General features: G+C 42.7%; 4 protein-coding genes, 2 long non-coding RNA genes and 1 pseudogene across 9 annotated transcripts; 1 reads left to right on the top strand and 6 right to left on the bottom strand.

Moving 5' to 3' along the window:
* Window positions 1-2,868: 2,868 nt before the first annotated feature.
* On the bottom strand, window positions 2,869-13,049 carry LOC309337339. Its single transcript, XR_014154172.1, has 4 exons — window positions 12,665-13,049; window positions 9,985-10,095; window positions 8,049-8,147; window positions 2,869-5,881 (listed from the first exon to the last, which is right to left on the bottom strand). It is a non-coding gene; the product is annotated as an uncharacterized lncRNA (long non-coding RNA).
* A 5,416-nt stretch (window positions 13,050-18,465) lies between these two features.
* Window positions 18,466-27,879, bottom strand: LOC309337457. Its single transcript, XR_014154321.1, has 3 exons — window positions 27,515-27,879; window positions 26,255-26,350; window positions 18,466-19,230 (listed from the first exon to the last, which is right to left on the bottom strand). It is a non-coding gene; the product is annotated as an uncharacterized lncRNA (long non-coding RNA).
* Window positions 27,880-37,699: 9,820 nt separating this feature from the next.
* Window positions 37,700-42,585, bottom strand: LOC309336312 (vomeronasal type-2 receptor 26-like; the record flags this gene model as incomplete). The annotated part of the gene is made up of 6 exons (XM_081851934.1): window positions 37,700-38,604; window positions 39,309-39,435; window positions 40,379-40,606; window positions 42,065-42,162; window positions 42,414-42,461; window positions 42,579-42,585. 6 exons carry the CDS (start codon window positions 42,583-42,585, stop codon window positions 37,700-37,702), a joined length of 1,413 nt encoding a protein of 470 aa, XP_081708060.1.
* A 698-nt stretch (window positions 42,586-43,283) lies between these two features.
* LOC309336675 (vomeronasal type-2 receptor 26-like) lies at window positions 43,284-63,299 on the top strand. Of its 3 annotated transcripts, none has more exons than XM_081852830.1 (5): window positions 43,284-43,727; window positions 55,681-55,972; window positions 58,500-58,727; window positions 60,973-61,099; window positions 62,389-63,299. In XM_081852830.1, exons 1-5 carry the CDS (start codon window positions 43,717-43,719, stop codon window positions 63,291-63,293), a joined length of 1,563 nt encoding a protein of 520 aa, XP_081708956.1. In that variant the 5' UTR covers window positions 43,284-43,716; the 3' UTR covers window positions 63,294-63,299. The 3 variants fall into 3 exon arrangements, with proteins under 3 accessions (XP_081708956.1, XP_081708955.1, XP_081708954.1); XM_081852829.1 differs by lacking the exon at window positions 43,284-43,727 and adding an exon at window positions 54,027-54,262; XM_081852828.1 differs by lacking the exons at window positions 43,284-43,727; window positions 55,681-55,972 and adding an exon at window positions 56,030-57,531.
* A 3,075-nt stretch (window positions 63,300-66,374) lies between these two features.
* On the bottom strand, window positions 66,375-76,606 carry LOC309336311 (vomeronasal type-2 receptor 26-like; the record flags this gene model as incomplete). Its single annotated transcript, XM_081851933.1, has 6 exons — window positions 66,375-67,396; window positions 68,985-69,111; window positions 69,994-70,218; window positions 73,547-74,368; window positions 75,207-75,498; window positions 76,410-76,606. The coding sequence occupies 6 exons, from the start codon at window positions 76,604-76,606 to the stop codon at window positions 66,402-66,404; spliced, it is 2,658 nt and encodes an 885-aa protein (XP_081708059.1). The 3' UTR covers window positions 66,375-66,401.
* Window positions 76,607-83,525: 6,919 nt separating this feature from the next.
* On the bottom strand, window positions 83,526-91,266 carry LOC309336310 (vomeronasal type-2 receptor 26-like; the record flags this gene model as incomplete). The annotated part of the gene is made up of 5 exons (XM_081851932.1): window positions 83,526-84,838; window positions 85,675-85,801; window positions 86,534-86,761; window positions 89,188-89,479; window positions 91,115-91,266. The coding sequence occupies 5 exons, from the start codon at window positions 91,264-91,266 to the stop codon at window positions 83,934-83,936; spliced, it is 1,704 nt and encodes a 567-aa protein (XP_081708058.1). The 3' UTR covers window positions 83,526-83,933.
* Window positions 91,267-110,945: 19,679 nt separating this feature from the next.
* Window positions 110,946-125,703, bottom strand: LOC309335189 (vomeronasal type-2 receptor 26-like; annotated as a pseudogene). The gene is made up of 8 exons: window positions 125,552-125,703; window positions 123,211-123,502; window positions 121,718-122,554; window positions 117,135-117,362; window positions 114,886-115,084; window positions 113,523-113,653; window positions 112,248-112,732; window positions 110,946-111,086 (listed from the first exon to the last, which is right to left on the bottom strand). The product of its transcript is annotated as a vomeronasal type-2 receptor 26-like (transcript).
* Between the last annotated feature and the right edge of the window lie 542 nt (window positions 125,704-126,245).

Raw genomic sequence — 126,245 nt, 5'->3', positions numbered from 1 at the left:
GCAATTATCTCACAGGCTGCTTGTTTGGTTTCGCCTTTCTTTTCAAAGGACGGGAGAAGCCTTTAGGTTGCTTCAGTGTGTGGGTGCACTCCAGGTATCTATTAAAGATGCAGGCCACAAAGAGAAATGGAAAACCTAACAACAACAACAGCAGCAGCAACAACAACAACTTATTACTGGGTTTCCCCAGCCACTCTGGGCGGCTTCCAACAAAACACTAAACTACAATAACCTATTAAACATTAAAAGCTTCCCTAAACAGGGCTGCCTTTAGATGTCTTCTAAAAGTCTGGTAGTTGTTTTTCTCTTTGACATCTGGTGGGAGGGCGTTCCACAAGGCGGGTGCCACTACCGAGAAGGCTCTCTGCCTGGTTCCCTGTAACTTGGCTTCTCGCAGTGAGGGAACCGGACGGAAGAAGGCCCTCGGCGCTGGACCTCAGTGTCCAGGCAGAACGATGGGGGTGGAAACGCTCTTATTGGCTCCCTGCTCCAACCTGTTATGTTGGCATACTTTAAAACTGACCTTTTTGCCTCTTTGTGGAAGCTCTCTAGCTCTGGTAGCTTGCAGGGGTGCCAACTTGCCCTCAGGATTGTGGGTGCCTGGACCCCCAACATGCAGGCATGGATGTGTGACATTGCATGTTTGTGTTATAGTGGCTGCTGCCATCTCCTCTTCCTCCTCCTCACTGCAGCCAGCGAGGCACCCTTTTCCATGGGGAGATGCTCAGACTTGAGTCCCCCCCCAAAAGGGTGCCTTGCTCGGTGGTTGTGGAGGGCGAAGCTGAACTGCTACTCTCTCAGAGGCAACGCTGCTGCTGCTTGCTGGCTTTTCTCATTGACTTTGTAGGTGCCCAGTCTTCACAATTATATTATTTTGGGTGCCCAAGCACTCTCAGCCCCCTGGAATTGGCTTCTATGGTAGCTTGCAGTGGTGAAGATTACACAATTCACGTGGCAGGTGCCTAAGTCTGCACACACACACACACAGGCCAAGGTGAAGGTACAAAACAGACCAAACAGAAGTGCGGGGTGAAAAAGGCCACACCTTTATTGTCTAGAATGATGTAAGTGGGGTTGGCATTGCAATGGAGCAATAATAATAATAATAATAATAATAATAATAATAATAATAATAATAATAATTTGTATTCTGCAAAATACTCACAGATCTCAGGGTGGCTCACAACATAAAATCACAGTAAAAATGCATAATAAAAACTTCAAAAGAGCAACCCAAGAGTGGTTATTATTATTATTATTATAAATTCTAAATTATTATTATTAATTAAATTTGTATACCGACCTTCATTCATAGATTTCAGGGCTGTTCATGCCGCCTGAGTTGTTGTTGCCATGGATATTTGCTTACATATGATTGCAATCACTGTTGTTATCCAAGTGATCCTGTATGATTCATCCATTCAGAAATCCCTATCTGGAAATTCTACCTGCTTCAATCAGTTAGTGTCCAAAATATTTACTCAGGATAATTAACAACAGGGTGGAGAGTAAAGGAAAATCCCATTTGTGCAACTCCACAAGATTTCCTGAATTAAATGAAATTGGATTTTTCTAGCAGGGTGTAGACAGAGAAGAGAAATCAGTGACTTTTTATTTAGGTCATTGAAGTATTGTAAGATAAATGAAGTCAGTGTGGATGCATGGTCACCTGCAATAGTCACACATAGGATTCCATTCCATTTGAACACTGTGGAAGCAGGGCTTTTTGTTCAGCGGGAACTCACAGGAACTCAGTTCCGGCACCTCTCAGGTGGGCACCATTGCCATTCTAAGAGAATGAGGGAGGTGTTCATGGTGAGTTCTGGTGCCTCTTAAATGTGGAAGCCTACAGGGAAGCAACTAATGAGCATCTAAAGGTGGAGCCAACTTCATATATATATATATATTTCAAATTTACATTTTGGAATATTTGTTTAAACAACCTTAAACCAATGACTTCCCTTCTTTTCTTTCCGTAGTTCAGTTTGCATACCATACATCCCTGCATATTCTATGTAAGCTAAACCATTCATTATTCCACTGTTACATCCATCAAAACTTATTTACGCTGTCGAATTTATCTTAATGCTGCCAGCAATTTTAAGTATACACAATTTTCACCCATATATTCCATAGGCATATGTGCTTCTCATTCTCTTCCATAGCTGTCAACTTTTCCCTTTTCTTGCAAGGAATCTTATTCGGAATAAGGGAATTTCCCTTAAAAAAAAGGAAACATTGACAGCTATGTTCTCTTCTTCTATATGTTAAATCTGATAGCTGCGCATATTCCACCAGTTTAAGTTGCCATTCTTCTTTGGTTGGAACCTCGCTCATTTTCCATTTTGGGACTAACGAAACACGGGCCGCAGTGGTGGCATACATAAATAAACTTTTTTTGACACCTGGGAATTTCTGCCTGAATTATCCCCAACAGAAAGGACTCTGGTGGTTTTTTTTTTTGGGGGGGGGAGCAGGCCAGGAGCACAGTCCCACCTCCCAGTAATTCCATGCACCATTTGGGCAGATGAGATTTATGTTTATTTATGTTGCAACATTTACCACCCACCTCTTTGCCCGACAACAGCCCCGCCTTCGAAGATGGTCATTATTAAATGAAAACTTATACACACTAATAAGATACTTTTCGAAGATGACTTATGAAGGCTGTTGGGGTGAAGGGATGCACCAGTGTTGGGAAAATGTCCTTTTCCTAGGACTTCAGAGCAGACCCAGGAAGGAGGCGATGCCACACTGAAGAACAGATTCCTTTACAAGGGCAGAGGAAACACTGTGTGGCACTTAGAGGCTTCCACACATAGCAGGAGCATCACCCTGGTTATTCATCACACAGAGAAGAAGAAAAACGGTGTTGCAACTTGTATATTTATTTCATAAAATGTATACACCGCTTGACCGTAAGGAGAAACTTCAGTGCAGTTTACAAAGAGTTGTTCAGAGGTGCTTCTGGGTCTCAGATTTTTCTGAACAGATTGTTTCTGAATATAAGGAACTTGCAAGTTTTCCAAGCTCCTGGAAAAGGAAGATTGTAGTCGGAAACATATGCAGAGTCTATGTAACAGCCTTGTCTCAGTAAGCGCTGGAACCTGCCCTCCTAATTCTTTATGTTCTCCATGGCACTTTCCCCAGTGCTTGCAAAGCTGCGGGATCCACAGAGTGACCATTCGTGGACGGAAGTTTGTGCTTTCTAGATTCTCTCTGCTATTTTTTTTTTAAAAAAAAATTCTTTTTTTTTCTTTTTAAAGTCCTTTCTCTCACTTTCAGCAATTTCGCTTTGGGATTCAAGGCTGTTTCTTTCCTCATAACGGGGACCTTGGGACGTGTTTGTGGTTTGCAAAGAGATCTTATGACAGCGCTGGGGATTCTAGGAACCTCTGGCTTCTATTTTTTTCCTTGGAAGTCAACCCAGTTGGAGGTTTTCAAGTCACCGTTGAGAGCAGACATGGCTGGGAGGAACTGGCTTTTCATCGAGTCATTCTCCATTTCATCAAGCGGCTATGGGGAATTCCCCATCTTCTGACCTCATCCCATCCCCCAGGAAATGATAACAAGTCAACTGCCTTACTGGGTTATTAGGAATCTAAATTAGATGAGGATTACAAGGAATTTTGCATACTACAATGTATAAACAACAAAGGTGGGGTCCAGTTTGTACTCTTGTGCAGAAATAGGGAGCCCATACCCCTCAGCTGTACCTGAACATATAATAAGAATAATAATACAGGCAGCCCTGTATCAGGAGAATTAAACACTTGATGTTTTTATTATGTTTTTAGATATGCTGTAAACCGCCCAGAATTGCTGGGGAAACCCAGCCAGATGGGCGAGGTATAAATACAACAACAACTATTATTTTTACCCCACCCATCTGACTGGGTTGCCCCAGCCACTCTGGGCAGCTTCAACTCTCTGACCATTGGCCAAGTGCCACCTCAGGGCTGCTAAAGGGGGCCCGCTTATGCCTTATCAAAAATGAAGAAATGTGTCACCAGACAAAGAGGATACTGATTTGCATAAAATTGCATATAGGTGCAAGTTTAGAAATTTAAATTGAGAAAGGTAGGTAAAAAGGTAAAGGACTCCTGGACTAAGGTTAACAGTTGTTGTTTTTTTCAATGAATCCAGGGCCACTTTTCAACTTCAGTGGATTTTCTATGGGGACTGAATTGTAAATCTGGGGACTGTCCCCGGCAAATGGGGATGTCTAGTAACCTTACCCTGGATGGCTAAGTCCAGTCAAAGACGACTATGGGGTTGTGGCACTCATCTCGCTTTCAGACCAAGGGAGCCGGCGTTTGTCCACAGACAGCTTTCCGGGTCATGTGGCCAGCAGGACTAAATCACTTCTGGCGCAACAGAACACCGTGACGGAAGCCAGAGCGCATGGAAACGCCGTTTACCTTCCCGCCACATTCGTACCTATTTATCTACTTGCACTGGTGTGCTTTTGAACTGCTAGGTTGGCAGAAGCTGGGACAGAGCAACGGGAGCTCACTCTGTTGTGAGCATTTGAACTGCTAGCCTTCTGATCAGGAAGCCCAAGAGGCTCAGTGGTTTAGACCACAGTGCTACCTGCTCCCCTATTAAATTGAGAAGCATTACACCTTGCCCTAGTGGGGAAGACTGGGAGCAGGTATACATCTCCCTGCTCAATCTGTTGTGCAGGTGAGGACTCTGTTGATAGGCTACTTCATGGCCCCTGCTCCTCTTCCTTCTTAGGGCTCTTTCTCCTTGGAACAGACAGCCCTTCAAACAGAGGATGTGTTCAAATAGAAGCCTGTCCTCCATAGGCTGATAGGACTTGGAGCCCAACACCTTATGAGGGGCTACAAGCACACCACCCCTGATCTAGATGGAGCATCATTTGTTAGTCATGTACGGATGCCCACTAGAGCCTTCATACACTTCCTGCTCCCTGTTTGGAACAAGCACTTAGCAGGTCACTAAGTATACCTGGCAGGTTGCAAACACTGTGGAGGCCTGGTGTTGGCACTGGACATGAGTAAGCCTAGCATCTGGGTCCTAGATGGCTTTCAAAGTCATCAAGGAGCTCTAACATTTTGCAGCTTGGCCAGTATTCCTATGCAACTGTATGTTGGGATAAAAACCACACATTTATTCAGAATGTCAAATAGAACTTCAAATAGTACATTCTCTGTGTGGGTCTAGTAGACAAGATATGTTAAATAGCCGTGCCATGAGTGATACTTCCTTAGTATTTATGAGTCTGTGGTTGAGTGGCTGGGCTATAAAGTATATTCTTGTATGAGAGCCTTCCAAAGCTATAGAGACTGGTTTCAGACCCTAGAAGAGCAACACTGGGGTTCTCCTTTCTCTCATGGATGGACTGTGAGCTCCCCATTCCACCCATAAATCAAGAACCAGGCATGGACCTTATCCCCAGAGAATTTCGCTTTCGGAAAGGTAAAGAGATGGGCATCAGTATCACCGTCAAAAAATGCTACCAGGCCCTCCGAGTAGTCCAGGGCAACCCGGATCCTACTTGGGTGATGGCATAAGGACAAATTTGTCCTAGGATTGTCAGTAATTGACTGGTACTGCCCATCAATACGCTGTACCCCCCAGTACCCTCCCTCTGGTGCAAGGAAAATTGCCCCATTTCTGTTCGCATCCTGCCTCACGATTCCCACACCCCACCAACTGCCCCCTTCCACCACTTCCACTTCCCAGCAAAATTTCCCCGAGTTGATGCCCTGGTGGCTTAGGACACTCGCCATGACGTCATATCTCAAGGGACCAGCAGACACATTTTGCTTCATGCCTCTCCATTTCACAGTCTTCAGATCTTCTGATACGTAGAGCTGGGGGTGAGCTGTGCTTGGATCCAGAGTCAGATTTGCTGTAAAGAAAAGAGCAGAGAGAGGGAAAGGAGTCATAACCCATTGAACATTGGCTTGCTTTTATCAGCCATTTAAGAAATAACAAATATTATTAGCAGCCCTCCAGTTAGAGGTCAACATGAATTTACGTTTATCACTCCTAAGCTGGTGGTGGTGGGTGGGGGAGGGAACCCACTTTATTTACAGTCCTGGAAGCAGGTAATAATCAGGTCATAATTAATTCAGATTTTTATGAAAGTGATACTAGGTTCTCTAATATAAAATAAAAGTGGGACATGCAGCCATCTGCTTCAGTGTGTAGTTGTCCTGCTCTGGGTTGCAATCAGCCAGTCAGTATTCTGTGTCCACTGAACAAGCAGTGCCAGATTTACGTATAAACTAAACAAGCTATAGCTTAGGGCCCCAATCTCTTGGGGGCCCCAAAGAAATTTAAAGGAAAAAACAACTGGATGTATATTTCCAAAATATAAGATAAAAAAATAAAACCTACATACAGCAACTGTGTTTTGTGTTGTGGGTCCATAAATTACCATATAGCATATATTCAACACAAAACAGCGACAATTTGTTGTTGACAAAGGACAGCTAGACATATAAAGGGCCCCATCACCTTCAGTAGCTTAGAGCCTCATCAAACCTAAATCTGGCCCTGCTCAGGTCTCATTATTTTATTTTTTGTTCCCCTACTTGGAGTTCCCCCAAGCCCTCTTGTGCATGGATGGGTTTGTGACATTATGGTGTACATTTGGAGTATGTTATTGGCCTAAAGGATGGTTAAAGGCTATAGTTTATAATGTAAGACAACAGTCATACAGAGAACATATAGTGGGGCAGGGTGGGTGGGGCTTCGATAGTAAAACATTAGGCTTCAAATAACTTGATTTGTTCTCTCCCCACCCCCTAAGCTTTGAACTCCAGGAGGTTTGACCACTACCACCAATGTTAAGACTAGGGGCTTGTCCACACTGGAATGCTCCTGAATGAAGGAGGGTTGCCTTTTCAGGAAGTCTATTTCAGGTTCACTTAGTTTCTCATTTTCCTAATCATGTTCTGCAAAATCAGTCAGCAAAATTTCTTAAAAACGAAACAAGACAAGTCATCGTGAAAATTCAAAAGTGAATTTCTCTTAATATACATATAGTTTTGTGTGCAATTTTGCCTATTCAACACAACTTTGCAAAGCAATTCTCCCTAATATCACCCATTTTTCTGTTTGTTTGTTTGTTTGCTAATGTATGCATTTTTATACACATAACTTTGCAGGAAAACTGCATTGCAAACTTCAGAGAAATGTAAATTTTGAAGGACGGCTGTATTTTGGTTTGCATATTGCTTTGGAAAGTTTGCCTTTGAATCCTGACAGAATTCAATTTCTCCTTTATCTCCGAGTGGTGACCAAAACTTTGAACCTGCTTCTTAAAATAATTTTTATCCTGTCACCATGGGCAGCTGCCTCCTCTGCCCTAAATGATATGAATCTCTTCATGCCTTCCCCACTTCATCCCATTTTGAATTTTGCCCAGAATGCTCTCTCCAACCCAGGGGAATCCAAAACAGGTAAAAAGAAGAAAACTCCTACCTTACATACCTAGGGGATACTAGCCTAATTTCTAATGTTAAGTGGCAATTCAGGGCTGATTCACATTGCCATTTGCCCTGCTGCTTTCTCCCAGGAAAACCTGTGGTGTAGCACAAAATCAGAACTAATGGCAACCGGGTTTTCTTCAGGTTGCTGTTTGTTCTGATTTAGCACTAAAGAGTGGTGGGAGGCAGCAGGGCAGAGGCAGAACTGCTTGGACCCATGAGAAACACAGAAAACCACTTGTTTTCTAGGCAAAGGGCAAGTTGAAGTGTGAGTGAGCCCTCAGTCACCGGAGGAAAACGCCTGTAAGAAAAAGCAGAGGGACAAGCCTTGCTTTACTATCAACTTTCAGACTCAGGCTTCCATTCTCTGCAGACTTATCTGGTAAGCCATGCTGAACACGGTGGGACTTTTTGAGTAACTATGCATGAAGTTTTGAGTAGCTATGCATGAAGTTGCACTGTCAGTGACTTTCAGTAAGTCATGAGGCTACTACTTTGGGTTCAGTTTAACTTCCACATTTTGTAGAGCTTTTAAACCAACAACAAAGAGAAGCAAATATGTAGTTCAGGGCTGGGGGTTACCTGTTGTGCGCGTCTTATCTGAGCTGCAAGGGACACATCTTTTCAGGCAACTCCGGATCTGATTGTGTGGAGGTTTGTTGGCAAACACGTCCTGGGAATCTTAGAAAACAGTTCAACTTTAGAGAATTCCCATCTGTTTACAATGTTCGTAATTTGCTGTCATTGAGAGAGCTTTGTAGAAAACTCATTATTGGCGGAATCTGTATTTATTATTGCTGCTTTGGGTTGCTGGGTAGAAGAAGCAATTCCTCAACATATAAAAGTAAAAATTCAACACTAAGGGCTGTACCCAATGTTAGTCAAACTCAGAGTAGATTTTTTAAATTAATGCACATGATTAGCTAAGTTCCATTAATTTCAATGGCTCTCCTCTGATTAGTACTTAGTTAGAGACAACCCTAAATTTGATCGGCTTTCCTGTCTATGTGGGGATTAGGGATAAGTATACTCCGTTTCAGCTTCACTGGCATTCAATCATACTGTTCTATGTGGATGATAACAAAGGAATGAAGAAAGAAAAATCTGAATTTCTATTTAGTATGCATTTGCCCTGAAACAGACAATTGCTTTTCAAGCATTCCTCTATAAAATATGTACTCTACGTGGGGCTGCCCTTGAGACTGACCCAGAAACTCCAGCGGGTGTGGAATGCTGTGGCGAGACTCCTTACGGGGTCCTCGCTGCGGGATAACATTCACCCGGTGCTATACCAGCTGCACTGGCTCCCGGTGGAGTACAGGATCAGGTTTAAGGTGCTGGTTTTAACCTTTAAAGCCCTATATGGCCTAGGACCCTCGTACCTACGGGACCGCCTCTCCTGGTATGTCCCACGGTCTTCACCTTACGGTCTTCAAATAAAAACATCTTGGAGATCCTGGGCCACAGGGCCCAGAGCCAGGGCTTTTTCGGCTGTGGCCCCGATCTGGTGGAACGCTCTGTCACAAGAGACTAGGGCTCTGCGGGACTTGACATCTTTCCACAGGACTTGCAAGATGGAGCTGTTCCACCAGGCCTTTGGCCAAGGCACAGTCTGACCCCCTCCTTTGGTAATCCTCATAGAACTCTAGCCCAATGGTTGCCATTAATTTGATTCTGAATTGATTTTAGAACGCTGTGTTATTTTTATTGTTGTTAGCTGCTCTGAGCCCAGCTTTGGCTGGGGAGGGCGGGATATAAATAAAATTTTATTTATTATTTATTATTATAATAGTAAGATAAAAGGTAAAGGACCCTGGACGATTAAGTCCAGTCAAAGGCGATGATGGGGTTGTGGCGCTCATCTCACTTTCAGGCTGATGGAGCCGGCGTTTGTCCACAGACAGCTTTCCAAGTCATGTGGCCAGCAGGACTAAACCGCTTCTGGTGCAACGGGACACCATGACAGAAACCAGAGTGCATGGAAGTGCAGTTTACCTTCCTGCCACAGCGTTACCTATTTATCTACTTGGACTGGTGTGCTTTCGAACTGCTAGGTTGGCAGGAACTGGGACAGAGCAACAGGAGCTCACCCCGTTGTGGGGATTTGAACCTCTGACCTGACCGGCAAGCCCAAGAGGCTCAGTGGTTTAGACCACAGCACCACCCACGTCCTATATAACACAGAGATGAACTGCATAATCCAATTTGAGCCACATAATTGCACCGGGGGGAAATGGATGTGGAACCTTCTGCATTGCTTCAGAAGTTGATGGGTTAGGAAACTGGCAGCACCATGGGTGGTGGTGAGGAAACTGACAACCCCAGAACACTTTAGGAATCTGGGGAATGGGAAGAATATTATTTTTGCTCCAAAACAAAACTTCATTTTATTAATATTTGGGAAAAGCAAGGGAGAAGTGCTTGGTTCCATTTCACATATATATCACAATTGTGTATTCATTGCATGACCCCCCCCCCCAAAAAAATCCCACCCCACACATAAACCTGAAAGCCTTACCTGGAATCTTCTTACTTGGAAGACTAAGAAAAATAAGAACAAGGACCAGAGCAACATTCCCTGCCAGAGCAATGCTGAAAGCGACTTTCCACCAGACATTCGAGGAAGAACCTGTAACATTGAAGTTAGAAATGAAGTCCAGCATTAGTTTCCCTCTGCCTTGCATGAAAAGTGAGCTGAAAGCGGGGTAAAGGTAAAGGTAAAGGGACCCCTGACCGTTAGGTCCAGTCGCGGATGACTCTGGGGTTGCGGCGCTCATCTCACTTTATTGGCTGAGGGAGCTGGCGTACATCTTCCGGGTCATGTGGCCAGCATGACTAAGCCGCTTCTGGCGAACCAGAGCAGTGCACGGAAACGCCGGTTACCTTCCTGCTAGAGCGGTACCTATTTATCTACTTGCAATTTGACATGCTTTTGAACTGCTATGTTGGCAGGAACAGGGACCGAGCAATGGAAGCTCTCCCCGTCATGGGGATTCAAACCGCCAACCTTCTGATCGGCAAGTCCTAGGCTCTGTGGTTTAACCCACAGCGCCACCCACGTCCCATGAAAGTGGAGTGAAGATGGTTATTTGTCACCTGTGAAGTTGAGAGGGAGACAATTTTCTCCTGCTTTTGGAGGGTAGGAATATAATATCGCCCCCTTGCATTTCAAACATTTTTTTTTTAAAATGAGATTCCGACGAAACATCAGGAACAACTTTCTGACAGTAAGAGCTGTTCAACGGTGGAATGGACTCCCTCTGGAGGTTGTGGAATCTCCTTCAATTGAGGCTTTTAAGCAGAGGTTGGATAGCCATCTGTCATGGATTGCAGGGAGTTAGTCTAGAGGACCCTCGGGGTCCCTTTCAGCTCCATAATTCTACAAAATGTTTAAATTTTGGTTTTGCAAAGCACCCAGATCGCTACGCTGCTGGGTGGGCTATTTATACGTTTAACAAACAAGCGTATCAAGCAAGCAGATGTTGACCCTGACATGCTCTTTGTCACCCATGCGGTCTGATGGGAGGAAGTGCTCCATAATCAGGAAGAAGAAAAAGCAGTAGTTTTGACACCCACCCGCAACTTCCCCCAACAAGGGTATTTTCCTGAAGACATAAGGAAATTAAGCTGTGTGCTATTGTGTATTTTAAAAGCATATGAGGTGTAAAGTAGACATTTCCCCCCACTCTTCAGTTGCTACACTATTAGGAACCAACTACTCAAGATCTACTTTGAAGAGTTGTGCAAGCTGGCACAAGTTACCGTATTTTTTGCTCTATAAGACTCACTTTTTCCCTCCTAAAAAGTAAGGGGAAATGTGCGTCTTATGGAGTGAATGCAGGCTGCGCAGATATCCCAGAAGCCAGAACAGCAAGAGGGATTGCTGCTTTCGCTGCGCAGCGATCCCTCTTGCTGTTCTGGCTTCTGAAATTCAGAATATTTTTTTCCCCTTGTTTTCCTCCTCCAAAAACTAGGTGCGTCTTATGGTCTAGTGCGTCTTATAGAGCGAAAAATACGGTGCTTGGGCGATAAGCCCCATTGATTTGAGACCCTTGTTGAAAACAGTGAAACAATCATTTCATTCGGTGGGGCTGAGTCATGAATCATTTGAGGTGGAAATGGAAATTTCCAAATGAGCAAGTGACAAGTATATCTCACACAAGTGGCAGCAAAGGTTGATCTACTTCAGGGATAGCCAATGAGATGCCATCCAGATGTTGTTGGACTACAATGCCCATCATCCCTGACTACTGATGATGCTGGCTGGGGCTCATGGGAATTGTAGTTCAGCAACAACTGATGGACAGCTCCAATTTCTTATTAAATTGCCCCCCAAAGATGCAGAAACCCCACCAAAGTCAACATTCTATTGTCCACAGAAACCTTATTTGCATGCAGACTGGTTGCCCTTTAAAATAATAATAATAATAATAATAATAATAATAATAATAATAATAATAATAATAAAGGAAGAAGTTAAAGAAGCAATGATTAAATAGTCAAAGGACTTTGGTTATACCATTCAGATGAATGTGTGGGAAAATTATGGACTAAAGACCTCAAGTATAAAAGGGGAAAACTGGATGTACATTTCCAAAATATAAGATAAAAAACAAATAAAATAAAACCTACATACAGCAACAGTGTTTTGTGTTTTCTAAAAAGTAAAGGTAAAGGACCCCTGACAGTTAAGTCCAGTCGCAGACGACTCTGGGGTTGCGGCATATAGCATATATTCAACACAACAAACAGCGACAATTTGTTGTTGACAAAGGACAGCTGGACATATAAAAGGCCCCATTACCTTCAGTAGCTTAGGGCCTCATCAAACCTAAATCTGGCCCTGTGACACCACCTCATTGGAAGAACGGTGTGCTCTAAATGCAACAGACCAACAAATAAATCCCATTGAAACCAAGAGAACTGGTTAGTGAAGTTAAAGCCCTGTTGTAAATACCATTTTTTTTGCTAGATGAGATGAAGACACACTCAAAACATTGCCACACACACATATCAAATGCAAAGCACATTCCACATTTTAACATTTAAGAGGTGTGTGTGGGAATCCAATGGAAGAAGTTCATAACAACACTTTCTAAATCTTGTTTACAGGTGATGGTTAAGTTACTGCAACCGCTGCCCTGCTTTTTTGCTTTATTTGTAAAGGTAAACTGAGAGGTTTTCCCCCCAAACAATACCTTTGGTGCACTTGGGAAGTGGTACGGTGCGCTGTTGCTGGCTTTTCGGATCTATTTGCATATATCCATCTTCATCTTCCATCTTTCCGAGCCCTTGTTAGCTGCCGGCACAACACTCTTTAAATAAGGAATTGGCAGTTCCTCAAGGTTCAGAAAACAGCTGGCCTGTGCAATTATGGAAAGTTACACAACCAGGCTTCTGGTTTGCCAGTTTCATTCAGCTGGAGTCTGACAAGTTTATTTCTTAGTTAAAACTTCCTGTGGGCATCGGATGTCTCTGGGCCCAAATCTGGCCTGCAAGTTCCATCTGCTTCTCCTTCCTGATCTGCTCTGGCGGAGCAGGAATTGAAGTGTGCATCACAACAGTTGGGGAAGAAGTCAGATGACTGGATTGGGAAAGGGACTGGAGGGAGGGAGAAGCTGCGGCACCTGTACTTCCTGCTACTGATACATAACACATGTCCAAGTTGTGAACATGCAACACGGCACTGTTGGTGACGGAACGGTCCTTGATCATGCCAACTGCTGTACTTCCCTTTGGATATCCCTCTTTTGCAGTGACTCAAGCAGCTGCAGCTACAGATTTCAGATCCTTCACCCATACAGATTATGGGCTTATCCACACTTACCTTGCCTCCAGTTTTTCCAGGCATGGTCCATGCTTCAAAGGTCTATGTCGAAGGACCTTTCCCGCCCGCCCCCCGCCTGCCCACCAGAGCTTTCCCCGTAAAAACCTGCTCTCTAAAACTCAGTTGGAATAAATGTCAATTTATACAGAAAGAAGAGACAGTGGAAGAAGGCTGGAATTTAGATGCTATTGCTATCCTAGCTGATGTGATGTATGGAAGTGAGAGCTGGACCATAAAGAAGGCTGATCACCGAAGAATTGATGCTTTTGAATTATGGTGCTGGAGGAGACTCTTGAGAGTCCCATGGACTGCAAGAAGATCAAACCTCTCCATTCTTAAGGAAACCAGCCCTGAGTGCTCACTGGAAGGACAGATCGTGAAGCTGAGGGCTCCAATACTTTGGCCACCTCATGAGAAGAGAAGACTCCCTGGAAAAGACCCTGGTGCTGGGAAAGATGGAGGGCACAAGGAGAACGGGATGACAGAGGACGAGTTGGACAGTGTTCTCGAAGCTACCAACATGAGTTTGACCAAACTGCGGGAGGCAGTGGAAGACAGGAGTGCCTGGTCCATGGGTCACAAAGAGTTGGACACGACTAAACAACTAAACAACAACAGAGTTGGAAGGGATCCTGAGGGTCATCTAGTCCAACCCCCTGCAATGCAGGATTGTCAGCTAAAGCATCCATGACAGATGGCCATCCAACCTCTGCTCATAAACCTCCAAGGAGGTTTGTGCCCTCCTAGACTGTTTTTGCCTGGCTCAAATGTATCCTTGAAATAATATTTCTTGCTTGCCTGAATAGAGAGAGATGTGTGAGTCAATTTCTTGCTCCACCCACTTTTACCCCTAGCCCCACCCACCTGTCAGGAACGAGCCAGCTCTAAGTGGAACTTTACAGCCAGCTGCAGAATACGGGAAGGAACAGAGAGGTTTAGATTTGACGCAGGCTGAGCAGAGGCCAGAGCTGCCAGCGTCGACTCCCTCTGACCTTGGATGCCGGTTTCCAAGGGAACAGCTGAGAGCAGGCTGAAAGACAGGATCACGGCAATGAAAATAATAAATAGAGTTGGGGCAATAACACAACCCTGTTTAGCACCTGATCCCACTGTGAACGGTTCACTTTGCGAGCCATTGTTATCTGCGATTGTTGCTGTCATACTATCATGGAGGAGCTGAAGGATATTCAGAAATTTATCTGGGCAGCCAATTTTCAGAAGGACGGATGGGGCGAATTTTGTGGCATGGAATTCCATTATGCATTCTAGGCATTGTGGAGGAATCAGGCACTGGGAAACTTAGCTGTATAGTGAATGCTCAGAGTGCTTTTGCATGAGTGAGCAGGCCCCTTCTGAACCAGCCAAGCAGGTAACAAGGGTGTGGTTGAGTTGGGTGGCTGCCTGCCTAACTGCGATTTCCTGGCAGTGCAAATGGAGGTGTGACTAGCTTAATACCAGGATCGCAAATTTTCACGGTCTGGTTGGTCGATTCATCCTTTAAACATTGCAAGATTGTAGCAGCCAACATCAAGACTTTCTTCCTCCACTCCCCCTTTATTTGGATACAATAAATACATAGACTGCAAACACCCTCCCATCAGATATCAAGGAGATAAACAACTACTTGACGTTCAGAAGGCAGCCCTGTTCAGGGAAGTTTTTAATGTGTGACATTTTAATGTATTTTTAATCTTTGTTGGAAGCCGCCCAGAGTGGCTGGGGAAACCCATCCAGATGGGCGGGGTACAAATAGTAAATTATTATTATTATTATTATTATTATTTTATTCTAGGCTGCATCCACAGAAGTATAGTGTCCCAATCAAGGGAAGTAATAGTACCACTCTATTCTGCCTTGGTCAGGCCACACCTGGAATGCTGTGTCCAATTCTGAGCACCACAATTTAAGAAGGATGTTGACAAGCTGGAACGATTGCTGAGGAGGGCAACCAAGATGATCAAGGGTCTGGAAACTACATAAGCCTTACGGGGAAAGCTTGAAGGAGCTGGGTATGTTTAGCCTGGAAAAGAGGAGACTGAGAGAAGATAGGATAGCCGTCTTCAAGTATCTTAAGGGGTGTCACATGGAAGATGGAGCAATATTGTTTTCTCCTGCTCTGGAGGGTAGGACCCAAAGCAATGGCTTCAAGGTACAAGAAAGGAGATTCCGATTAAACATGCAGAAAAACTTTCTGACAGGAAAAGCTGTTTGACAGCGGAACGGTCTCCCTTAGGAGGTGGTGGCCTCTCCTTCCTCAGAGGTTTTTTAAGCAGAGGTTCAATGGCCACCTGTCATGGATGCTTTAACTGAGATTTCTGCAATGCAGGGAGTTGGATTTGATGACCCCTGGGGTCCCTTCCAACTCTAAACGATGCTATCTCCCCATTCGCTTGCCAGAGCAAGAACATAAGAGCCTGGTTGGATCAGCCCCCAAATCCATCTATTTCAGCATCCTGTTCTCACAGTGGCCGACCAAATGCTGATGGGAAAGCCCCAAGCAGGACCCGAGAGCAACCCCACTCGCCCTGGTGATCCCCAGCCATTCATGTCTCTGACCATGGAGAGAACATAGCTATGGCTATCCATGAATTTGTCCAATCTCCTTCCCTTTGTCTCACCAGAGTGGTGCATGCTCTGGTTATCTCCTGCTTGGACTACTGCAGTGTGCTCTGTGTGGGGCTACCTTTGAAGGTGACCTGGAAACTACAACTAATCCAGAATGCGGCAGCTAGACTGGTGACTGGGAGCTGCCACCGAGACCACATAACCCTGGTCCTGAAAGACCTATATTGGCACCCAGTATCTTTTCAAGCACAATTAAAAATGTTGGTGTTGACCTTTAAAGCCCTAAACAGCCTCGGTCCTGTATACCTGAAGGAGCATCTCCACCCCCATCGTTCTACCCGGACACTGTTCCAGTGCCGAGCGCCTTCTGGTGGTTCCCTCGCTGCGAGAAGCCAAGTTACAGGGAACCAGGCAGAGGGCCTTCTCGGTAGTGGCACCCGCCCTGTGGAACGCCCTCCCACCAGATGTCAAAGAGATAAACAACTACCAGACTTTCAGAAGACACCTGAAGGCAGACCTGTTTAGAGAAGCTTTTAATGTTTGATGCATTATGGTATTTTAATATTTTGTTGGAAGCCACCCAGTGTGGCTGGGGAAGCCCAGCCAGATGGGCGGGGTATAAATAATGAATTATTATTAATAATATTAATATTAATATTATTAAGGCCATTCTTTATTTCTGTAATCCACCCACCAAGAAACCTATGTGTTTTTCCTAAAGAAGTAGGCAGATGTGGATAATAGCTGGATTTTATATTTTGGAAAACTGGAGCCTGGCCATTGTGTGTTTCATCTTACCAACAGTCCATGATGCAACAGGAAAACCCCACAGAATCTCATTTGAATGTCTGCCTCGACTCCCACACCAGACTCCATAACATCAGCCAACACCGAGGCTTCCTTCCTCCCCCCCCCCTTTATTTGGATACAATAAATTCATAGACTGCAAACACAAATTGTTTCAGAGAGGCGTGCCTATTAAAAACAAGACGGTGTTGCAAACAACAGAGATGAAAATCATAAATCTTATGAAGAGTTCTTGGGGAAATTGAAAACTTGCATGCTGTTTTGCGGCATTTGGGTATGCCTGGTAAAGGAATTACCGTCATGTCAGTTTAGGGATATGATGGGCGTTCCTGTATGAGAGCCCTGCAGGCCATATACTCCAGGCTCTGTACACACTAAACCATGGGTAGGCAAATTAAGGCCCGGGGGCTGGATCTGGCCCAATCGCCTTCTAAATCTGGCCCATGAATGGTCCAGGAATCAGCGTGTTTTTACATGAGTAGAATGTGTGTTTTTATTTAAAATGCTTCTCTGGGTTCTTTGTGGGACATAGGAATTCATTCATATTTTTTTTCTTTTCAAAATATGCTGAAAAAGTTTGCTGACCTCTGTAACAACCTTTAAAGCACATTTGAAGCACATCAGAGAATTCCAGGCACAGTAGGTCACCCCTCACAGATACAATTCCTTGCATGACGTTAAGAGATGAGAGTGCCCATAATTCTTTGAAGGCAATGCGTTCTGATGTGATTTAAAGGTACAGTGATACCTCAGGTTACATACGCTTCAGGTTACATACACTTCAGGTTACAGACTCTGCTAATCCAGAAATATTGCTTCAGGTTAAGAACTTTGCTTCAGGATGAGAACAGAAATTGTGTCACGGCGGTGCAGCGGCAGTGGGAGGCCCCATTAGCTAAAGTGGTGCTTCAGGTTAAGAACAGTTTCAGGTTAAGTACGGACCTCCGGAACGAATTAAGTACTTAACCTGAGGTACCACTGTATAGCGTCCACAAAGCCAGAGAGCAGTTTGAGGTCCTTGAACAGCAGGGTCGAGAGACTCGGATAGTGTAAAGACAGTGGTTCATAAACTCCCCACCCCACCCCCCATGGACAGTAAGAGCAGTTCGACAGTGGGACAAACGTCCTTGAAAAGTGGTTGACTCTCCTTCATTGGAGGTTTGTAAACTTAGTTGCAATTTCTGCATTGCAGGGAGTTGGACTAAATGACCTTTCGGGTCATTTCCAACTCTACAGTTCTATCATTTTAGGACACCTTGAAAAGTGCTGAGGGGTCTTGGCCGGCCACTTTTTCTTCCCGTTGTGGCAATTGCAAGTCTATACAATTCATATCGCAATACAACACAGCATAAACAGCAACCATTTCGCTTGGGGGTTCTGTTCTTGGCCTGCCCCCCCAAAAGTGTGTCCCATCCCATGACACCCCACCCCCGTTCTGCCCCACCCTGCCCCCATTACACCCCTGTTCTGCCCTCTTCTGGGTCCAAAAGGACTCACACGTTGGCAACCATGCATCAGTTGGACACGCCCAAAATAGTCACTGCCTGTACAGTATAAGAAGTAAAAGAAGCTATAATCAACAGGACTATTTGATGTGGTGGATGTTCCGCCAGCCGACTTCAACTGCAAATCCAGATAAATGCTATGGACCACCTGAATGAAGATCATGGACCACAGCTTGGTAACTCTTGATTAAGATGCTCCTTTCTCTCATGGATGGACTGTGAGCTCCCCATTCCATCCCTTAATCAAGAACCATGCATGGACCTTTTCCCCAGAGAATTTCTATGCAACTGTATGTTGGGATAAAAACCACACATTTATTCAGAATGTCAAATAGAACTTCAAATACTACATTCTCTGTGTGGGTCTAGTAGACAAGATATGTTAAATAGCCGTGCCATGAGTGATACTTCCTTAGTATTTATGAGTCTGTGGTTGAGTGGCTGGGCTATAAAGTATATTCTTGTATGAGAGCCTTCCAAAGCTATAGAGACTGGTTTCAGACCCTAGAAGAGCAACACTGGGGTTCTCCTTTCTCTCATGGATGGACTGTGAGCTCCCCATTCCACCCATAAATCAAGAACCAGGCATGGACCTTATCCCCAGAGAATTTCGCTTTCGGAAAGGTAAAGAGATGGGCATCAGTATCACCGTCAAAAAATGCTACCAGGCCCTCCGAGTAGTCCAGGGAAACACGGATCCTACTTGGGTGATAGCACAAGGACAAATTTGTCCTAGGGTTGGCAGTAATTGACTGGTACTGCCCATCAATACGCTGTACCCCCCAGTACCCTCCCTCTGGTGCAAGGAAAATTGCCCCATTTCTGTTTGCAGACTCCCTCACGATTCCCACACCCCACCAATTGCCCCCTTCCACCACTTCCACTTCCCAGCAAAATTTCCCCGAGTCGATGCCCTGGTGGCTTAGGACGCTGTTCAACAAGTCATATCTCAGAGCACTACTGTTCACACTTTGTTTCATGTATCTCCATTTCACACTCTTCAGATCTTCTGATACGTAGAGCTGGGGATGAGCTGTGCTTGGATCCAGAGTCAGATTGGCTGTGAAGAGGAAAAAGAGATCTCAGCATTTGGGGAAGGTTCTCAGGCAGGGTGGAAGGAGAAAGAACTTGCCCATGTGAAGACCACCTGGTGGAAACCCTTACACATATGGTTCTTGATTTAAACTATATGCTGATCTCCGTCAGCAGTTTCTACATCAACTCTGCATCCCCAAATGGAAAACAGAGTTCGAGGTCATACATTTTCTATTACTGGGGAATGATCAGGAGCTCACCAAGTTAGTGGCTAAATATCTCTACAGTGGTACCTCGGGTTACATATGCTTCAGGTTACATACGCTTCAGGTTACAGACTCCGCTAACCCAGAAATAGTACCTCAGGTTAAGAACTTTGCTTCAGGATGAGGACAGAAGTCGCATGGCAGTGGTGTGGCAGCAGCAGGAGGCCCCATTAGCTAAAGTCATGCTTCAGGTTGAGAACAGTTTCAGGTTAAGAACGGACCTCTGGAACGAATTAAGTACGTAACCAGAGGTACCACTGTATTTGGTTTTTTGTTGTCGAAATACACTGCAGACGTCTGATCTCCCTGGAGACCCAGAGATGTGACGATAGACTGCTCTGCCTCCTTTCTTTCAGCAAATGTTTTGTGCCACTGGGGAAGTGGTAATTCTGTATTGATTTGTTTTGGATGTTTGGATGTGATGCCAATAAAGGTTTGATGACGATGATGTTATTCAGTCCCTAGAACCAAAGATCAAAAAGGAGGTTCTTTAATTTGCCCCAGTGGGTAAAAAGATGGCGACCAGGCAAGAGAAAATATGTTTGGAAAGCCTATTTTTAATAAGCAGAGGATCAACTAATGCATATCAGAACTCCTCCAGACCTCCTTTTTTATTGCATGTTCATGATTAATTGTTCTCATGGTAGTATTGGCTATGCAATTTTGCTTTCAATGTTTGACTTACAAAAGTTTTGTTGCTGAATCCCCCTGGAAAAACAAACAAAGCCACCAATCTCAGAGGGGTCCTCAGTTTATAGAAGATATAAGAACAGTAGTGTCAAAAAATAAAAATCAACAGCACCTGATACATAGGTGAATCTTGGGGAGACATTAAAAACAGCATTATATTCAAATGATGATTACATGGGAAAACAACATAGAATATGAATATGCAGCTTAACTATCACACTAGTCGCTTAGAGTAGCTGGGGCAACCCAGGGTGGGGTATAAGTAAATAATAATATTAATATTATTAATAATAATAATAATACTCAGAGGAACAGAATGCAGATTAACTTTTACAAGCAATTATTATGGCATGCGAATTCCCTCTGCCCCCAAACTGAGCTCAGTAAAAGTGGGTGGATAGAAACTTTACCTTTTTTTTCCATAAAAGTAAAACACCATAGTGACTTTTACATAAATTTAAATTCATTGCCCCCATCTACTTTGCATCTGCCCCCCACCTCCAGCATGCAGCTCCCAGAAGATTATTCAGAAGGGAATGTGCCCCTCTGGCTGACAAAGGTTTGCCACCTCTGGCCTAGGGAGAGCCCTCAAGTCCCAACAGAGAGAGCTTGGAGGGCCGCACTTGGACTCTAGGCTTGAGGTTCCCAACACCTGCTCTTAATGTTGTTGGCATCTGTCTGTCTCAGAAGACATGGAGTGCACCTTTGGGGGGGGGGGGGTGAGGTCAAGCTGTCTGACAGTTTCAGTGCCTGCTGTGGCTGCAGAGACCAATAAAGGAGAGACATGTTTTGTTGCAGCTGGGGCAGAGGCAAAATAGGATTAAAGACTATTGCTTGACTGCTTAAAGATACAGCCACATATTACAGTGGTACCCTGGGCATAACTGTCAACTTACAGATTTGAAAAACTGTACAGCAGCCAAAATAAGGGATTTTCAGAGCACAGGTATGTTCAGCTTCTGAGCCCCTCTGAGCCAAAGGCAGAAAGCCCAGGCAGCAGCCAAACAAAGCCTCAAGCGTTGGTTCCCACAGCGTAGCAACCCGGCAAAGGGGATGCAGCAAGGAAAACCACCGTCACCTCTCTGCTGGGAAGCACTGAGCAAAGGCGAGTCCCCAGGCCGGGCACAAGGCATGCAAGCTCCACCCCCCAGTCGTTCTTAGACTCCTTATTGGGTGAGCAATGCAGCCAAGCAACACAGTTGGAGCCTCCCTCCTCCCTGGCCAGCAGGGAGGGAGGGAGAGGAGCTGCTTCCTTTGAAACCCAGGAAATTTAAGGGACATATCAATAAAGGGCAGCAGCAGGACACGGCGCTGGGATAAGGGACTTTCCCGCCAAATAAGGGACGGTTGACAGCTATGACCCTGGGTTACAAACGCTTTGGGTTACAAACGCTTTGGGTTACAAACTCCGTTAACCCGGAAGTAGTTGCTCTGCGTTGCAATCTTTGCCCCAGAATGAGATTGGAAACCGCGTGCTGGCAGCAGTGGGAGGCCCCAGTATCGAAAGCGCACCTCAGGTTAAGAACAGTTTCGGGTTAAGAACGGACCTCCGGAACAAATTAAGCTCATAACCTGAGGTACCACTGTATTGATACTTCAGGGTCTGTAAATTACCCAACTTAAAAAAGCTAGGACTCAAAAACTTCTGCCTCTGCTTCCCTGCCATCCCCTCTCAACTCTCCTGTACTTCGAGGTCTGAATAAAAACTCTCACTATTGGTTTCGCCCACCCCTCTTGAATCTTAAATTGCTGCATGAGTGTCAAGCGGTCATTGTGGTATTAAGTGGAAGTTTTCATTATGACTGGAGCCATTAGCGGAGTCCCTCCAGGACTCTCTATCTGGCCCTATAAACTCCCCCAGGCCACACTCCTCACTTGTCTTACATCACAACCTGAATGTTTGCTGGAATATTTCCTTGAACTCTGATCATGCCCTTTGCTTCTCTGGTTGGAGGATAGTTGTGTGTCTCTGTGTGTGTGAGTGAGTGAGTGAGTGAGCGTGAGTGTCAGGGCCGGCATGATTTATTTTTGAGTGAGCGTGAGTGTCAGGGCCGGCACGATTTATTTTTGATAAACCCATGCTGGGTCTTAGTAATCACAGCATCCTTTTCTAAATGCTCACAGACTGACTGTTGAATTATCTGTTCTTGGACCTTCCCTGGTATCAATGTCAAGCTCACAGGTCGATGGTTACCTGGATCTTCCTCCCCCCCCCCTTTTGAAGATGGGGACAACATTTGCCCATATCCAGTCTGTAAGGACCTCACCTGTTCCCCAAGAATTCTCTAAGGCAGTGTTTCCCAACCTTGGGCCTCCAGCTGTTTTTGAACTACAATTCCCATCATCCCTGACCACTGGTCTTGCTAGCTAGGGATGATGGGAGTTGTAGGCCAAAAACATCTGGAGGCCCAAGGTTGGGAAACACTGCTCTAAGGTAATAGCCAAAGGCTCTGAAATTACATCTGCAAGCTCCTTTAGTATCCTTGGATGCAGCCAATCAGGCCCCAGAGATCTGAATTCATTTAAAGTAGCTAGGTGTTAACCCTCTTGGGCTGCAGCTCCCTCCTTATATCATTTATTCTGTTATCACCAGGTTGGGCATCACCTTCCTTTTGGGTGAAGACAAAGGCAAAGTAGGTGTTAAGTAGTTCTGCCTTTTCTCTGTCAACCAATAGCATTTCTCTGTGTTCCCCACACAGAGGACCTACCACTTGCTTGTTCTTCCTCTTACTTCAGACATAGCTGAAGAAACCTTTTTCATGACAGTGGTACCTCGGGTTAAGAACTTAATTCGTTCCGGAGGTCCGTTCTTAACCTGAAACTGTTCTTAACTTGAAGCACCACGTTAGCTAATGGGGCCTCCTGCTGCCACTGCGCCACCGCTGCACGATTTCTGTTCTCATCCTGAAGCAAAGTTCTTAACCCGAGGTAATATTTCTGGGTTAGAGGAGTCTGTAACCTGAAGCGTATGTAACCTGAGGTACCACTGTATTTTTAATCACTCTTGCAAGCCTGAGTTCATTCTGAGCTTTAGCCAGCCCGATTTTCCCTCTGCAACTTGGCTACTTGTGTATACTACTCCTTTGTGATTTCCCCTTTTTTCATTTCTTATACATGTCCTTCTTAACTCTCAACTCATCGGTAAGCTCCTTATGCAGCCACACCGGTTTCCTTAGATGCCTCCCACATTTCTTTCTTGTTGGTATTGTCTGCATTTGGGCCTTCACTATTTCTCCTTTTAGAAACTCCCATCTCCTCATTGAGTATTTCTGACCACGGGATCACACCCAGTAGCTCCTTCAGCTTTCAGAAATTGGCCTTCTTAAAGTCCAGAGTGTGAGTCCGACTACACTCAATTTTCCCTTGCCTCTGTATCCTGAAACCCAGGAGAACATCATCACTTCCTCCCAAGTTTCCAAGTACTTCCACTTCATCTATCAGTTCCTCCCTATTGGTGAGGACCAGGTCCAAAATAGATGATCCCCTTGTTGGTTCTTCCACCTTCTGGGAAATGAAATTGTCAATGATGCACTGGAGGAATTTGTCAGACCTTACACTTCAAGTCCCAACAGATATGGGGGAAGTTGAAGTCCCTCATGACTACTATTTCTCTCCTTTTTGAATGTTTGGTAATCTTCTCTAGTAAGGCATCATCTGAGTCTTCAGTCTGGCTTGGCAGTACGCAGCAGACATCCACAGTAAGATCACTGTTGTTTCTGTCTCCTACAATTTTACCCATATACTCTCAATCTGCTTTTCATGCTCCAGTTCATAGATTTCTTCACAAGTGTACACATCCTTTATGTACAATGCTACTCCTCCTCCCTTCCTGTTTGGTCTATTCCTTTTGAACAGGCTGAGGTTCGAAGAAGAACCAGAGAACTAAAAAACACCTGGTGGATAAAAAAAAGCTCAAGAGATCCAGCACTTAGCCGACACTCAAGATGCACAGAGTTTCTTTAAAACCACAAAGACCATCTATGGGCCAATAAATCATGGCATATGCCCTCTACGCTCAGCAGACGGTATCACACTTCTAAAAGATAAATAAGCTATTGCACTGTGCTGAAAAGAACATTACCAACATCTCCTTAACCACAACTTCCCCGTAGCTGCTAAGGGCCTCTCACAAATTCGGCAAAAACAAATTAGAGATGAGCTTGCTGTATCTCCAAATTTGGGAGACTTGCGTACAGCTATTAACCAAGTGAAAAACAACAAAGCCAGTGGACCTGATGGGATACCTGCTGAAATCTTCAAAGTGGGCAGATTTGAATTTACAGAACAACTCCACAAGCTCACTGAAAAAATATGGGAAAGAGAAGAAATCCCAGCAGACTTTAGAGATGCCAAAATTATCAATAGCTTTTAAAAAGGTGACAGAACTAATTGTGGAAACTACTAAGGCATCTCTCTATTAGCTGCAGCTGGCAAAATTCTTGCAAGGATCTTAGCAAACTGTCTCGTAACAATATCCAAGGTGACCCTTCCTAAATCCCAAAATGGTTTTTGGCCTTCTAGGGGGACAGTGGACATGATTTTCACCACTCAACAACTTCAAGAAAAATGCAGAGAGCAAAACCAACCCCTGTATATGGAGTTTATTGACCTGACTAAGGCTTTCAACACTGTAAATAGTAATGCCCCGTGGACTGTCCTTCTGAAAATTGGCTGCCCAGATAAATTTGTAAACATTATTCGGCTCCTCCATGATAATATGAAAGCAACAATCGCAGACAACAATTGCCTTTTTTTAAAAAAAGGGCTCTTTAATCCATACAGTTATAGGAGCATCAACTGCAGCTACAGTAAGCCTGTCTGTCATATTGTATGACGCGGTCTGAGCCACAAAAGCCAAATTATGCTATCAGACCAGACTGACACTCAAACACATCCTCCTATGTCTGCAGAAGAATGGGACCATAGTGGCTTGGGATGTGCGCAGGTATTGTCCACAGAGCTAAACTGGCACGGAACTGATACCTTCCTATATCTGCATTTGATGAGTGGGAGAGAACTGAGAGTAGGCGCTACACTCAGAAGCTGGTTACCATCGCAGTGAACAGTGCCATCAAATATTGCATTGAAAGCTGACTGTCAACAGAAAGGGACAAAAGATGTCCTGGCATTGCGCTCGCTGTGGGTGGAGTGAGTTTCTACGACAATCTGGCTCTTAATACGGCTAAGACCAAGGAATTGGTGGTGGATTACAGGGGAAAAAAAGGCGGACATTCAGCCCTTGTATATCAACGGGGAACGGGTGGAGAGGGTGGCGGAATTCAGGTTTTTGGGAGTGACTATCGATCAGGGCATGACTTGGAGCGCAAATACCACTGCTCTGGTGAAGAAGGCCCAGCAGAGAATTTATTTCCTCAGACTTTTAAAGAAGAACAATCTGAGTGAGAGACTGCTGGTGTCCTTCTACCGAGGCTCCATAGAGAGCATTCTCACATACTGTATTTGTGCCTGGTTCTCCAGCTGTACAGCTAGGAAGAGGAAGGTGCTCCAGAAGGTCATAACCACAGCCCAAAGGATTATTGGTCATCCCCTCCCATCTTTGGAAGAACTGTACGGTTCCCGTTGTCTTAGGAAAGCAAACAATATCCTGCAGGATGCATCTCACCCGGGACACAGTCTGTTTGTACTACTGCCTTCTGGCAGGAGATACAGAAACATCAAGTCAAGGACAAATAGACTGAAAAATAGTTTCTATCCAAGAGCTGTGGCCTTCTTAAATGCAGTAACTCGATAGTGTGACCTGGGAGTTTGATGGGTGTGGGTGTGGGTGTGGCTGGAATGTGGTTTGTTTGGTTGTTGTTGTTGTTTTGCTTTTGTTGTTTTTAAGGGATGGCATCCAATTTCGTTGCACTTGTGCAATGTTGCACTTGTGTAATGACAATAAAGAATCTATCTATCTATCTATCTATCTATCTATCTATCTATCTATCTATCAAATGAACATTTTATCCACTCCCAAATGTGGAGGGGCCCTTAGCTGGGTCACTTCTGCACCTGGTGTTGAGTTCTGTATCTGGTGCCAAAATAGTTAGATATAATGGATGCATCTGAAGTACCAAAAGGTCAGGGGGTTACCTGTCAGGTGGCTGTTAGGTGATCTGCAAGGGATGCATTTTTGCCGGCAACTTTGGATCTCATGTGGATTTGTTTTCTCAGCAGGAACCTTGGAAGCTTAAAAAAAAGCAAAAAAAAAGCTTGGCGTCAGAGCAAGGCTTTCGTCCATTTTGCCGTCATGCAGAGAGCTCTTCTTATGCATAGAATGTCAGTCTGTCTATCATCCAAAATACATCTTCTTATTTAAGGTGGTGCCCACAGCAGAACTCTGAAGCACATTCAAAGCATGCACACCCAAAAAGGAACCCTGGGAGCTGTATAGTTTACCACCCACAGAGATACAATTCCCAAGCACCCTCAACAGACTACAATTCCCAAGATTCTTTGTGGTGGACGGCTGTGCTTTGAATGTATGGTGCTGTGAGTGCAGTGCTATTTTTCTAGAAAAAGAGGTGCTGGAACTCACCATGAACACCTCCCTTTGTTCTCTTATAAGGGCGATGGAGCCCACCTGAGAGGTGCCAGAACAGGTTCCAGCGAGTTCCAGGTGAAAAAAAAGCCCTGTGTAAATGTATGGTGTGTATGGAACCCCGGTCATAGACCTACAGAGGAACATAGAGAGGATCGGCTAGGAAATAATAATAATAATAATAATAATAATAATAATAATAATAATAATAATAATAATTTATTACTTATACCCCGCTCATCTGGTCGGGCCTCCCCAGCCACTCTAGGTGGCTTCCAATATTAAAAACACAATAAAACATAAAACACCCCCCTTTGTTTTCCCTTATACAATGGTACCTCGGTTTACGAACAGTCCTGTTTACGAACTATTCGGTATATGAACTCTGCAAAACCGGAAGTAGTGTTTCGGTTTGCGAACTTTACCTTGGTCTACGAATGGAAGCCGAATGGTGGAAGGGCACCGGCAGCGGGAGGCCTCATTAGGGAAAGTGCACCTCAGTTAAAGAACGGATTTGGTTTAAGAACGGACTTCAGGAATGGATTAAGTTCATGAACCGAGGTTCACTGTACACGGGTTCTGTTTCTCTTTTTTCTTTGTGACTCACCATGTTTGATGCACATGCTCTTTTCGAACTTCCAATTTTTTAAAAAAGAAAAGAACAGCCATGCCAAAGCAAAACAAAATCCTTAAAAACCTTAAAAACTTCCCTAAACAGGGCTGCCTTCAGTCTTCTTGTACATAGTAGGCTGGCGTTTGGGTTTTAGCCCTGGCTCCTATTTTTAGACTACATGATGAAACTGTACAATTACCAGACAAAATCATGAAGATCAAAATGCACTTCAGAGCGACGCTCACTGCCAGCAAAACCCCAAAAACCATTCCAGGCCAGAAGAACATGGAGGAAGAAGAAGGATCTGTGGAGAACCAAATGGTGTGAAACTCAACAATACAGAAAGTGTATGTGAAACCTTTAGCAGCCAATTGAGAGCTTTCATGATCTAAGGGCACATGGTGGTATAACTTGATCTGAAGTTGAAGTCGGTCCACATCTGGTTCGTGACTGAGCGGAAATAAGCGGCCTACAGTCATAGTACATGGGGCCACTACAGACAGTGGCGCAGCTGCATGCTCCGCTACCGGGGGCGGAGAGCAGGCGGGGGTGTGGCTGCCCACCCGCGAGGGCGTGGCACATGTTTTGGGGGTGTGGCATGCTGCCTGTGGGGGCATGGCACCTGCCGCCTGGCGTGTGTCCAGGGGGGCCGCCGCGATGGCACCTGGTGCATACTGGTGCCGGGGGCGGTCCGCTCTCTCCGCACCCCCATTCTTCCATCAGTGACCACAGACCCCACAGCCATCAGGATCCCCGGATGGTGAGCTTTCGTTTCTTAAAAAAAAAGCACCTGAACCTCCTAAAAAGAATGTTACGAAAGCATGTATGAAGGTCGCCTTCCAAGAAATTTCTGTGAAATGAAACAGTTGCTCCCTTTTAGTGTTTTTAGTCAATGAGTCAGAGCTGTGACTAACAAGTGTGTGCTTTGTACACCAGGCAACAGAAGTCCTAAAGAGGTCTCTTAAGAGCTGCTGTCCCTACCCACCAGCTGCGACCCTTTTGTGCAATTCTTCTGCCTTTGTTTCATTTTCTAGTTCTTGGAATCTCAGTAATTTGCCTTCCTCCCCCCCCCCTCCCAGCAACCAGGATGCATCTTTCCTCCGGTGGCCCAGGGGCCAGATCCAGCCCAATCACCCTCTAAATCTGGCCCACGGACAGTCTGGGAATCAGCATGCTTTTACATGAGTAGAATGTGTGCTTTTATTTAAAATTCATCTCTGGGTTATTTGTGGGGCATAGGAATTCATTTTTCTTCTTTCTTCTTCCAAAATATAGTCCGGCCGCCCCCCACAAGGTCTGAGGGACAATGGACTGGCCCCCTGCTGAAAAACTTTGCTGACCCCTGCTATAGCTAGCTGGGACAAGTAACTTGCTCTATGCTCACCTCAGCTGAAAATAAACAACAGCCATGACCCTTCTCCTCCTCATTTGTCCTTCAACTTCTCACTTGTCTGTCAAGTACTTGCCCTGTGCCTTATGTTTGTTTTTCTGTTAATGTATTTAAAAAATATTTTTTTCTGAAACTTAAAAGAAAGGGCTAGCTAGCTACATCGGTTGAAAACCAAAAGCAATATTTAGAATATTTTGATCCGTACCTTTAGCCTGAGCACGAGGCGATATTGCGGGTAACTCTCCTCTCTCTGGTCCAGTTGTCCTTTGCTTTTCATTCGCCATGTTCATCAACTATTTGATCTGACTTATTCGCTTAAAGAGCACCACCCTCCAGAAAAGGAACTAATGATTCCTCAAAGCTCTGAAAATCTGATAAACGTCAGGAAAGAACCCACACAGGAAGTGGTAATGCAACTCTTAAATTCAACTGAATTTCAACAGGGAGAAATGTAAAGTATTGCACTTGGGCAAAAAAAATGAGAGGCACAAATACAAGATGGGTGACACCTGGCTTGAGAGCAGTACATGTGAAAAGGATCTAGGAGTCTTGGTTGACCACAAACTTGACATGAGCCAACAGTGTGATGCGGCAGCTAAAAAAGCCAATGCAATTCTGGGCTGCATCAATAGGAGTATAGCATCTAGATCAAGGGAAGTAATAGTGCCACTGTATTCTGCTCTGGTCAGACCTCACCTGGAGTACTGTGTCCAGTTCTGGGCACCACAGTTCAAGAAGGACACTGACAAACTGGAACGTGTCCAGAGGAGGGCAACCAAAATGGTCAAAGGCCTGGAAACGATGCCTTATGAGGAACGGCTAAGGGAGCTGGGCATGTTTAGCCTGGAGAAGAGGAGGTTAAGGGGTGATATGATAGCCATGTTCAAATATATAAAACGATGTCACATAGAGGAGGGAGAAAGGTTGTTTTCTGCTGCTCCAGAGAAGCGGACACGGAGCAATGGTTCCAAACTACAAGAAAGAAGATTCCACCTAAACATTAGGAAGAACTTCCTGACAGTAAGAGCTGTTCGACAGTGGAATTTGCTGCGAAGGAGTGTGGTGGAGTCTCCTTCTTTGGAGGTCTTTAAGCAGAGGCTTGACAACCATATGTCAGGAGTGCTCTGATGGTGTTTCCTGCTTGGCAGGGGGTTGGACTCGATGGCCCTTGTGGTCTCTTCCAACTCTATGGTTCTATGATTCTAACTCTTTTCGGGACGAGCCAACCTCTGACATTTCTCACCAAATTTGCTCAGTTATACAAAATTTAAAGGGATATCATATTACTTTAAACCAGGGTTTCCCAAACAGAGGTCTCCAGCTGTTTTTGCACTACAACTCCCATCACCCCTAGCTAGCAGGACCAGTGGTCAGGGAGGTGGGAACTGTAATCCAAAAACAGCTGGAGACCCACATTTGGGAAACCCTGCTTTAAACAGTCATGGTTTCCTCCAAAGAATTCTGGAATGTGTACTTTGTTAAGGTTGCTGAGAGTTGTTAGGAGACCCCTATACCCTGCACAAAGCTACTATTCCCAGAATGATTTAACAATCAATCCCTCTTCCCAGAAACAGGGCTGGCCCTACCATTAGATGGAGTGAGGCAGCTGCCTTAGGCAAGAGACTTGAGTATCATAAAACTCCATCAACTTTCAAATTTAATTTAATTGTGTTTAATTTTTCACTCCCAGAAAGACACGCTTGTGGGATTTTCTGCCTTATGTGCCAAAATAACTTGCTATTTTGCACTTTGACTTTAAGAGCAGAGTGGGAGGGGTGACATTTTTGTTCTTCCTCAGGTGGCAAAAGGGCTTGGGCAGCCATGTCACCAGAGGTCCTTTTCTGGATGTTTCTTTCCTTGGAAGTCAACTGATGGGCTACAGTGAGAAAGTGGCACCTTCTCTCCATTCAGTTGGTACCTGCTATTTTGGCAGTTTAAATGGAATTTTTTCCCATTGACCCAGGTTTTTCCTTTGTGGTACGTAGAGAGGCTGAGTTATTTTCACATGCTATTTTTATCTAGCTGTTTCTGGTTTCTGGTTTCCAGTTCTGCTGTTCATTTAATCATTTGTTTGGTGTTATTTATCTATTCACAGCGGGTGGCACTGTGGTCTAAACCACTGAGCCTCTTGGGCTTGTTGATCGGAAGGTTGGTGGTTCAAATACGCACAACAGGTTGAGCTCCTATTGCTCTGTCCCAGCTCCTGCCAACCTAGCAGTTTGAAAGCACAGCAGTGCAAGTAGATAAATAGGTATCACTGTGGCAGGAAGGTAAACGGTGTTTCCGTGCTCTCTGGCTTCTGTCATGGTGTTCCCTTGTGACAGAAGTGGTTTAGTCATGCTGGCCACATGACCCGGAAAGATGTCTGTGGGCAAACGCCGGCTCCCTCAGCCGGAAAGCAAGATGAGCACTGCAGCCCCATAGTCGCTTTGTGACTGGACTTAACCGTCCAGGTGTCCTTTACCTTTACCTCATTTAATTAATTGTTGTTTGTTTCTTATTAAGATGATTTAAAGCAAAACATAACAAAACCACAAAAACAAGTCATGGGATGCCTTGAGACCTGTGTCTAAAAATAAATAAATAAATAGAATGATGGCCATAAACTTATTTCAACAACCGTGAATGTGATCTATAATAAGCAGATTTAAAATTCTGATTTATTTATTTTTTAAAGTGGCATTCATCCTAGGGTGATGCTTTGTTCTTAATCCACTTCGGGAATACTTATTTATTCAAGAAGATAGTCATAAGATGAATATGGCAGGGAGGCAGGAGCAATCTGCTAGTAAAGGTAAAGGTAAAGGTAAAGGTAAAGGTAAAGGTAAAGGTAAAGGTAAAGGTAAAGGTAAAGGACCCTTGGATAGTTAAGTCCAGTCAAAGGCAACTATGGGGTTGCTGTGCTCATCTCCACTTTGAGGCCAAGGGAGCCAGCATTTGTCCACAGACAGCTTTCCGGGTCATGTGGCCAGCATGACTGAACCACTTATTGGCACAACGGAACACCATGATGGAAGCCAGAGCGCACGGAAATGTATAGCATACTGGCAGTTGTGGGTGGAACGAGAGGTGGGGGGGATCATGTCAGAGCAAGCTTGTCTGCAGGCACCATCAACAGATCTTCATCCAAAAATCTAAATGATGAGGGTGGGATGTAAAGGAAGAGACTGCTGTACTTTCTAATTGGCAAACATTTCTTTTCAGGCCTAGCATTACTACGTTCACAATAAAGCTGCTGCTCCCTCAAAGCCGTTTACCTGTGTCAGTAGAAATGGCTCCTTCCATGCATGGGACACATTTATAGCAGCAAACGGGCTTTGTTTCTGGCACCACCTTGTGGGACCCAGGCTGGCAACTTTCTGTACGAGCAGAACAAGGCATGGTCTGAAGGGAAACAAGAAAACAAAGAGTGCTTGAGGAGGTTCTGCTTTGTCTGTAGAGAATAAATCGTCCTATTCTGATGGGCCTGTGTCTTGTGTGAGTTGAATCTTACTCTCTCCTGTGATCGAAGAACAAGGCCTGCCCAAGCCATTTTGATGTCATGAAGAACTGGACATAAGAATACAAGAACAGCATGCAGGATCAAGTCAATGGCCCATCTGGTGCAGCATCCTTCTGTTGGGATTTTGCCTATGTGCAGCTTCCCACAGAGGCAATTAAGAGTTGGTCAAAGGCCAGGGAGACTGAGCAGGATGAGTTATTCTGCCTAGAGATATGGGACCTTGGATACAACTCTGCTATTGGTTGAGGTCACCACTTAGGCATGATGACTCATGACCTTCCTTGGTGGATAGTTGGTTGGTCAGTGTGGTGTTCTGAGAGTCATTTGGAGTTTGTTAAGAGAGTTTACGATCCGTGTCTGTATCTTGTATATAGTAACTTGTCAAGTCTGCTGTGGGATGCGGGTGGTGCTGTGGGTTAAACCACAGAGCCTAGGACTTGCTGATCAGAAGGTCGGCGGTTCAAATCCCCGCGATGGTGTGAGCTCCCGTTGCTTGGTCCCTGCTCCTGCCAACCTAGCAGTTCGAAAGCATATTAAAGTGCAAGTAGATAAATAGGTACCGCTCTGGCGAGAAGGCACAACTTCATTATCATGGCCAGCATCCATTGATGGAACAAACTTGCTCCACTCCATGACACATGCTGGACTGGCAGCTGAATTTCGCTTCATTGTTTGTTGTGGGACAGCATCTTCCCCCACACCTGAGGGCAGAAGAGTAGCCTAGAGCACTGTGGAACACATAGCTCTTTCCTCCATCGCATTGACACCACCATGTACATGTTAGCACCCAGTGAATGGGGCAACTGTCTCATTTTGCCTAATAGTAGAGCTGGCACTGTCAGAGCACTTCCCCCAGAGTGTTACAAATTTAGGTCGACTCTAGTCTACAAAATCTTAGCTGGCAATTTATTTGCTAATGTTCAAGATGCTGTAAAGTGATTCTTCTAATCTTAAATGCAGAACTTACGAAGCAGTATTTTCACCCCTATATTGCAAATGAGAGGCTGAGAGATAATGATTTGAATGAGACCACTGACAGAGTTTGTTGTTAACTTTCTTATTATTGTTAATTTTTCTGATTAATTTATGAATCACCTTCTAGAATTTGACATCCCAGTATTGAAAAGATGTGCCTAAGGTGAAGCCCCACAGAGCTGTGGAGATCCAAACTTTCCCTATAAGAGTACTGAATTTTATTTCAGTTTTACTTAGGACATGAGGCAACAGAAACATTGAGTCAGAATCACCATAATAAATGATCACATTGGCTTTCCTCTGCATAATGTGTGCTCGTAAATCGTTGAGTGCTCTTCTTAGAATACGAACGTTAACAGAATATACTATTGGAATCTTGTATGTGAAGGCTACACAGATGCCATTCTCAGTGAATGCTACCTTCATGGTTCTCGCAAAGTTATCTCCACCATCATTATCTGGAGCAAATAGACCAACCCATATTCACCTGAAATGCAGGAGCAACTGAACTATCCCCATGTATTGTGAAGTTTCCTTGGGGCTCATTTAGTAGGAAGAGGAGAACTTGGTGTTATCACTCAGAATATGGTTGACAAAACCGTAAGTGAGCTAGAAGGAAAGCAATAAATGCTTAACATTCAATATAATGTGGACATTTGTTAGCCGAAAAATGGTTTCCACTGAAGAATGCAATGTTCCAAACATCTACTCACTCTAAGTTCTGTGGACTTTGATTGGACTTACTCCCAGGTAAGTGAGCCTGGGGTGGCGGCAACCTGATTGATCTGCTTTTGAATCATTGTACATTTGACTTCCACAATCTTTTGTTTTAAAAAATAATATTTATTCAGAATTTTGAAGAATTACAAAAAGAAAAAAGAAAAAAGAAAAATAAAAAAGACAGAAAAAATACAATCATTTAAAAAAGGGGGGGGGGGAAACAGATTAAACCTTTACATAACTTTCTTCCTTTACTTATTTCCTTGACCTCCTCACACCTCCCATTTTTGTATTCTAGTTCAAATTGTTATTTCAGCAAATCCTTCCAACCTTATCTTAATAATTTGATTTAATATATTGTAATTTTACGTTCTCTCTTTCATCAATTCATTTTTACTTAATCCTTTATATGATTTCTACCAAAACCATATAATTTTCTTTTTCCAACATCTTTCTAACAATCCTTAATTTTACAATATTTTTGAAGATATACTTTAAATTTTTTCCAATCTTCTTCCACTGACTCTTCTCCTTGGTCCCGGATTCTACCAGTCATCTCAGCCAATTCCATATATTCCATCACCTTTGTCTGCCATTCTTCCCGTGTGGGTAGATCTTGCGTCTTCCAATACTTTGCGATGAGTATTCTTGCTGCTGTTGTAGCGTACATAAAAAAAGTTTTATCCTCCCTTCGCACCAATTGGCTGACCATGCCCAGGAGAAAGGCCACTGGTTTCTTCTGAAAGGTATATTTAAATACCTTTTTCATTTCATTATATATCATCTCCCAGAAGACCTTAATCTTTGGGCACGTCCACCAAAGGTGAAAGAACGTGCCCTCAATCTCTTTACATTTCCAACATTTATTATCGGGCAAATGATAAATTTTTGCTAGCTTGACTGGCAAGAGTAGGTGTTGAAAAACTGCATCTGTGCCCAGAAAACTGGGACCATTGGGGCAGCCGCCATTCATAGCTATGAGTGAGTTGGTTGCTACCCAAGGCACCTTGCAAAAAATATTCTGAAATTGAGGACCTGAGAGTCTGCAGGGGAGACCAGAACTAGCTGAGAAAAAGCAAACGCTAGAAACACTTACGGGAGGAAGTCATAGACAGGGTCAGATGTGAAAGCATGTGTTGGATAGATAGCTGTCCTCAATGGTATAACTCCATGTCAGGGAACTGCCATCAGGGCCAGAGGGAGAGAGCGGGCTCCAGAGGGATTCCGGAGAGCGTCTCGGGATGGGGAGAAGCAGCCCATCTTCTGGGGAAGGGAATCAGCGTAGCACCAGTGGAGAAGGGGGGCAGATGGGGGAATAGGCGAGGCGGTCCCATGACTCCTCGCCGGGGACCAGCGGGGAGAGTAAGGGTCCTCCGCTGCCCACACCCTCCCTGTGCAGAAGGCTTCCACGCAGGGAGAGTAGGTGGAGACTAGGCGTCAAAGAGCTTCTTTGCTGGAAGAAGTTCAAGAAACGCCCACTGACGGATTCTGCCAGCGATTGTGCCGGTTTCTGCACGAGCAACCCCTAGAACCATTACACTCCAGGAATGAAGTAATCGCCTGGTCTGTAATAATTATTTGGAGACATTCGTAAGCTTGAGATATCTTCATCACTCATCACTAACCCAAAGTGCAAATGAAACAATAACAGCATAAGCATCATTTTGGGTCCAAGCATACAGTAGATACCCCCCTCCAATTGATTTTATTATACCAATAAATTTGTAGAGAGATCTGCCAAGAAAGAAATACAACCGCCTACAAGCCTCATCCTGTGTCTCACTTCAAAGTCTGTTATCTTGGCTAATTGGGATGCAGTCAAACATCAGACCCACAGACCACCTCTGCTTATCCAAGTCCTTATCCTTATTAGCCATATATATATATATATCTATCCAGATTTGGTGGAAGAAATGATTGATAATTTTGGGTTTCAATTATTTTTATTTAATGATAATGCTCAAAGTTGACCTCTGGAAAAATGCTGTGGAATTCTGGTCACAGGGACACAAATCAATCACAATGATTTTGATAATTGCAGGGGATGTATAATCACCTCTTTGCATGCTCTCTCTGAGGCAAAGGCACAGGTGCGTGGCAGGAGAAAACATGTTTGCAAAAGTTCACCCAAGTCATGTCATGCTTTCCTATGGGACAATTGGAAGGGCACTGAACTTGAATTTTTATTATTATGGTCACGGACCAGTTCTGGCTCACAATATCAGGAAAATCATAAAACACAACAGGAATACATTGAATTGCAATTGGGTATAACAGAGACAATACAGATATAGCAGTTTATATATATATATATATATATATATATATATATATATATATATATATATATAAAATCTTGATCACTAAAATATAACCTAAAACTGTCATTTAAAACCTTAATCATTTTGGTAGTACGGCTTGTTCCCTAAGTTTTATGGCAGTCACACAGAATTTGGCCACCCTTAGCAAGATCTCTGGATCCGTGTACTCTACCAGGAGTTTTAGACATGGAAGTTCGGAACCAGGCACTGAACTTGGACCATGTTTAGCGGAGCTGTGGGCAACTATCAGCGACCATAAGTATCATCTTGTATTTTGCCTAAGGCGGAAAAATGCCTTTGGGTAACCCTGGGAAGCAGTTTCCTTTGCCACCACTGGCTCCCGAAAAAGAAGGTTGTCAGTGTGCACCAAGGTGTCCCATGCCTCCACAATGTAATCAGTTATTGTCCTTAGAGAAAGAGGAGCTGAGAAACCAAGAGAAAATATAACTACAGAGTCTAAATTGTGAGAACAACGTGTGAGACTGCATTGCATCTTTACTGATTCCATTGTGCAGATGTTATGGGAGAATTCTTAACATACATTTTACATTTTGGGGTGGAGGATAAATAAATGTGAAGAACTTCACCCCTTTTCTTTTAAACTGAAGGCTGTCAAAATCGTTACTATATTTATAAAGCACCAGTACTATAGATGTGAGTTTATAGCGTAGTATCACTGCCACAAAAATACAGGCCCCTGTAGGCAGAGATCAGCAGCCTGGCTGCTGTTGAATCTAAACCTCTTTTTTGAATGCCCCCAAAACCAGCAGTTCTAGAGAGCCAGTGTGGTGTAGTGGTTAAGAGCGGTGGACTTGTAATCTGGTGAACCAGGTTCGATTCCCCGCTCCTCCACATGCAGCTGCAGAGTGACTTTGGGCCAGTCACACTTCTCTGAAGTCTCTCAACCTCCCTCACCTCACAGGGTGTTTGTTGTAGGGGAGGAAGGGTCTTCTTCTGCTGCTTCATGGTGACATGGCATGTACTCAGAGACATTCCTTGGAAGGAAGATGGCTACTCCATGATGATAATAATAAAAGTTTTGAAAAAATCTGAAAGTCCACATACACACATACATAGTTATGAAATTTAGTTGAGTAATATATTTGACGCAACAATCTTTCAGAATGTATTGGAAAAATAATATAGAAAGGTTTATTGTTTTATGTACATTTGATTGTAAGATAAAACATGTGAAGGGACTTGACATGAAGTCAAAATTGAAGAAAAGATTTCCTAAGATAAAAGGGGGAAATATTTACTTTCTTTATTATCATTTTTTTGGGGGGTGTCTGTACATATGTTTGTTTTTGTATGGAATATTTGGAAGGAAATAAGATGGTAAATAACAAATAACAAACTAAATATTGATGTATGCAATTTTTATTTCTCAATTATATTTAGTAGTTGTATGGTTGTAATTTTTTTTGTAAGATAAAATCATTCAATAATTTTATTTTTTTATATAAAAAAACAACCTTAATCTTTCCTTCTCATCATTAAGTGCGCCTTTGTATTCAAATCAGGCCTCAGTACAAGGATGTAGCATTTGGGAAGGAAGATGCAGCCCAGTAACCCACCACTGGAAGCCAAGATGGAGAAGATCTGCACAGCCACCATGTATTTCCCCTTGGTGCTAAGGTAAGTTGGCACAAAGGAGACCCAAACACTGCAAAACACCAGCATGCTGAAGGTGATAAACTTGGCTTCGTTGAACCCCCCAGGGAGCTTCCTGGCGAGGAAAGCAACTGTAAAAGAGATGGCAGCAAGAAGGCCCATGTAGCCAAGGGCAGAATAAAACATAGTGACGGACCCTTCATTGCACTGCAGAATTGTCTGTGTGACTTGGGAATCTATGTCCAGTTCTGGGAAGGGGGGATACATTCCTATCCAGGCAATGCAGATGCCCAACTGAAAGACAGAACCAAAGAAGACAATGCCATTTGCCAGACTCTTTCCCACCCATTTGCTAATTCTGTTCCCTGGTTTTGTGGCCATGAATGCCAAAAACACAGTTATAGTTTTTGCCAGCACAGAAGAGACGGCAACCGAGAAGATGATGCTGAAGATGGTTTGGCGGAGAAGGCAGGTGACCTTTTGAGGCTGGCCAATGAAAAGGAAGGAGGACAAAAAGGAAAGCAGGAGAGAAACGAGGAGGATGTAAGTCAGGTTTCGATTGTTGGCTTTAACAAGTGGGGTGTCTTGGTATTTAATGAAGATTCCCAAAATAGTACTTGTGATTAGGCACAAGAATAGGGCAAAGAAAGCCAAGGTAACCCCCAGGGGTTCTTCATAGGAGAGAAAGACTATAGTCTTGGGGATACATTGATCCCTCTCATTGTTTGAGTATTGATCTTCTGGACACTGATGACATTGATCTGCATCTGAAAGAAAACATTATTTTTGTACATCAAACCCCAGAAATTTCTGTATCATCAATATATTCCCTACCTAAATGGAGCATCTTTTTTTCTTTTTAGTAATTTTATTCAATATTCTGAATTGTACTGCAGTTCATAAGCACAGTGAGTTTATGAGGTTTAAGGTTTCTTTACTGCTGGGTTCGGTTTTCTGTGTCTGTCTCATCATTTAATCTTGTGTTTGTGTGTGGGTATGTCTGCATTGTGAGTATATTCTACACTGTCCAGCAGATACCAAATTTAGCAAACTAATCCCCGCTGCAGGGGCTGCTGTGGATCAAAATTTCATGTCTCTGTTTTTTAAAAAGAAGAAATCGAAGGCCATTTTGGTTTTGCAGTGCAGTCAATTGGCTTTTCAGGAGATTTGTATTTACTGGATCACAATCTGGATTTGAATTCAGTGCAGGTCAGATCAGGTCTGGAATGAATCAGGTCTGATCCAGATTTACAAGTCATGACTGCAAATCAAAGTGGGGTGAAGTCTATGCACACCTTTTCTGCCATTGCAATTTTGTGATTAGCAGTGTAGCACCACTGAAACAACTCATGACAAGTCTTGAGATTTCTTTCCAAATGTCTCTTTTTAGATCTAGCATGATTACCGGTACATTCACAGTGAGCTTGCTCTTCATCCCTCAGAGCCTGCTGTTCCTTCAAAGCTGTTTTACCTGTGTGACTAGAAATGGCTCCTTCTAGGCATGGGGCGCATTTATAGCAGCAAATTTGCTGTCCTTCTGGTACCACTTTTCTGGATCCAGGCTGGCAGCTTTCTGAACATGTGGAATGGGGCCTTGTCTAAAGGGCATCAAGAAAACAAACAGAATTTTAGGAGCTCTTGCATTCTCTGTAGGTACTATACCATTCTGTGTCTTAGAAAACTGAATAATAATAATAATAATAATAATAATAATAATAATAATAATAATAAAATTTATTTATACCCCGCCCTCCCCGGCCAGAGCCAGACTCAGGGTGGCTAACACCAGTAAAATTACAGTAAAATCATAATAGGAAAAAACCCCAATTTAAAATACAGGTTAAAATGCAATTTAAAATGCAGCCTCATTTTAAAAGTAACCCATAGATCAAAACCATAAGGGGAGGGAAAACATAAGGGTCAGACTGAGTCCAAACCACTGGATCAGGTTCCTCATTCTTGCCTTAAAAAATTATCTATATCTATATCCAGTGTTTTCTTTCTTTAAAAAAAAAGTTTAGGGGTACTCTCATTTTCCTACTCACATTGAAATACTGCTTCTCAATGAGACCAAACTTAGATTCACAAAATGTTTAGGGGTATGTGTACCCCTGCGTACCCCCAGTAATCATACAGCATTATTATATTTAAATGACAAATGTGAGGTTGCAGCCGAGACCAGCTTTTACATTTACTTTTACTGTATTTTTCACTGTATAAGACTCACCAGACCACAAGACGCACCTAGTTTTTGGAGGAGGAAAACAAGAAAAAAATAATTCTGAATCTCAGAAGTCAGAACAACAAGAGGGATCGCTGCGCAGTGAAAGCAGCGATCCCTCTTGCTGTTCTGGCTTCTGGGATAGCTGCGCAGCCTGCATTTGCTCCATAAGACGCACACACATTTCCCCTTACTTTTTAGGAGGGGAAAAGTGAGTCTTATAGAGCAAAAAATACGGTAATTTGAAATGTACATCTTCAGCTCTCAGCTTGTGCTCCCAGCTACTAAAGGACAGCATAAAACACGAATACACTCCCCACCTGGTTGAACCATTTGGGCCACACAGTGGCCTCTTCGTCGATGGTCATCTCTAGACCTGAGGACTCCTGGGTCTCCAGCTTCCCCACTTTCACTCTTACGGCAGTTTGGTTAGGAAATGTGACCAAATTCACAATATCATAGTCAGCCACCAGCTCTCTATCCTCATCAAAATGCACCTCGTCCTCCGTAGTACTGTTGAAACGGACGCTTCTCAGAAAAGGGGGGAACTAGTGAGAAAGAGAAAGAGTCTCAACATCTGTAAATGAATTAGATTCATCTCTTCTTCCATCCTTCCATTCATTAAAAAAAAATTTTTTTGAAAGAAACAGAGGTAGTCCTTGAATGTGGCAACAAGTGAAAACAAGTTTGGATCTATGATTTTTTGGGGGGGGGGAATTCATGAAAACAATTGTTTTGCTCAGTTCCACAGCTACACACACGTCACTAGAAAAGTGATTCGTAGAAGAAAAATTTTAATTAAACATGAAATAGAACAATGTTCTTATGGTATGAACACCTTTTAGGTGTGAAAATGGTGGAGAACCTGTTATTTTTCTCCTGACTGTTCCCAGAAAAGTTATAATGTAAGTGTGGGTTCAGTGGTAGTCTTCCAAGAGGAATTAGATTTACAGTTTCTTTTTTTAAAAAAAAACCTATAAAGATTTCAGTTATGGCAGTTAACAGTAGACTCTTGCTTTTATATGGGACAAGAGAATTGAAATGGGTCAAATCGTGATAGGTCCTTTAGTGGTCATTCAAAATCATTAGTCCTTTGCTACAGTCCAATGAGAATACAGTGGTGCCTCGCAAGACGAAATTAATCCGTTCCGCGAGTCTCTTCGTCTTGCGGTTTTTTCGTCTTGCCAAGCACAGCTATTAGCGGCTTAGCGGCTTAGCGCTATCAGCAGCTTAGCGGCTATTAGTGGCTTAGCGGCTTAGAAAAAGGGGAAAAAAGGAAAAAAACTCGCAAGAACTCGCAGGACGTTTTCGTCTTGCGAAGCAAGCCCATAGGGAAATTCGTCTTGTGAAGCACCTCAAAAACAGAAAAACTCTTTTGTCTAGCGAGTTTTTCGTCTTGCGAGGCATTCGTCTTGTGGGGTACCACTGTACAGATTTCCAGGCAGAACCTGAAGACTGGTCAGAGAGGACTTTAGTAAATAGATTAGCAATTTAGTTGAATCTAGCCTAAATGGTTAGCAACGGGAGGCACACTTTATTTAAGCTGTGTAATTATAAATAATTGGTGGGGTTTGTAACCCCCAGTTTACACAAGCCGGGTTCTTGACAAGGGGTGACTCTGTTGAATTAGCAGGAGTGAGCAGATGAATCAATCAATCAATCAATCAATCAATCACAACCAATGAAGAATTGCGACAGAATGACACATGGAGGGGCAGAGGCCAAAAGCAGAACAGAAAACAGGAAGGGACACAGTGAGGAATCACTTCTATGGGTTGCATTATTCAACTGCCCTTTTTCATCTGGCATACCAACAGCCATTTTATGCCCCAGATCACCAGCTCAGAATTATCGACTTAGGCAGATACTATCATAAATTGGAGCTGGCTTAGAAACACGGGAAACAGCTTTATACTAAGCCTGGCTGCTTCTCTATCTAAACACATTTTTAAAAACCTCTGATTAGCATTGCCTCTTTAGGAACTCGGGCAGAGGCACTTCTTCACCTGCTTATTTGAATCCTTTGAACTGGGAAGGCTAGGAATTAACCTCAGATGTCCTGGCATGCAGAGCAGACATTCTACTGCTGTGCTACAGACCCTCACTAGTGGTATAGGGGAAAATGCAAGTGGCCAGAGTTTAACGGGTCATTCAGACTGATTGTCCCACATTTTCTAGGTACAGGATGGAGTTGCCCGGACTGAGCTCCTCCCCCTCCCCCAGCACGGAAGCCCCCACTTTCTCTTCCAATATCTTTCACATCTCAGCCACTTTTGAGATCCTACGAGATTTGGGAGAGAATGTTTCCTGCATTCCAACGTCTGCCTTCCACTGCTAACTATTCTCTCCCTATACCTGCATCTTCTCCTCCTGTCAGCATCTGAGCTTCGCTGACAATGAGCCCTAAGTGAAAGAAAACACTACATGAACACAAAACCTTACAGTCGACCCCTAATATTGATATATAAAATTTGATTTAAAAATTCACCTACAATGGCTCTCTTTCCCTCTCCCTCTTACCTGCCATGGGCTTATGCTCAGAAAATCCACTCTTCTGTCTTCTGCAGGCATCACGTGGCTAGATACAGATGTGACGAGCGCATGGAAGGCATGTGCCACAACATAGACTGCGTTATAAACATTGTAGCTCTCAGCAGACATTCTTTTCTCAAGCCAATGTATGGGGAAATCGTCAAGCTTTCTCTTCCCCACACATCTTTTCCAGGTTTTTCTTGACCATCTGTGGTTGGAATCAGAGCAATCAAATGCTTCTGACCAAAATTGATCGAGGAAATATTCATCTTGAATCAATAGGTGGTCTTGGAATTTTGACCTCTTGTTTGTTTGCATGGTAAAGGACAATGCACCGTGGAAGGATTTGACATCCCAGAATGCAAAAGATGTGCTTAAGGTGAAACCCCACAGAGCTGTGGAGACCCAAACTTTCCCTACAGGGGTCCGTTTTCCTTCTTCAATCCTGTTCAGTAATACAGGCAACAGACACATGGAGTCAGGATCCCCAAAGTAAATGATCACGTTAGCTTTTCTCTGTGTAAGGTGCGCTTCCAAATAGGAAGGTTTTCTGGGTAAAACATGAACTCCAGCAGCAATTAGTTGTTGAATCCTATCTGTGAAGGCTACACAAATGCCGTTTGCAAAGAATATTGTCTTCATGGTTCTCAAAAACCAATCTCCACCATCATGCTTCGGAGCAATGAGACCGACCCACATCCACCTGAAATGGAGGAGCATTTTCACTATTCCCATGTACTGTTGAGTTTCCTTTGGGCTCATCCAGTAGGAAGAGGGAAACTGGGATTTATCATTCAGAATATTGTTGACAAAGCCATAAGTGAGCTAGTAAGAAAAGGAATCAATGTTTAGTGTGGGAAATAATGCTCATACATTGCCAGCCTAAAACAGCTTCTGCTTAGCTGTACAACCTTATACATGTCACACTGAGTTCAGTTGAACCTTCTCCCAGCTAAGTGGATACCAAATTATTGACATTTCTTTCCAATCATCCTATGCTTGACTACTTTTGCAGAGCTGTTTCTGGAGTACATCCTTGCATCTGTGCTCTGGACAAACTTTCCCAAACCGAACTCGTTTGGCTCCATTTTTCTTGCTGACACACTGAACAATCAAGTTCTTACAGATGCAAGCCAGGTATTATGTGGCACCTGTACAAATAAAGTTCAGTTCTGCCAATCAAAGGGGTCCAGCGGGGATGCATGGGGTGCGGCAATCTTGTAGGAAAACTGGTCCCAGGTTTTTGAGGAAATAAAGTGGAGAAGCAAATAACAATAAGAATTCTCCCATTTCACTTGGTTAGATGCTACTTGGGGAGGGCATGTTGATGCTACTTGGGGAGGGCATGTTGATGTGTCACTTGCAATGCAGCCTGCCTCTGTGTTCACGGTTCCAGCCAGTCAGACACAATCTTTTCCATGGATGCTAACACACACACACACACACACACACACACACACACCCCACAGGTTTTCTAACCCCACACCCACTCTTGAACAATCAGCTGGCATTCCAAAGCCCCATAGCAGGTTCAGACCTCCTTTAGCAATTTCTGTATTTGTGTGGCCAGGCATCCCCCACCCCCCACCCCCCAAACATATATCATCTAGCACCATGAAAAAAATGAGACATGACCACTTGCATTGGGGGCAAATCAGACCAAAACTTTATTGATTATAGGTGGAAGAGGCATTGTAGGCATTGTTGGAAACTAAAATGGCAGCTTCCACTTAAATGCCCTGGAACATTACAAGCTTAGGGGCATTTCAGAGTATAGCAAGAAATGTAAATGGCAGCTCCAATCTACCCTGGGGCTCACAGCAATGCTGCTGCTGCCATCCACTGCTGCCCAGTGCCAGAACTCATGTGGTTTTGCTATGATGAGAAATCTCTCTCATGCTGACCCTGAGGAGAAATCCATCCTTCAATATCTGTGCATGCCTGTTATGTCCATACCTGAGGGACCTTGTAAACATCTAGCATGGTTGCCATCTGGAAAAAGGTTTCAAAGCCCCCTCCTTGAATAACAGCCAGGAGCTTTCCTTGCCTCCCACACTTGAAATTAGGGACCATCCAATGTCTGGTAGAGAACAGGTCTATGGTTGCTTCATAAGTATTCCTGACATTGAAGCAGTTTTCATAGATGCTGTAGCCAAGGGTGATATTGGGTAAGAGCTCGGGGTTTTCGTTGATCTCATTAATGGCAAAAAGGATAGCCAGGGCATGCTGGTAGTTCCTTTCCAACAGTCTGGAATGAAAAACAATCGGAATGTTTCATATAATCATAACTGTCAGCTCCTGTGGTGTTTCATAATATCAGGAGAGGAAGGAGAAATATTGTTCTATAATTCTCCATGACTTAGTTATATCTCTGATTAAAGTTTCAACCAACAGGCAAGTAATATGCAACCATCTATATATACAAGAAAAAGACAGATCTCTTTATGTATATATATTGGTAGTGTGGCTAATTGGAGCTATATCAGTTTCCCCGAAACTTTAAGATACTTCTCCACTTCTTCAAATACTAAAGAAATGCTGTATTTGGAACATTTATAAAAAGAACAGTCCTTTAGAGAATGCTTCCCTCTGCCTTCCCCACAAAACATGGCAAGCCAGGAAAGAGTTAATTAACTATTAATAAACTATTAATAAATTGATACCTACAAGCATCTATCAAGTTCAATCTATATATGATTTCACACTAAGGTGTTTAAAGGGATTTATAGATAAGATGGAAAATATGGTAATTTCTGCATTGTATGAGTAATATCTAGCAGTTTATGGGTTGTTTTGTGCTCATTTTATACCTGGATTTTTCTCCCAATATTTATCTCTATAAATCAGTACAACTGATTAAATCCTACTGAACACAAAGGAACTTACTTCCAAGTAAACAATCACAGTGAGGTTTACTTCCAAGTGCAGATGGGAGAGAAATTCTATTAAACAGAGGGGGAAATGTGGAGAACCAAATTTATAAATGGAAAAAGGAGAAACTGAAATTGTCAGGTTCACTCAACCCTATTTCCAAGAACACTGTAATCAAGTAACTGTGACTTCTTTTCCAATGTGTTGCCATGTAGAGTCCTTCTGATCAGGATTGTAGCCAGACAGTCATGCCCCTTTCCTAGATATGCCAGTCAATCCCTCCAACAGTCTTACCAACAGCACTCTGCCTGCATTCTGTGTCCACTAAGCTTTCCTTTTTAAAAAAATAAAATAAAATGTGTTTTTCCAAATGTCGGGATTCACCCAAGCCAAATGAAACCTTCCATTATGTCTAAATGATGTTGTTTTCTCTATATAAGAATTTAAACTCAGAGAATGAGTTCCCTATTAGCACAGACCTCAAAGCAGCTTACAGGGACAGGCCGTTGCATGGAAGATCAGAATAGGTTGAGGACAATTAAAAGCTTAAGAGCAAACAACACTTACGGGAAGAAGTCGTGGACAGGGTTAGACCTGAAAGCATGTGTCGGGTACACAGCTGTCCTCACAGGTATTACTCCACTAATAAAGTAGTCTCCTGGTCTGTAATAATTATTTGGAGACATTCGTAGGCTCGAGAGATCTCTGGGTCTGTTCATTGCTAACCCCAAGTGCAAATGAAGCAATAGCAGTAGCAGCAGAGTCATTTTCGGCAGAAACAAGCAAGCTAGAGGCACCCTCCAATCTGCAAAGAGAAAGAGAATCGCCTTGCAAGCCTCATCCTATGCTTGACTTTGCAGAGGAAGATGCCAAGTCTGTGTTAAAGGAGTTGTAATGTAATGAAACATCAGACTGTCAGACCATGTCTGTTGGTCTAAATCGCAGCCCTCATCCTTACTAGCCCACTAAATATATTCATATTGCTCTCTTTCCAATTTTGGAGCAAGACGTTATCAGTGATTCTTGGTTCCTTGGTGGTGGTGGTGGTAGTAGTAGTATTGACCTCCAAAGTCACCTATGGAAAAACCCTGTTGAATTTTGATCACAGGAACACAAAATCAATCACAATGATTTTGATAATTGCAGGGGACGTATAATCACCTTCTCTGAGGGTACACTTTCTCTGAGGGTACCTGCGCAGGTGCACAGCAACAGAAAACATCTGCAAAAGTTCAGCCTGAGCTATGTCATGCTTTCTAACTAAACAATTGAAAGAACAGAAAACTTGGACTAATGTTTAGTGGAGGTGTTAGTAACTTTGACCCTCCAGACTTCTTTCATAAATATGTGAATTCCCTTTTTGATACAATATATGTAGGTCCTCTTTATTTTTCTTTGTGGTCCTTCTTCACCCTTGATGTGCCAGATTCTGGAAGGTGCTCAGCTCTCGAGGTCAAAGGAGCCTTTAAAAGAGGGTGTCTGGTTTGCATGAGAATTGAAAAGTTAACCCGGTGTTTCTCAAACAAGGGTCTAGGACTGAATAGTCCCAGGCCTGGTTTTGGTATAGAAACTGCCTTGATTGGCCTGTATGATGACTTCTACTGGGAGAGAGAGGGAGGAGCATGTCCCAGTTAATTATTATTGATCTCTCAATGGCTTTCAATACCAAATGTGTTCTGCTGGAGCAGCTGTCCAAGTTGCTGGTGGGCAGCACTGCTCTGTGGTTGTTCAGGTCCTACCTAGATGGTCATTTTCAGAGGATGGTGCTTGGGGCGTATTTTTGGCCCTGTGTGTGGCCCTGTGGAGCCTCCAATGTGGGGTTCCACAGGGTTCAAGTTGATCCCTCATGCTGCGCAAAATGAAAGTGAAACCACTGAATGAGGCCATCCAGGGCTGTCTTTAGCAGATGCGGTGCCGGGGTGCAAATTACCATGGATAGTAAGGGGGGTGAAGCTGTGCACTGCCAGCCATTGGGGGGGGTTGCGCAACTCTCCCCCATGCCGCTGCAGGAGAGCAATCCCTGCAGAGGCTTGGGAGGCAAACCGCCCGCCCGCCAACCATATGGTTGATGGGGGGTGCAGCTGGCAGGCATGCAGGGAAAGGGGAGGCCGCTGGCAAAGCCGCGCAGCTCCCCCACTCGCTGGAGTGCCCCTGAGAAGCCGACGCCCTGGCGCAACGCACCACTAAGCCGTATGGGAAAGACGGCTCTGGGGTCATCAGAGGTTTTGGAGCACTTTGTCAGCAATGTGTTGATGACACACTACTTTACATCTGCAGGTGTGACAGAGGAAATGGTAGATCAAGGTCTTGCTTAGCATTTAACTGGATGAGAACCAATAAGTTGATGCTTAATCTAGACGAGACTGACGCACTGTTAGTGGGTAGTTCCCTAGATTGGATTGATGGGATGTGGCCTGTTCTGGATGGGGTTACACTCCACCTGAAGGAGCAGCTCCATAGCTTGGAGGTACTTCTGGGTCCATTGTGGTCGCATGAGGCTGAAGGGACCTTGGTGGTGCAGAGTGCCTTCCACCAGCTTCTATTAGCTTCAGCTGGTGTCCCAGCTGCACTGCTATTTGGATGGAGATAGCTTAACTTCCATTGTCTAATCTCTAGTTTTGTTGTTGTTTAGTTGTTTAGTCGTGTCCGACTCTTCGTGGACCAGAGCACGCCAGGCCCTCCTGTCTTCCACTGACTCCCACAGTTTGGTCAAATTCATGTTCATATTGTGAATTTGGTCACATTTCCTAACCAAACTGCCGTAAGAGTGAAAGTGGGGAAGTTGGAGACCCAGGAGTCCTCAGGTGTAGAGATGACCATCGACGAAGAGGCCACTGTGTGGTCCAAATGGTTCAACAAGGTGGGGAGTGTATTTGTGTTTTGTGCTGTCCTGTAGTAGCTGGGAACACAAGCTGAGAGCTGGAAGATGTACATTTCAAATTAAAAGTAAATGTAAAAGCTGGTCTCAGCTGCAACCTCACATTTGTTATTTAAATATAATAATGCTAAAACAAAATAAAAAAATTCCTTCCAGTAGCACCTTAAAGACCAACTAAGTTGTTCTAGGTATGAGCTTTCGTGTGCATGCACACTTCTTCAGATACACTGAAACAGAAGTCACCAGACCTTTCTATATAGTGAGAAGGTGGGGAGGGGTATTACTCAGAAGGGTGGTGGGAATGGGTGATTGGCAGATAGCTGTGATGAGCCTGCTGACGACTCTTAACGACTGCAATAGGTCTTACAGGAAAAAGCAAGGGGTGAGAAGGTGAAAAATGGCTTTGTCATGTATAATGAGATAAGAATCCAATGTCTCTGTTCAGACCAGGTCTCTCCATGGTTTTAAGAAACTTAATACCCCTCCCCACCTTCTCACTATATAGAAAGGTCTGGTGACTTCTGTTTTAGTGTATCTGAAGAAGTGTGCATGCACACGAAAGCTCATACCTAGAACAACTTAGTTGGTCTTTAAGGTGCTACTGGAAGGAATTTTTTTATTTTGTTTTGACTATGGCAGACCAACACGGCTACCTATCTGTAACTATAATAATGCTGTATAATTACTGGGGGTACGCAGGGGTACACATACCCCTAAACATTTTGTGAATCTAAGTTTGGTCTCATTGAAAAGCAGTATTTCAATGTGAGTAGGAAAATGAGAGTACCCCTAAACATTTTATTAAAAAGAAAAAAAGCACTGGATATAGCCAGTGTGGTATAGTGGTTAAGAGCGGTGGACTCGTAATCTGGTGAACCGGGTTCGCGCCTCCGCTTCTCCACATGCAGCTGCTGGGTGACCTTGGGCCAGTCACACTTCTCTGAAGTCTCTTAGCCCCACTCACCTCACTGAGTGTTTGTTGTGGGGGAGGAAGGGAAAGGAGAATGTTAGCTGCTTTGAGACTCCTTCGGGTAGTGATAAAGCGGGATATCAAATCCAAACTCCTCTTCTTCTTTTAAGGCAAGAATGAGGAACCTGATCCAGTTGCTATGGTCCATCATTTGCTTCAGGAAGCAAAGGGGGATTTCCGTTTTCTAAGACATAGACCCATCAGAGCAGAATGGTATAGTACCTACAGAGAATGCAAGAGCTCCTAAAATGCTGTTTGTTTTCTTGATGCCCTTTAGACAAGGCCCCATTCCACATGTTCAGAAAGCTGCCATCCTGGATCCAGCAAAGTGGTGCTAGAAGGACAGCAAATTTGCTGCTATAAATGCGCCCCATGCCTAGGAGGAGCCATTTCTAGTCACACAGGTAAAACAGCTTTGTTTGTTTTTTTAAAATAATTTTTATTAGCTGACCAATCAAATCAAATCAAATCAAATCACATATATTCCGAATTACAAAGCCGAATTTTAAATTTTTGTTGAGGGGACCCATATTTCAAGTTCCGAAGGGGGATTCCGATCATCTTCTTGCTACTGCGTTAATATCCAAATCAGTCCAAATAATGTTCATAATTCTATCCAGTCTTATCTTGCTGTTTCCACATCTCATCTTATTCGTATATATTTTTTCTTTTTTTCTTTATGATCTCTTCTGATAATTTCCTTAAGCAGGTAAACACCAATTATAATCCTGTGTGAATTTTTCCGTTCGTCCAATCCTCATATCAAGATGGTTTCCATATATCATCACTTTCATAAATAACATCGCTCTTTCCATCATTCTCTCAAATCTGTCGTTCTTAAGTCCCTCTGAGGAGTCTCACCCACAATATAAAAACAGCTCTGTTCCTCCTCCCAGACTTAAGTCCTCCGACAGAACTTGCCAACATGGCGACGGTATTTTTAACTGCATCATTCCAAAGATCTTATATTTTCCACGATCTTCTTGAAACATGCTTTGGTTAGAAAATAATCTCCACACAGTCATAAATCCACAGCTTAAGTCATTAAAACGGCATTTCTGACTTGTGGGGGGGGGATTCTTGGTTAATCACATAGAGGAAAGAAAGGAAAGTTTTTTTCCCCCTCTCCCATCCAGTCCCTTTGCCATACCGAGCCTTGGTGATCTTCTCATGATTTATTCTTATTCCCCCGACCCGTCTTGTTTATCAGAGATCTCTTCCGTTAGCAGTCTTTACTCCCCCTCCTTCCTTGAAATATGTGCAATTCGCTTCCTCCTAATTGTTTCTTTTGAAGTTATTGCAGCTAGAGGCGTGCATCAGAGACAGCGTCCAGGAGTGCCAAGATCCACAGGAGGGCTTTCTGCCTAGTGCCCCCATCCCCACAAATTCGGGGGGTGGTGTAGGGCACAGCAGGCAAGGGCAGCCCCCCCACAAACTTGGGGGAGTAGGGAGGCTATTTACTCCCATCACAGCCTCCTAATTACCTCATGTGGGTCGGAGAGATGTTATTGTCAGCCATCTTCCGATGCGCCCCTAGTGGCCCCTCAGGTAAAACAGCTTTGAAGGAACAGCAGGCTCTGAGGGATGAAGAGCAGATTCACTGTGAATGTACCAGTAATCATGCTAGGTCTAAAAAGAGACATTTGGAAAGAAATCTCAAGATTTGTCATGAGTTGTTTCAGTGGTGCTACACTGCTAATCACAAAATGGCAATGGCAGAAAAACTGCATTGACTTAACCCCACTTTGATTTGCAGTCATGACTTGTAAATCTGGATCAGACCTGATTCATTCCAGACCTGATATGACGTGCACTGGATTCAAATCCAGATTGTGATCCAGTAAATACAAATCTCCTGAAAAGCCAATTGACTTGCACTGCAAAACCAAAATGGCCATTGATTTCTTCTTTTTTAAAAATAGAGACATAAAATTTTGAGCCACAGCAGCCCCTACAGAGGGGATTAGCCAACAATTGAAACCTCACCTATACCCTCCTTGTTTCTCTCCTGCTTTCCTTTTTGTCCTCCTTTCTTTTCATCGGCCAGCCTCAAAAGGTCACCTGCCTTCTACGTCAAACCATCTTCAGCATCATCTTCTCGGTCGCCGTCTCTTCTGTGCTGGCAAAGACTGTGGGTTTGGCATTCATGGCCACAAAACCAGGGAACAGAATTAGCAAGTGGGTGGGAAAGAGTTTGGCAAATGGTATTGTCCTCTTTGGTTCTGTCTTTCAGTTTGGAATCTGCATTGCCTGGATCGGAATATCCCCCCCCCCCTTCCTAGAACTGGACATGGATTCCCAAGTCACACAGACAATTCTGCAGTGCAATAAAGGGTCTGTCACCATGTTTAACTCTGCCCTTGGCTACATGGGCCTTCTGGCTGCCATCTCTTTTACTGTGGCTTTCCTCGCCAGGAAGCTCCCTGGCGGTTTCAACGAAGCCAAGTTTATCACCTTCAGCATGTTGGTGTTTTGCAGTGTTTGGGTCTCCTTTGTGCCAACTTACTTGAGCACCAAGGGGAAATACATGGTGGCTGTGCAGATCTTCTCCATCTTGGCTTCCAGTGGTGGGCTCCTGGGTTGCATCTTCCTTCCCAAATGCTACATCATTGTCCTAAGGCCTGATTTGAATACAAAGTCACACTTAATGATGAGAAGGAAAGATTAAGGTTGTGTCTTTTAAAAATAATAATAATAATAATTTTATTGAATGATTTTGTTACAAAAAACATTACAACCATACAACCACTAAATATAATTGAGAAATAAAAATCACATACATCAATATTTAGTTTGTTATTTGTTATTTACCATCTTATTTCCTTCCAAACACACATATGTACAGACACCCCCCCCAAAAAAATTGATAATAAGGAAAGTAAATATTTTCCCCCTTTTATCTTACAAAATCTTTTCTTCAATTTTGACTTCATGTCAAGTCCCTTCACATATGTTTTATCTTACGATTGAATGTTCACAAAACAATAAACCTTTCTGTATAAATTTTCCAATACATTCTGAAAGATTGTTGTGTCAAATGTATTACTCAGCTAAATTTCAGAACTATGTATGTATGTATGTAGACTTTCAGACTTTTTCAAAACTTTTATTATTATTCTTATTATCATGGAGTAGCCATTTTCCTTCGAAGGAATGTCTCTGAGTACATGCCATGTCATGATGATGATGAAGAAGAAGAAGAAGGAGAAGAGGAGGAGGAGGAGTTTGGATTTGATATCCCACTTTATCACTACCCTAAGGAGTCTCAAAGCGGCTCACAATCTCCTTTCCCTTCCTCCCCACAACAAACACCCTGTGAGGTGCATGAGGCTGAGAGACTTCAGAGAAGTGTGACTAGCCCAAGGTCACTCAGCAGCTGCATGTGAAGGAGCAGGGAAGCGAACCCAGTTCACCAGATTACAAGTCCACCGCTCTTAACCACTACACCACGCTGGTTTTCTGGAACTGCTGGTTTTGGGGGCATTCAAAAAAGAGGTTTAGATTCAACAGCAGCCAGGCTGCTGATCTCTGCCTACCAGCTCTGTTCTATAAGTGATGGGGGTGGGGTGGTCTTTATCACCTTGTAAGCACTCCACATTAAGTGTTGTAGTTTTTGCACTTCCTAAAAATTACAGAAATTCTCTATTCCTCCTACAAGGAATATAGACAGATAGAGATTTTCAGTCCATTCAAATTAGACTGGAAGGTCCTGAAAGGAGGGACCTGTTTTTTGTGTGGCAGTGATACTACGCTGTAAACTCTCATCTATAGCACTGGTGCTTTATAAATATAGTAACAATTTTGACAGATAAAAGCCTTCAGTTTAAAAGAAAAGGGGCGAAGTTCTTCACATTTATTTATCCTCCACCCTCAAATGTAAATTCTATGTTCAGAATTGTCTCTTAACTTCTGCACAATGGAAGCAGTAAAGATTCAACACAGTCTCACACGTCGTTCTCACAATTTAGACTCTGTAGTTATACTTTCTCTTGGTTTTTTCACCTCCTTTCTCTAAGGACAATAACAATTAAACTTTTTATATTGTGGAGGCACGGGACACCTTGGTGCACACTGACAACCTTCTTTTTCAGGAGCCAGTGGTGACGAAGGAAACTGCTTCCCAGGGTTATCCAAAGGCATTTTTCTGCCTTAGGCAAAATACAAGATGACACGTATGGTCAACTGATGGTCGCCCACAGCTCCACTAAACATGGTTCAAGTTCAGTGCCCTTCCAATTGTCCCATAGGAAAGCATGACATGACTTGGATGAACTTTTGCAAACATGTTTTCTCCTGCCGCGCACCTGTGCCTTTGCCTCAGAGAGAGCATGCAAAGAGGTGATTATACATCCCCTGCAATTATCAAAATCATTGTGATTGATTTGTGTCCCTGTGACCAGAATTCCACAGCATTTTTCCAGAGGTCACTTTTGAGCATTATCAATAAATAAAAATAATTCAAACCCCAAAATTATCAATCATTTCTCCCACCAGATTTGGATATATATATATATATATATATATATATATATATATATATATATGGCTAATAAGGATGAGGACTTGGATAAGCAGAGGTGGTCTGTGGGTCTGATGTTTAACTGCATCCCCATTAGCTTAGATAACAGACTTTGAAGTGAGACGCAGGATGAGGCTTGTAGGCGGTTGTATTTCTTTCTTGGCAGATCTCCCTACAAATTTATTGGTATAATAAAATCAATTGAAGGGGGGTGTCTACTGTATGCTTGGGCCTAAAATGATGCTGCCGCTGTTATTGTTTCATTTGCACTTTGGGTTAGTGATGAGTGTAGAGGCAGATATCTCAAGCTTACAAATGTCTCCAAATAATTATTATAAACCAGGCGATTACTTCATTACTGGAGTTATACCGCTGAGGACAGCTATCTATCCAACACATGCTTTCACATCTGACCCTGTCTATGACTTCCTCCCGTAAGTGTTGCGAGCTTTTGCTTTTTCTCAGCTAGTTCTGGTCTCCCCTGCAGGATTCTAACATGAGCTGCAGACTCCCAGGTCCTCAATTTCAGAATATTTTTTGCAAGGTGCCTTGGGTAGCAACCAACTCACTCATAGCTATGAATGGCGGCTGCCCCAATGGTCCCAGTTTTCTGGGCACAGATGCAGTTTTCCAACACCTACTCTTCCCAAATCGCTTTCCCTTCTTTGCTGTTTGCTGAGATTTAGAAGAAGCTGCTTCAAAGTACTAGTCCATGTTTCTTGAGGTGCCCTTTTCCTTCAGGAACTCTTGAACAGGGATATGCTCAGTAGAACAGCGTCTGCCTTGCATGCAGAATGCCCCAGCTTCAGTCCCCAGCATCTCCAGGAGCTAGCCCTCTTGAAATCTAGGAGAGCAACTGCGTCACAGTGCTGATTACACTGAACTGGATGGAGTAATGCTCTGATTCAGTATATATCAGCTTCCTAACATCTGACGCTTTGTGAAGTCTACATTGGTGAACCCTAAATTTAGCTGGCAAGCTAAATCAGTTTATGCTGCAACCCATTGTCCCACTGTTGTAGTATTTAATGACTGAGAAAAATGTGACTTTTTAAAAAGTCACTTTTCTGAGTATTATTATTATTATTTCTATAACACCCTACACCCAAAGGTCTCAGGGCGGTTCACATAAAATATCAAATACATAAAATCAAAACAAAACCAACAACCCAATAACACCCCCCCCCAAAAAAAAAGAGCCAACATTTGTCAAAAGGGTATAGGATGAAGATCAAGTCAGGCAGGCCTGGTTGAAAATGAACATTTTTGCCTGGCACCTAAAGGTATATAGTGAAAAAACAGAAGAAATAAGTAAATGTGAGGTAAAGTGTACTTAACAGATAATGTACAATGAGAATGTTTGCAAGTCTTTTTTAGAACCTCAACTACTTTTTCTTCTTCTTTCTTTTCTTTTCTTTTATTTTATTCTTTATTCTTTCTTTTTCTTTTTTCATAAATTGTAGTGTCATGTGTATTGTGAGGTATACAAAGTATCTTTGCTTCAGTTGGCACCATTTTCTCTTTTTGTTACAAACAAAAACAGAGAGTGTTGTATAAATGTTGTATAAATGTATATTTTTTAAAAAAATAAAGATTCAATTGGGGGAAGAGAAAGAAATAAATAAACCCTAACCTAGCCAGGGCAGGTTTTTTCTCTTTCTTGCTATGAGACATCTACAAGACAAAGCTCAGGTCTGCTTCGTACATTTTTAAATTAGTGGGATAGACTTGTTTACAGGTCTTCCTTCCAAGTAGGTCACTCATAGTCACTGGCATTTTGGGGGGCTGGGGGGAGAGCAGGACTGGAACATACCATTTTAGCAGTTGATATGACATTTGCTTTTCATTCCAGGATAGTGGAGATAAACTATCAGCAAGTCCTGGCCATCCTGTTCGCCATTAAAGAGATCAATGAAGATCCTGAGCTCTTACCCAATATCACCCTTGGCTACAGCATCTATGAAAACTGTTTCAGTGTCAGGAGAGCCTATGAAGCCACCATAGACCTGTTCTCTACCAGACATTGGATGGTCCCTAATTTCAAGTGTGGGAGGCAAGGAAAACTCCTGGCTGTTATTCAAGGAGGGGACTTTGAAACCTTTTTCCAGATGGCAACCATGCTAGGTGTTTACAAGGTCCCTCAGGTATGGAGACAGGTTGCCAACCATGCCACACATGTATAGAGATACAAAGGGAGTCTTTTTCTCAGGGCCAGCTCCTTGGTTGAGAAATTCATTGGTATAGTATCCCCCTCCACAATAAGCTGTGGTACTGATGGGTTTAGCTGGTGGTGAGCAGCAATGGTGGTGCTACTGAGAACACCAGAATGGGTTGGTTGGAGCCAGCATTTAGATTTCCTGCAATCCCCTAGTTCAGTAGCACACTGCATTGTGTCTTGGGCATTTGGGGAAATTTAGGTGGAGACTGCTACTGGAATTTCCTACGATAATCCATATTGTTGATGCATCAGGCCACTTCAGAGCACTATAGGAAATGTGAATAGTGTGAGGTTGAGAAAAGATGGGACAGGATGCAATGCTACTCAAAATTCCTCCATCCTTGGCTGCTAATGGAAATAGGAAGCGAGTTATGTTGTCCATGGGGCCTGCAAAACAATGTTGCCATAGTGCTGGTGTGTGCAAACCACGCATAAGATTATGGAAGTCAAATGTACAATGATTCAAAAGCAGGTCAGTCAGGTTGCCGCCACCCCAGGCTCACTTACCTGGGAGTAAGTCCAATCAAAGTCCACAGAACTTAGAGTGAGTAGATGTTTGGAACATTGCATTCTTCAGTGGAAACCATTTTTCGGCTAACAAATGTCCACATTATATTGAATGTTAAGCATTTATTGCTTTCCTTCTAGCTCACTTACGGTTTTGTCAACCATATTCTGAGTGATAACACCCAGTTCTCCTCTTCCTACTGGATGAGCCCCAAGGAAACTTCACAATACATGGGGATAGTTCAGTTGCTCCTGCGTTTCAGGTGGATATGGGTTGGTCTATTTGCTCCAGATAATGATGGTGGAGATCACTTTGTGAGAACCATGAAGGTAGCATTCATTGAGAATGGCATCTGTGTAGCCTTCACATACAAGATTCCAATAGTAGATTCTATTAACATTCGTATTCCAAGAAGAGCGTTCAACAATTTCCGAGCACACATTCTGCAAAGAAAAGCCAATGTGATCATTTATTATGGTGATTCTGACTCAATGTTTCTGTTGCCTCATGTCCTAAGCAGAACTGAAAGAAAATTCAGTGCTCCTATAGGGAAAGTTTGGATCTCCACCGCTCTGTGGGGCTTCACCTTAAGCACATCTTTTCAATACTGGGATGTCAAATTCTTCCATGGAGCTTTGTCTTTTGTCATCCAAACAAACCAGCGGACAAAATCCCAGGGCCTTTTCTTGACCCAAGATGGGCATTTCCTGGATCGTATTTGGTCCGACACGTTTGACTGCTCTGATTCCAACCAGAGATGGTCACGGAAAACCTGGAAAAGATGCCTGGGGAGAGGAAAGCTGGAAAGCATTCCAACATCTTGGCTTGGGAACGGTATGTCTGCTGAGAGCTACAATCTGTACAATGCTGTGTACACTGTGGCACATGCTTTCCATGCTCTGATCACATCTGTGTCTAGCCGCATGATGACCACAGAAGAAGACAGACTGGATCTTCTGAACATAGAGGCATGGCAGGTGAGAAAGAGTGAGAGCCATTGAAATGACAGCTGAATTGGATAGCCCGTGTTTGTTGTTGTCATGCACCATTTTCTTCTCCTTGGGTTCTGGGAACCCTTTCAGCAACGTGATGCTGCTCACTGTCCCACTACTGAGGGGCTGCATTGGACTGGAAGGGCACATGGTTTGCATGCAGAAGGCGACAAGCTGAAGCTTTGGCATCACCTCTTAAAAAGGATCCAGACAAGGATGTGATGGGAAAGAGATTTTGACGATCCACTGCCACTTAGATCCAGCAATACTGGACTAGAAATTGTAGGTGTGTTCAGTATGTGTGTTGTGTATATACATCCATATGTGTGAATGTGCATGTTGAGTATCTGACTGTGTGTGGTGCGAGAGTGTGTGGCGGGACTCTACCTTCCCACTCACTCACTTTTATTATGGACCTGCCTACCATTGGCATGTAGCTCCCGGGAAGTCGGTCACATCCTGCCCACTCTTGAGCGACCTGAGCAAACACTCTGATCTATGGCACAAGACTCTTTGATCTATTAGGTTGTAACCCAATAGGGAGGTGTCAGGCTTCAGGGAATCAGCTTCCTCCCCCCTTTGGTAGTAGATAAGAACAAAGGGAAAGGAGTCTTCTTACCAGTTAGAAACTTTAATGATCACAGCGAGAGAAAAAAGAACCCATCTTATAGGAATGGTGGTGCTCCCAATTAAGGGTTCCACCCACTTCCTCCCTAGTCACGCACATCACTACTGCATCTTCTTGTTATTTTAAACAGATTTTATTAATTTTACACATTAATAAAGTTTTGAATTACACATGCTTCAGAAAATCCCCTCATCCAATGTTTCCTCCAGATTTTGGACTTCCAAATAGTTAATTGCACTGGGATGCTTCATGGCAAGTGATTCATAAATGAAAAGAAAGAAATAAAACAGTTTAATTACCCATCTTGAAATTATTGCTCCTCTAGCTTCACCCTTTTCTGAGAAGCATCCGCTTCAACAGTACGACCATGGACGAAGTATATTTTGATGAAGATAGGGAGCTGGTAGCTGACTGTGATATTGTGAATTTGGTCACGTTTCCTAACGAAACCGCCATAAGAGTGAAAGTGGGGAAGCTGGAGACCCAAGCCTCCTCAGGCCCAAAGCTGACTATTCATGAGGAGACCATCGTGTGGCCCATCTGGTTTAATAAGGTGGGGAATGTATTCGCATTTTGCAAGCTGGTGTAATGTAGTAGCTAAGTGTGGACCCTGTGAACCAAACCGGACAATCATCCTTTTATCCCTTATTGATCCATGAGATCCTTGCAATCTGTGAGAAAGTTTCTCCTGCGAGTTTCAAAGATGTCAGAAACCTGCTCTGGAGCAGGACTTTGAATGTGGCTGTCCTTGTGGAATGGCGTTCCTGTCAAGCTCTGCATTTTCTGGAAGCAACTGAAGACATTTTGGTTCTGACAAGCTTTCCCAGATGACAAATTGGTCTTTGCCATAAGTCTGTATTGTTTTAGCTTTGTTTTAACTGCACATCGCCTTGAGATGATTCTCTAGAGTCTAGAAGGTGATTAATAAATTAATCAGAAAAATTAACACTAATAAGAAAATTAACAACGAACTCTGTCAGTGGTCTCATTCAAATCACTGTCTCTCAGCCTTTTGCAATATAGGGGTGAAAATACTGTGTCATAAGTTCTGCATATAAGATTAGAAGAACCACTTTACAGCATCTTGAACATCAGCAAATAAATTGCCAGCTAAGATTTTGCAGACTAGAGTCCACCTAAACTTGTAACACTCTGGGGGAAGTGCTCTGACAGTGCCAGCTCTACTATTGAGCAAAATGAGACAGTTGATCCATTCACTGGGTGCTAACAAGTACTGGGTGGTGTCGAGGTGATGGAGGAAAGAGCTATGTGTTCCACAGTGCTCTAGGCTACTCTTCTGCCCTCAGGTGTGGGGGGAAATGCTGTTCCACAACAAACAATGAGGCAAAATTCAGCTGCCAGTCAAGCATGTGTCATGGAGTGGAGCAAGTTTGTTCCATCAATGGATGTTGTGCCTCCATGGTTGGTAGAGGCAACAATGCTTCTGGGTATCTGTTGCTGGAAGCTACAGGAGGGAAAGATGCTCCTGTGCTTAGGTCCTGCTTGCTGGTTTCCCACAGGCATCTGGTTGGCCTCTTTGGGAAGAAGGATGCTGCACGAGATGGACCATTGACCTGATCCAGCCTGCTGTTCTTGTATTCTTATGTCCAGTTCTTCATGACAGCAAAATGGCTTGGATAGGCCTTGTTCTTCAATCACAGGAGAGAGTAAGATTCAACTCAGACAAGACACAGGACCATCAGAATAGGATGATTTATTCTCTCTCTTTTTGGTGTCTCTCCCCCCCCTTTCCTTTTTTATTTGTTTTCACATATTACTTTACAATATAGATGTACCAAAGCCAACACCATTTCCTCCCCATCCCCCCATACATTTACATTTCTATTTCTTCAGTCCATCATATTATTCTTTTCTCCTTCCTCCCACTTCCCTCCGCCCCCCACGCAATTTCCTCCACATTATACAATTTACAATAATCTTTGCATTCTACAACCTTCTCAAATCATCTATATATTCTTATTATCTTTCCTTACTAATTTTTCTTCCATCCAGTACATTTTAATCTAGGCATATTAGCGTATCTTTTGGGGGGCAATATTTTGCCATATATTCATCAAAACATTTCCACTCCTTTTTTAATTTTTGATTCGACTGATTTCTTATTACAGCAGTTAATTTTGCCAAAATTAAATATTCATTTAGTTTACAAATCCATTCCTCCTTTGTAGGTATAGTTTGTGACTTCCACCTAGCAGCAATCACTATTCTAGCAGCTGTACTTGCATATAGAAAAAAATCTCTCCCCCCCCCCCGTGGGATCTCTTCATCTATCAATCCAAGGAGATATGTCTCTGGGTTTTCTTGTTATTGATATTTTCAACATCTTCTTTAGTTCTTCACGTAAGGTAAAGGTAAAGGGACCCCTGACCATTAGGTCCAGTCGCAGACAACTCTGGGGTTGCAGTGCTCATCTTGCTTTACTGGCCGAGGGAGCCAGCAGACAGCTTCTGGGTCATGGGGCCAGCATGACTAAGCCGCTTCTGGTGAACCAGAGCGGCACACGGAAACGCCTTTTACCTTCCCGCCGGAGTGGTACCTATTTATCTACTTGCACTTTGATGTGCTTTTGAACTGCTAGGTTGGCAGAAGCAGAGACCAAGCAATGGGAGCTCACCCTGTCGAACCACCGACCTTCTGATTGGCAAGTCCTAGGCTCTGTGATTTAATCCACAGCTCCACCCATGTCCGTTCTTCATGTACTACTATCCAAAATTTCTTAATTTCCTCAGACAAAGCAGAACCTCCTCAAGCACTCTTTGTTTTCTTGTTCCCTTCAGACCAAGCCTTGTTCTACTTGTACAGAAAGTTGCCATCCTGGGTCCCACAAGGTGGTGCCAGAAACAAAGCCCGTTTGCTGCTATAAATGTGTCCCATGCATGGAAGGAACCATTTCTACTCACACAGGTAAACGGCTTTGAGGGAGCAGCAGCTTCAGTGTGAACGTAGTAATGCTAGGCCTGAAAAGAAATGTTTGCCAAGTAGAAAGTACAGCAGTCGTCTTTGCAAAATCCAGATCCAAAAGTTCAAGATGCAGATTTCCACAGAACAGTTAGCTTTAAAATTTCAGTTCTGGTGAAAGTTTCAGGGCAATCATCTGTCGGATGCACTGCTTAGGAGTAGAGACCCAAATGGGCTCAAGTTCAGCCTTATTCCTCTACTACTGTAGGTGCTTGCAGGGAACCTTTGCTAAACCACCACTTTTAGTCATCCGGCTTCCTGAGACCATCTTGGCTGTGAGGCCTGGATGACCTTCTCCCTGCCTTGCAGGCCTTTTCCCACCTGGCCGGGCCGGGCCTGGACTGACTCCAGCTACAAAAGCTGAGGCTGCAGAACAGGCTCTAGGGTTGAGGTATCGCTTGTTGCCATCATTGATATCAATTTCTTGTGTCTTTATTTTTAGATCTTACTATGATTTAATGTGGAAACTGTTCAGATTGCTTGGGTACATTTTGATGCATTTTCTTTATTGTTAACGACTATCTTTCTTACTGTTTGAAATTATGTAATGTGCTACATGTTGCCTTGATCACGGTTTTAACTATGGAAAGGCACCATACATATAAAATGATGTGTATATGTATGAATTGACCATGATGCATGGTACTCGTGTTTTATGGTCACAGTTTTCCATCAGTTTGGAAAGATGCCTCAGTCATTTCTCATAACCGAATCTCTTGTCCCAACCCCAGCATGCTTTTCTCATGAGTTGTGGTGCAGCACTGCTACCCACAATATTGCAATGGTATAAGGGCCTGGCTTCTAGTACTATTTAACTTTGACTTCCACAACAAAGTGCATCACAGGACCGGGCTGTCAAAACATATGGTTCAAGTAGTCCTTGTTTCAGCTCTGACATCATCATCATCATCATCATCATCATCATTTACTATTTATACCCCACCCATCTAGCTGGGTTTTCCCAGCCACTCTGAAGCATAAGTCTTGACCGTATCCAGCTCAACACCAGCCCATTATCTGATAAGTAACTATTTTCCCTGCACTTCAGCTATGATCCTATGATTCCTGATTCCCTAGATCTGTACCCATGAGAAAGGTTCATTAAGAACTGCAACAAGAGAGAGAATATTGAATAAAACTATTACAAAAAGAAAATGCTACATTTTTGCAAGGAATGTTTTAACAAGGAAAATATTTGATGTTTGTGGTATTGAAATATGTTTTCTTTCTTTCAGATGCAGATCATTGCCTTGCGTGTCTAGAAGATCAGTACTCAAACAATGAGAAGGATGAGTGCTTCCCCAAGACTATAGTCTTCCTCTCCTATGAAGAACCCCTGGGGATTACCTTGGCTTTCTTTGCCCTACTCTTGTGTTTAGCCACAGGTTTCATTTTGGGCATCTTCATTAAGTACCAAAGCACTGCACTAGTTAAAGCCAACAACCGAAACCTTACTTATACCCTCCTTGCTTCTCTCCTGCTTTCCTTTCTTTCTTGCCTTCTGTTCATCGGCCAGCCTCAAAAGGTCACCTGCCTTCTCCGCCAAACCATCTTCAGCATCATCTTCTCGGTCGCCGTCTCTTCTGTGCTGGCAAAAACTATAACTGTGGTTTTGGCATTCATGGCCACAAAACCAGGGAACAGCATCAGGAAGTGGGTGGGAAAGAGTTTGGCAAATGGTATTGCCCTTTTGGGTACTTCCATTCAGTTGGGCATCTGCGTTGCCTGGATCGGAATGTATCCCCCCTTCCCAGAACTGGACATGGATTCCCAAGTCACACAGACAATTCTGCAGTGCAATGAAGGGTCCGTCACTATGTTTTATTCTGCTCTTGGCTACATGGGCCTTCTGGCTGCCATCTCTTTTACTGTGGCTTTCCTCGCCAGGAAGCTCCCTGGGGGGTTCAATGAAGCCAAGTTTATCACCTTCAGCATGCTGGTGTTTTGCAGCGTTTGGGTCTCCTTTGTGCCAACTTACTTGAGCACCAAGGGGAAGTACATGGTGGCTGTGCAGATCTTCTCCATCTTGGCTTCCAGTGGTGGGTTACTGGGCTGCATCTTCCTTCCCAAATGCTACATCCTTGTACTGAGGCCTGATTTGAATACAAAAGAGCACCTGATGTTGAAAAGCAAAGATTAAGGTTGAGGTAAACAAGGAGGGGGGAGCGAAACCCTCTCACATGGGAAGCCAACCCCCACCCAACCCAGCATACGAAATGCTACATTACCAAAGCAGACAGCAGATGGCTTGCTGATTTCTGCTAAGCTGATTTATTATTTTAGTGAGGTATAGGTGGGTGGGTGGGATCCTAACCACCTTGTATAAAGTGAAGTAGATAAGGAACAATCTTACCTGAAAGCGCTACAATTTATAGTTCAAATACTTTTCTTCTTCCACATCATATTGAATTACAGATTTCAGGTTTACAGGCACCAACTGGGGTAAATTTGTTAAATTTATTTTACTTAAAGATGCACACTGTGTTAAGATCGACACTGCCATCTGCAGGAAATACATTAAACTGCTTTTTCATCAATAAAATACAGTCATACCACGGGTTACAGACACTTCAGGTTGTGTTTTTTCTGGTTGCGGACTGCTGAAACCCGGAAGTACTGGAACGGGTTACTTCCGGTTTCCGGTGGTCGTGCATGCGCAGAAGTGCTAAATCGCAACCCACGTGTGCGCAGACACGCCGGTGCGGGTTGCAGATGCTTCGTGTTGCAAATGTGCATCTCGCATGGATCATGTTCGCAACCCGAGCATCCACTGTATTCAGAATGCAACTGCAAAAGAGACACACAATGCTCTCAAGCAGTTCCTAAAGTATAACATAAAAGGAAGTGGGGTGATTTCAATGAGTAAGTGGGGGGAAGAAATGCGATACACTTTGTTGTTGTTTAGTTGTTTAGTCGTGCCCGACTCTTCGTGACCCCATGGACCAGAGCACGCCAGGCACTCCTGTCTTCCACTGCCTCCCGCAGTTTGATCAAACTCATGCTGGTAGCTTTGAGAACACTGTCCAACCATCTCGTCCTCTGTCATCCGCTTCTCCTTGTGCCCTCCATCTTTCCCAACATCAGTATCTTTTCAAGGGAGTCTTTTATTCTCATGAGGTGGCCAAAGTATTGGAGCCTCAGCTTCAGGATCTGTCCTTCCAGTGAGCACTCAGGGCTGATTTCCTTCAGAATGGATAGGTTTGATCTTCTTGCAGTCCATGGGACTCTCAAGAGTCTCCTCCAGCACCATAATTCAAAAGCATCAATTCTTTGGTGATCAGCCTTCTTTATGGTCCAGCTCTCACTTCCATACATCAGTACTGCAATTTGCTATATGTGAGGCTGCCTTTGAAGATGTTTCAGAAATGGATGCTGGTGCAAAATTCAATTGCCAGATGTCAGGAGTCCAGGTCCTGGCTTGATAACAAAGTAAGCGTAGGTAATTAAAAAGGAGGATTTATTGCAAAAACAAACAGATAGCTCTGGACGGCTCTAACAAAGCTGCCGACATTATCACTCAACATGACCCTTCTGAAGACTCCTTCCAGTTCCTACACAAGATATTGAACCTTTACCCCTTATGTCTCTTGTTTTGCTTCCTGTCCAACAGCCCTCCCATTCACCAACTCTTCGGACTTATTGGATCAGCTCCAATCTCTTCCTGTTCTGCAAGACTGTCTCTGTGTCTGTATGTACCTGTTTGATCTTCCTGAAAGCTTTGGCTGTGTTCAAGCCCGCTCTCAGTTGTTCCCTTGGCAACCAGCCATCCAAGGTCAGAGGGAGTCGATGCTGGCAGCTCTGGCCTATGCTCAGCTTGTGCCAAATCTAAACCTCTCTGTTCTTGCCCATATTCTGCAGCTGGCTGTAAAGGTCCACTTGGAGCTAGCTCATTCCTGATACCAAGTTGTTGACTTGGGTAGGGCAGTCTGAACACTGCACTAGCTATCAATTAGTTTCCAGGTTCAATTCAAATGCCAGTTTTGACCTATTAAAGCCTTATGTAGCTCAGGACCCCACTACCTCAAGTACCACCTTTGCTGGCATGAACCAATCCAGACCCTGCAAACACAATCAGGGCCCAGCATGTGCCCCTCCATAGGATGTTTGGAGGGTGGCAACCCCAAAACCAGTGGTGGCCCCCTGCTTGTGAAATGCTCTCCTTGTGGATGGTCTGGCACCATCCTAGACATCATACAGTGACGTTTCTCTTTACTCAGACTTTTGGCCCTTAATTTGAAGGGTTGCATTGTGGCCTCTTTGAGTAAGGCAAGCTCTGTAAGTCCTGCCATTGTCTTTACAGTTGTGTTTTTAGCTTTTTATTTTGCTTTTAATGGGTCACTCTGTGAGAAAAGCTACTAACAACAACAACAATTTATTAAATTTATTGGTCACTTTTTTTGCCACAGCAGCTCGAAGCAACATACAATATTGTGAGCAAAAATAAAATACAATCTCCCTTGATTTCAAATGGGCTCACAGTCCCTTAAGAGGCTCTCTAGTCAGTCAGAGAAGAAGGAAAAGAAAACTGGAGTTTTGCAACCAAGCATATCTGAAAGCCTTGATCATTTGTTGATCTGCTGCAAAAGAGATTTCGCACATCAAAAAAGAAGAACCCCAATCACATGTGTGTCAAAGATTTTGAACGCTTGGTCGGTGTCCAAAGGGCCACCCATATAATTGTCACAGAAATGTCACTGAAATGGGTTGTACGGGTAAATCATGACATGCGCAGAAAAATATGATTCAGGAATATTTACAAGACTGTCAGTTGCAAAGGTTGGCAATGTAAGCTGAATTGTCTTTTCTGAGTTGCCCAAACACTCTTTTGACATGTTGGGCAATCCCAGTACCCAAATCTACCTACCAAGATTCAAGTCATTCATACAAATATATGTTCCTTTTGACAAATCAATTTGGGTGGTTATCGGTGCTTAACAGCTAAGCCACAGCCTTCAGTCTTCAGGAGATTTTTCCATGATGTGCCTGGAAAAGGTTTCAGAGGTCAACTAGAGACTAATATGGCCTTGGTCTTGCTCAGTGTTTCTGTTTTATTAACATTGTATTGTAATAAAGTCACATTTTAATGAGAAACATGTGTTTTCCATTGAAATAATGAAAGTAAATGAAAGTATCCCTGCTGCATGTTTGACATTATACACAGAATACCCCTAGAAAGAACAGTAGACCATTCTCAGGGGAAATTGCTCTCAGGAAAAATGGCTGTGTCATACTAAGGTTTTTTATGTGTTTAAAACACCCCCACACCCCAAATATCTGAATTCATTGGCTCCTCATGTGCACCTCTGAAATGGGACTGGGGCCTACATTTTAGACAACCCTGATTTTTCCTTTTCATCATTAGGTGCTCCTTTGTATTCAGATTAGGCCAAAGAACAATGATGTAGCATTTGGGAAGGAAGATACAAACCAGTAACCCAGCACTGGAAACCAAGATGGAGAAGACCTGCACAGCCACCATGTACTTCCCCTTGGTGCTCAAGTACGTTGGCACAAAGGAGACCCAAACACTGCAAAATACTAGCATACTGAAAGTGATAAACTTGGCTTCGTTGAAACCCCCAGGAAGCTTCCTGGCGAGGAAGGCAATCATAAAAGAGATGGCAGCCAGAAGGCCCATGTAGCCAAGGGCACAATAAAACATAGCGATGGACCCTTCATTGCATTGCAGTATTATCCGTCTGACCTGCGAATCCATGTCCAGTTCTGGGAAAGGAGGAGAGATTCCGATCCAGGCAATGCAGATGCCAAACTGAATGCTGCAACAGAAGAGGACAATGGAGTTTGCCAAATTTTTTCCCACCCACTTCCGGATGCTGTTCCCTGGCTTCGTGGCCATGAATGCCAAAACCACAGTTATAGTTTTTGCCAGCACAGAAGAGACGGCGACTGAGAAGATGGTGCTGAAGGCAGTTTGACGGAGAAGGCAGGTGACCTTTTGAGGCTGGCCAATGAATAGAAAGGAGGACAAAAAGGAAAGCAGGAGAGAAACGAGGAGGATGTAAGTGAGGTTTCGATTGTTGGCTTTAACTAGTGGAGTGTCTTGGTTTTTAATGAAGATTCCCAAAACAGAACCTGTGGTTAGGCACAAAAATAGGGCAAAGAAAACCAAGGTAAACCCCAGAGGTTCTTCATAGGAGAGGAAGACTGTAGTCTTGGGGATACATTGATGTTTGTCATCGTTTGAGTATTGATCTTCTGGACACTGATGACAATGGTCTTCATCTGAAAGGAATTAATAATTTAAGTACATCAAATGTCAATAATGTTCCTTATTATCAAGAATCTTCCTACATAAATGAGGCAGCTTGATTTGCTTTTATGTAGTTTTACTCAACATTCTGCCTTTTACTTCACATCCTGCGCAACATCCCATACAAATCTAGAATGACGGTAGGCTACTGGAGCCTGTCAGATCTGTAGAATGAGGAGAATAGCTGAACACCAGGAGAAATACTTACTCATCAGGTAGTGAGTTGGTGTTGAGCTACATAAGGCCACAATTAGTGCTTTGAATGAATTGGTTCAGCTGAACTGGTTCAAAAATATATGAATAATACAGTTGTCATAATTGTGGGTGAATTAATGAACTTTGAACAAGAACTTTGAACAATTTATAGTTCATCCTCATGTTCAACCCCCCGCTGCCCCCATACTCTTAGCTTTCATTACACTTAGCTTTCATTTAAAAAAAGAAGTGAAATGGAAATCTGTTTAACAGTTTCCTGGCTGGTACAAATTAAACAGGGTAAGCCATCTTGGTTGTAAGTCGTGGAGGACCTGCTCCCCACCTTGCAGCCCTTTTCCCTGAGAGGTCTGAGAGGATAGGGCCCTAACTGACTCCAGCTACAAAAGTTGAGGCTGCTGAAGAGGCCAGAGGCAATCTTGGCTGTGAGTCATGGAAGACCTGCTTTTTGTGAGTTAAACAAGTTCTCTTGACTGAACGTGAAGTGAACCAGCTCGGGTGTTTTTTTTGGGGGGGGGGGTAACTTGAACTGAAACCAGTTCCTTTTTAAAATGAACTTCCAAAGCACTGGTCAAGAAATGTGGTGCAGCGGTGTCTAAATCGGAGCAGGAACAACTGGGGGGACTAAAAAGAATTCTTCAGACAATGGTCTGGAACGCCCAGCGCACTGATGTGTTTTACTGAAATAATGAAAAATGGAATAGTACTAGAAGTCAGCATTTTAATACCATTGTAACAACTCGGAACGAAGCATGATTGGACAGAAAAAGAACTATGGCTGTGGCAAAATGGCCAAGATGTGTTTTTGTGCCATTGAAAGACTGCAGCCATAAAATCTGAAAACTGTTCTAAAACTATGCACTGGATTCAACTGAAGTCCTGATTCAGGACATGGCAATGGGGGGCTTGAGATAAATTGGGTTGAGACAGCCACTGATATGGCCCATCCAGAGCAACCCAGAGCCTGAGTGTTAAAGGAGTTGTAGGGATGGACAACCCTATTATGGTCAATAGCCTTCACAGACCACATGCTGTTTAGTGGCTTGAATGGGTGAATGTGGTGCTGCAGAGGCTTTCTGAGAGTACCTAGCAGGGGAACAAGCTATAACTTCAGTCTCTTTGGGGCTACATTGCATTAGGCAAATTATTGCCCTGGAACTGATTCTCAAGAACGGAAGATTAAAAATGTAAAGGTGTTGTGAAAAATCAGCACCTTGGTGTTCTGGATCTCCGTTTTGCAAATCGTCCCGATTGTGCCAGAATTCTTTTCTGGCCTAGCTTGACTACATTCATTTTGAACCTCCTCCTCAGTCTCCCAGAGTCTGCTGTTCCTACAAAATCATTTACCTGCCTTGGTAGAAATGGATCCTTCCACGCAAGGGTCACAATTATAGCAGCAAATTGGTTGTCCTTCGGGCACCACCTTGCTGGATCCGGGTTGGCAGCTTTCTGTACAGGTAGAACGAGGCCTTGTCTGAAGGGCACCAAGAAAACAAATAGGGTTTGAGGAGTTTCTGCTTTGTCTGTGGCTACTAAAACCTTCTACAGTGATGGAAACCCAAACAAAATATATCATAACATAAGAGCATGTGACATAATTCATTCTGAGTTTTTAAGGTGCTGCAAAGTACTTGCACTTTGTGTTTTCGAACTGCTAGGTTGGCAGGAGCTGGGACCGAACAACGGGAGCTCACCTCATCACGGGGATTTGAACCGCCGACCTTCTGATCGGCAAGTCCTAGGCTCTGTGGTTTAACCCACAGCGCCACCCGTGTCCGATAACCCAGTTAGCGTAGGTAATTAAAAAGGAGGATTTATTGCAAAAGCAAACAGATAGCTCCAGATGGTTCTAACAAAGCTGCCAACATTATCACTCAAGATGACCCTTCTGAAGACTCCAGTTCCTACGGAATATATTGAACTTTCGCATCTTACGTCTCTTGTTTTGCCTCCTGTTTAGCAGCCCTCCCATTCAGACTTATTGGATCAGCTCCAACCGCTTCCAGTTCCACAATACTGTCTCTGTGTCTGTTCACACCTGTTTGAGTTTCCTGAGAGCTTTGGCTGTGTTCCAGACCGCTCTCAATTGTTCCCTTGGCAACTGGCATTCCAATGTCTGGGGGATTTGGCACTGGCCACTGTTCCACCTGCGTCAAATCTAAACCTCGCTGTTCTGCAGCTGGCTGTAAAGTTCCACTAGGAGCTGGCTCATTCCTGACAGCTGAGATGAGCTAATTTGTTCCTTGTTCATTTGAACTGGAGATCTCCAGGATCATTGCTCACTTTCTTAACTACAATTATATAAGTTTGGGGGTGTTTTTTGTTTTCGTTTGGTTTACAAAGGATATATTCCCACCTGATTAAACCAGTTGGGCCACACTATGGCCTCCTCGTGAATAATCAAATGTACACCTGCGGAAGCTTGGGTTTCCAGCTTTCCAACTTTCACCCGTGAAACAGTATTGTTAGGAAACACAACCACATTCACAATATCATAGCTGGCCACCAGCTCATCTTCATCAAAATATATTTCATCCATGGTAGTGCTGTTAAAGCGGACAGTTTTCAGGAAACGATGAAGCTGAAATGAGAAGCAGGGAGAGAAGGCCAACATTTGCAAAATGGGCAAAACAATTAAGATCCCATTCCTCTTCTCATTTCCAGTCTCCAACTGTTCTATTCCCACATCCCCTGCCCTAGAATTGATTCAGTATAGCTGTAGCCTCCGCTTGAATGTTGAAGTCACCCAGAATTATCATCGAGGATTCCTTCAGAACCATGCTGAAAACCGTGTCGGAGTTCAAATATAACAACTGGAGAGAGACCTGTTGGAATGTAATGTAAAAGTGCTGTCTAAAAAATATATAAAATTATGGGAATGGGAGACAAAGGATGGGCAAGTAAAATCCTCAATGATACACTGGGCAATAGATATCAGTTATAATATAGATATAGAAGCATGGGAATGATTGTGGAATATGAATATAAAATTTACAACATGTTATGGTTGAAGAGAAAATGATATGAAAATTATATATCGTTGGTATCTAACATCGGGTAAACTGGTAAAAATGTATAAATTTAAATCAAACAAGTGTTGGAAATGTAAAGAGAAAGAAGGTTCTTTTTATCATATGTGGTGGTCTTGTAGTAAGGTTAAAGCTTACTGGGAAATGATATACAATGAATTGAAAAGAATGCTCAAAATAACTTTGGTAAAAAACCCCAGAAGCTTTTCTTTTGGGAATTATAGGGACAGAACTACTTAAATTGTATAGAAATTTATTTATGTATGCTACTACAGCAGCAAGAATGTTACTTGCCCCAGACTGGAAAGAAGCAGAAGTCCCAGCAAAGGAAGAATGGATACAAAAACTTATGGAATATGCAGAAATAGTGAAACTTACTGGAAGAATAAGAAATTAAGATAACTTTTTATAAAAGAATGGAAATGGTTTATTGAATATTTACAGATAAATTGCAAACAGATAAAAACATTAGCAGGATTATTGTAATAACCTGCAGTTTCTTAAGCGTATATATTTAAAGTAGATAATTAAATGAGCAAATTAAATGAATTTGAATATGCAGAAGATGTTAAAAAAATAACAATACAGGAAGAGGGCGAAGGAAGTCAAACTTTGAAATGTTAAAGTGATTGTAAAACTAATGAAATGCATAAACTTGAAGAGTATAAATAAAAACTTGGAGGGAAAAGGAAAAGCAAAGAAAAAGAAAACCGTATCAGAGAAGCTTTTGGGCAGATGAATGGGTGGCACACCAACAGCGGCCCTGACCTGTCTCTCAGAGGCAGCAGTAGATGTAGGCCCTCTACTTCCGCTCCAAGGCAAAGAGAGGTTTCTTCCCCACCCAGGTAGTCATGTAGTTGCACCAACCAAAGTCTCAGTAATGCACCCCAGCTTGGTGCCCACACCCATAACTGAATAATGAATGGGTACTATAATGGGAATTGGGGTTGCTTGTGCGTAAATTCCAAACTGCTCTGAGCTGGCTACGTAGCTGGACCTTTTTCCCGGTTTGACAGCCCTAAAACGCGACTGTCTCAATCACTGGCAGAATCCGTCAGTGGGCGTTTCCTAAACTTCCTCCAACATAAGAATTCCTTAACAGCCAATCTCCTCCTCCCTTCTCTGCACGGAAGCCTTCTGCGCAGAGTGGGTGTGCCAAGGGGTGGTCCTGCACTCTCCTCACTGACCTCACTGGAAGAGTCTCGGAGCCTCCCCTCCGACGTACTCTCAGTCTCTCCTTTCTTCCTGGTGTCACCTCAGTTTCCTTCCCCAGCGGAAGCTCTCCCTCTCTCCTTGCTGGTTCCCTCTCCAGCATCATTAGGGAGCCTTACCACTCCACTCGGCTCCGATGTCAGTTCCCTGACAGGTACGTTTCTGAGCACAATTCAAAGTGTTGGTGCTGACTTTTAAAGCCCTAAATGGCCTCTGTCCAGTATACCTGAAGGAATGTCTCCACCTGCATCGTTCAGCCCAGACACTGAGGTCCAGCTCCAAGGGCCTTCTGGCGGTTCCCTCGCTGCAAGAAGCCAAGTTACAGGGAACCAGGCAGAGGGCCTTCTTGGTAGTGGCACCCGCCATGTGGAACACCCTCCCAAAGAAATAACCATCTACCAGACTTTTAGGATACATCTGAAGGCAGCCCTGTTTAGGGAAGTTTTTAATGTTTAATAGACCATTGTATTTCAATATTTTGTTGGAAGCTGCCCAGAGTGGCTGGGGAAACCCAGCCAGATGGGTGGGATATAAATAAATTATTATTATTATTGGCAACTTGGCGTTCAGCAACAACAACACTGTGCTATTGGACACCAGCGATGAGCACACAACAGCACCATGGGGTTGCAGGGAGTCAGATTTGGCACACTGTGTTCCCCTCCCTGCTTTTACCTTCACAGCAGCCCTATGGAAGTAGGTTAGGCTGAGCATTGGTGGTTCAGCGACTAAAGTTGTGAAACTGCACGCAGTGCTTTTCTTCTAGCGAAAAAGGTGCCGGTACTGCATACCCTTGAGTACCCCCAAGGGGGAAAAGCACTGAATTAGGGTATTTTTCAGCTTGTTAGAGAGAGAGAGAGAGAGAGAGAGAGAGAGAGAGGCTATAAAATGTTTGTTTTTCATTATTTTACTGTAAAATATGAGGAGACGATGGGCTGGGATGCTTAAAGCAAGGGGGAAGCTGCTTTCATGGGTTTGTACATGTTTATTTAGCTCTACACAACAACAACAACAACAACAACAACAACAACACCTTTATTGTCATTGTACAACCTGTGTACAATGAAATTAAACTAGCCTCCCCCCCAAAAAACACTCATGTTTATTTTTCTCTACACAACCTGTGAATGCTACATTCTAGAGATGTATATTGCTTTTCTGTCCAGGAGCTCAGGGATGTGCCCATTGCCTTCCCCACTTTTTCTTTCTTTCTTTCTCCACAACAACCCTGTGAGGTAGATGGAACTAAGTTATTATGTGTACATAAGCAGGAGTTCTTGCCTGCCTTTCAACACTTTAAACAGCCATGTCTTCTCCTAAAGAATCCAATGAACTGTGGTTTGTGAAGGAGAGTTGTTAGGAGACCTCTATTCCTCTCACGGAGCTACAATTCCCAGACTGTTTTAACAATATATCCCTCTGCTGAGGGAATTCTGCAAATTGTAGCCTTGTGAGGGGAATAGGGGTCTTCTAACAACCCTCAGCACCCCCAAAAAAAACTACAGTTCCCATGATTCATTGAGGGAAGCCATGACTGTTAAAGTGGTAGAGGAGTGCTTTAAATCTATGGTGCACAAATGGCCCAAGTGAAAGAAAACAGTGTGTGACAACAACAAACACATTATTGCTATTTCAGTTGTGATTTCAATGAATCTCTCCTACTCTTACCTGCCATGGCTCTACACTCAGAAGGCCCGGTATACCTTCTTCTGCAGTCATCATGTGGTGAGATACAGGTGTGATCAGAGCATGTAAGGCATGTGCCACGACATAGACAGCATTATAAATATTGTAGCTTTCAGCAGACATCACCATCCCATCCTTAGGGAGGTTTCCCCTCCGAATGCACCTTTCCCAAGTTTTCCTTGACCATCTGTGGTGGGTATGAGAGCACTCAAATATGCCTAGCCAAACACTATCAAGGAAAACCCAATCTTCAGTCAAGAAAAGTTTCTGGGATTTTATCCTCGTGTCCGTTTGAAAGACAAATGACAAAGCGCCATGGAAGAAAGTCATGTCCCAGTATGAGAAAGATGTGGTTAAGGTGAAGCCCCACAGTGCTGTGGAAATCCAGACTTTCCCTACAGTGGCATTGCTTTGTCTTTCAACTTCCTTCAGCCCGTGTGGCATCAGAAACATTGATTCGGAATCGCCGTAATAAATGATCACGTTGGCTTTCCTCTGAGTCAGATGTGCTATGCAACTTAAAAGCATGTCTTTTGGAACATTCATTTCAACAGAAAATATCCGTGGGATTGCATATGTGAAGGCTACACAAATAGCACTCCCAGAAACCTCAGCCTTCATGGTTTTCACAAACTGATGTCCGCCATCATTGTCTGGAGCAATGAGACCAATCCACGTCCACCTGAAATGCAACAGCAATTTCACTATCCCCTTGAACTGTGGAGCTTCCTTGGGGTTCATCCAGTAGGAAGAGGGAAAATGAATTTCATCACTCAGAATATTATTGACAAAACCGTAAATCAGCTAGGAAGGAAAGGAAAGAGTGTTTAGTGTTGGAAATAACATTGCTAGTCAACAATGCCTTCTACTTAACAGCACAACCTCACATATGTCTGTCTACTCAGATGTAAAGTCCCACTGATTTCAATCGGACTGATTCCCAGGAAAGTGGGTATAGGATTGTTGATATTTCTTTCCCATCAATATACATTTGGTTCCCTTACAGAACTGCCTCTAGAGACAGTTTAGAGTACACCTGTATGAACTTTTCCAAACCAACCAAGGTTTGCTGCATTTTCCACTTGGATATTGTTTTCATTTTCCACAATTGACCTTCATTTTACAATGGTGATAGACGTTTATCGGATTTGGACATTTTATCATCCCTACACAATTTTTCTGCACATATGTCCCAAACCAAGAACCCAATGGTGCTTGCTTACTTCTGACTGGCTATATTGATGTTCTTATTTTATTTATTTCTTGTTCTTCAAGATAATATTCCAGGGAATGTTTAAATGATTTAAAATTCAAGATTAAAAATGGTTCAAAACAAGTCCAAAACATTGTAGGTTAACACAATATCTTTGCAGCCATCTGAAATCCAAGCTTCAGATATTAGTTAGAAATGCAACCCATTTTGCAAAGAAATAAACCACAGAGCCTTGGGTTTGCCGATCAGAAGGTCGGCGGTTCGAATCCCCGCGATGGGGTGAGCTCCCGTTGCTCGGTCCCTGCTCCTGCCAACCTAGCAGTTCGAAAGTACACAGTGCAAGTAGATAAATAAACCCCACTTTCAATCACAACAGTTAAGGCATTTGGTCTGGGATTTCTTCTGCCCAGCCTACATTGTTCTCCCTACCTGAGGGACCTCGTAAATGTTTAGCATGGTTGCCATCTGGAAAAAGGTTTCAAAGTCCCCTCCTTGAATAACAGCCAGGAGCTTCCCTTGCCTTCCGCACCTGAAATTAGGGACCATCCAATGTCTAGTAGACAACAGGTCTATGGTGGCTTCAGAGGCTGTCCTGGCACTGAAACAATTTTCATAGATCCTGTAGCCAAGGGTGATGTTAGGTAAGAGCTTGGGATTCTCATTAATCTCATTAATGGCAAACAAGATGGCCAGGATGTGTTCATAATTCCTTTCCAGTATCCTGGAATGAAAAGGAAATTGAGCATCGAGCTTCTACCATCCACCTGTTGCATCTGGCTGACGTTTTGTTTCCTAAATTTTATTTTTTGCAGACTTTGGAGTTCCCCCAAGTCTGATGCTACCTCGCTTTTTGTGGGAATGGTGACATTTCAACTACAGAAGAATTAACACTCAGAGAATGAGTTCCTTATGATGTAAAATTGCATATTACAGTACAGATAAGGTGGATCTGCTCCCAACTCAGAATTGGAACTTTTCTATAACTTATGGAAAAGAACATATTGAGTTACTCACACCAACAATTGTGTGAAACAGCATCTCTCATATCTCACCAAAGCGGGGACAGTATTTTGCCAAGAATAAGTTTGGAAAACCCAGGTTTGTGTCCGGATATTGTGAGGAGACTCTTGAGAGTCCCATGGACTGCAAGAAGATCAAACCGATCCATTCTGAAGGAAATCAGCCCTGAGTGCTCACTGGAAAGACAGATCCTGAAGCTGAGGCTCCAGTACTTTGGCCACCGAATGAGAAGAGAAGACTTCCTGGAAAAGACCCTGATGTTGAGAAAGATGGAGGGCACAAGGAGAAGGGGACGACAGAGGACGAGATGGTTGGACAGTGTTCTCGAAGCTACTAAAATGAGTTTGACCCAACTGCGGAAGGCAGTGGAAGACAGGAGTGCCTGGCGTGCTCTGGTCCATGGGGTCACGACTAAACAACAACAACATTGTGAGCACTGGAGCGTATTTCCTTCATCTCTCCATATGAATCCTCCACTTCTCCATTCACCTTTCATATCACTTTTCAAAACCAATTTGCTTAAGAATCTGCTGCTGATTCTGAATACAAACTGTAGCAAGGAAGATTGGAATTGACTGGAAACAATTAAAGCTAACTGCAAATAACACTTACGGGATGAAGTCATGGACAGGGTCAGACTTGAAGTCATGGGTTGGATACAGAGCTGTCCTCACAGGTATAACTCCAGCAATGAAGTAATCTCCTGGACTCTGATAATTATTTGGAGGTGTTCGTAGGAATGAGAGGTCTACATATTCAGACTTTACTACCCCAAAAAAACAGCGAAGCGATATTAGCAGCAGGATCATTTTAGGCACAAGCAAACAAGGAGCACCTTCCTTCACTTGGTTTTATTGTATATCCAGAAAGTGCACTGCCAGAGAGATCTGCTGGGGGGGGGGGGAATACAACAGCCTTGCAAGCCCCATTCTGTGTCTGACTTCATAGAGGATTAGCTTGGCCTTGGTGCTAAAGAAGAGGCAATCAAACATCTAACTGGCAGACCAGCTCTGATGGTCAGAACCCCAACCCTCACCCTTATTAGCTCAGTATATTTGTATTGATGTTTCTCTCTTCCCATGTTTGGTGCAAAAAATGATCAGTGATTTTGAGTTCGAATATTATTATTACTATTATTACTGATTTCAAAAGGGACCTCTCAAAAATAAAACCCTATGGGACATTGGTCCCAGGAACGCAAATTGATCACCATGATATTAATAATTGCAGGGGACATAAGAACAACTCTTTGTTGCATATGTACAGGAGAATACATGTCTGCAGACATTTATGCCACACTTACCCCTGGGACAACTGAAAGGACAGTGAACTTGGATTAAAGTTTAGTGGAAGTGTAGGAAATTTGTGACGCTACAGATGTTGCTGGACTGCAACTCCCATCATCCTTGACTGTTGGGGGCTGATGGCCATTGGGATTATAACAATATCTGGAAGGCCAGTTTCGCCACCACTAGCTTAGTGGAGGAGACTCCCCAGAGAGTCAGGAAAATGATTTTTATGTATGTTTCTGCATTGCCTGGAGAGACAAAAGGGAACTTGACTGGAGAGTTAGCTCATCTACTCTTCTGCTCCTGCCAACTGGGTGATCCCCTCTGTTCTACACCCTTCTCCACCACTTAACACAACTGTTGCTGTTTGCCCTGCATTTGGTTGTGATTGTAGAGCAATGCTTAATTGTCCTCAAGATGTTTCCAAGTGAGAGGGATTGGAAGAAAATGTGAGCAACTTGCTCCTGCCGTCTTGGCTACCAAACTGAAAGAGCATCTCAACCCCCATTATTCAGACCAGACACTGAGGTCCAGCTCCAAGGGACTTATGGAGGTTCCCTCACTGTGGGAAGTGAGGTTACAGGGAACCAGGCAGAGGGCCTTTTCAGTAGTCGCACCCACCTTGTGGAATACCCTCCTATCTGATGTCAAGGAAATAAACTGACTTTTAGAAGACATCTGAAAACCGCCCTGTTTAGGGAAGTTTTTAATGTTTGATCTTTTATCGTGTTTCTAATATTCTGTTGGGAGTCGCCTAAAGTGGCAGGGGAAACCCAGCCAGATGGGTGGGGTATAAATAATATGATGATGGTGGTATAATAATAATAATAATAATAATAATAATAATAATAATAATAATACTCCACTGTGTCCAGGGCTCACACTAGAACCTTCTGTGTAAAACCTAATCTGACCATAACTGTAAGCTTCATTTGCAGCTCCACTAATGTTCATATGTCTGCCCTAAGCTCTTGTATCCCTGCCAACCTACCAGTTCAAAAGCACGTCAAAGTGCAAGTAGATCAATACCTTCCTGCGGGAAGGTAAACGGCGTTTCCGTGCACTGCTCTGGTTTGCCAGAAGTGGCTTAGTCATGCTGTCTACATGACCTGGAAGCTGTATGCTAGCTCCCTCGGCCAATGAAGCGAGATGAGCGCTGCAACCCCAAAGTCGGCCACGACTGGACCTAATGGTCAGGGGTCCCTTTACCTTTACCTTTAAGCTTTTGTAAGCAGGTTAGCCCCATTAGGCCAAGGTAAGGTTGCCTATTCAATCCACCCACAAATACTAATATTAATCACAGTCTGCATGGTGTGTGCTCTCACTGTTCCTTCTTTCTGTCATTCAATAAAATGTTTAAATAGTCTGGGAGTCGCCTTTTTTGGAACTGCTTAGCCCATATTTCTCGACTTTCAATCCTGCTTTGAGATTTGTCAACTCACAAATTTAAAAGAAATGCTACTGTTTGGTAAGGAGCCAGCAATATATGCTGGCAATTCTGGAGCTGATACAATTTCCTAACAGCTCTGCAGAACAAAGACCCTGACCTGGATGTATTACTGGCCTAGCCACATAATTTAGAAAAGTATCAATTGTCCCAGAAAGCAGCTTCTTAAAGGTGTTTGCCTTCCATTCTATTATTTATTTGAGATCCAGAATCGATTTAAACAGGTTTGAATTCACTTAAGCTGCATAGCTTTCATCTAAACCCCTGAGGAATTGATCAATCATGGGAGGTGTGCCTTCGTCTATCATTTCTGATTAACCGGTCACTAAGGTTGGTAATGCGGGTGGCGCTGTGGTCTAAGCCTAGGGATTGCCGATCGGAAGGTCAGCTGTAGGAATGAAAATCACGACAGACGAGCAGTGGGTGTCATGAGAGGCGTCTGCCGGGAAGTCCCGGGAACTCTCTTTTATTGAATATTACAAACATTGCCACAGGTGTGCTTGTGGCTGATTGGTTGATACAAACACAAAGAAACTCGTTGCTTATTGGTTAATGCAAATGCAAGGCGGGAATTACATGTGAGGGGTGGGAATTACATGTGAACATTAATCACCGGTAGATTAAAGGCTGGGAAACGAGGTTGGGACTAGACAGGCATGAAACCTCCTAATTAATAATAACTAAAGATTAACATAGCTATAGATGTGGTCAGCTATGCATGGAGTACAAGTCATCATGAACTTAAGGTGAACTGAACGATGAGAGAATGTCTTGGTGTTTGGAACAGGTTCGTACAGTGTGTGCAGAAACAGAGAAAAGATTATAAGCAAGACTTCCCAGAATGCAAGAGAAAAGAAGCAATGCTTCCCATAGCAAGACTTCCCATAAGGCCACAGTTATGTGTAGAAAGAGAACGATGCAATGCTTCCCTATAATGCAACAGTTATGTGCAGAGGGAAAACATATGTGCAGAAGGAAAACTTCCCTTTATCTCCCCCTTTCTTTTCTTATTTGCGAGGCATACTGGGTAAGGCAAAAATGTTTCGGGATTAGTGGTGTGCCAGCAAATGCCCGAAATAAGTTCGCCAGGGAGGATGGGACAGAAGATACCACGAGATACGTGGTTTGCCAGCGCATGCTCGAGATAACTCTGCCCATTTCTCCCCTTTGGTTTACTGTTGGTGTTGCCATTTCGCAAGATAAGCAGCAAGGATTTTATTGGGTGGCTGAGGGGGAGAGAGAAGCCGAGAGAAAAGACTTATGAGGCCAGGAATGCATTGGAGGAAGCAGCAAAACAAAATTAATATACATATAATAACAATGGCATATTGAAAAAGACTACGAAGCCAAGTAAAGTTTGGTAACCAAGCGGTAAGCCACTGGGTGAAAGAATCCCAGAGGCCGGAGAATTCAACATCTTGTTTAATGTGGTGTGTAAGATTTTGCAAATGTGAGATTTGTTTTTGGATAGCCTTAGAATTGTCAGTGATATTAAAGCAGCACATGTTTTCCACTTGTTCGCATTCATAATGATGGAGCATCAATAGATAATCGATAGCAGTGGTCTATAAGAGTCCATGACGCAATTCACTCTGTTCTTTATTCAAAAGGTGAAGAGCTTGTGAAGTAGAATTCAAGGCTTTTGCTGCGGAGCAAGCTAAAGAGTTAATATTTCTGCTATTCCGGACAGCCAATCCAGGAACTCCTAAAAGAGAGACAGCTAGAGAGAAATATTCAGATCTGCTAGGGAGAAAAACAAAATCGTTATAATCATTAGTCAATTGCACAGTGCGTCAATATCGAGAGCGGGACAAATGATGCTTTTTTGGTAAAATAATAGACATACCGCTTAAGCAGCAAGGTGTGCCATGGCTGATGTTTGCAGGAATGTAATTAAATGTAAAGCCTGGACACGACCAAAACCAGCCGTCAGGCAGCTCTGTGTATTTATATACATAGGAAATATTTGCATAATCAGAGCAATTAAAATTATCCTTGCCCATTTTCACACAGTTGGTTTTTGTGCAATTCACCATACGGGCACAAGTAACATTAAAGGAAGCCACGTATGGGGTCATGGAATTGGCTGCGTGGAGGAATGATGCAAAACTTTAACAGCAGCTGCCAGCTCAGAATGCTGGGCAAACTTCTGTGGAAGAATGTAGAGGCTGTGCCATTTATCATTTTGTTGCCATGCAACGACCCCCCTGGAGGGGGCTCCATTAGTAAACACAGTAAGGGCATCCAACGGGACAGGGCTACTGCACTATGCTTAAATTCACTTTCAAAAACTACATATTGAACAGCAAATAAAAGCATTTGGTTGGCTGCCAAATTTGGATTGGCTCCGGCAAGCAAGGACATGGCATGGCTCTGGTTGCCAATTTCCGCACAGGAAATCATCTGAGCCGGATCGTATTGAGGACGGTTAATGATTGACTGCAAAGCCTTCTTACAGTCGGTGTTTGCAATTTCAAAAGCCAATTTTTTCATCAGCTCATTCTGGGCTGTAGTATTATCAACCTGCCTGGTCACTGCTTCTTTCAATCTATCTATAAATTGGTGGTAGGGCTCTGAATTAAGTTGTTTAATATTAACAAAAGAGCTCAGCGGCTGCCCTGAGACAGGGACTTTACGAAAGGCGCGCTGTACGCAAGTCGCGGTGCGGCTAAAATGTGCAGGCGTCAGCGTCGCCTGGGCTGTTATATTATCAAAAAGACCGGCACCATAAAGTTCATTAGCTGTATGCTGGGCATCAGACAGGGCTGAAGCACTAAGCCGAAATTCACTATCAAAGACAACATACTGGGCTGGTGAGAGCAACATGCGCATTAAATCCTTCCAATCTTGGGGCAGCATGGTATAACCAGACGCAATCCCCTCCAGCATCCCTGTGACATAGGAGGATTTTAAGCCAGAATCAGCAATGGCCCTCCTCAATTCTCTCAATACAGAATAAGGAAGGGTTTCATAAAACACCTGTTGTTGAGCATTTCCTGCGTTTGCATAGGTGATAGGGAAGGCAGATGGCATTTCCCCCGCCCACTCAGATTCTTCCTGCAAGGACAAAAGCCCCTTCTGTCTTGCCTGAGAAAGTGCAGCACGCACGGCTCCAGTAGGAGCAGGCAAAGAAGGAGGGGGGGAAGGGGGATGGGGGGGGTGGAAGCAGTTTGAGATGGAGGAGAAGCAGGGGGGGGTTTGCCGGGCTGCGAAGGAGAAGGAGGCAGAATCAGTGGAGAAGTGGGGTAAGGGGGGGGATTGTCTGCTGCAGGCAGGAGAGCAGGGGCCGAAGGAGACGTCTGGGGGACCTGGGGTCCAAACTTTGCAACGGCCTCTGCACATTTCTGCCAGGTAAGCAGACAATGAATCGGAGCCCTCGGTTCTGCAAAGAGGGTCTTTCCGATCTTTTGCCAAGTCTCCACGTCGAGAGAGCCAGTCTCAGGATAGAAAAGACATTGGCGATTAATTTCACAAATGAGGTGTTCAATTTCTTTTAAGGAAACATGAGCACCCACAACCCGCTGTCTAACTAAAGAGAACAATTCCCTAGCATGTCGTTTCTGCAATTTAGTTAAATCGCCGCCCATACTCACGAAGTAGCGCGCTTTGACTTTTCCAGTCGAGTGAAGTACAGGGGCTGGGCTGCGTAAGGGATCTGGCACGTCCGGGGTCACCAGATGTAGGAATGAAAATCACGACAGACGAGCAGTGGGTGTCATGAGAGGCGTCTGCCGGGAAGTCCCGGGAACTCTCTTTTATTGAATATTACAAACATTGCCACAGGTGTGCTTGTGGCTGATTGGTTGATACAAACACAAAGAAACTCGTTGCTTATTGGTTAATGCAAATGCAAGGCGGGAATTACATGTGAGGGGTGGGAATTACATGTGAACATTAATCACCGGTAGATTAAAGGCTGGGAAACGAGGTTGGGACTAGACAGGCATGAAACCTCCTAATTAATAATAACTAAAGATTAACATAGCTATAGATGTGGTCAGCTATGCATGGAGTACAAGTCATCATGAACTTAAGGTGAACTGAACGATGAGAGAATGTCTTGGTGTTTGGAACAGGTTCGTACAGTGTGTGCAGAAACAGAGAAAAGATTATAAGCAAGACTTCCCAGAATGCAAGAGAAAAGAAGCAATGCTTCCCATAGCAAGACTTCCCATAAGGCCACAGTTATGTGTAGAAAGAGAACGATGCAATGCTTCCCTATAATGCAACAGTTATGTGCAGAGGGAAAACATATGTGCAGAAGGAAAACTTCCCTTTAGTCAGCAGTTCGAATCCCCAAGACAGGGTGAGCTCCCGTTGCTCAGGCCCAGCTCCTGCCAACCTAGCATTTCAAAAGCACGTCAAAGTGCAAGTAGATAAATAGGTACCGTTCCGGCAGGAAGGTAAACGGCGTTTCAGTGCACTACTATGGTTTCACCAGAAGTGGCTTAGTCATGTTGGCCACATGACCTGGAAAAACTGTTTGTGGACAAACGTCGACTCCCTTGGCCAGTAAAGCGAGTTGAGTGCAGCAACCCCAGAGTCGTTCATGACTGGACTTAACTGTCAGGGGTCCGTTACCTTTTTTAAGGTTGGTAACTGGAAAAGTATGTACTTTCTGGCTAAATGTAACACCTTGAAGTGTTACAAATCAGAGGTTGTTTTGATCTGTTTGTAGCTGGTTCTTTTGGAGAAAGGAACACAAATAGACCTAGAGAGTTGCAACTCAGCAAAACATTTTTATTGTATACATTAAAATGGCAGTCCCTAATACACACACATTCTCAATTATACTCACCAACACCACTTCACCAAGGAGTGGATGTTGCTGTGCTCTAACCCACAGACCCTCTTGGGCTTGCTGATTGGAAGGTCGGTAGTTCAAATCCCCACAACGGGGTGAGCTCCCGTTGCTCTGTCCCAGCTCCTGCCAACGTAGCAGTTTGAAAGCACGCCACTGCAAGTAGATAAATAGGTACTGCTGTGGCAGGAAGGTAAAGGGCATTTCCATGTGCTCTGGTTTACGTCACGGTGTCCTGTTACACCAGAAGCGGTTTAGTCATGCTGGCCACATGACCTGGAAAGCTGTCTATGGACAAACACCGGCTCCCTCGGCCTGAAAGCGAGATGAGCATCACACCCCATAGTCGCCTTAGACTGGACTTAACCATCAAAATGATGATGTTTCCCTCACCTTACACTTATAAAACAAAATAGGTGTGCAAAGATCAAAAGCCTGGTTGCTGTCCACTTTGAAAATATAACCAGAATTCTCCTGGGAATGATGGTATATATTGAAAGGGCACTCCTGGGGTAAAAGATGATCATCCCATGGTAACATGTTGAGTAGAATATGAATTCATTTCTGAAATCTGGCTGAGCTATACATTTGACCAAACTCTAATCTTTTCTTTTCATCATTAGGTGCACCTTAGAATTCAAATCAGGCCTTAGGACAATGATGTAGCATTTGGGGAAGAAAATACAGCCCAGTAACCCAGCACTGGAAACCAAGATGGAGAAGATCTGCACAGCCACCATGTATTTCCCCTTGGTGCTCAAGTAGGTTGGCACAAAGGAGACCCAAACACTGCAAAATACTAGCATACTGAAAGTGATAAACTTGGCTTCGTTGAAACCCCCAGGGAGCTTCCTGGCGAGGAAGGCAACCATAAAAGAGATGGCAGCCAGAAGGCCCATGTAGCCAAGGGCACAATAAAACAGAGCGATGGACCCTTCATTGCACTTTAGAATTATCTGTCTGACCTGGGAATCCATGTCCAGTTCTGGGAAGGGGGGATACATTCCGATCCAGGCAATGCAGATGCCAAACTGAATGCTGCAACAGAAGAGGACAATGGAGTTTGCCAAACTTTTCCCCACCAATTTCCTGATGCTGTTCCCTGGTTTTGTGGCCAAGAATGCCAAAACCACAGTAGTTGTTTTTGCCAGCACAGAAGAGACGCCAATTGAGAAGATGATGCTGAAGGCAGTTTGACGGAGAAGGCAGGTGACCTTTTGAGGCTGGCTGATGAATAGAAAGGAGGACAAAAAGGAAAGCAGGAGAGAAACGAGGAGGATGTAAGTCAGGTTTCGATTGTTGGCTTTAACTAGTGGAGTGCTCTGGTGCTTAATGAAGATTCCCAAAATAGTACTTGTGATTAGGCACAAAAATAGGGCAAAGAAAGCCAAGGTAAACCCCAGAGGTTCTTCATAGGAGAGGAAGACTATGGTCTTGGGGATACATTGATGCCTCTCGTTGTTTGAGTATTGATCTTCTGGACACTGATGACAATGATCTGCATCTGATAGAAAAAATTATTTAAGTACATCATATTCCAAGGTGTTCCAGAAATTTCATACCACAATGTGATTTTCTTTTCCCCCCTTTATTATATTTTTACTCAGCATTCTCCCTTTTTATGCAGTTCTTAGGCAACATCTCAAAAAAGCATGAAATAAGCCTGTTGGAATCTGCCAAATCTTGGGAATCAGATGGAAAGCTGAAGTCCTGGAGAAATAGTTACTCATTAGATAATGGATTGATTCGGAGCTTCATGTGGCCATGATTAGTGCTTGGAATTAACTAGTTCAGGTGAACAAAGCTCAAAAATCTCTGGATGACACCTGAAAGTAGTTCCAATAATTGCCATGGACAAAGGTGAATAAAGTCCATTTGAAGGTAAAACTTTGAATGCTTTCTACTCTGATTCATCCCTCCATCCCACCAAAAGCCTCAAAGTATTAAGCCTTTGTTTTTTTTAAAAGCAAGTCAATTGGTCATGTAAAAAAAAAAAGTTGGAAAGCAAAAATTGGAGGCAATGTTCTATGGCTTATTAGGCAGACAAGGAGGTGTGCTGCTTACAGTATTAGTCATTTAGTCACTGCGGTGGAAGAGGTTATAGTTTGAGCCTGCTTGGAGCTGTGCACTCAAACAGTGTGTTGGCCTAATTGTTTCACTGAAATAGATTGACAAGAACCAAATAATAATAATTTTGAAATGTGAAAAATCTGCATCTTAATTTTGGAAAGTGCCACACACTTCCTTTGCAAAAATTCATTTCAAACCTAGCATGCCTACTTTCATCCTGACCCTCTTTCTCAGTCTCCTAGGGCCTGTTGTTTCTTCAATACCATTTACCTGTGTTAGTGGAAATGGTTCCTTCTACGCAAGGGTCACAACTATAGCAGCAAATTGGCTGTCCTTCTGGCACCACCTTGCTGTATCCAGGTTGGCAACTTTCTGTACAGCTAGAGTAAGGTCTTGTCTAAAAAGGCATCAAGAAAACAAACACTGTTTGGTGAGTTTCTGTTTTGTCTGTAGGTACCAAACCATTCTATGGTGATGTGTCCATGCTTTGCAGAATGGTATATATGACTATGGGATGTGGGTGGCGCTGTGGGTTAAACCACAGAGCCTAGGACTTGCCGGTCAGATGGTCGGCGGTTCGAATCCCCGCAACGGGGTGAGCTCCCGTTGCTCGGTCCCTGCTCCTGCCAACCGAGGAGTTCGAAAGTACGTCAAAGTGCAAGTAGATAAATAGGTACCGCTCCAGTGGGAAGGTAAACGGCGTTTCCATGTGCTGCTCTGGTTCACCAGAAGCAGCTTAGCCATGCTGGCCACATGACCCGGAAGCTGTACACCGGCTCCCTCGGCCAATAAAGCGAGATGAGCGCCACAACCCCAGAGTCGGTCACGACTGGACCTAATGGTCAGGGGTCCCTTTACTTTTACCTTTATATATGGCTATACTAAGTATTTCAGCCTTGTTATCTCCAAATGAGAGGTTCAGGCTAAGGCCAACTTTTTGTTCATCATTTATACATTATCTAAGTAGGATCTTGCAGGAATCCAGCATTATAATCTCCCCAAAACCAAGGAGATGTTGATTTTGAGGCAAATATTAGCTATTTTGTCCAGAATCTGTTTGAACTGGAGACCTCCAGACTCACAGTCATATTCCTAGCAACTGCTGCATTGATATGAGTATATCCTTCACCTGATTAAACCAACTGGGCCACACTGTGGATTCCTCATGAATGGTAAGTTTTAGACCAAATGATGCTTGGGTTTCCAGTTTACCAACTTTCACTCTTGCAGCTGATTTGTTAGGAAATGTGACCAAATTCACAACATCATAGTCAGCCACTAATTCCCCGTCCTCATCGAAATGCACCTCATCCATGGTAGTACTGTTGAAGTGGAGACTTCTCAGAAAAGGGTGGAGCTGGATGTGGGAGAGAGAGAATGTCATTTGCAAGATGGGCCAATTAGATTCATCCTTTCTTCCATCTGAGTCTTCATCCCCCAACCCTCTTTTCTTTGGTGGAAACTGATGTAGTGTTGAATAAATTTAAAAGTGGGTTCCTAGATTGGAGGTATCTCTCCCAGAAACCCAAAAGAAAAGGATGTAAGCTCCAGGTAGAAAAAAATAGGCCTTTATTTATATGCTTATTTTCACTACATGATCTGTGCATGATTATCGTCTTCCAAAGCAGCTACTCTATTCCGAACATAAAAATGGAAAGCTTAAAGCTGGTGGTCAACAAAAGAGGTTTAAAGACTCTCTCAAGGCAAATCTAAAAAAAATGTAGTATAAACACCGACAACTGGGAAACTCTGGCCAGCGAGCGCTCCAGTTGGAGAACAGCCTTTACCAAAGGTGTCATGGGCTTTGAAGGTGCTCAAACTCAGGATGAAAGAGAGAAACATGCTAAAAGGAAGGCACGTTTGGCAAACCCTCACCGTGATCAAGTCCCTTCTGGAAACCTATGTCCCCACTGTGGAAGGATGTGTGGATCCAGAATTGTCCTCTATAGTCACTTACGGAGTTTAAACGGAGTTTATTGAAGACATAACTCAGCTATGAGTGATCACCAAAGAAGAAAGAAGAAGACATTCTATACATTCTATATTTTGCTTTTCTACCCAGGAGCCCAGGGCTGTATACATTCCTCTATCCACCCTTTAAAATCTTTGCCGCAACCCCATGATATAGATTAAACTGAGAAAATATATGTGCATAAGCAGAATTTCTGGCCGAAAGACTGTGCAGGAGTGTGGGAAAGGCAGGCAGAATGTTCACCCATTGCAATTGTAGTAAAGGGATTTCACTCTCCCTCACCTGCCATGCTTCTATGTTCAGAAAGTCCAGCCTGCCTTTTTCTGTAGCTCTCATGCGGCTGGACACAGATGTGATCAGAGCATGGAAGGCATGTGCTACAACATAGACAGCACTATAAACATTGCAACTCCCTGCAGACATGTCTTTCCCAAGCCAATCTGCAAAGAGGCCTTCCAATTTCTCCCTCCCCATGCATCTTCTCCAGGTTTTCCTTGACCATCTGTGGTTGGGATGAGGGCAATCAAAGGGTTTTGACCAAATCTGATTGAAGGAATCTTCATCTTGAGTCAAAAAAAGGTCCTGTGATTTAGACCTTCTGTTTGTTTGGGTGCTGAAGAACAATGCCCCATGAAAGAATACGATGTCCCAGTACTCAAAATATGAACTTAAGGTGAAGCCCCACAGAGCTGTAGAGATCCAAACTTTCCCTACTGGGGCATTGGTTTTTAGTTCAATTCTGTACAGTGCATGTGGCAACAGAAGCATTGAATCAGGATCCCCATAATACAGAATCACGTTGGCTCTCCTCTGAATAAGATGTCCTAAAAACCTTAAAAGTATTTGTTTGGAAACATAGATGCCAATAGAAAAATGTGGGATTGCATATGTGAAGCCTAAACAAATGCCACTCCCAAAGACCATCGCCTTCATGGTTCTCATGAAAAGATCTCCACCATCATTGTCTGGAGCAATGAGACCGACCCATGTCCACCTGAAATGCAGCAGCAACTGAACGATGCCCATGTACTGTGGAGCTGCCTTGGGACTCATCCAGTAGGAAGAGGGGAACTGAGTTTTTTCACTCATAGTATGGATTACAAAGCCGTAAGTGAGCTGGTATGGAGGAAAGGAATCAATGCTTAGTTTGGAAATAATGCTCAGGCCTTGCTTGTCTGAAATGTTTTCCACTTAACAGAGTAGTCTCACACATGTCTATTCAGAGGCAAGTCCCACTGAGTTAGATTGGAATTATACCCAGGCTATAGATCTGTTGACAGGTGGATGGAGGAAAGGTTGCAGAATTGGGGACTTTTCACTTTAGAGAAAAGGTGAACAAGAGATAGTTGCAAACTTTGTTGTAAGAAATCACATTGGGGGAAACAGAACTCCACAGTGAAAGCTGGTGTCACAGCGTTATAATGCATATACCATGCATATGAAACGCTTTTTCTTCCCCAGCCTAGCTGAGTCCCACAACTCCTGCTCTGAAAAAGACAGTGCTGCATTTCGGAAGGTTCACCCTCCAGTACATCCCTGTTCCTTACTCTTCTCCTCCAAACCTTAGTGGGGCTCAGAAAACAGCAACAACAATGAGAAGCTTTTTCTGATGGGATTTTAAAAATTTCTTCAATACAGGTTTCATCTTCCTGCTTGTGGTGCAGAGTTGCAGAAGGCAAGCAGTGTGAGGTCACAAATTTATCCCAACTTTCCTGAGGCAGACATCAGCCCCAAACTCCTGAGAAAAGGATTCCACATTCTTCAATCCCCTTTACCCCACTTTCAATCACAAGAGCTAATGATCTCCCTACCTGAGGGACCTCATAAACGTTTAGCATGGTTGCCATCTGAAAAAAGGTTTCAAAGTCCCCTCCTTGAATAACAGCCAGGAGCTTCCCTTGCCTTCCGCACCTGAAATTAGGGACCATCCAATGTCTAGTAGACAACAGGTCTATGGTGGCTTCAGAGGCTGTCCTGGCACTGAAACAATTTTCATAGATCCTGTAGCCAAGGGTGATGTTAGGTAAGAGCTTGGGATTCTCATTAATCTCATTAATGGCAAACAAGATGGCCAGGATGTGTTCATAATTCCTTTCCAGTATCCTGGAATGAAAAGGAAATTGAACATCTACCACCTGAATACTATGATCAAATCCTGCTTTTTCCACTCAAGGTGACAGTGACATTTAGATCTGAGTGGTTTGTCTACTTGGGGGGGGGGGGGGGAGAGAGATCTCCACCTCCATCATTCTGCCCAAACACTGAGGTCCAGCTCCGAGGGCCTTCTGGCAGTTCCTTCACTGTGAGAAGTGAGGTTACAGGGAACCAGGCAGAGGGACTGCTCAGTAGTGGTGCCTGTCTTTTAAGAACATAAGAAGGGTCGTGCTGAATAAGAGCAAAGGTCCGTCATGTAGATGTCAAATAGAAAGAAGGCATAAAAGCCCTGGCTTGGCTAGGACTCAGTGCCCTTTGGCTCATCCCAGCATAGAACAGTCGCCTTCAGTGACCATAGAACCATAATTTACTTATTTTCCCCTTTTCCACCCTGTCCCCCTTTTCCTTTGATAATGTGTTATTTTAAATACAGTAAGTGCAAACAACCTGGGATGTGTTGGGAAGAAAAGTGGCCTGTAACGGTAGCAATCAAAAACAGAATTATATACTATAGAGAATGAATTTGCATTTTCTGCAAGATTGCTGTGAAATCTCATATTGCATTCAAAACAACACAATGGTTTGCTTACCTATCAATAGTTTGTTTCAGTAATTCATTTACGGTATCAATTCAGTTACAGATATGTAGCCGTGTTGGTCTGCCATAGTCAAAACAAAATAAAAAAATTCCTTCCAGAATTGTTGCCGGTCTTTTAACTGAATTGATACCAAATAAAAAAATTCCTTCCAGTAGCACCTTAAAGACCAACTAAGTTAGTTCTTTGTATGAGCTTTTTGGTATCAATTCAGTTAAAAGACCGGCAACAATTCATATACCTACATTTAATTTAAATATTTCAGAACTTTGCATATTTCTTCTCCCTTCCCCTGATGGTACTACAGCAGAAGTTGTAAGAAGTTTAAAAAATATATATTCTAGGAGTCGATGTTCATTTTAATTTATCCAAATTTTTTCAGGTTTCAAATACTTAAAATGTCAGTGGATTTGCTACTTTCGTGGCGAGAGCAGAGACCCGCAGACATGCACATTCCGCTCTTTGAAGAGCGAAAGAATTGTTCTGCTGAAGCAGACCAAAGATCCTTTTTTTTCCAAGCAAAAGTCAAGTTAATGAATATTATGGTAGTCAAAGTGCATTTGAATTTTTCCTGGTGATTCAGGTTGCTATTAGTAAAACCTTTCACATGAAATTCTAGGAACTGGATCCTGCTACCTTTTATAACACCATGTAAAATGATCCTGGAGTTTAAGAGTAATCTTATTCTATAATTTAATGGGTAGTCCCACTTCTCACTTTTTTCCAGGAATGACGGGGAACCATTAAGGAGTACTCTTTGAGTTTCGCTCAGTCAACCAGCTTCAAATCTACCTAACAGTTACCTCGTTCAACCCACATTTTACCAGCTTCCTTGCAAGAGTATCATCACTTGAGGGACTTTGTCCAAAGCCTTACTGGAATCAAATAGGGAGCTGAAGATTCTGCTGCTCATTCAGAGCATAGGCAGCAGCAGGGAAGATCAGAATTGTCTGAGGACAACCAATACTTAACAGCAAATAGCACTTACGGCTGGAAGTCATGGGCAGGGTCAGACTTGAAAGTGTGTGTTGGATACACTGCCGTTCTCACAGGTATAACTCCGGCGATGAGGTAATTTCCTGGACTGTAATAATTATTTGGAGGTGTCTGTAGGTCTGAGAGATCTATCTCTATATTCATCACTACCCCAAAGAGCAAATGAAGCAATATGAGCAGTAGGGTCATTTTAGGCACAATGAAGCAAGTGGCACCTTTATTCAATTGGCTTTAGAATATACCCAGTCAATGGACGGACAGAGATATGTGACAGGAAAGAAATACAACCACCTTGACTGAGTTCACAGATTAAGAGCTTGGCTTCAGCGCTAATGGAGATACATTAAAGCATTTAACTGACAGACCAGCTCTGATTGTCTAACTCTCAACTCTCGTTCTTATTAGCTTTCTTCAAATTTGGTGCAAGGAACTGCTGGGTTCTGATTATTACTATTATTATTACTGGTCTCAAAAGTGACATTCAGGGGTGGCGGGAGTCTTATGGGACTTTGGCCACAGGAATACTTATCAATCACATTGATTTTGATAATTGCAGGGGACATAAAACCATCTCTTCGTTCATTCTCTTTGCAGCTCATGCACAGATGGAGAGCAGGAGAAAACATGTTCGCAGCTGAGGGATGACATATCTCTGTGTTGAATCAGGGTCACTTCTATTAATGTAAAACCCAAATTTATAGGTGTGGCTCTCCATTTTTGCAATGCTCTCCTTAGGGAGAAGACCAGGATGGTGAGAGGAGAAGGGGAGGAGTGGAGCTGGAGGAAAGTTAGAATGATCTCACTCCACCCCACACTTGCCTGGTGTTGTAATCTAAAACTGCAGCATTCCACAGACACTGGCTTTCTGGGGGACTATTCTGTGATACAGATCTGCAGAAACACCTGCAAATCAATTCAGGACAACCTGATCAATCCTGTAGTGATTTGTAGCTGCTTCAGTCTGATATGGGCAGAACAGAAATTGGCTCAAAACCTAGTTTGGTTTGGCCTTTGTCCAAATCCAGTTCTCAGCCCAGGTACACACAACCTACATTGTGAGAACCTTTCTGTTTTGTTTCAGTTGTTTAATTGGGCCAGTTTTCCATACTGTTTTACAATATATGTCATCTAGCACAACCTCCTGCTATGCTGGGATGTTCTTTAGTTTACGCTGTTATGTCAGTTTGATCATTTTGTATGGTTTTACACAATGTTGCCAGGGTGTGTGTGACACAGGGAGGTGATGGCCCTGAATCCCTCTTGTCAGCTGCATTCCCTATGAAGATAGAATAGAGAAACTCTGTAAAATCCAGGGTGTATTAAAATTGCAGCACTTTTCAGGTGGGGGCAGTTTATTTTTGGCTGACATTTACATAGGGTTGCCATATTTCAAAAAGTGAAAATCTGGACACAAAAGTTGTTGACATCTCCCCCCCCCAAAAAAAAAAAGACCCCTCAAACAAAGTTTAAGTTTTTGAGATGTTTTTAAAGGAAAACACCAAAACAACGAACTTGAATTCAATTTGAACTTGAACTTATCTTATGGCGTTAATGAACTTGACTGAAAATGGAGGTTAAGTCTGAGAATGATTACAATGTTATTCAATGGAATATAATTTTCTTCTCTGACTCTCTGAATAATCTCTATACTTTTGGGAAAGAGTTTTTGGACTTTTCAGAGTGTTGAAGATACCAATCCTAATGGAGTTACAACTGTGGACTTATTTTATTAAAAAAGGCATCAGCTGGTTAAAAATCGAGATTGAAAGAAAAGGACTGTAATATCCATAGCTAAAATTGGACTAGATCGGATTTAAAATAAAAATCAATATTATAGTTTTATTTTTATTGGATACTAAAATTTTTGGTGTGAATGGATGTTAAGAATTGAATATATAATGGTTAAAATTTGTGAGCAATATGGGAGGAGGGGAGGGAAGAAATTGGAAGTACTGGTGCTCTCTACTGAGTCTACCGAAATGACCTTGACAATGTACTGATAAAGTTAAAAATAACACTTTCCTTGGTGGGAAAGGACTCTTTGTTTTGAAATTTAACTTTGTATTGAGAGACTATAAGTAGATAAGTATAATTTAAAGAATAATCTCTTCTCTGCTGGTTCTTCTTTTTTTGCCTTGTGCACTTCCTTTGTTCCAAGAAAATATTGGAAATTGGAAATTGGTCTGACCTAATATTCTTATTCTTATTCTTATTCTTATTCTTAAGTTTACCTCCCTTGTTTTTGGAATATTAACTAATTGGCTCCCCCTTATTGTTAAATATTGTATTGTATATCTATATATTTTATGTTATAGGTTTTTGAATGTGAAAGGGTGACAGGGAGAGAAATAGTTGGCAAAAGGGAAAGAGAAACTGGAAGAAAGTCAGGAGGGGAGGATAGCTGTACGGCTGAACAGACTTAGAGCTGGTAGGTGTGACCTTGAACAACTCATATAACACTGGGAACCAACAGATAAGAAATGTTGGGGCCAGACAGAATAACAACACGGAAAACAGCAGCTTCGGTTGCTGCTGCAGCTGCAAGACAAGCTAGTGTACAGGGCGATAATGGGGGGAAAGGCGATAAAGAACAGGCAGACCCTTTTGCACTGCAGCTTTTAGAATTCAGGAAAGAGATGATGAAATCAATGCAAGAATTATATGCATGATGAGTTATTAGATGATCACAAATTTGTTGAAAAAGCCAAAAAGACCTTGATGGATTATTTTGAAATAAAGAGTCAAGGGCTAACAAAGTTACAGACGGTCTGGGATACAAGCAAGGCTGTAATGAGAGGACTCTTTATACAACAAAACTCATTTAAAAGGAAATTGAGAGAGAAAAAGAAAAAAGAAATATTAGAGGAAATTATGAAAAAGGAGAAACAGCTGCCAAACAAAGCAAACAAAGAGGCAGTAAAACAGGCAATCAAAACATTACAAACCCAGTACTCAATGATTATAAACGAGGAAATCAGCTGGAAAATAAAAAGAGTAAAACAAAAATATTTTGAGCATGCAAATAAACCAGGGAAGTTGTTAGCCTGGCAGTTGAATAAAACTGAACAAAGGAACTCCATAAATAAAATTAACATAAATGGCAGAATTACAGACAAGCTGAAGGAAATACGAGAAGGGTTTGTTAAATATTTTTCTGAGTTGTATAGACAAGGGAAAGAAAAAACATTTAAGATAGAAGAGTACATCAGAAATAGTAATATGCCATATTTAAAAGAAGAACAAAGGAACATCCTTAACTCCCAGATAACAATGCAAGAAATACTTGATGTAATAAAAAGCTCTAAAAATGGCAAGTCCCCAGGCCCGGATGGTTTTACGGCAAAATATTATAAGATAATAAATGAACAATTAGCGAACCAATTGAAAGATGTCATGAATGAAATACTGAACACAGGCGAAATCCCAGAAACATGGAAACAGGCCTATATAGCAGTAATTCCAAAACAAGACGCAGATTTGCTGCAAATTAAAAACTATACGCCTATTTCCTTGTTAAATAATGATTACAAATTGTTTGCAAATATCCTAGCTAACAGATTAAAAAAAATATTAAATGAATTCATTTTCATTTCACATCAAGATCAAGCCGGGTTCCTACCAGGAAGACAAATGAAGGAGAATATAAGGAATATTTTGAATATAATAGAATATTTGGAGGCTAAAAATGAAAAGAAAGTGGCAATGATGTTTATAGACACTGAAAAAGCCTTTGATAATGTTTCTTGGAAGTTCATGATAAAGCTGTTAGAACAAATCAGAAGTGGTCCTAAGTTTTTTAAAGCAATAGCAGCAATCTATTCAGAACAAAAATCCAAACTAATTATAAATCAGGTGATAACAGATGACTGTAAGATCCAAAAAGGAACAAGACAAGGATGCCCATTATCACCATTATTGTTTATTCTGGTCTTGGAAGTACTTGCCAAAAACATAAGAGCAAATAAAGAGATTATAGGTGTAAAAGCTGGGGAAAATGAACTCAAAAGTGTATGCAGATGACCTAGTGATAACAGTGGAAGAACCTAAAACTTCACTCCCTACAGTAATAGAAAAAAATCTGAATTTGGGGGAAGTGGCAGGATTTAAGCTAAATAGGAATAAAACTAAATTATTAGTTAAAAACATGAAGGAAGAAGAAAGAACTGAATATTGAGATTAAAGTCCATAAAAAGGTTAAATATTTAGGGATTTGGTTAACATCAAGAAATATAAACCTATTTAAAAATAACTATGAAAAAATTGGCTTGAGGTAAAAAGAAATTTAGAAATATGGAGCATAATGAATCTCTCAATGTTAGGAAAAATATCAGCGATTAAAATGAATGTGTTGCCAAAAATGCTATTTCTTTTTCAATCAATACCAGTCATCCTGAAAGATGAATGCTTTAAAAAATGGCAGAAAGAGATTTTAAGATGTATTGGGGGGGGGCAAAAGGCCAAGGATAAAACATAAAATACTTACAGATGTAAAAGATAGAGGCGGGTTTGCCCTCCCAGACCTTAAATTGTATTACGAATCTGCTTGTTTGGTATGGATCAGGGACTGGATGAGATTGGACAAGCAAGAGGCACTAGAACTAGAAGGTCATGACAAGAGATTTGGTTGGCATGCATATTTATGGTACAGGAAAGGGAAGATTCATAGAAGCTTTTACAACCATATAATCAGGAAATCATTAATGAGAGTATGGGAGAGATATAAAGACTTATTGGAACAAAAGACTCCGTGGTGGCTTTCACCACATGAAGCATTACTGCTCAAACCACTTGGAAAGAAAGGAAAATGGCTCACATATGCTGATTTATTAAAGGAACATGATGGAAAATGGAAATTAAGAGATTATGATGAGATCAAAGACCACTTTCAGAGTTGGTTGTGTTATCGACAACTACATGAAACATATAAAGAAGACGGATATAAAGAAGAAGGATTTAGTTATACTAGATCTAGGTTTCAAATGGAAGTGATTGAAGGGAAAGTGAAACTACTGAAGGCCGCATATAGCATACTATTAGAATGGGAGACGAAAGATGAAGAGGTAAAATCAGTTATGATTAAATGGGCACAAGATGTAGGTCACAACATCATGATGGAGGATTGGGTTACATTATGGAAAACTGACTTAAAATTTACAGATTGTTCCCTATTGAAGGAGAATCACATGGAGATGATGTACAGATGGTACACAACACCAGTGCAGTTAGGGAAAATGTACAAAACTAGTTCAAACATATGTTGGAAGTTTAAGAAAAAGGAGGGAACATTTTATCATATGTGGTGTGATTGTAAAGTAATTAAAAAAATTTGGGAAATGATATACAATGAACTGAAGAAAATGTTCCATTTAGCATTTGCTAAAAAAAACCTTATCGCAAAGTATTGGAAGATACAAGATCTACCCACCCTGGAAGAGTGGCAGATGAAGGTGATGGACTATATGGAATTAGCGGAAATGACTGGCAGAATCCGAGACCAGGGAGAAGAGTTGGTGGAAGAAGACTGGAAGAAATTTAAAGACTTCCTGCAGAAACACTATAAAATTAATGAATGTTAAAATGATGTTGGATTGAAAATAAGTGGTAATAGCAACAAAGTTAAAAAGAGTATGCAATAAGTGAATTGAAAATGGGTGAAAACATAGAGTTTTAACATGTTAAGATATAGAGTTAAGATAATAAAAGAGGGTAAGGATTTGCTGATCTGATTATGTAAATGGGACTACAAAAAGGGAAGGTGTGAGGAGGTCAGGAAAATAAGGATATGAGATTTTTTTAATATAATAATATTTATTAAGTTTTACAGAAAAAAGATTCACAAAAAACAGAAAAGTACACATACAAACACAAAAAACAAAAACAAAACTTAAAAAGAAAAATTAAAAACACTTTTTCCAATATCATATCATTCATTAACTTATTTTCATGACTTCCTCACATCTCCCTTTTTTGTATCCCATTTATAAATTTAATCAGCAAATTCATATCTTCTTAATTTTACCCTTAGTTAATTATCCTCACGAATTTTTACTTCTAATCATATTGCTAGAACCACTTCATTTCATTCCAACATCATTCGCATTCAAAAATTTTGCAATGTTTCTGTAAATACATCTTAAATTTCTTCCAGTCTTCTTCCACCAACTCTTCTCCCTGGTCTCGGATTCTGCCAGTCATTTCTGCCATCTCCATATACTCCATCAGTTGCATCTGCCAATCTTCCAGAGTGGGTATATCTTGTGTCTTCCAATGCTTTGCAATGAGGATCCTCGCTGCTGCTGTTGCATACATTTAAAAAGTTCTGTCCTTCTTTAACACCAATTGGCCGACTATGCCCAGAAGAAAAGCCTCTGGTTTTTTAAGGAAGGTGTACTTAAGTACCTTTTTTAATTCATTATATATCATCTCCCAGAAGGCTTTGATCCTTGGGCACGTCCACCAAAGGTGAAAAAATGTACCTTCAGATTCTTTACATTTCCAACATTTATTATCGGGCAAATGATAGATCTTAGCAAGCTTGACTGGGGTCATGTACCACCTATACATCATTTTCATGATATTTTCTCTGAGGGCATTACATGCCGTAAATTTAATCCCGGTGGTCCATAACTTCTCCCAGTCAGCAAACATAATATTGTATCCTATATCTTGTGCCCATTTTATCATAGCAGATTTTACCGTTTCTTCCTCCGTATTCCATTTCAACAGCAAGTTATACATTTTTGACAATACCTTAGCATTGGGCTCTAACAATTCTGTCTCTAACTTTGATTTTTCCACCTGGAAGCCCACTTTCTTGGTTATAAACTTCTCTTATTTGAAAATAGTGTAACCAGTCTCACACCTTATCTTTAATTTTCTCATAATTCTGCAGTTTCAATTTACCACCTTCCTCTTCCAAAATTTCCCAATACTTTGGCCATTTAGTCTCCATATTAAGTTTTTTCAACGCTTTGGCTTCCATGGGTGAGAGCCACCTTGGGGTCTTCCTTTCCAATAGATCTTTATATTGTAGCACCCTGCTTGTGGTTAACGCTTAGCTGGAATGAAATATTCAACGCAGCAATAGAGAAATTAAAATAGTAATTTATTTGTCAGACAAATAAATAAGAGGCACAGTGGTACATGGTTACCAAGCTCTGGCCTGGCCTCCTGCCATTCTGGCCAGCACTTATATTCCCTTAATCCAGCCCCCTTTGCTCCTCCTGTGGCTGCCTCTGTCCAATCAGCCTGGTTGAAATTCCTATTGGCTGTTTGGTAGAACCAATCACAAAAGATACACCCACAAAAGATACACCCACTTCCTTGCCCTTATAAGGGAGACAAAGAGCTATATATATGACATATAAGTAATAATATATCTTACATGGAATCTTAATTACCAGCTCACCTCTTGCCCTCCTTGCCCTATTGCCTTCTAAAACAAATGGTTAATCTTACATTTTTATGTTCAACAGATGTCAAGGATCTTGAGTTTCACATCAACATTGAAAGATTTCCTTCATTTAAGGTTTCTAAACAAATGCCTGACAACTATATATCAAGACTGCTTGGATGGCGTCTTCTGTCTGGCAGGGGGGCTAGGCTCATTTGCCCCTCTGGTCTCCTATTGCAATATGACTCTATGAAATAAGAATCTAGCATTTCTTAAATCCTTTGCATAATTACATTTAAGCCAATATATTTAAGCTAATATATTTCATACATTTATCATAGGTAGCCTCTTAAAAGAATAAAGCTTTTCAAAGTAAAAAGGAAGAAACTCAGTAAAACACAGCTTTTAAAAAGAAACCTCTTCAGTGTACACCTCCCCCTTTCCCCCTCCTTTCCCAGCCAGCTAGATGCTTCTCCCATTAGCTCTTCTCAACATTTATTGCCTTTTTTAACTCTCCCAGTTTAAGAAACAGCTTTAGAAAAGACTTTTCAAAAATGTTCTCTTTTCTTCTAGCTAAATGTTTTTCCCCATTTGCTCCTGGCCTTTGAAAATACAACTCAAGGTTTAAGAGAGGCCCCATGGTATCATGTTACTATTTGCCCATTCCTAATGGTGTTTTCTCAGCCTTTTTTATCTTCTGTATCATGTAGGATCAGTGTCCTCGCTCTCAGCCTTTAATTTCCTCTTTTTATGACTTTGAGAATTGTTTTTCTACTATAAATCAATGGGGCCCCCTTGTCTTAGGAGAATGGCCAAGGTTTTCTCTGCCTGGCATGAAACATTTGAAAATCTTTAAGCTTATTTTAAAATGCAAGCCCTGATTAAACATATAGAAGCTTTGATAAAAATGCAGGCTTATGATTAGATGCCTCATTCCCCCCTTTCAAGCTCAAGGACCTTCATCCCAAGTGTCCTTGATAGCTTGACCTTCATCATATTCCTGAGGTAAAGCTCTGTATAGGGCCATGATATGAGGTAGAGTTTCATTTGAAACCATCTTGCTAATTGTACTTCTAAAACATGAAATGATACATGGCATCATACATAAAACCAATACTACTACTGTCAAGAAAAACAAGCAAGACAATAGTATCCCTTTGAGTCCTGTGACATTAGGTAACCAATTGGTGAGCCATCCCATATCCCATCCTTCCCATGTTTGTACTGGGACATGTGCTATATTCTCCATCTTTGTGGCCAACACACGGATTGCCTCACCATTATCAGAAATGTTAAAGCAACAGGCATTCCCTGTCAAGTTCAAGACTCCACATAGGCCTCCCTGCCTGGCAAGTACATAATCCATTCCCATTTTCAGCTGCAAAATGGCGGCTCTACTTTCATCCAACTGTTGTGCAATAAGTCTCAAACTCTGGGCCGTTGCATTGGTTACAAGTTCCACTACTGCTTGCAATCGAATTATTCTGTTTAGATTATAAATAGGATCCCGTGCCCCTTGTATGAGCTCACCAGGATTCCAGGAGGCAGGATCATAATAGGCTATAATGCGCTCTGGTAGCCAATCATCAGTACCGCTCCAACTTTGGGTACTTCCTCCTGCTATATGAGAAATATCAGCATTCCTTCGTGTTCGCCTGGCCGAACTAGTGGGCATAATCCACATTGGTGGTAATACCCAACCCAAGAAACAAGTCCCACTCCATTTGGAAGGGAGTTTCTTGTATGCCCATTCTCCACATATCCACCACAACCATCGGGTCTGAGGTTTTTGGTACGTGGAATACAGAAGGCGAAATACCAAAAGGGGTAGAGAGTTCACAGTGCAGTATGTTAGATTGCCTTTTTCTGTCACAGTTATGTTCCACACCACTTTCCATGCGTGAATAAAAGGAGGTGCACAGGGCAAGGTATTCCGAGTTCGATAGGTAGTACCGTGTGCCCAGGTATGACTATTCTTAATATAATCCCAAGTATAGTGACAATGAGAAGAGCCTATCATGGGAGAATCAGCTGCATCTGATGATTTATGTACACAGAATTCCCCTTGTACAGGTATAACTCGTAATGGTTTAGTTGAGTTCCATCCGGGGAAATTCTGTATTTCAGTTTGGTGTGGCATTTCGCTTACCATACCAATGGCATCTAATGGTATCGGTAATAAGGGCATACCTCCCTCTGAATCATCTGGCCCAAGAGAGCAAACAAGGCAATTGGTCCTATTTGCAACATTAGCTACCATTTCAGCTAAACCTACCCACATATTGTGGTCATGGCTGAATCCATATTTAGCCAATTTGGTCAGATTCAAGGACCCTTCCCCTTCCCAAGGGATCAGGATTAATAATAAAATCATGTTGATGTCTAGTATATGCATTCCTTCCACAAAAGATTACCTTATTGTGATAGCAAATAATTATTAGCCCCAATATAATTCCCCCAGTGACAGAAATGGGGAACCACCAAGACCAAAACATATATCCCGAGGATCCCCAATGAGTAATATCTCTGATAATTGTTCCACAAAGGGGGGGGGCAGTCAATCAATTGTATTAGAGAATCTTTCCGTTCACAGTCGCTGGTTCAGACGCTCCTCAAGCTTCAGGCGTGCGCAGGTCAGCCAGCTTCCAGGTTGTGGCTGCAGCAGGCCGGTCGTCAAATGTTGCCCGTGACCTAGCCCGTTCCCGGTAGGGCTAGATACAGGGGTTTTTGGAGAGAGTTAGTTTTAAAGGATTAGAGGGGTCACCTTTGCACGTCCAACTGCCTTCGGACTTCTTCAAACGAGAGTGATGAATCCAGGGGGTCACCTCAGCTACCTTCACCGCTGTTGGAGTAGAGAGCAAGACGGTGTAAGGTCCACGCCACTTAGGTGCAAGTGGATCGCGTTTCCACTCTTTCACCCATACGCTATCGCCAGCCTGGAACTGATGAATCGGCTCGGCAATGCTGCACGGCGTGCGCTCGAGGGCCCACCTGTTAAGAGAAACAAAAACACGGGAGAGAGATTGCACTTGTTCCTGTGTCACATGGTCTCCTATTTGTTTAAGGTCAGCTGGAATATCCTGAACAAAGGAGGGCGGTCTCCCATACAGGAGCTCAAAAGGTGACAACTTAAGTCTTTTTGTGGGTGCACACCGAACACGAAACAGTGTTATGGGTAACACATCTACCCATCCCAATCCCGTTTCCTGGGTTAATTTTGCCAATTGGGTTTTCAGAGTCCGATTCATTCTTTCAGTTTTCCCTGAACTCTGAGGCCTATATGCTGTATGCAGTCTCCATTTTACTTGTAGGACTCGACATACTTCTTGTACTACTTGATCAATGAACGCTGGCCCATTATCACTTCCAATGCATCTAGGTAATCCAAACCTTGGGATCAATTCAGTGAGGAGTCTTTTAGTTACCTCTCGTGCCTTTTCAGTTCGGGTGGGAAAAGCTTCAACCCATCCGGTAAGAGTATCTACAAACACAAGGAGATACTTGAATCCCTTAGAAGGGACCAGCTCTGTGAAGTCCACAATTAGGCTTTCCATGGGGACGTATCCCACATGCTGAATTCCAGGAGGTTGTACCGGTCCCTGCCTGGGATTGTTTTTAGCACAAAGAACACATTTCTGTGAAATGCAAGTTGCTAATTGTGATAGATTAATAATATACAACTTCCGACTGAGACTCTCTCTAGTTGCAGTACCGCCAAGGTGAGTAGATTCATGATAATTTCTTACAATTGTGCCTGCTAGATGATGAGGTACATAAATCCTATTGTCCGGCAGGATCATCCAACCGTCCTTCACAACTGCTCCTTCCTGTTCAGCCCACTTCCTCTCTTCTGGGGTATAGTGAGGTTTAACATCTTCTGGAACTACCTCTGGTATGAGGGCTGCTATAAATCCTCCCACAGGCTTTTGGGCTGCCTCTCGGGCTGCTTTGTCAGCAGCATGATTTCCTCTGGTTATTGGATCCCTTCCTCGTCCATGACCTTTGCAGTGCATTACAGCAATCTGTTCTGGAGCCCATACTGCTTCTAACAGGATTTCTACTTCAGGTCCATATTTCAAAGCCTTCCCGTGGGCTCCGATTAGACCTCTTTCTTTCCATAGAGCTCCATGTGCATGCAGGGTTAAGAAGGCATATTTTGAATCAGTATAGATGTTTGCCTTACATCCGGCTGCCAATTGCAGAGCTCTAGTTAAACCTATAAGTTCAGCCTTTTGTGCTGAGGTGCCAGCAGGCAAAGCTTCAGCTTCCACAACTTCCTCATTGGTGACCACAGCATATCCTGCTCGTCTGGCACCTTCATGCAGGTAACTGCTACCATCCGTATAATATACAACATCTGGATTTTTCAATGGCTCATCTTTCAGATCAGGTCTACTGGAATAAACTTCATCCATTACTTGGAGACAATCATGTGATTCCTCATCATCTACCTCTGGTAGGGGCAGCAAAGTCGCTGGATTGAGCATATTCACTACTCGTAGATGAATCCTGGGATTTTCACACAATAAGCCTTGGTATCTAGCCATCCTTGGGTTCGTTAGCCAATAACTACCCTTATATTCCATGAGTGTCAGAACAGCATGAGGTACATTCACATACATCGTCTGGCCAAAGGTAAATTTATCAGCTTCTTTGACAAGGCTCGCAGTGGCCGCTACTGCCCTTAGGCATGGAGGCCATCCTTTTGCTACTGAGTCCAATTGTTTAGACAAATAAGCTACTGGACGGTTCCAACTTCCTAATCTCTGGGTCAGGACTGCCGCTGCAATCCCATTCTGTTCATGTACATACAGCTGAAAGGGTTTTCCCGAATTAGGCAATCCAAGGGCTGGTGCCTCCATAAGTCGTTGTTTGATAACTAAAAAGGCTTGTTTCTGTTCAGGTCCCCATACGAATGGGTCCTTTTCTGCACCTCGAGTGCTTTCATGTAAGGGCTTGGCCAGACTACTGAAATCAGGTATCCATAGTCTACAAAACCCTGCTGTTCCCAGGAATCCCCTAAGTTGTTTTCTTGTGGTAGGTTCCTTGATAAGGCAAATAGCTTCTTTCCTCTCTGGTCTCAATGCTCGTTGTTGGTGTGAGATGTCAAAGCCCAAATATTTGACCTTTTCTAAACATAACTGTGCCTTTTTCTGGGAAACTCGGTAGCCAGCTTCCCAAAGCAAGTGGAGCAGTTCCTCTGTCCCTTCTTTACAGGTATCAAAATCCTTTGCTGCTAGTATAAGATCATCCACATATTGCAGAACCACCTTTTCTCCCGGTATTGAGGGGTAACTTGTTAGATCCCTCGCCAAGGCAGTGCCAAATAAAGTTGGGGAATTTTTGAATCCTTGGGGCAATCTTGTCCAGGTTAGCTGGCCTTTTGTTCCTGTCAAAGGGTCTTCCCACTGGAAGGCAAATATAGGTTGGCTCTGTGGTGCCAGCCGGCAACAGAAGAATGCATCTTTCAAGTCCAATACAGTAAAAAATGTTGCTTCTGGTGGGATCAAACTCAGCAAGGTATATGGGTTTGGTACATTTGGGTGCAAGGTCTCGATAGCCTGGTTTACGAGCCTCAAGTCCTGCACTGGCCTATATTCATCTGTCCCAGGTTTTCGAACAGGCAAAAGGGGTGTGTTCCATTCTGATTGGCAAGGCTTAAGCAGACCATATTTTAATAGGCGGTCCAAATGTTTCTGGATGCCCTCTGCTGCTCGCCGGGGTAAGGGATATTGCTTTACAGATACAGGGGTAGCCATAGGTTTTAGGGTTACTACAATTGGAGCTATATTCTTAGCCATTCCTGGTGGGCTATTTTCGGCCCATACTCCTGGTGGCACCTGTAGAGTTCGGAGGAGCTTGTTTAATTCTGTATCCAATGTGGGTTGGACTTGCAAGGCTGACATTAGGCGCCATGATTGTTCCTTAGGTACTGAGAGGGTAATTATTCCTGCTGCTTTTGATGGCAGTTTCATTTCTGGACCTCGAGGAGTGAAAGTGATTTGGGCCTGCAATTTGGACAGCATATCTCTGCCTAAGAGAGGTATTGGACACTCAGGTATATACAAAAACTGATGGGTTAAACGATGTCCCCCAATCTGGCATTCCAAAGGTTGGAGGAAAGACCTCTTGGCTGACTGTCCAGTGGCACTTTTAATGACTACACTTTTGGATGCCTTTTTCTGCAATAGTTCTGGGAGTACTGAGTATTCAGCCCCAGTATCAATCATAAAGTCTATTAAATGGCTCCCTAATTGAATCGTGACCGTGGGCTCCTGGAAGCCTAACTTTATGGAGTCCGGTCTTTCCTAGTCTTGGGTAAAATCCTCTTCTGCCAGTCCAATGAAATTGTCTCTACTCCGTCCCTGTCCTGGTCTCTGATATCTTCCATCTCGGATCATTCCCCGTCCCCGTCCCTGGTTTCTTGGGCCGGAGCCGGAGCCTGGGCCTGGGCCTGGGCCTGGGCGTACTTCTTCCAACCTCAGGGGTTCAGGACACTCCCGCTTCCAATGACCCTCCTTCTTGCAATTTGCACATTGATTCCTTCCCAGTGGTGGATTCTTTCCTCGCCCTCTCCCTCCATTTAAGGGGCGGTGGTCTTGCTTCACTGCTGTGGCTAGCATCACCATCTTTTCCTTCTGCCACTTCTTCTTCTCTTGCTTCTCAGCCTCATCCCTATTCCGATAAACTCGGCGTGCAATGGCCATAATTTGGCTCATCAGCATCCCTTCCCATCCTTCTGATTTCTGAATTTTCTTACGAATGTCAGAAGCGCACTGGGCCACAAATGTAGCAGTAATCATTCTGCTGTTTTCAGGGGCTTCAGGGTCAAAAGGAGTCCATATACGATAGGCTTCCTGCAGCCTCTCTAAAAAGTCTCCCGGACTCTCATTTGGTTTTTGTTCTACTTCTGAGACTTTAGACATATTAGTGGGCTTCTGGCATGCCCTGCGGATACCTTGCACAAGTGTCTGGCGGTAGGTGGTGAGTCTGGCCAGGTGAATTGCATTGTTTGGATCCCAATTAGGATCTTCCAAGGGAAAGTTATCTTGGAGATGACGGTCAATATTATAAATATTTCCCACTCTGGCCTGCTCACGCAAATATATCTGTGCCTTTTCAATTATGTCTCTCCTTTCCTCAGTGGTGAACAGAGTATTTAGGAGCTGGCGACAATCTGTCCAAGTAGGGCTATGAGTATTTACTATTGAAGTCACCAAGTCCATCATAGCCTGAGGTTTTTCTGCAAAAGATGGGGTGTGTGTTTTCCAATTCATCAGATCTGTAGTTGTGAATGGAATATATTGCAGGGTCGAAGTTCGAGGTGGCCGTGGTCCGGGTTGCCCATTAACCAGCGCAGGCTCCTCAAGTGCATCAAATACTCTTCTAAGAGGGGCTACTACGTGACCTTTCTCTTCACTTTGCTCTAGGGGCCTCAAATCATAGGGGATGGTATCTGTCGCAAGGCGTTCTTTTAGCAGCTTTATACGCCTGGCTGTATTGCTTGCTGACCGAGCAAGGTCTCCCTGTAACTTCTGTAACATTTCTCTGGGACTTGGATGTACAGGGGTTTGGGGTGGGCAATCAGTTGTTCCACTAAAGGAGACTGTAGATGGAGGTCTATTAGGAGTCACAGGTGGAATAACCACTTCTGCTTGGGCTTTATTATAGGACTCCAATGCCTCCTGAAGATATTTATCATAATCTATCAAGGAATCAAGCTCTGTGACTCCACTCCCATTATTCATTCCAGTTTCTTGCCTTGGGGTTACAACTGGTGGAGTGTTTGGATTAAGCTCCCTTCGATGTGGAGCATAGGGTGGAGGTGGAAGCACCTCTTCCTCTGGCCCCTCAAAAATGGGTTTGAGTTTATTTGGCAAGATTCCTTTCCTAGCTTCGGCTTTTACAGCCAATAATTTGCATCGTTTGACTTTGCATTCCCTTATCCATGGAGGATTTTTATTTAATGTGCTCAGCCAGGAATCTATATATGGAAATTGTTCTGGGCACCCTCCAGTTTCTTTGGCGATATCAGTCCAAAGTTTGCTTACTAAATTTATATCAAAAGTTCCCTGAGATGGCCATCCAGTAATTTGTTTTGGCCATTCTAGTTCACATAACGTTCTCAAGCGCTCTGGCGTCATTTTGACTCCATATGCCCCTGAGAAGGCTTTCTTAAAATTATTTAACATACACTCAAGAGGTGTATTTTCCCCCTTTGAACCCCCAACTCCCATTGTATGGCCCTGTGAAGTATCCACTCAGTCACTCACAGACACGCTTTGTGGGGTTTCTTGCCCAGATGGAGTCGCCTCACTGGGAACCGAAGTACTACCCACTCCACACTCGGGTCAGCTACAGATTGCTCTGTACTTTCTCACACATACAATGCGCTGGATACTTCACCACACTCTACCTCCCAATCCTTCCCTTTCCCTACACCAGATCACCATCTGATGTACCCAACCACCTAGCGTACTCAGTTTCCCCTTACTGAGACGCAGAAGTTTGATCAAGACTTCTCTTCCTCCTAATTAATTGGAGGGCCAAAAATCCCTTTGTGCACTTACCCTTGGTTGGTTCCCTGTTTCCCCCGGTCCGTCGCCGCCAGTGAGCAGGGTATCAGACAGACGAGTCTTCTGCGTTCCCCCTGGAAAAATTTACCAGTGCGCGCTTTGGGTAAGCAGTTGTCCTCTCTCTTGTACCCTGCCCAGTAGGGCGAAGGGGCTGCGTTCCAGCAGACCACTTATCCGAGTCACAGGGCACCATAAAATGTAGCACCCTGCTTGTGGTTAACGCTTAGCTGGAATGAAATATTCAACGCAGCAATAGAGAAATTAAAATAGTAATTTATTTGTCAGACAAATAAATAAGAGGCACAGTGGTACATGGTTACCAAGCTCTGGCCTGGCCTCCTGCCATTCTGGCCAGCACTTATATTCCCTTAATCCAGCCCCCTTTGCTCCTCCTGTGGCTGCCTCTGTCCAATCAGCCTGGTTGAAATTCCTATTGGCTGTTTGGTAGAACCAATCACAAAAGATACACCCACAAAAGATACACCCACTTCCTTGCCCTTATAAGGGAGACAAAGAGCTATATATATGACATATAAGTAATAATATATCTTACATGGAATCTTAATTACCAGCTCACCTCTTGCCCTCCTTGCCCTATTGCCTTCTAAAACAAATGGTTAATCTTACATTTTTATGTTCAACAGATGTCAAGGATCTTGAGTTTCACATCAACATTGAAAGATTTCCTTCATTTAAGGTTTCTAAACAAATGCCTGACAACTATATATCAAGACTGCTTGGATGGCGTCTTCTGTCTGGCAGGGGGGCTAGGCTCATTTGCCCCTCTGGTCTCCTATTGCAATATGACTCTATGAAATAAGAATCTAGCATTTCTTAAATCCTTTGCATAATTACATTTAAGCCAATATATTTAAGCTAATATATTTCATACATTTATCATAGGTAGCCTCTTAAAAGAATAAAGCTTTTCAAAGTAAAAAGGAAGAAACTCAGTAAAACACAGCTTTTAAAAAGAAACCTCTTCAGTGTACACCTCCCCCTTTCCCCCTCCTTTCCCAGCCAGCTAGATGCTTCTCCCATTAGCTCTTCTCAACATTTATTGCCTTTTTTAACTCTCCCAGTTTAAGAAACAGCTTTAGAAAAGACTTTTCAAAAATGTTCTCTTTTCTTCTAGCTAAATGTTTTTCCCCATTTGCTCCTGGCCTTTGAAAATACAACTCAAGGTTTAAGAGAGGCCCCATGGTATCATGTTACTATTTGCCCATTCCTAATGGTGTTTTCTCAGCCTTTTTTATCTTCTGTATCATGTAGGATCAGTGTCCTCGCTCTCAGCCTTTAATTTCCTCTTTTTATGACTTTGAGAATTGTTTTTCTACTATAAATCAATGGGGCCCCCTTGTCTTAGGAGAATGGCCAAGGTTTTCTCTGCCTGGCATGAAACATTTGAAAATCTTTAAGCTTATTTTAAAATGCAAGCCCTGATTAAACATATAGAAGCTTTGATAAAAATGCAGGCTTATGATTAGATGCCTCAATATCTCGACCATATATTAAACAGTGCTTTTCTGACAATATGGTTTTTAAAAGCCTTATGTACCTTAACCTTGCCATACCACAAATATGCATGCCATCCAAATGCATTATCATAACCTTCAAGATCTAAAACGTCAGTGTTTTCAAGAAGTAGCCATTTAAAATGAGATTTAAAGGTAGTAAAAGAATAATGGATTTTTTCTTTTTCTTTTTATTTTTATTTACTTTTTGTGTTTTGTGTATTTTTCTGTTTTGTGTTTTTTCTTCTTTGTTGTATTTTGCTAAAAACTTTAATAAATATCTATTAAAAAAAAATAACATTTGCTAAAAGACCCGAGGCATTTTTGTTGGGGATCGTAGGGAAAGACCTGCCAAAAAAGTTGAAAAACATCTTCATGTATGCGACAACGGCTGTGAGAGTTCTGATAGCACAAGGATGGAAGACTGAAGAAATCCCAACTAAAGAATTATGGCAAGAAAAATTGATGGATTATGCAGAACTGGCAAAATTGACTCATAAGCTACGGGACAAGGATAACTGTGACTTTAAGGATGAATGGGAACCCTTTACAAAGTATTTGAAGACGCAACAAAGCGAACTGGACTCCTTGGCAGGTTTTGAATAAATATCCACAATTTTTATTTTATTTTTACTGATAATAATTAGCTAAACAGTTGAAGGATCTATACAACTCTGTAACATGCAGAAAATAGCATTATTGGAGAAACCAAATACTGGAACTGAGGGAAGTCGGGGGGGTGGGGTGGGGGGATGGGTTTTGTGGGGGGAGGAAAAATGGGGAGGGAATAAGGATATGTTTTTGGAAAATATGTTTTGTTATAACTTTGAATAAAAAATTTTTTAAAAAAGAAACTTAACTTTGTAGAGGAAGCTGGGAAACAGGGAGAGAACTGGGCCCTCTCATACCAGATTAGAAATGGCAGAAGGAAAAATGTCAATGTTAGAATAAACGAGCAAGGCAGTAACACAAGACATCATAAGATCTGGACTACAGTGGTACCTCGGGTTAAGTACTTAATTCGTTCTGGAGGTCCATTCTTAACCTGAAACTGTTCTTAACCTGAAGCACCACTTTAGCTAATGGGGCCTCCTGCTGCTGCCGCACTGCCGGAGCACGATTTCTGTTCTCATCCTGAAGCAAAGTTCTTACACTGAAGCACTATTTCTGGAAGTGTATGTAACCTGAAGCATATGTAACCCAAGGTACCACTGTATATGATTTGTTTTTAGAATTTAAAAGAGAACTTTTTCGGGTAAAGGAAAATGTTGTTAACACAGTTTCTCAAATTTGGAAAAACACCAATTTACATTCAGAGGCTGTGGGACGATTTAAAGAGGGGAACATACAAACCACTAAGGTGAGAATAGTAGAGGAGCGAGGTTTGAGGAAAATGCAAGGGAAAGGAAGGGTGGTCCCAGATAAAAATGGCACCCTGTGTGAATTAATTTGGGAGGCTTTGACTGTGATGAAGATGAAACAGGAAAGGAGGGCAAATTGTATAAAGGCTACTATGTGGTGGCAATGTAAAGTTATCAAAAAGGCATGGGAAATGACATACAAAGACTTGAAGACAATGTTGAAAGTGATTTTTGTTTCTTAAAAAAACAAAACCGGAAGCTATGATAATGGGAGGAACAGGACCTAATGGACTTATGGAGCGAAAGACTTTGTCCCTGTACCTGAGTCTGGACGCCAGGCCAAGATCAGCCCATCCCTACAGAAGGAAGAAGCCACTGCCAAAGAAGATAAAGAAAATTGGCGAAACAAACTAGTGAACATATTAGATAATTTGAAACCCAAGAAAGAAAATGCAGTGTTATTTTTTTCTTAAAAAAGGAAAATGTTTAATGCATAATTTTTGAGGGTTGTGTATAGACTTTTACCTTAGTAGAACTTTTAAAGGTCACTCGTATTAAGATGAATAAGGTTTTAAAATTGGATTGTTAAGATTATAAGACTTTATAGACATTAGCATGCTCAAAGCATAAAACAATGGAACCAAGAAAGGGAGGGAAGTCAATTGAGTTAAGATTTATGATTTGAATTTTTGTTTGTGATGTTTTTGTTTGTTTGTTTTTTCTTGTTATTATAAAATTAATACAGTGGTACCTCAAGTTAAGTACTTAATTCATTCCGGAGGTCCGTTCTTAACCTGAAACTGTTCTTAACCTGAAGCACCACTTTAGCTAATGGGGTCTCCTGCTGCCGCCGCGCCGCCGCTGCATGATTTCTGTTCTCATCCTGAAGCAAAGTTCTTAACCTGAAGCACTATTTCTGGGTTAGCGGAGTCTGTAACCTTAAGTGTATGTAACCCGAGGGACCGCTGAACTATACATCCTACACAAGCCTCCTTTTTTTCTTCCTTTTCAACATTAGGTGCTCCTTTGTATTCAGATCAGGCCTCAGTACAATGATGTAGCATTTGGGAAGGAACATGAAACCCAATAAACCACCACTGGAAGCCAAGATGGAAAGGACCTGCAAAAATGTCATGTTGTTTCCTTTGCTGCCCACATACACTAGAAAAGTACAGACCCAAATGCTGCCAAACGTTACCGTGCCCAAAGTGATAAACTTGGTTTCTTGGAAACCCCAAGGTAGTTTCATGGTTAAGAAAGCAACACCAAAAGAAGCAGTAGCCAGAAGGCCTACGTAGGTAAAGGTATAATGAAATACAGCGGCAGAACCTTCATTGCATTGCAATACTATCTGTCCAGCTGTGGATCCCTTGCCAAATTCTGGGAAGGGAGGAGATATTCCAGTGAAGACCAGGAGGATGACAAACGGAACGACGGAACAGAAAAGGAAGATCGCATTTGGCAAATTCTTTTCCACCCATTTGCTGACGGTGTTCCCTGGCTTTGTGGCCATGAATGCCAACAGCACAGTGGTCATTTTTGCCAGAACAGAAGAGAGGGTGACTGAGATGCATGTGCCGAAAACTATTTGACGGAGAATGCAGTTGAGCTTTTTAGGCTGGCCAAGGAATACAAAGGAGGACAAAAAGGAAAGCAGGAGAGAAACAAGGAGGATGTAAGTGAGGTTTCGATTGTTGGCTTTAACAAATGGAGTGTCCCTGTATTTAATGAAGATTTTCAGAATACAACCTGTGGCAAAGCACAAGAACAGGGCAAAGAAAACCAAAGTAATCCCTAGGGGTTCTTCATAGGAGAGGAAGACTATGGTCTTGGGAAAACATTGATCCCTCTCATTGTTTGAGTATTTATCTTCCGGGCAGTGGTGGCAATGATCTGCATCTGAAAGAAATAAACCCAAATGATTTCAATCAATCAATCAATCAATCAATCAATCAATCAATCAAATTTATTATTTATACCTCGCCCATCTGGTTGGGTTTCCCCAGCTACTCTGGGCAACAGAATTAAAATTTAAAAAATGATAAAACATCAAACATTAAAAACTTCCCTAAACAGGACTGCCTTCAGATGTCTTCTAAAAGTCAGATAGTTGTCTATTTCCTTGACATTTGACGAGAGGGCATTCCACAGGGCGGGCACCACTACAGAGAAGGCCCTCTGCCTGCTTTCCTGTAATCTCACTTATCACAGTGAAGGAGCTGCCAGAAGGTCCTCGGAGCCGGACCTCAGTGTCCGCACTGAGCGATGGGGGTGGAGCCACCATGTATTTCCCCTTGGTGCTCAAGTAAGTTGGCACAAAGGAGACCCAAACACTGCAAAACACCAGCGTGCTGAAGGTGATAAACTTGGCTTCGTTCAAACTGCCAGGGAGCTTCCTGGCGAGGAAAGCCACAGTAAAAGAGATGGCAGCCAGAAGGCCCATGTAGCCAAGGGCAGAATAGAACATAATGATGGACCCTTCATTGCACTCTTGAATTGTCTGTGTGACCTGGGAATCCATGTCCAGTTCTGGGAAGGGGGGATACCTTCCGATCCAGGCAATACAGATGCCAAACTGAAAGGCAGAACCAAAAAGGACAATAGCATTCGCCAAACTCTTTCCCACCCACTTGCTAATGCTGTTCCCTGGTTTTGTGGCCATGAATGCCAAAACCACAGTTATAGTTTTTGCCAGCACAGAAGAGACGGCGACCGAGAAGATGGTCTGAAGGCAGTTTGACGGAGAAGGCAGGTGACCTTTTGAGGCTGGCCAATGAAAACAAAGGAGGACAAAAAGAAAAGCAGGAGAGAAAGGAGCCTTGTAAGTATTTACATATGACTGTTGTAAACCGCTCTGATACTTTTTAAGAATATGTATATATAAAATGACTGCTGAAATGTGGCTGAACTATACATCTGACACAACCCCCTTTCCCCCCTTCCTTTTCATCATTAGGTGCTCCTTTGTATTCAGATCAGGTCTCAGTACAATGATGTAGCATTTGGGAAGGAAGATGTAACCCAATAACCCACCACTGGAAGCCAAGATGAAATAGACTTGCAAAACTGCCATGTTTTTTCCATCGGTGCCTGCAAAGACTGGCAAAGTGAAGACCCAAACCCAGCCAAGCATTAGCATGTTCAAAGTGATATACTTGGTTTCTTGGAAACCCCATGGTAGTTTCATGGTTAAGAAAGCAACACCAAAAGAAGCAGTACCCAGAAGGGCTATGTAGAGAAAGATAGAATAAACTATAGTGGCAGAACCTTCATTGCATTGCAATACTATCTGTCCAGCTGCGGGATCCTTGCCAAATTCTGGGGAGGGGGGAGAAATTCCAATGAAGACCAGGCAGATGACCAACTGAATGACGGAACAGAAAAGGACGATCGCATTTGGCAAACTCCTTCCCACCCATTTGCTGACGCTGTTCCCTGGCTTTGTGGCCATGAATGCCAACAGCACAGTGGTCATTTTTGCCAGAACAGAAGAGAGGGTGACTGAGATGCTTATGCTGAAAGCTATTACACGGAGAATGCAGTTGAGCTTTTGAGGCTGGCCAAGGAATAGTAAGGAAGATAATAAACTAAACAGAAGGGAAACAAGGAGGATGTAAGTGAGGTTTTGATGGTTTGCTTTAACTATTGGAGTTCCTTTGTATTTAATAAAGATTCCAAGAACAGAAGCTGTGATGAAACACAAGAACAGGGCAAAGAAAGCCAGGATAATGCCCACAGGTTCTTCATAGGAGAGGAAGACTATAGTTTTGGGAAAACATTGATCCCTCTCATTGTTTGGGTATTTATCTTCTGGGCACTGGTGGCAATGATCTGCATCTGAAAGAAATAATCCCCCGACGATTTCAGAATAATAATAATAATAATAATAATAATAATAATAATAATGCATTTCTGGGTTATTTGTGGGGCCTGCCTAGTGTTTTTGCATGAGTAGAATGTTTGCTTTTATTTAAAATGCATCACTGGATTATTTGTGGGGCATAAGAATTTGTTCATTCCCCCCCCAAAAAAAAATCTGGCCCCCAACAAGGTCTGAGGGACAGTGGAGTGGCCCCCTGCTGAAAAAGTTTGCTGACCCCTGGTCCAGATGAAGGGAAGTAATAGTACTACTCCATTCTGCCTTGTCAGACCAAACCTGGAATACTGTGTCCAGTTCTGGGGTCACAATTTAAGAAGGATATTGACAAGCTGGAATGTGTGCAGAGGAGGGTGCACAATATGATCAGGGTCTGGAAACCAAGCCTTGTGGGGAATGGTTGAGGAAGGTGTGTGTGTTTAGATTATGACTTTTGAGATCTTTGAGATCTAGGGAATCACTAGCATAGTTAAAGTCCTGGAGAAATAGTTACTCATTAGATAATGGTGTTAATGTTGAGGTGCCTAGCACTATGAACTTGACTGAAATAATTAAAAAATGTTTAGGAAACAGTAGAAGGTTGCTCCCATAATTGCTGGCGAATAAAGGTAAATTAAATACATTTCAGGTAGAATTTTGAATGGTTTTTAGTTCATACTCATGTACACTCCCGCATCCCACAGAAGGCTCAAAGTCTTAGCTTTCAATTTTAGAAAAGTAAATTGTACATCTATAAAGTTGGTAAGCAAAATATGGAGGCAGCGTTCTGTGGCTTATTAGGCAGATATTGAGGTACTGCTGTTGCATGCTATATTTAATGGTTTGATAATTTTCTTTGTTTCTGCGTTCCTGTTGCTAAGGATTTTTAGTCATTTTAGATGAACAAGCTGTAATCTGAGCCCGCTTAGAGCAACACTCTCAAGTAATGCACTTGGAAGATTGCTTGCCTAGAATTGATTCACCAGAACTCCAAATTAATATTGAAATGTGCCTCTTGAAATTCTGGATCAGAATTTAGCAAAGATGAACTTACTTTACTAACAATATTTCAGTTCAGACCAATCATGACAATTTTCATACTGAACCTGCTCCTTAACACACCACCCTCCAGGGTCTTCTGTTCCTTCAAACCCATTTACCAGTATGAGTAGAAATGGTTCCTTGTCTGCATGGGGCACAATCATAGCAGCAAATTGGTTGTCCCTCTGGCACGATCTTGCTGTATCCAGATTGGCAGCTTTCTGTACAAGTAGAATGGGGCCGTGTCTGAAGGGAATCAAGAAAGGAAAAACCTGTCTGAGGGATTTCCATAGGTACTATACCATTCTGTTTTCATGTGTCCATTCCTTGCAGAACAACTGGATCATGTTCCCATCCCTGATCTCTAAACAACCAATATATATATATATATATATATGCAGGTTTTGGTGTCCTCGGGTGTCTTCCCGTGTAAAAGTTGGGGTGTCTAGGCGACGTTTCGACGAGGTCTCACTCGTCATCTTCAGGCTGGTGCTTTCGGCTTCTTGTTACTGGAACAGAGCAGGATCTCAGTGTTTGAGTTCCTATAAATACTGTAGAGGGGGTGTGGTGTATAGCCTCCAATGTTCTGGGCAGAGAGGAAGTTCCCAGGCTAGTGTGCCTTTTCTTCTTTTGTTCCTTAATTACTTGAGAGATATCTTGAGTGATTTCTTGAGTGATATCCTGAGTACCACTTAGGTGGGTCATTAGGTGTGGATTAGTTGTTAAAGTCTTTGTGTCTTGACCTCTTGAACTTTGTGAAGAGTTTTCCTGAGAAGATGGCTGTACTGTACTTAGTTGTGCTCTGGCTTGGCTTCGTGTATAGGGGCGAGCTGTGGTTTTGTGGCTTGTGTCAGCCAGATCTGTGTAGGGATTGCAGGGGGGTGCAGCATCCGGAGGTGCCACCATGGATTGGCTACTGGATGGTGTCAAACAGACGAATAAATGCACGTATCGCAGAACACAAGAATGCCGTCAAAAAAGAAGAAAAAACTTCCTCTCTCTTCCAACACATGAAAGAAACAGGACACGAAATTAATTTTGCAGATTCCAAATTGCTCTTTAACACGGAACATCACCACAAGAGAATAATCATGGAAGCCATCGAGATAGAGAAACACCCTCACAACATGAACAAGCGTGACGACACATCCCGCTTGCCAGACATCTGGAAATTAGCCCTCCCCACAAAAACTGACACCAGATCCAGAGGCACACAGAACGCCAACACCAATCAACCACACCAGACCCAAACCCAGACCCTCTCCACAGATGAATTACAGACACCATCCAGTAGCCAATCCATGGTGGCACCTCCGGATGCTGCACCCCCCTGCAATCCCTACACAGATCTGGCTGACACAAGCCACAAAACCACAGCTCGCCCCTATACACGAAGCCAAGCCAGAGCACAACTAAGTACAGTACAGCCATCTTCTCAGGAAAACTCTTCACAAAGTTCAAGAGGTCAAGACACAAAGACTTTAACAACTAATCCACACCTAATGACCCACCTAAGTGGTACTCAGGATATCACTCAAGAAATCACTCAAGATATCTCTCAAGTAATTAAGGAACAAAAGAAGAAAAGGCACACTAGCCTGGGAACTTCCTCTCTGCCCAGAACATTGGAGGCTATACACCACACCCCCTCTACAGTATTTATAGGAACTCAAACACTGAGATCCTGCTCTGTTCCAGTAACAAGAAGCCGAAAGCACCAGCCTGAAGATGACGAGTGAGACCTCGTCGAAACGTCGCCTAGACACCCCAACTTTTACACGGGAAGACACCCGAGGACACCAAAACCTGCATTCCTGTACCCGTGAAAATCTACGAAAGCATATATATATATATATATATATATATATATATATATATATATATATAAAATTGTCCAGTAGCACCTTAGAGACCAACTAAGTTTGTTCTGGGTATAACCTTTCGTGTGCATACCCAAAACAAACATAGCTGATCTCTTTTTTTATATATTTCGACTGCGTCAGACCAACACAGCTACCAACCTGACTCTGAACAACCAAGGAGAGATTGAGGCTGAGACCAGCTGTATTGTTATTTGCTAATTTGAACAGGAGTCTTCCAGGCTCAAAGCTCACTATTACATTACGACAGCTTGTAAATTATGAATAGGTTGGATGGCCATCTGTCATGGATGCTTTAGCTGAGATTCCTGCATTGCAGGGGGTTGGACAAGACAACCCTCAGGTCCCTTCCAACTCTAGGTTTCTATGATTCCATGAATAGATTCCTCACCCGATTGAACCAGTTGGGCCACACAATGACTTCCTCATGTATAGTTAGCTCTAGACCGGAAGATGCTTGCCTCTCCAGCTTCCCAACTTTCACTCTTATGGCAGATTGGTTAGGAAATGCAACCAAATTCGCAATATCATAGTCAGCCACCAGCTCCCTATCCTCATCAAAATACCTCTCATCTATGGTAGCACTGTTGAAGTGGAGCCTTCTCAGAAAAGGGTGAAGCTAGAAAGAGAGAGATAAAATGCCAACATGTGCACTATGGGTCAATGAATCACATTCCTTCCTTCTTCCATCCTACTCTTAATTCCCCACCCCACTTCCATTCCTTAAATTGTGGACAAGATGGATTGTTTCAAGAAGTGGCAGAAAGATATTTCTAGATTTGTCTGGCAGGGCAAGAAGCCCAGAATAAAATTTAAGATATTAACTGATGCAAAGGAAAGGGGGGGATTTGCCCTGCCAGACTTTAAACTCTACTATGAATCAGCAGCATTTTGCTGGTAGAAAGATTGGCTGCTCCTTGAGAACACAGACATTTTGGATTTAGAAGGTTTTAACAATGTTTTTGGGTGGCATGCATATTTTTGGTACGACAAGGTTAAAGCACATAAAGCATTTAAAAACCATATTGTCAGGAAAGCATTGTTTAGTGTCTGGATAAGATACGAAGACTTACTGGAAAATAAAACCCCCAGGTGGCTGTCACCAATGGAAGCTAAGGCTCTGAAAAGACTCAATATGGAGGCCAAATGGCCGAAATATTGGGAAATATTGGAAAAAGAAGGAGACAAATTGAAATTGCAGAGTTTTGAGAAGTTAAAAGATAAAGTGCGAGACTGGCTTCATTATCAGATAATGGAGGCTTATAAATTGGACAGGAAAATTGGCTTCCAGGTGGAAAAATAAAAAATTGGAAACAGAATTGTTAGATCCTAAAACAAAGAACTTGTCAAGAATGTATAACTTGCTGTTGAAATGGAATACTCAGGATGAAACGGTGAAATCTGCTATGATTAAATGGGCACAAGATGTTGGACATAACATTATGTTTGCTGACTGGGAGCAGTTGTGGATCACAGGTAGGAAATTTATGGCATGTAATGCCTTAAGAGAGAATATTATGAAAATGATATATAGGTGGTACATGACCCCAGTCAAGCTTGCAAAAATTTATCATTTGCCCAATAACAAATGTTGGAAATGTAAAGAAACTGAAGGAACATTCTTTCACCTTTGGTGGACGTGCCCAAGGATTAAGGCTTTCTGGGAAATGAAATGAAAAAGGTATTTAAATATACCTTTCTGAAGAAACCAGAGGCCTTTCTCCTGGGCATGGTCGGCCAATTGGTGCCAAAGAAGGATAGAACTTTTTTTATGTATGCAACAACAGCAGCAAGAATACTCATCGCAAAGTACTGGAAGACACAAGATTTACCCACTCTGGAAGAATGGCAGATGAAGGTGATAGACTATATGGGACTGGCAGAAATGACCGGCAGAATCCGAGACCAGGGAAAAGAGTTGGTGGAAGAAGACTGGAAGAAATTTAAGGACTATCTACAGAAATATTGCAAAATTAATGAATGTTAGAATGATGTTGGACAGAAATTAAGTGGTTTCCGGCTGTAATGCTTAAGAGAACATGAAAAAAAAAAAGAAGGTTGAGAAATAAGTAATAACTAATGGTGAGGATTTGCTGAGTTAATAATTTGAATTGGAATACAAAAAGGGGAGGTGTGAGGAGGTCTGGGAAATAAGTTAAAAGAAAATAAGTAATTGAAATTCTATGTGTTTTTAATTGTTTTTTAATTTTGTATTTTTGTATTTTTGTTTTTTTTTTCTTGTTTTTGTATTATTTCGGAAATGTTAATAAATATTCTATAAAAAAACTTAATGGAAACTGATGCACCACCTGATTGCCTGAATATATTTAACTGGAAATTCCAGGATTTCGAAGTTGGGGTGCTCTGTTACTGAGCTACAGTCTCTCCTTATTGGGACAGTTTGCTGCGGCAAGCGGCTTCTGGTGGTCCTGGAGGCCAAAGGGTCATTCTGTGTCGCATTTATAGGCACAGGTCTGAGCGTTCCCCTTGCCCTCCAGTGCTTTCTTTGCAACCTCCTGCCTTTTACAAATGGCAGAAAACCCAAGTTGCCACTTGTTCCAATTCAGGGCAAAAAAGGGACTTTGACCTCTGCAAAGAAAGCTCAGGGTGAAAAGGTAAATGGGGATGAGCCCTAAGTGAACGAAAGCAGTGTGTGACAACAAGAAACCCTCCTCTCCCAGACTTCCGGGTTGGCGCCTCTGGTAATGGCGGAATTCCTCTGATCGGGAGGAATTTGCTTCATGGAAATCCGGGTCTGGCCGCCACGGCGAAGGCGGAGACCCACTAAAAATCACAGGTGGGTGAAGCCTGTGAACGTGGGATTTGGCTGGCACCTTTTGCGCCTCCCCTACTCGCGGGGAAACCTGGTTTCGGGGATCCGGAGCAACGTGGGTGAGCGGCGCGGTGCTTCGAATTGACTGCTTTTTCCACGGAGCAAAGCCGCATAGCTGTTGCCGGAGAGCGCTGACTTTTTCCTGTGGACAATTTGATCTTAAAGCAACTACCCGTGAGTAGAGTGAAGAATTGGATTTTTAAACGTCTTAATTTGACACCAAAACGGGGAGGTTCAAAACAGGAAGTCTGCCTTCCCCTTTTGTAAATAGACTGAAGCAAAGAGGCTGCAAGCTAAAGTCTTGGAAAGCCTACTGTAAAGGATTAAATTTCCATCAGTAAAAAATATTAAATCCCCCTTGGAAGCAGGAGAAGAGGGGGGAAGTTTTAGATTGTATATGCCTGCAGGAGAGAGTGAAGGAAGTTAAAATACCACCGCTCCGAACCTGGAAACGGGCTGCTAGTAAGACTGACGTCTTTTGGAATGCTCATTGACCGTGACTAGAATGTTCACTGACAGTTAGTTAAATAAGAGAAATACATTGTTTCCACTGTCTCCGTCTGCGTTTAAAAAGGAGTAAAAGTAACTGAAAATTGAAACTAAATTTATTGTTTGAACTGTGTTTAAAAAGACGAATACAAATAGAAACTGTTTCCCTCTAGAGGAAGCCTTTGAAACTGTTACAAGAGCTGAGCCGGGGGAATTTCCAGCTGCAAGATAAAAAGCTGTGAGATTCTGGGACTGACCTTGAATCAGTTAAGAATGTCGACAGAAGAGGCCTTAGTGGTCACATTAAGTAAGATAAATAACTCGCTGGAACAGCTTAACAAGAAGGTGGATGTGGTAACTACCAAAATTGATAATTTGGGACAAAAAGTGAACATCAATACAGAAACTATCCAGAAATTGATACAGGAATCTACTTTGACATGGCAAACTGCGGAGAAGGCTAGGGAGAAAGTTGTTGCCGTTGAACCTAAAGTAACACAATTGGAGAGAGAGAGAGTCCCAGCCTTACAGATGCAATTTGAGGACCATAAGTTGATACCTTCTACAACTGAATTTAAAGAAAATCAGATTTTGAGGATTAGAGCCCTACCTGAACTGGAGAAGGAGAGTTTGATGGATTTCATCATGCAGGAATTTGCTGATTTTTGGGACCTGGACTTGGGTCAAGAAGAGATTAAAATTGTGAGGGCCTTCAGACTTGGAAGAGGAGGGAAAAAAGAGAAGAACAAAATAAGAGACTGTTGGAACTACCAGAAGAACCTAGAAGAACAACAGTCAATAGTGGAAATTTTGAAAGACGTCCCGAAATATCTTTTGGATCTTAGGTTTAACTACGGAGATTTGGTTGCCCTGTTGAGAAGGAATAAAATCATCTCTAGGTGGGAGTTTCCCCAAGATCTACTCTTCAGCCTCAAAGGAAGGAAAATAAAAATAAGATCAGTAGAAGACAAAGTAAAGTGCATGTATAAATATGATGAAGACTTGCAGAAGGGACTTGGAAAAGAGTTAAGAGCATCGGACAGAAGATTACCAGGTTGATGGACTATATGGAATTGGCGGAAATGACTGGCAGAATCCGAGACCAGGGAGAAGAGATGGTGGAAGAAGATTGGAAAAAGTTCAAAGACTATTTATAGAAATATTGTAAAATTAATGAGTCTTAGAAAAATGTTGGAATGAAGTTATATGGCTTTAGCAGAAATGTTATAAGGAATTAAGTATAAATAGATTATTAGAGTATTAAAGGGAAAATAAGGTTAAAATATGTTAAGACAACTATATGACAGAAAATAGAGGAAGATGGAAAGGAATTGTTGAAACAATTAATAGAAGTGGAATACAAAAAGGGAGGTGTGAGGAGGTCGTTGAAACAAGTGAATGAAAGATAAGATATTGAAATGGTATGATGTGTGTTTTAAATTGTTTTTGTTTGGTTTGGTTTGGTTTGTTGTGTTAATGTTGTGTTGTGTAATGTTTATATATTGTATTGTATTGTATTGTTTTCTCTTCTCTTTCTCTTTCCTTTTTTGTAATTTTAAATGTAATAAATATATATTTTTTAAAAAAAAAAAAGAAACCCTCCTCTCCCTCTCTCCCTCTCTCCCTCTACCCGCCCCGTGTCTCTCTCTCACCTGCCATGGCTCTACATTCAGAACTTCCTGTCTGCCTTTTTTGGTACTCAACGTGTGGCTTGATGCAGAAGTCATTAGAGCATGCAAGGCATGCGCTGTGACATAGACAGTGCTGTAAACATTGTAGCTCTCAGCAGACATGCCTTTCCCATGCCAATCTGAGGGAAGACCTTCCAGTTTTCCCCTCCTCGTGCATCTTTTCCAGGTTTTCCTCGACCATTTGTGGTTGGGATGAGAGCAGTCCAATGTTTCTGACCAAGTATGATCCAATGTATCTTCATTGTGAGTCAAGAAAAGGTTCTGAGATTCAGACCTCTTATTTGCTTGGATGATGAAGGACAGTGCGCCATGGAAGAATTTGATATTCTGATATGCAAAAGATGAGCTTAAGGTGAAGCCCCACAGAGCTGTGGAGATCCAAACTTTTCCTACAGAAGCATTGCTTTTTCTTTCAATTTCATTTAGTGTGTGTGCCAACAGAAACATTGAGTTGGAGTCCCCATAACAAATAATCACATTGGCTTTCTTCTGTGTAAGGTTGGCTTGAAAATGTATCAAGTGTTGTTTTGCACCATTAATTTCATCAGAAGACAATTGTGGGATTCCATTTGTGAAGGCAACACAAATATCACTCTCAACAAATGTTGCCATCATGGTTTGCAGGAAGTGATCCCCATCACTATTTTTTGGAGCAAGGAGACCAACCCACGTCCAGCTGAAATGCAGGAGCAACTTCACTATCCCCATGTATTGCAGAGTTTCCTTCGGACTCATCCAGTAGGAAGAGGGGAACAGAGTTTTAGCATTCAGAATATGGTTAGCAAAACCGTAAGTGAGCTAGAAGGAGAAGAATCAATGCTTAGTGTTGCAAATAATCTGCAGACATTGCGAAATGCAAATATAGAATGTCACTTTCTCAGATCTCATGAAGAAAATAAGGATACACAAAACTATAAAAGCTCCCTATCCACTTTAACTTCAACATTCCAAAGTCCTGATATTATTACTTCTGATAATCACAACAACAACAACAAGGTGTGCTAACCCCGATAAATAAAACAGTTTTTGTGCAGTTTTGCAACTCTCAGCTTGGATTTTTTTTGTCTTGACAGCTTAACAACAGTGACTAAATGACAAGGAATCCTTTAGCAACATGGTTCCTGTTTAAGGCTTTGCAATGTTGCCCTCACATTTTGCTTTGTAACTTTCTTAATAAATTTCTGAGTCACTGACCTCTTATTTAAATTCCCTGAGAATTTAAAGTTTCTTTTATATAGGTGTCATCTTCCTAAGTGTACTACAGAGCTGCAAAAGGCAAACAGTGTGAGTTCACATGTTTGTCTCAACTTCCATGAGGCAGACATCAATGGAAAACTCCCAAACCGAGAAAAGGGTTATATACCCTTCAACCCCCATGACCCCTGTTTCAGTTACAAGAGTTAAGCAGTTAGATCTGAGATTTGCTCAGCCAGGCCTCCCCTTGTTCTCCATACCTGCGGGACCTTGTAAGCATTTAGCATGGCTGCCATCTGAAAAAAGGTTTCAAAGTCCCCTCCTTGAATAACAGCCAGGATCTTTCCATGCCTTCCACACCTGAAATTAGGGACCATCCAATGCCTGGTAGAGAGCAAGTCTACCGTGGCTTCAGAGGCTGTCCTGGCACTGAAACGATTTTCATAGATACTGTAGCCAAGGGTGATGTTAGGTAAGAGCTTGGGATTTTCATTGATCTCATTAACGGCAAACAAGATGGTCAGAATGTATTGGTGGCTCATCTCCAGTATCCTGGAATGAAAAGCAAATGTCATATCTGTTGGTGCAATGAAAAAATAGGTATCAAAGAGGAATTCCTGGATGCCAAGATCTAAGTTTGGGGCAAGTTCTCTTTGAGAGAATTCCAGCAGAGATTTAGAATCACAAAACATGCAGGAAAGTAAAGCATGGAACTCTAGTTTGTTAGTCCTGCAATATATGCCCTTCTAAGATCCTTCCAAAGTTTCCCACTTCTCCTAGCATTGAAAAAGATCACATGTTTGGTAAGTTAAAAATGGTTTACTTACAGAGTCCTCAAATGTCAGGTTTATGTTATTTTCTTTTTATATATAATTTTTTATATTACATTTTCTGTTTTACAATTTAGAGTATTCATTTAAACAGCCTTAAAATATCGACGACTTCCCTTCTTCTCTTTCCATGGTTCATTTTGCATAGCATAAATCCCTGCATATTTTACAAAAACTAATCCATTCAGGATTCCATTATTACTTCCATCAAAACTTCTTTACACTGTTGAATATATCTTAATACTGCCAACCTTTTCAAGTGTAGACAATTCCCCCCATATATTCAATAAACATTTTCTTATCTTCTTTAGACATATGTTCTTCTTGCTCTCTTATTCTATATTAGGTCCACAAGCTAAATTATTGGTAGAGGAACTCAAGAGATTCTAAGCTGGAGCAAAGCAGCTTAGCCTCTTCACACATTAAGATCATCAGGTAGGCTAGCGGGTAAAAAAGGTGAGCTAACATAGCAAGAGAGCTTACTCTATGGTCTTAACCTCTTCATGCACTAATTAGACTTGAGCATATAAGTTATATGAGGCTACTTATCACACAGTATTTGTCAAGCATATTATTATTATTATTATTATTATTATTATTATTATTATTATTATTATTATTTTTGTATACCCTATTCCAGTTGGTCTCAAGGCAGTTCACAACACAAAATTACAATATACAAAGCACAAAATACATAATAGAAATAATCAAAATACAGAATAATCAAAGCAATAAACAATAGTAATGTATACACATTTATAAGCAATACAAAAGTCCCTGAACTGTACTCCAACCTTTATAAGCAATACAAAAGTCCCTGAACTGTACTCCAACCTACAAATATAACCATCCAAATTAACATACAACATTTATAAATGATTCAACACAACCCCACCCTCCAAATAAAACAGCACCCACCCAAGTTAAAACACCACCCTTGTTAGACACTAATTTTAACACTTGGGGGGGGGGAGGCCCATGTCAATGTTCTACCACCTGCTAAAGAGCATGTTTTCCAGGGGAAAGCAGTGGGACAAAGGCAAGACTGCTCAACCCCATCCTTTTGAGGCACAGGACAAGTGTGGACAAGCCCCATGTTCATCTGCCATGACCCTTAATGGGCAACTCCATTCCATTCCACACACACAAACACACACATTTTCTGTTCCTCCTCCCCAGCAGTCAGCCAGCATTCTTTACCCACTGAGCATATTTAGTCCTTGTTGGGCTGTTTTAGAATTACAGTCCCCTTTCCGAGTTCTCCGCCATTTATTTGTACTTCTGCAAACTTTTGGTGTTCCCCCACGTCTGCTAAAGCCTCCTTCTTGCATGGGGATGAAGTCATTTCGCCTTCAAAGGGACTGGCACTCAGAGAACGAGTTCCCCATGAACACAGATATTTACATATTACACTAGAGCTGAGGTAGATTTACTCCCCTCTCACAAATGACACTTTTAAATGCCTGAAAGAAAAGAGCATATCAAGCAACTCACAGAAACCACGGTGTGAAACAGCATCTCCCGTTTTGTAACCCCAAGCAGGGAAGGTGTTTGACCAAGAACAGATGTTTGTTCCTTGGGAAATGGAGACTGTGGTGAGCAGCTTCCATTAATACAGCCAAACGAATCTTCCATTTTCATAGTCACCTTTCAAGTCGTATTTCAAAACTAAGGAGCTTAAGAAACTGATGCTCACCCCACATATAAACTGCTACAGAGAATAACAGAATTGTCTGAGGACAGTTAAAGGCTAACATGAAGGGACACTTACGGCTGGAAGTCGTGGGTGGGGTCAGACATGAAAGCATATGATGGATAGACAGCTGTTCCCGCTGGTATAACCCCAGTTATCAGGTAATCTCCAGGACTGTAATAATTATTTGGAGGTGTCCGTAGGTTTGAGTGGTTTGCATTTTCGTTCATCACTACCCCAAAGGGCAAATGGAGCAATATTAGCAGCAGGATCATTTTACACACAAGGAAGAGACACCTTCCTTCAATTAACTCCGCAATATACCCAGTCCATGCACTGGCAGAGAAATTTGCCAGGAAAAAACCATGACAGTCTTGCAAGCCTCATCCTGTGTCTAGTTTCTCAGAGGAAGAGCCCAAGCCTGGCTTCCGTGGAAAAGAAGATACAAACATCAGACCGACAGGCTAAATCTCAGCCCTCATCCTCATTACTTGAGTGTATTTATATATTTATGTTGCTCTCTTTCCAGATTTGGGGAATAAATGATCAATGATACAGGGTTATTATTATTATTCATCCCAAAGTGACCTCTGGGTAAATATAACTTATGGGACCTTGGTCACAGGAACACACATCAATGACGGTGATTTCGATAATTGCAGGGGACATATGGCCTTCTCTTTGCATACTCTCTGCGGCACATTCACAGGCGCTGGGAAGGAGAAAACCTGTTTGCAAAACTTTATGCCATGCTTTCCCTTGGGACAATTGA

Source organism: Podarcis erhardii, assembly GCF_964252035.2.
Source record: "Podarcis erhardii genome assembly, chromosome: 2".
Classification (NCBI taxonomy): domain Eukaryota; kingdom Metazoa; phylum Chordata; class Lepidosauria; order Squamata; family Lacertidae; genus Podarcis; species Podarcis erhardii.
This window is presented reverse-complemented; position numbering and strand designations above follow the sequence as displayed.

What these genes read in the sequence shown, in the direction of transcription:
- LOC309336675 (XM_081852828.1), top strand. Translation starts at nt 56,758, where the DNA reads ATGAGCCCCAAGGAAACTTCACAATACATGGGGATAGTTCAGTTGCTC. An exon ending in TGAACATAGAGGCATGGCAG is followed by an intron (nt 57,532 to 58,499) that starts GTGAGAAAGAGT and finishes TTGCTCCTCTAG; the next exon opens with CTTCACCCTTTTCTGAGAAG. An exon ending in GGCCCATCTGGTTTAATAAG is followed by an intron (nt 58,728 to 60,972) that starts GTGGGGAATGTA and finishes TGTTCCCTTCAG; the next exon opens with ACCAAGCCTTGTTCTACTTG.